We start from the raw sequence: 122,874 nt of genomic DNA, 5'->3' as shown, positions 1-122,874 counted from the left end.
ATGATTGAGTGGTTTTTTGTCTTGCCCACGCTCTCACACATCTGACTCAGCCTCTGTGTTTGAGTAAGGTGGAGTTTGTCTAGAGCTATGCATTATGACTTGTATCAGGTGAAAACAGGTCTATTCCCACTTGTTCCTAGTCCATAGAATATGTAATAACAATATAAGCCATTTTGCAGACGCTTTCATTCAAAGCAATCCCGGGAATCAAACCCAATACCTTGGTGTTACAAGTACCATGCTTTACCAACTGAGCTACGAAGGGCCACATGTACTGACCCCTGATTACTACACTGTTGTAGTTCAGGAGGGTCAACACCAGCAAGTTAGATGTGTTAGAGAATACAATAAACAGGATGGTAGAGAACCTAGATGTGTTAGAGAATACAGTAAACAGGATTGTAGAGAACCTAGATGTGTTAGAGAATACAGTAAACAGGATGGTAGAGAACCTAGATGTGTTAGAGAATACAATAAACAGGATGGTAGAGAACCTAGATGTGTTAGAGAATACAGTAAACAGGATTGTAGAGAACCTAGATGTGTTAGAGAATACAGTAAACAGGATGGTAGAGAACCTAGATGTGTTAGAGAATACAGTAAACAGGATTGTAGAGAACCTAGATGTGTTAGAGAATACAGTAAACAGGATTGTAGAGAACCTAGATGTGTTAGAGAATACAATAAACAGGATGGTAGAGAACCTAGATGTGTTAGAGAATACAGTAAACAGGATGGTAGAGAACCTAGATGTGTTAGAATACAGTAAACAGGATGGTAGAGAACCTAGATGTGTTAGAGAATACAGTAAACAGGATGGTAGAGAACCTAGATGTTTTAGAGAATACAGTAAACAGGATGGTAGAGAACCTAGATGTGTTAGAGAATACAGTAAACAGGATGGTAGAGAACCTAGATGTGTTAGAGAATACAGTAAACAGGATGGTAGAGAACCTAGATGTGTTAGAGAATACAGTAAACAGGATGGTAGAGAACCTAGATGTTTTAGAGAATACAGTAAACAGGATTGTAGAGAACCTAGATGTGTTAGAGAATACAATAAACAGGATGGTAGAGAACCTAGATGTTTTAGAGAATACAGTAAACAGGATGGTAGAGAACCTAGATGTTTTAGAGAATACAGTAAACAGGATGGTAGAGAACCTAGATGTTTTAGAGAATACAGTAAACAGGATGGTAGAGAACCTAGATGTTTTAGAGAATACAGTAAACAGGATGGTAGAGAACCTAGATGTGTTAGAGAATACAGTAAACAGGATTGTAGAGAACCTAGATGTGTTAGAGAATACAATAAACAGGATGGTAGAGAACCTAGATGTGTTAGAGAATACAGTAAACAGGATGGTAGAGAACCTAGATGTGTTAGAATACAGTAAACAGGATGGTAGAGAACCTAGATGTGTTAGAGAATACAGTAAACAGGATGGTAGAGAACCTAGATGTGTTAGAGAATACAATAAACAGGATGGTAGAGAACCTAGATGTGTTAGAGAATACAGTAAACAGGATGGTAGAGAACCTAGATGTGTTAGAGAATACAGTAAACAGGATGGTAGAGAACCTAGATGTTTTAGAGAATACAGTAAACAGGATGGTAGAGAACCTAGATGTTTTAGAGAATACAGTAAACAGGATGGTAGAGAACCTAGATGTTTTAGAGAATACAGTAAACAGGATGGTAGAGAACCTAGATGTGTTAGAGAATACAGTAAACAGGATGGTAGAGAACCTAGATGTGTTAGAGAATACAGTAAACAGGATGGTAGAGAACCTAGATGTGTTAGAGAATACAGTAAACAGGATGGTAGAGAACCTAGATGTGTTAGAGAATACAGTAAACAGGATGGTAGAGAACCTAGATGTGTTAGAGAATACAGTAAACAGGATGGTAGAGAACCTGCATGTGTTAGAGAATATACTAAACAGAGTTGGGGACATAATAGCTGGTATGTGCCTGGTTGTGTCTATTGTCCCCACCTGGTGGATAAATCGTGTTTTTATTTCAGTGCAAGCGTTAGATTTGTCCAACATATTGGACCAGAGATCATCATTCAGTTCCGAATTTGACTTCAAAATTACAATTTAAATACAATTCTTAAAATGGTATGCATGATGATGTTTCTTTGAGCCCCCCTCCCCTCCAAAAAATAACCCGAGAGATCTCTTAGCCATCTGCTGCCTTCAGAAGAATCCAAATCAATTTTAAAAAGTTAAGTTACGCCTTGGGTAAATACTGTCTGAAAGAAATGTGTATGATGAAACTTTGATTATCACATGAGTGGCGCAGCGGTCTGAGGCACTGCATCTCAGTGCAAGAGGCGTCACTACAGTCCCTGGTTCGAATCAAGGCTGAATCACATTCGGCCGTGATTGTGAGTCCCATAGGGCAGCCCGGGGTTGGCGGTCATTGTAAATAAGAACGTGTTCTTAACTGACTTGCCAAGTTAAAGAGTAAAGGTTTTAGTGGGAAAACCAAGGAGTCGTTCGATCCAGTAGAGGGGACAAAACGGCCAAATAAAATCAGCTGAAAATCACGTGACGTGACGTGTAACCAACATGGCGACTCAGTGCTGCGTTAGCATCATCAACAAACTCGGTGAATTGACAAGACACCGATAGCCCGGTTTCGTTCGTCTGTTTCTCTCGCATGCATCTACGCAGTGCCAGGTCAAAGATGACGGCCTGAGATAGCAGAAGTTATATCAAGAGATGCAAAAGCAACGTCTTGCTCAACAACAACAACACCAGAAGCAGGCAGAAAGCACAAAAACCAAGAGCATGTTTCTGTCTAGGGCGCTGGAAAAAATCCTGTCGGATAATGAGGTGAAGCGGAGCCAGCACAGCCAGCTGCGTAAAGCTTGTCAAGTAGCACTTGGTACGTGAGTATTTTTATTCCAGGACATTGCACCCATAGGCATGTTTTGTTTCTTCAATGTAATGTTTTAGGTAACCCTTGCGTGCTAACTAATGACTGTCAAACTAGCTACTATAGTTTGCTAGCCAGTTTGGTGTAACATGCTGTAACGCCGCATAATGTACAACGCGTCAGTCTTTGAACGCTGGCTGATTTATAGTGGGGCCTTGTCATAGATCTGACTGCATGTGAACACTTGGATCTTTCCTATGTTTTCATCACTGTCAACTTTGCTGGCTAGCTAGTTAACGTGATACCTAGCCATTGGACCAGTCATTGTACAGCACGTAGCATTGTCACCCAACCGGAATGGCACCTGTGTTAAATCAACTGGCAACTTCTGCCGCATTCAGATACTAATCGGAACTAGTAAACTCGGAAATGTCCGACTTGTGGATTTGTTGAACGCGGCACGTGTGGCTAAGTAGCCTAGTGGTTAGAGTGTTGGACTAGTAACCAAAAGGTTGCTGGATCGAAACCCCGAACGGACAAGAATCTGTCGTTCTGCACCTGAGCAAGGCAGTTAACCCACTTTTCCCCGGGCGCCGAAGAGGTGGATATCGATTATGTCAGACCAGCGCACCTCTCTGATTCAGAGGGGTTGGGTTAAATTCAGAAGTCACATTTCAGTTGGATGTTATGTTGTACAACTGACTAGGTATCCCCCTTTACCTAAATAGAACAAGTTAGCAAGTGGGACATTTCCGAAATTCCTAGTTCCGACTTGTACGTGAACGCGACATTAACTCCAGGATACTCGGGACATCTGTTCTTTTCCATTGAGCAGTGGAGGGATGACGTTAGTTTTACACACCACCCATTCTTGTGTTTGTTGAGAGATACATCCTGTAACCTTGTCTTTGATCATCTGAATAGGATACGTTCCAGCTGTATACCTTTTACTGTCAATTTAAGGATAATATGTCAGTGACATTTTACTGTAAATTAATGGTCATTATTACTGCCAGTTTAGTATGAGATGTAACGGAGTCCCTGCCCATCTTCCAAAACATGTCTGAGACCCAACGTCTTTTATGGCGGGAACTTCTAGCTAGATCAGCAGCAATCAATTACTATTTGAGAAGGTCCACATTATCTAGGTGGCGTTGGTCAAAATTGATAATGTTAAGTATAGATAGATAGGTTCCAGTCGAGTCATTGTCCCAGCCAGGTAACCCTGTACTGAAGTAGTACCATATTCCTCTGGTGGGTTAATGTTGACCTTGCTCCCTTCAAATAAATTAATCTCTCTGTATTGACATTGCCCAGCCCACTCATAGACGTTCATATTCAGCACACTGTACACTAAACAGTTTACTTAGGCTCTGTTCATTGCATACTTTTCTCATTGGCACGGATGTTGCGTCCGTTGTGGTTTGGTTTATGGGGGGAGAACCTCCTTGCCTGGTTATAGCCCAAATTCTTTATGATGATGGGTGGGTACAGGACAGTACCTCAACTAGCCTATACCCCTGCACCCTGACTCTGTACCGGTGCCCCCTGTATATAGCCTCCACATTGACTCGGTATCGGTGCGCCCTGTATATAACCTCCACACTGACTCGGTACCGGTGCCCCCTGTATATAACCTCCACATTGACTCTGTACCGGTGCCCCCTGTATATAACCTCCACATTGACTCCGTACCGGTGCCCCCTGTATATAACCTCCACATTGACTCTGTACCGGTGCCCCCTGTATATAACCTCCACACTGACTCTGTACCGGTGCCCCCTGTATATAACCTCCACATTGACTCGGTACCGGTGCCCCCTGTATATAACCTCCACACTGACTCGGTACCGGTGCCCCCTGTATATAACCTCCACATTGACTCTGTACCGGTGCCCCCTGTATATAACCTCCACACTGACTCTGTACCGGTGCCCCCTGTATATAACCTCCACATTGACTCTGTACCGGTGCCCCCTGTATATAACCTCCACATTGACTCTGTACCGGTGCCCCCTGTATATAACCTCCACATTGACTCTGTACCGGTGCCCCCTGTATATAACCTCCACATTGACTCTGTACCGGTACCCCCTGTATATAACCTCCACATTGACTCTGTACCGGTGCCCCCTGTATCTAACCTCCACATTGACTCTGTACCGGTACCCCCTGTATATAACCTCCACATTGACTCTACCGGTGCCCCCTGTATATAGCCTCCACATTGACTCTGTAACGGTGCCCCCTGTATATAGCCTCCACATTGACTCTGTACCGGTGCCCCCTGTATATAGTCTCCACATTGACTCTGTACCGGTGCCCCCTGTATATAACCTCCACACTGACTCTGTACCAGTGCCCCCTGTATATAACCTCCACACTGACTCTGTACCAGTGCCCCCTGTATATAACCTCCACATTGACTCTGTACCAGTACCCCCTGTATATAACCTCCACATTGACTCTGTACCGGTGCCCCCTGTATATAACCTCCACACTGACTCTACCGGTGCCCCCTGTATATATTCTCCAAATTGACTCTGTACCGGTGCCCCCTGTATATAACCTCCACACTGACTCTGTACTGGTACCCCCTGTATATAACCTCCACACTGACTCTACCGGTGCCCCCTGTATATAGCCTCCAAATTGACTCTGTACCGGTGCCCCCTGTATATAACCTCCACACTGACTCTGTACTGGTGCCCCCTGTATATAACCTCCACATTGACTCTATACCAGTACCCCCTGTATATAACCTCCACATTGACTCTGTACTGGTGCCCCCTGTATATAACCTCCACATTGACTCTATACCGGTACCCCCTGTATATAACCTCCACATTGACTCTGTACTGGTGCCCCCTGTATATAACCTCCACATTGACTCTGTACCGGTGCCCCCTGTATATAGCCTCCACACTGACTCTGTACTGGTACCCCCTGTATATAACCTCCACACTGACTCTACCGGTGCCCCCTGTATATAGCCTCCAAATTGACTCTGTACCGGTGCCCCCTGTATATAACCTCCACACTGACTCTGTACTGGTGCCCCCTGTATATAACCTCCACATTGACTCTATACCAGTACCCCCTGTATATAACCTCCACATTGACTCTGTACTGGTGCCCCCTGTATATAACCTCCACATTGACTCTGTACCGGTACCCCCTGTATATAACCTCCACATTGACTCTACCGGTGCCCCCTGTATATAGCCTCCACATTGACTCTGTAACGGTGCCCCCTGTATATAGCCTCCACATTGACTCTGTACCGTGCCCCCTGTATATAGTATTGACTCTGTACCCCCCATATAACCTCCACATTGACTCTGTACCGGTGCCCCCTGTATATAACCTCCACATTGACTCTGTACCGGTACCCCTGTATATAACCTCCACATTGACTCTACCGGTGCCCCCTGTATATAGCCTCCACATTGACTCTGTAACGGTGCCCCCTGTATATAGCCTCCACATTGACTCTGTACCGGTGCCCCCTGTATATAGTCTCCACATTGACTCTGTACCGGTGCCCCCTGTATATAACCTCCACATTGACTCTGTACCGGTGCCCCCTGTATCTAACCTCCACACTGACTCTGTACCAGTGCCCCCTGTATATAACCTCCACATTGACTCTGTACCAGTACCCCCTGTATATAACCTCCACATTGACTCTGTACCCCCCTGTATATAACCTCCACACTGACTCTACCGGTGCCCCCTGTATATATTCTCCAAATTGACTCTGTACCGGTGCCCCCTGTATATAACCTCCACACTGACTCTGTACTGGTACCCCCTGTATATAACCTCCACACTGACTCTACCGGTGCCCCCTGTATATAGCCTCCAAATTGACTCTGTACCGGTGCCCCCTGTATATAACCTCCACACTGACTCTGTACTGGTGCCCCCTGTATATAACCTCCACATTGACTCTATACCAGTACCCCCTGTATATAACCTCCACATTGACTCTGTACTGGTGCCCCCTGTATATAACCTCCACATTGACTCTATACCGGTGTATATAACCTCCACATTGACTCTGCTGGTGCCCCCTGTATATAACCTCCACATTGACTCTGTACCGGTGCCCCCTGTATATAGCCTCCACACTGACTCTGTACTGGTACCCCCTGTATATAACCTCCACACTGACTGCCTCCAAATTGACTCTGTATATAACCCTCCACACTGACTCTGTACTGGTGCCCCTGTATATAACCTCCACATTGACTCTATACCAGTACCCCCTGTATATAACCTCCACATTGACTCTGTACTGGTGCCCCCTGTATATAACCTCCACATTGACTCTATACCGGTACCCCCTGTATATAACCTCCACATTGACTCTGTACTGGTGCCCCCTGTATATAACCTCCACATTGACTCTGTACCGGTGCCCCCTGTATATAGCCTCCACATTGACTCTGTACTGGTGCCCCCTGTATATAACCTCCACATTGACTCTGTACCAGTGCCCCCTGTATATAACCTCCACATTGACTCTGTACCGGTACCCCCTGTATATAACCTCCACATTGACTCTGTACCGGTGCCCCCTGTATATAACCTCCACATTGACTCTGTACTGGTGCCCCCTGTATATAACCTCCACATTGACTCTGTACCGGTGCCCCCTGTATATAACCTCCACATTGACTCTGTACCGGTGCCCCCTGTATATAACCTCCACATTGACTCTGTACTGGTGCCCCCTGTATATAACCTCCACATTGACTCTGTACATATAACCTCCACATTGACTCTGTACCGGTGCCCCCTGTATATAACCTCCACATTGACTCTGTACCGGTGCCCCCTGTATATAACCTCCACATTGACTCTGTACCGGTGCCCCCTGTATATAACCTCCACATTGACTCTGTACTGGTGCCCCCTGTATATAACCTCCACACTGACTCTGTACTGGTGCCCCCTGTATATAACCTCCACACTGACTCTGTACTGGTACCCCCTGTATATAACCTCCACATTGACTCTGTACCAGTACCCCCTGTATATAACCTCCACACTGACTCTGTACTGGTGCCCCCTGTATATAACCTCCACATTGACTCTGTACTGGTACCCCCTGTATATAACCTCCACACTGACTCTGTACTGGTACCCCCTGTATATAACCTCCACATTGACTCTGTACTGGTGCCCCCTGTATATAACCTCCACATTGACTCTGTACTGGTACCCCCTGTATATAACCTCCACATTGACTCTGTACTGGTGCCCCCTGTATATAACCTCCACATTGACTCTGTACCGGTGCCCCCTGTATATAACCTCCACATTGACTCTGTACCGGTACCCCCTGTATATAACCTCCACATTGACTCTGTACCGGTGCCCCCTGTATATAACCTCCACATTGACTCTGTACCGGTGCCCCCTGTATATAACCTCCACACTGACTCTGTACCGGTGCCCCCTGTATATAACCTCCACACTGACTCTGTACCGGTGCCCCCTGTATATAACCTCCACATTGACTCTGTACTGGTACCCCCTGTATATAACCTCCACACTGACTCTGTACCGGTGCCCCCTGTATATAACCTCCACACTGACTCTGTACCGGTGCCCCCTGTATATAACCTCCACACTGACTCTGTACCGGTGCCCCCTGTATATAACCTCCACACTGACTCTGTACTGGTGCCCCCTGTATATAACCTCCACACTGACTCTGTACTGGTGCCCCCAGTATATAACCTCCACATTGACTCTGTACTGGTGCCCCCAGTATATAACCTCCACACTGACTCTGTACTGGTGCCCCCAGTATATAACCTCCACATTGACTCTGTACTGGTGCCCCCTGTATATAACCTCCACACTGACTCTGTACTGGTGCCCCCAGTATATAACCTCCACATTGACTCTGTACTGGTGCCCCCAGTATATAACCTCCACACTGACTCTGTACTGGTGCCCCCTGTATATAACCTCCACACTGACTCTGTACTGGTGCCCCCTGTATATAACCTCCACATTGACTCTGTACTGGTGCCCCCTGTATATAACCTCCACACTGACTCTGTACTGGTGCCCCCTGTATATAACCTCCACACTGACTCTGTACTGGTACCCCCTGTATATAACCTCATTATTCTTATTGTGTTACTTTGTATTATAACTTTGTATTTTAGTCTCCCTGGTAAATATTTTCTTCTTCTTGAACTGCACTGTTGTTTAAGGGCTTGTAAGAAAGCACTTCACAGTAAAGTCTACACTTGTTGTATTCGGCGCATGTGGCAAATAAAGTTTGATTTGATTTGGGTTTCGTTAATCTGATAACATGTTTATAATGGCGTGATTCCATACAAAACCCAGACAAAATCCCCCAAATAATGTTTTGTTGTTGTTGTCTTGGTTTCATATGGAATCACTTAATGAGCCTCTGGATCCTCGTCCTCTGACTAAAATTAGCCAGTCTTTTTCACAAACTGTGAGTGGCCAACTGACTGTGGTTCCACCTAGTTTGAGTGTACCCACACACATGCCATTGAGAAATGACATGTCCTAGACACTGGCACCATAGTTCGTTTATTTTTTACTGTGTTGTTTCCTAGATCAGTGGTTCCCACCCCAAAACAGGAACTCAGTCCGGATTTAAACATTCTCTTGAAAGTTGTAATAGTAGAATGCACTGGAGGGAGGGAGGGGGGCAGGATGTTCCCCCCAATGCTGGAAGGGGGGGCCCTGAGTGGGAAAAAGTTTGGGAACCCCAGTCCTAGATTATGAAATGTAGACTATAGCACAAGTTCTATTTGTTGTTAAGGGGAGGTGAGCAACTGGAGATGTACAGTGGTGCAGTAATGAGGCTATAATGCTGCTTCCACAGCTGATGGTTTATTTATGGATCCCAGATGAGCCTTGGGAGAGTCTGCAGTTTTTTTTCTTCTTATTTACTATACAACACAACTTTAATGACCATCGTTGCAGCGAACAATGGGAATTCTGTCTTCTGCGCTCTTCATTTCCCTCTACACCCCCCCCCCCCCCCGATATCACACAGACAGTCAGACACACCGTTGAGAGGAACACAGGGCCAAGCTGCAGTTGAGTCGACAACGGCTGTGGGCTATTTCCACAGAGTGTACTCGGTGCTCCCTGTTCTACCTCGTGTGCCTGCCTTGAGAACAACTTTGGGTCTTGTGTGTCAGCAGTTGCCAAGCATCTCAGCATGTGAAGTTCTGGGATACAGCAGCCCAATTTGGTCACATCAAGGTCTGGCCTTGTATGTGTACACTATTGCTAATGCTCAGACCTACTAGGCTAGATAAGGAAGATGGTGATTTCCAGTGGTGCATTTCGGCCTGTTCTGACAGATCTGCTTCGAACACAGGATCTTTGCTCTGCCCAAAGCTGTCACCAATGTTAAGGCGATAAGATTGTCTCTGGTCATTAGCAAGAGGTTTATGGGTTTTGAGGTTGTTTGATGACTGCATTTAATTTTTCTGCTAATTTTAATTTGCTAATGCTAACTGTATTCATGGTATGTTGATACTGGTATTTTTATGCTAGTGGAATTAATGATCAGTTATGCCTAAAACACAGAAACACGTTCATCAGGTCTAAAGGTCAAAGTTCAGACCTCACTAATCTTGTTCCTTTTTTTTTTTTTTTTTTTCACTTCACAGATGAAATCAAAATCGAGCTTGAGAAGCAAAAGTAAGTTCAAACCCCTTTCTCTCCGGAAGTATCTGCAGCTCATGGACAGGTGTTTGGTTTGATGCACTTATTAAAGGGATACTGCAATATATTTTTTAGCAGTTTTTTTTTCTTCTCTGCGTGCGGTTAGCAGGAAGTTTAAGTGAGTTTCTGGAGCCTTTGCTATCTAGCATTAGCACAACGACTAGAAGGCCACAGGAAACAGCTGCCATGCTCTCCCTTTTAAGCGGTCACCGCTGTCATTAGTGGTTATTAAACTTGGGATGTCCTGAGGCCTGCATGTCATCATAACCTCGTGCTGTGGCTCCTTTCTCCAGAGATGGCTCAGTGGTCCCGCCCCGAGCAAACTACATTGAAGCTGACCAATACGTACTGCCTTTTGAGCTCGCCTGTCAATCAAAGTCCCCACGCGTTGTCAGCACCTCGTTGGACTGCTTACAGGTACGCAGGTTTACACATCAAAGGACTTAAACACACCAACACTCGTACGTATTACAATTCAAATCACATTTTATTTGTTTACATGTGTGGAATACAACGGGTGTGGACCGTAAGTAAGTGTTTCACTGTAAGGTCTACACCTGTTGTATTATATTATATATAGTTTATTCAACTGTCCTACTGTCCTACTGTCTCACTGTCCTTTTGTCACCATCTTACTATCACTATTTACTGTCTTACTGTCTTACTGTCTCACTGTCTCACTGTCCTATTGTCACTGTCTCACTGTCCTATTGTCACTGTCTCACTGTCCTATTGTCACTGTCCTACTGTCCTACTGTCTCACTGTCTCACTGTCCTATTGTCACTGTCTCACTGTCCTATTGTCACTGTCTCACTGTCCTATTGTCACTGTCTCACTGTCCTATTGTCACTGTCCTACTGTCTCACTGTCCTACTGTCACTGTCCTACTGTCCTACTGTCTCACTGTCACTGTCTCACTGTCTCACTGTCCTATTGTCACTGTCTCACTGTCTCACTGTCCTATTGTCACTGTCTCACTGTCTCACTGTCTCACTGTCTCACTGTCCTATTGTCACTGTCTCACTGTCTCACTGTCCTATTGTCACTGTCTCACTGTCCTATTGTCACTGTCTCACTGTCCTATTGTCACTGTCTCACTGTCCTATTGTCACTGTCTCACTGTCCTATTGTCACTGTCTCACTGTCCTATTGTCACTGTCTCACTGTCCTATGTCACTGTCTCACTGTCCTATTGTCACTGTCTCACTGTCCTATTGTCACTGTCTCACTGTCCTATTGTCACTGTCTCACTGTCCTATTGTCACTGTCTCACTGTCCTATTGTCACTGTCTCACTGTCCTATTGTCACTGTCTCACTGTCCTATTGTCACTGTCTCACTGTCCTATTGTCACTGTCTCACTGTCCTATTGTCACTGTCTCACTGTCCTATTGTCACTGTCTCACTGTCCTATTGTCACTGTCTCACTGTCCTATTGTCACTGTCTCACTGTCCTATTGTCACTGTCTCACTGTCCTATTGTCTCACTGTCTCACTGTCCTATTGTCTCACTGTCTCACTGTCCTATTGTCTCACTGTCTCACTGTCCTACTGTCTCACGGTCTCACTGTCCTATTGTCTCACTGTCTCACTGTCCTACTGTCTCACGGTCTCACTGTCCTACTGTCTCACTGTCCTACTGTCACTGTCTCACTGTCTCACTGTCCTATTGTCACTGTCTCACTGTCCTATTGTCACTGTCTCACTGTCTCACTGTCCCACTGTCTCACTGTCCTACTGTCTCACTGTCCTACTGTCTCACTGTCCTACTGTCTCACTGTCCTACTGTCTCACTGTCCTATTCTCACTGTCCTACTGTCTCACTGTCCTATTGTCACTGTCTTACTGTCTTACTGTCTTACTGTCCTACTGTCTCACTGTCCTATTGTCACTGTCTCACTGTCCTACTGTCTCTCTGTCCTACTCACTGTCTCACTGTCCTATTGTCACTGTCTCACTGTCCTATTGTCACTGTCTCACTGTCCTATTGTCACTGTCTCACTGTCCTATTGTCACTGTCCTATTGTCACTGTCTCACTGTCTCACTGTCTCACTGTCCTACTGTCTCACTGTCCTACTGTCTCACTGTCCTACTGTCTTACTGTCCTTTTGTTACTATCACTGTTCACTGTCTCACTGTCCTACTCACTGTCTCACTGTCCTACTCACTGTCTCACTGTCCTATTGTCACTGTCTCACTGTCCTACTCACTGTCCTACTGTCTCACTGTCCTACTCACTGTCCTACTGTCTCACTGTCCTACTGTCTCACTGTCCTACTGTCTCACTGTCCTATTGTCACTGTCTCACTGTCCTACTGTCCTATTCACTGTCCTACTGTCTCACTGTCCTACTGTCTCACTGTCCTACTGTCTCACTGTCCTATTGTCACTGTCTCACTGTCCTACTGTCCTATTCACTGTTCACTGTCTCACTGTTCACTGTCTCACTGTCCTATTCACTGTCTCACTGTCCTATTCACTGTCCTACTGTCTCACTGTCCTATTCACTGTCTCACTGTCCTACTGTCTCACTGTTCACTGTCTCACTGTTCACTGTCTCACTGTCCTATTCACTGTCCTACTGTCTCACTGTCCTATTCACTGTCTCACTGTCCTATTCACTGTCTCACTGTTCACTGTCTCACTATTCACTGTCTCACTGTCCTATTGTCTTACTTGACATAGCAGCATGTAGCCTAGTGGTTCGAGCGTTGGGCCAGTATCTTAAGCCTAATTGTTCCAGGGTCGCCGTTGATCATGTCTCCCTGACCCCGCTTTCCAAGGGGAGTTGGGATATGCAACAAACATGTTTAATACACGCTTCTATGCATGTGTGAAATAGGAGGAATATAAGCATCTGTCAGATCATTACTTATTGTGATCTTGTTCTATACTGTATATCTTATTGTGTGTACATATCAGTCATATTTAATATAAATATATGATATAATTCATATTTTATCTGGCTTTTTGATTTATTGTTGATGTCGATGATTGTACTGCAATGTTTAGGGAACTGGCATGCAAGCGTTTGTAAACTACGTAAACTGTGTACGTGTCTGTTAGATTCTTGTAAATGCCACATGGTGGAGGACTTAATATGTTCTTACACCTGTTGTGTCTCCTCAGAAATGTCTGACTTGTGGATGTCTGACTCCTTCTAAATGCCACAGATACTCATTCTCTCCACAATCTCTCCCCTCTCTCCACAATCTCTCCCCTCTCCCCATGGCAGAAGCTCATTGCGTATGGCCACATCACGGGCAATGCCTCTGACAGTAGTGCTCCGGGGAAGAGGCTCATCGACCGGTTACTGGAGACCATTTGTAACTGTTTCCAGGGCCCACAGACTGATGAGGGGGTGCAACTGCAGATCGTCAAGGTCTGGCTGGACCCCATCCATCTTAAACATCTCCTTTAATGAATTGCTACTTATTTATACAGAACATATACAGTACCAATCAAACGTTTGGACACACCTACTCATTCAAGGGTGTTTCTTTATTTTTTACTGTTACTGTTTACATTGCCAAGAGAGTGTGTGCAAAGCTGTCATCAAGGCAAAGGGTGGCTACTTTGAAGAATTTCAAATATGAAATATATTTTGATTTGTTTATCACTTTTTTTTTGTTGTTATTACATGATTCCATGTGTGTTATGTCATAGTTTTGATGTCTTCACTGTTATTCTACAATGTAGAACCTAGATTAAATAAAGAGAACCTGTAATGAGTAGGTGTGTCCAAACTTTTGACTGGTCCTCGTTGCCTCTCAGGACAAATTGCTGCCCATTATTTTCCACATCCCAGTGTGATACTACAGATATAGTAGTGATACTACAGATATAGTAGTGATACTACAGATATAGTAGTGATACTACAGATATAGTAGTGATGCTACAGGTATAGTAGTGATGCTACAGGTATAGTAGTGATGCTACAGGTATAGTAGTGATGCTACAGGTATAGTAGTGATGCTACAGGTATAGTAGTGATGCTACAGGTATAGTAGTGATGCTACAGGTATAGTAGTGATGCTACAGGTATGGTAGTGATGCTACAGGTATGGTAGTGATGCTACAGGTATGGTAGTGATGCTACAGGTATGGTAGTGATGCTACAGGTATCCGGAGCCACATCTGTCTCTTACAGCTGGCTGTACAGTAGACGTGATACATAACCAGAGCTCATTTCAGCTTCCCATAGTGGAGCTCCAGAGTTGAGGGTCCAAAAGTCTGTCGTGTTCAAACAAGCTGCCCGCCACTATTATCACTGTTGAGGACAGGTTTTTATTGGACTGACAAACATTCCTACGACATATAAAGATACTGTATATAAGATAGTTCTTCTATAATTCACAAAGGTAGTTAAAGAAGCTATTTATTCTACATTTACATTACATTTAAGTCATTTAGCAGACGCTCTTATCCAGAGCGACTTACAAATTGGTGCGTTCACCTTAAGACATCCAGTGGAACAGCCACTTTACAATAGTGCATCTAAATCTTTTAAGGGGGGTGAGAAGGATTACTTTATCCTATCCTAGGTATTCCTTAAAGAGGTGGGGTTTCAGGTGTCTCCGGAAGGTGGTGATTGACTCCGCTGTCCTGGCGTCGTGAGGGAGTTTGTTCCACCATTGGGGGGCCAGAGCAGCGAACAGTTTTGACTGGGCTGAGCGGGAACTGTACTTCCTCAGTGGTAGGGAGGCGAGCAGGCCAGAGGTGGATGAACGCAGTGCCCTTGTTTGGGTGTAGGGCCTGATCAGAGCCTGGAGGTACTGAGGTGCCGTTCCCCTCACAGCTCCGTAGGCAAGCACCATGTTCTTGTAGCTTCAACTGGAAGCCAGTGGAGAGAGCGGAGGAGCGGGGTGACGTGAGAGAACTTGGGAAGGTTGAACACCAGACGGGCTGCGGCGTTCTGGATGAGTTGTAGGGGTTTAATGGCACAGGCAGGGAGCCCAGCCAACAGCGAGTTGCAGTAATCCAGACGGGAGATGACAAGTGCCTGGATTAGGACCTGCGCCGCTTCCTGTGTGAGGCAGGGTCGTACTCTGCGGATGTTGTAGAGCATGAACCTACAGGAACTGGCCACCGCCTTGATGTTTGTTGAGAACGACAGGGTGTTGTCCAGGATCACGCCAAGGTTCTTAGCGCTCTGGGAGGAGGACACAATGGAGTTGTCAACCGTGATGGCGAGATCATGGAACGGGCAGTCCTTCCCCGGGAGGAAGAGCAGCTCCGTCTTGCCGAGGTTCAGCTTGAGGTGGTGATCCGTCATTCACACTGATATGTCTGCCAGACATGCAGAGATGCGATTCGCCACCTGGTCATCAGAAGGGGAAAGGAGAAGATTAATTGTGTGTCGTCTGCATAGCAATGATAGGGAGACCATGTGAGGTTATGACAGAGCCAAGTGACTTGGTGTATAGCGAGAATAGGAGAGGGCCTAGAACAGAGCCCTGGGGACGCCAGTGGTGAGAGCGCGTGGTGAGGAGACAGATTCTCGCCACGCCACCTGGTAGGAGCGACCTGTCAGGTAGGACGCAATCCAAGCGTGGGCCGCGCCGGAGATGCCCAACTCTGAGAGGGTGGAGAGGAGGATCTGATGGTTCACAGTATCGAAGGCAGCCGATAGGTCTAGAAGGATGAGAGCAGAGGAGAGAGAGTTAGCTTTAGCAGTGCGGAGCGCCTCCGTGATACAGAGAAGAGCAGTCTCAGTTGAATGACTAGTCTTGAAACCTGACTGATTTGGATCAAGAAGGTCATTCTGAGAGAGATAGCGGGAGAGCTGGCCAAGGACGGCACGTTCAAGAGTTTTGGAGAGAAAAGAAAGAAGGGATACTGGTCTGTAGTTGTTGACATCGGAGGGATCGAGTGTAGGTTTTTTCAGAAGGGTGCAACTCTCGCTCTCTTGAAGACGGAAGGGACGTAGCCAGCGGTCAGGGATGAGTTGATGAGCGAGGTGAGGTAAGGGAGAAGGTCTCCGGAAATGGTCTGGAGAAGAGAGGAGGGGATAGGGTCAAGCGGGCAGGTTGTTGGGCGGCCGGCCGTCACAAGACGCGAGATTTCATCTGGAGAGAGGGGGAGAAAGAGGTCAGAGCACAGGGTAGGGCAGTGTGAGCAGAACCAGCGGTGTCGTTTGACTTAGCAAACGAGGATCGGATGTCGTCGACCTTCTTTTCAAAATGGTTGACGAAGTCATCTGCAGAGAGGGAGGAGGGGGAGGAGGAGGATTCAGGAGGGAGGAGAAGGTGGCAAAGAGCTTCCTAGGGTTAGAGGCAGATGCTTGGAATTTAGAGTGGTAGAAAGTGGCTTTAGCAGCAGAGACAGAAGAGGAAAATGTAGAGAGGAGGGAGTGAAAGGATGCCAGGTCCGCAGGGAGACGAGTTTTCCTCCATTTACCCTCGGCTGCCCGTAGCCCTGTTCTGTGAGCTCGCAATGAGTCGTCGAGCCACGGAGCGGGAGGGGAGGACCGAGCCGGCCTGGAGGATAGGGGACATAGAGAGTCAAAGGATGCAGAAAGGGAGGAGAGGAGGGTTGAGGAGGCAGAATCAGGAGATAGGTTGGAGAAGGTTTGAGCAGAGGGAAGAGATGATAGGATGGAAGAGGAGAGAGTAGCGGGGGAGAGAGAGCGAAGGTTGGGACGGCGCGATACCATCCGAGTAGGGGCAGTGTGGGAAGTGTTGGATGAGAGCGAGAGGGAAAAGGATACAAGGTAGTGGTCGGAGACTTGGAGGGGAGTTGCAATGAGGTTAGTGGAGGAACAGCATCTAGTAAAGATGAGGTCGAGCGTATTGCCTGCCTTGTGAGTAGGGGGGGAAGGTGAGAGGGTGAGGTCAAAAGAGGAGAGGAGTGGAAAGAAGGAGGCAGAGAGGAATGAGTCAAAGGTAGACGTGGGGAGGTTAAAGTCGCCCAGAACTGTGAGAGGTGAGCCGTCCTCAGGAAAGGAGCTTATCAAGCTCATTGATGAACTCTCCGAGGGAACCTGGAGGGCGATAAATGATAAGGATGTTAAGCTTGAAAGGGCTGGTAACTGTGACAGCATGGAATTCAAAGGAGGCGATAGACAGATGGGTAAGGGAGAAAGAGAGAATGACCACTTGGGAGAGATGAGGATCCCGGTGCCACCACCCCGCTGACCAGAAGCTCTCGGGGTGTGCGAGAACACGTGGGCGGACGAAGAGAGAGCAGTAGGAGTAGCAGTGTTATCTGTGGTGATCCTTGTTTCCGTCAGTGCCAAGAAGTCGAGGGACTGGAGGGAGGCATAGGCTGAGATGAACTCTGCCTTGTTGGCCGCAGATCGGCAGTTCCAGAGGCTACCGGAGACCTGGAACTCCACGTGGGTCGTGCGCGCTGGGACCACCAGATTAGGGTGGCCACGCGGTGTGGAGCGTTTGTATGGTCTGTGCAGAGAGGAGAGAACAGGGATAGACAGACACATAGTTGACAGGCTACAGAAGAGGCTACGCTAATGCAAAGGAGATTGGAATGACAAGTGGACTACACGTCTCGAATGTTCAGAAAGTTAAGCTTACGTAGCAAGAATCTTATTGACTAAAATGATTAAAATGATACAGTACTGCTGAAGTAGACTAGCTGGCAGTGGCTGCGTTGTTGACTTTGTAGGCTAGCTGGCAGTGGCTGCGTTGTTGGCACTACACTAATCAAGTCGTTCCGTTGAGTGTGATAGTTTCTACAGTGGTGCTATTCGGGGGCTAGCTGGCTAGCTAGCAGTGTTGATTACGTTGCGTTAAAAGAACGACAATAGCTGGCTAGCTAACCTAGAAAATCGCTCTAGACTACACAATTATCTTTGATACAAAGACGGCTATGTAGCTAGCTATGTAGCTAGCTACGATCAAACAAATCAAACCGTTGTACTGTAATGAAATGAAATGAAAATGTGATACTACCTGTGGAGCGAATGCGACCGGGTTGTTGAGTGAGGAAGTTCTATTCGGTAGACGTTGGCTAGCTGTTGGCTAGCTAGCAGTGTCTCCTACGTTAAGGACGACAAATAGCTGGCTAGCTAACCTCGGTAAATTAAGATAATCACTCTAAGACTACACACTCTAAACTACACAATTATCTTGGATACGAAGACAGCAAAGACAACTATGTAGCTAGCTAACACTACACTAATCAAGTCGTTCAGTTGAGTGTAATAGTTTTTACAGTGCTGCTATTCGGAAGACGGTGGACGTTTGCTAGCTGGCTAGCTGCTGGGCAGATAGCAGTGTAGACTACGTTAGGACGACGAAATACGATAATTACGCAATTATCTTTGATACAAAGACGGCTATGTAGCTAGCTAAGAAGAAATTGCTAAGATTAGACAAATCAAACCGTTGTACTATAATGAAATGTAATGAAATGTAATGAAAAGTTATACTACCTGCAGACCGAAGCGCTCGGATGCGACCGCTCGCTCTCTGTCTGTATGGACTAGGGATGCCAAAATTCCGGGAACTTTTTAATAAATTCCCTGGTTTTCCACAAATTCTGGTTGGAGGATTTCTTATTCCCTTCTGATTCTGCGAAACTTCCAACCAGGATTTGAGGAAAATCAGGGATTTTTGGGGGGAAGTTCCCGGAATTGTGCATTCCTAGTTCTGACCCCTCTCTGTTCTCCTGTAGGCTCTGCTGACGGCAGTCACCTCCCCTCACATTGAGATCCACGAGGGAACGGTTCTGCTGACAGTGCGTACCTGTTACAACATCTACCTGGCCAGCCGTAACCTCATCAACCAGACCACCGCCAAGGCTACGCTCACACAGATGGTCAATGTCATCTTCACCCACATGGAGACTCAGGCGGTCAGTGTACTACTGTCCCCTGTCCAGACCAGTCCATATAACTCTCATATGTACATAGTCATCTATAACAAGCACTTTGACTCAATCATAGATGCTGGTGTGTATCATCTTAAAGCAAGCTGATGGACTAATGGGAATGTAAATATCTGGATTGAAACTAGACTCTGGTACTAGACGAGAAATGGAAACACTCCTCGTATCTCAATAATTTCTCCGTAAGTGTATTTATCTCCTTCCCGAGTCGAGGTGGAAAGGCCCCGCGTCTCCTTCCCGAGTCGGGGTGGAACGGCCCCGCGTCTCCTTCCCGAGGCGGGGTGGAACGGCCCCGCGTCTCCTTCCCGAGGCGGGGTGGAACGGCCCCGCGTCTCCTTCCCGAGTCGGGGTGGAACGGCCCCGCGTCTCCTTCCCGAGTCGGGGTGGAACGGCCCCGCGTCTCCTTCCCGAGGCGGGGTGGAACGGCCCCGCGTCTCCTTCCCGAGTCGGGGTGGAAAGGCCCCGAGTCGGGGTGGAAAGGCCCCGAGGCGGGGTGGAACGGCCCCGTGTCGGGGTGGAACGGCCCCGTGTCTCCTAGTCCTATTAGTTGACTGGTTCATTGGCTGGTATTGACATGCTGTTAGTTTGGTGGTCTGACTAGTTGTGTTGATCATGGCTGGTCTGTTCATTTCCCTGCATCTATACAGGCTATAGAGGCTCAGGAGAAGGATAGACTATGTCTGTCCAAGCAGAACCCCTCCCCTTCCCCTGGGCAGATGTCTGGTGGTTCCCCCCGGTCAGACTCCACCCCAGACCTCAACGGGACCCCTTTTCCTGCAGCCAGCACACTGGACCTTAATACTATCAATGGCCAACTGGAGGAGTGCAAGACTGAGGAGGATGTGACTGCTGCAGAGGAGCACAGAGAGGACACACCACCTCCAGGTATTGGCTTTGTTTGTATTCATACTTAGCATCGATCTGTGCTGTTCCCAGAGAGCTACTGTCCTATAGGTTTACACTAGGGCTCTCCAACCCTGTTCCCAGTGAGCTACTGTCCTATAGGTTTACACTAGGGCTCTCTAAACCTGTTCCTGGAGAGCTACCGTCCTATAGGTTTACACTAGGGCTATCCAACCCTGCTACCGTCCTATAGGTTTACACTAGGGCTCTCCAACCCTGCTACCGTCCTATAGGATTACACTAGGGCTCTCCAACCCTGCTACCGTCCTATAGGATTACACTAGGGCTCTCCAACCCTGCTACCGTCCTATAGGTTTACACTAGGGCTCTCCAACCCTGCTACCGTCCTATAGGTTTACACTAGGGCTCTCCAACCCTGCTACCGTCCTATAGGTTTACACTAGGGCTCTCCAACCCTGCTACCGTCCTATAGGTTTACACTAGGGCTCCCAACCCTGCTACCGTCCTATAGGTTTACACTAGGGCTCTCCAACCCTGCTACCGTCCTATAGGTTTACACTAGGGCTCTCCAACCCTGCTACCGTCCTATAGGATTACACTAGGGCTCTCCAACCCTGCTACCGTCCTATAGGATTACACTAGGGCTCTCCAACCCTGCTACCGTCCTATAGGTTTACACTAGGGCTCTCCAACCCTGCTACCGTCCTATAGGTTTACACTAGGGCTCTCCAACCCTGCTACCGTCCTATAGGTTTACACTAGGGCTCTCCAACCCTGCTACCGTCCTATAGGATTACACTAGGGCTCTCCAACCCTGCTACCGTCCTATAGGTTTACACTAGGGCTCTCCAACCCTGCTACCGTCCTATAGGTTTACACTAGGGCTCCCCAACCCTGCTACCGTCCTATAGGTTTACACTCCAACCTTAATCACTTGATTTTTAAAAGTTATTATAAACAAATGTACCCCCTTTTTCCCCTCCCATTTTCAAGTACGATCTTGTTTCATCGCTGCAACTCCCCAACGGGCTCAGGAGAGGCGACGGTTGAGTAATGCGTCCTCCGAAACATGATGCGCCAAACCCGCTCGCTTAACCCCCGAAGCCAGCTACACCAATGTGTTGGAGGAAACACTGTTTAACTGACGGCAGAAATCAGCCTGCAGGTGCCTAGACTGCCACAAGGAGTCGCTAGAGCTCGGTGAGTCAAGTAACCCCCCCCAAACCCGGACGACACTGGGCCAATTGTGCGCCACCCTATGGGACTCCCGATCACAGCCGGTTGTGGCACAGCCTGGGATCAAATCCCGGGTCTCTAGTGACACCTCAAGCAATGCAGTGCCTTAGACTGCTGCACAATTCGGAAGGACCACGCACTTCATGTTAATCATTTTCTGGTTGATGAGACGAATCTGGTTATTTACAACTGTGGTTGGAGTGAGAACCTACAGGAGGGTAGTTCTCCAGGAACAGGGTTGGAGTGAAAACCTACAGGAGTGTCACTCTCCAGGAACAGGGTTGGAGTGAAAACCTACAGGAGTGTCACTCTCCAGGAACAGGGTTTGAGTGAAAACCTACAGGAGGGTAGTTCTCCAGGAACAGGGTTGGAGTACCCTGGTGTAAACCTCCAGGAGTGTCACTCTCCAGGATTAGGGTTGGAGTACCCTGGTGTAAACCTACAGGAGTGTCACTCTCCAGGAACAGGGTTGGCTGCCATAGATCATGATTTTATTGTAAGACATTTCTGAAGCTCACATCATCCTCATTAATTTGACACTTGGTCTTTTTCCTCATCAATAGTTTTTAATGATCCACTTCCAGAAACACCACCAGCAGTAACACAGTCAGTAGAGGAAAGGGATGAAGGGCGAGGGGGATCAGAATTAGGGGAGAGGGGGACATCGGGAGTAGGTCAGGTCAATTCAAAGCCAACAGAGCAACCAACGACTGATGTGGTGGAGGATGTGGCCGCAGAGCCAGAACCACAGACCCAAACTGCACAAGGTCAGTAATTGTTTGTGATCGGAGTGAGTGGACAGAGTTTGTTATTCAGGGCTTGTCTGTCATTTACACACCTGTATCAAGGTTCCTGCCTTCTAGTTTTTCCAGGCCATTGTGCTTCTGCATTGCTTGCTGTTTGGGGTTTTAGGCTGTAAAAGCGCTTTGTGACATCTGCTGATGTAGAAAGGGCCTTATAAAACACATTTGATTGTATCTGACTGGTCTGTTCCACCCCTCCACACAGCAGGGGACCATCCCCCACACATACCACCAGAGCACCCTGATCTGATGCCCCCTACAACCAGGACAGTTAGGAACCAGATGAACGGCATTATGGGTGACCATGGTTCCGTGTCCTCTACAGACATCTTGGTGAGTGATCTCTTAACTTGGAATGAGGATGTCGCATCAAAGGTTTTATGGGAACCGTGATTCCTGATGATTTTTACCCTTAATTAATTATACATAGTTATGCTCAGTTTTAGTTATGTATTGACAATTGCATGGTACATTTTAAAGCTGTTCTGTTTTTCGTTTTTTCGTTTTTTTCTCATTGTGTCTTTTAGGATTTAGAGTCCATGCAGGGTGTCCAGAACGCTGTTGGTTTCTCACACATCCTGCAGAAAGACGCCTTCCTGGTCTTCCGCTCTCTCTGCAAACTGTCCATGAAGCCGCTGGCGGACGGATCCCCTGACCCAAAGTGAGACATCATCCACTAGCCCTTCAGCCCACTAGCCCTTCAGCCCACTAGCCCTTCAGCCCACTAGCCCTTCAGCCCACTAGCCCACTAGCCCTTCAGCCCACTAGCCCTTCAGCCCACTAGCCCTTCAGCCCACTAGCCCTTCAGACCACTAGTCCTTCAGCCCACTAGCCCTTCAGCCCACTAGCCCACTAGCCCTTCAGCCCACTAGCCCTTCAGCCCACTAGCCCTTCAGCCCACTAGCCCTTCAGCCCACTAGCCCTTCAGCCCTCGCTTCCCCGCTCAGTTCACACCCACAACTTCACCTTTCCCTTCATCTCATCACCTAAACCAAGTCAAAATTTTTCTGCTTTCTGTTCACAATAATATCATTTAGCAGACTTGTTTTACCCAAAAGCGACTTAAGTCATGTGTGCATGTATACATTCTGTGTACGGGTGGTCCCGGGAATTGAACCAACTATCCTGGTGTTGCAAACTTCATGCGCTACTAGCTAAGCTACAGAAGACCACCAGGCCCCAATACAGGACTATATCACTAGCTGCCACTTACTTGATATAACTAGTGTTTAAAGATCCTGAGGTTTTCTGGAGGTTATACGTTCTAGAGGCTGGGAGTCTGAATAGACTAATGCTGAGCCTGATCACTGCTTCCAAACATAAGAGGGGCGTGTTCTAGTTTAAACCTAAATGCCTATATTCAACTGAGGCTATAGACTGTACAAGACATCCATATACTACACTGTTGAATATTTACACCCCCCATCTCCTCTGGCTTTTTCCCATGTGTTTGTTCTCCATCTCTCCTTTATCCAACTTCTTCTTTCCCCTCTTCCTCTCCACTGTTTTTTTTAACCTTCTCTCGCCCTCTCTCTCTCTCGCCCTCTCTCTCTCTCGCCCTCTCTCTCTCTCGCCCTCTCTCTCTCTCGCTCTCTCTCTCTCTCTCGCCCTCTCTCTCTCTCGCCCTCTCTCTCTCTCGCCCTCTCTCTCTCTCGCCCTCTCTCTCTCTCGCCCTCTCTCTCTCTCTCGCCCTCTCTCTCTCGCCCTCTCTCTCTCTCTCGCCCTCTCTCTCTCTCTCGCCCTCTCTCTCTCTCTCTCTCCTCTCTCTCTCTCTCGCCCTCTCTCTCTCTCGCCCTCTCTCTCTCTCGCCCTCTCTCTCTCTCTCGCCCTCTCTCTCTCTCTCTCTCGCCCTCTCTCTCTCTCTCTCTCGCCCTCTCTCTCTCTCTCTCTCGCCCTCTCTCTCTCTCTCTCTCTCGCCCTCCCTCTCTCTCGCCCTCCTTCTCTCTCGCCCTCCCTCTCTCTCGCCCTCCTTCTCTCTCGCCCTCCCTCTCTCTCGCCCTCCTTCTCTCTCGCCCTCCTTCTCTTTCGCCCTCCCTCTCCCTCTCTTTTCGCCCTCCCTCTCTTTCGCCCTCTCTCTCTCGCCCTCTCTCCCTCTCTCTCGCCCTCTCTCCCTCTCTCTCTCGCCCTCTCTCCCTCTCTCTCGCCCTCTCTCCCTCTCTCTCGCCCTCTCGCCCTCTCGCCCTCTCTCTCGCCCTCTCTCTCTCGCCCTCTCTCTCTCTCGCCCTCTCTCTCTCTCGCCCTCTCTCTCTCTCGCCCTCTCTCTCTCTCGCCCTCTCTCTCTCTCTCTCGCCTCTCTCTCTCTCTCTCTCGCCCTCTCTCTCTCTCTCTCGCCCTCTCTCTCTCTCTCTCTCTCGCCCTCTCTCTCTCTCTCTCGCCCTCTCTCTCTCTCTCTCGCCCTCCCTCTCTCTCTCTCTCTCGCCCTCCCTCTCTCTCGCCCTCTCTCTCTCTCTCTCTCTCGCCCTCTCTCTCTCTATCTCTCGCCCTCTCTCTCTCTCTCGCCCTCTCTCTCTCTCTCGCCCTCTCTCTCTCTCTCGCCCTCTCTCTCTCTCTCTCGCCCTCTCTCTCTCTCTCTGCGCCCTCTCTCTCTCTCTCTCTCGCCCTCTCTCTCTCTCTCTCGCCCTCTCTCTCTCTCTCGCCCTCCCTCTCTCTCGCCCTCCCTCTCTCTCGCCCTCCCTCTCTCTCTCGCCCTCCCTCTCTCTCTCTCTCTCTCGCCCTCCCTCTCTCTCGCCCTCCCTCTCTCTCGCCCTCTCTCTCTCTCTCTCTCGCCCTCTCTCTCTCTATCTCTCGCCCTCCCTCTCTCTCGCCCTCCCTCTCTCTCGCCCTCCCTCTCTCTCGCCCTCCCTCTCTCTCGCCCTCTCTCTCTCTATCTCTCGCCCTCCCTCTCTCTCGCCCTCCCTCTCTCTCGCCCTCCCTCTCTCTCGCCCTCCCTCTCTTTCGCCCTCCCTCTCTCTCTCTCGCCCTCCCTCCCTCTCTCTCGCCCTCCCTCTCTCTCGCCCTCTCTCTCTCGCCCTCTCTCTCTCTCTCGCCCTCTCTCTCTCTCTCTCTCGCCCTCTCTCTCTCTCTCTCGCCCTCTCTCTCTCTCTCTCGCCCTCTCTCTCTCTCTCTCTCGCCTCTCTCTCTCTCTCTCGCCCTCTCTCTCTCTCTCTCTCGCCCTCTCCTCTCTCTCTCTCTCTCGCCCTCTCTCTCTCTCTCTCTCTCTCGCCCTCTCTCTCTCTCTCTCTCTCTCGCCCTCTCTCTCTCTCTCTCTCGCCCTCTCTCTCTCTCTCTCTCTCGCCCTCTCTCTCTCTCTCTCGCCCTCTCTCTCTCTCTCTCTCTCGCCCTCTCTCTCTCTCTCTCTCTCGCCCTCCCTCTCTCTCGCCCTCCCTCTCTCTCTCTTTCGCCCTCTCTCTCTCTTTCGCCCTCTCTCTCTCTCGCCCTCAGGTCTCATGAGCTGCGCTCCAAGGTGGTGTCCCTGCAGCTGCTGCTGTCTGTGCTTCAGGGGGCGGGGCCTGTCTTCCGCTCCCACGAGATGTTTGTCAACGCCATCAAGCAGTACCTGTGTGTGGCCCTCTCGAAGAACGGTGTCTCCTCTGTGCCAGAGGTGTTCGAGCTCTCCCTCGCCATCTTCCTCACCCTGCTCTCCCACTTCAAAGTCCACCTCAAGATGCAGATTGAGGTGTGAGATGCAGGAGTTAAATAGAGGTTTAATCTGGGATTTTATTTAGAGTCCTGTCATTCAGTTCAGAATAGGCAACAGGGAATGAAAATAAATGATGCGACTACCTACCATCTTTCCACCCCTCACTCTCTCTCCTCCCCTCACTCTCCTCACTCACTCTCTCCTCACTCACTCTCTCCTCACTCACTCTCTCCTCACTCACTCTCTCCTCCTCACTCACTCACTCACTCACTCACTCACTCACTCACTCACTCACTCACTCCTCACTCTCTCCTCCCTCCCTCACTCTCTCCTCACTCTCTCTCTCCTCCATCCCTCACTCTCTCCTCCCTCCCTCACTCTCTCCTCACTCTTTCTCTCCTCCCTCCCTCACTCTCTCCTCACTCTTTCTCTCCTCCCTCCCTCACTCTCTCCTCACTCTCTCTCTCCTCCCTCTCTCTCCTCCCTCCCTCACTCTCTCCTCACTCTCTCCTTCCTCCCTCCCTCACTCTCTCCTCACTCTCCTTCCTCCCTCCCTCACTCTCTCCTCACTCTCCTTCCTCCCTCCCTCACTCTCTCCTTCCTCCCTCCCTCACACTCTCCTTTCTCCCTCCCTCACACTCTCCTTCCTCCCTCCCTCACTCTCTCCTTCCTCCCTCTCCCTCACTCTCTCCTTCCTCCCTCTCCCTCACTCTCTCCTTCCTCCCTCTCCCTCACTCTCTCCTTCCTTCCTCCCTCCCTCTCTCCTTCCTCACTCTCTCCTTCCTCACTCTCTCCTTCCTCCCTCTCTCCTTCCTCACTCTCTCCTTCCTCCCTCTCTCCTTCCTCCCTCTCTCCTTCCTCACTCTCTCCTTCCTCACTCTCTCCTTCCTCACTCTCTCCTTCCTCACTCTCTCCTTCCTCACTCTCTCCTTCCTCACTCTCTCCTTCCTCACTCTCTCCTTCCTCACTCTCTCCTTCCTCCCTCCCTCACTCTCTCCTCACTCTCCTTCCTCCCTCCCTCACTCCCTCCCTCACTCTCTCCTCACTCTCCTTCCTCCCTCCCTCACTCTCTCCTCACTCTCCTTCCTCCCTCCCTCACTCTCTCCTCACTCTCCTTCCTCCCTCCCTCACTCTCTCCTCACTCTCCTTCCTCCCTCCCTCACTCTCTCCTCACTCTCCTTCCTCCCTCCCTCACTCTCTGAAACTCAGGTGTTCTTCAGGGAGATTTTCCTGACCATCCTGGAAACGTCATCCAGCTCCTTTGAACACAAGTGGATGGTCATTCAAACCCTGACACGGATATGTGCAAGTAAAAACACATGCTGCTGTTTATGTACCATTTACCACTCAACCCTCATTGAGAGCTGTCTCAGTTTAATCTTCCCCTCAAGTAAAAACACATGCTGCTGTTTATGTACCATATACCCCCCCCCCCCCTCATTGAGAGCTGTCTCAGTTTAATCTCCCCCTCTTCAAACCGTTCACCCCAGATGCTCAGTGTGTGGTGGATATCTATGTGAACTACGACTGTGACCTGAACGCTGCCAACATCTTTGAGCGTCTGGTGAATGACCTGTCTAAGATTGCCATGGGAAGGAGTGGCCAGGAGCTGGGGATGACCCCTCTACAGGTGACCTCACACTGACCTGTCAGTAGTTACCTACCAAATATTGTCAGAATTAGAATCACTTTTATTTGCCAAGAGGAATTTAGAGTTATACAATATATACCGGCAGGGTAGCCTAGTGGTTAGTGTTGGACTAGTAACCAGAAGGTTGCAAGTTCAAATCCCTGAGCTGACAAGGTACAAAATCTGTCGTTCTGCCCCTGAACAGGCAGTTAACCCACTGTTCCTAGGCCGTCATTGAAAATAAGAATTTGTTCTTAACTGACTTGCCTAGTTAAATAAAAGTAAAAATAAATAAAAATCATAGTTGGCTTTCCAGTCATTCATCTGTTTCTGTGTGTTTGAGCTCTGTATATGATGTCACCGATCATTAACAGGAGAAATACAGTACCAGTCAAAAGTTTGAACACAGCTACTCATTCCAGGGTTTTTCTTTTCTTTTCTTACTTTTTTGTAATTTGATGTCTTCACAATTATTCTACAAACTATGAAATAACACATGGAATCATGTAGTTACCCAAAAAGTTTTAAACAAATCAAAGTATAGTTCATATTTTAGATTATTCAAACAAGCCACCCTTTGCCTTGATGACAGCTTTGCACACTCTTGGCATTCTCTCAACCAGCTTCATGAGGTAGTCACCTGGAATGCGTTTCAATTAACAAGTTTGCCTTGTTAATGGGGCGGCAGGGTAGCCTAGTGGTAGCTTTGCTGGTGACACTGTCAGTGATTTATTTAGAATTCAAGGCACACTTAACCAGCATGGCTACCACCGCATTCTGCAGTGATACGCCATCCCATCAGGTTTGGGCTTAGTGGGACGATAATTTGTTTTTCAATAGGACACTGACCCAACACACCTCCAGGCTGTGTAAGGGCTATTTGACCAAGAAGGAGAGTGACAATCACCCGACCTCAACCCAATTGAGATGGTTTGGGATGAATTGGACAGCAGAGTGAAGGAAAAGCAGCCAACAAGTGCTCAGCATATGTGGGAAGTCTTTCAAGACTGTTGGAAAAGCATCCAAGGTGACTACCTCAGGAAGCTCATTGAGAGAATGCCAAGAGTGTGGAAAGCTGTCATCAAGCCAAAGGGTGGCTACTTTGAAGAATCTAAAATATATTTGGATTTGTTTAACACTTTTTTTTGGTTACTGCATGATTCCATGTGTTATTTAATAGTTTTGATGTCTTCACTATTATTCTGCAATGTAGAAAATCTTAAAAATAATGAAGAAAACTCTTGCATGAGTAGATGTGTCCAATCTTTTGACTGGTACTGTATTTTCCAGGAGCTGAGTCTGCGTAAGAAGGGCCTGGAGTGTCTGGTGTCCATTCTGAAATGCATGGTGGAGTGGAGCAGAGACATGTATGTCAACCCCAACCTGCAGGCCAACCTCGGTCAGTATAATGAGCTGTGTGTGTCTAGCTGTGAACAACTAGGTGTGTGTGTCTTGACCCTGCTGTGTGTGTGTGTAATCCAGGCCAGGAGCAGCCGTCGGATGGTGAGGGTGCGGAGCGCAAGCTTCCTGACCAGACGACGTCTCGTAGAGGCAGCGTCAGCTCTCTGGACTCCACCATGTCATCTAGTGTCCAGTCCTCCCAGCCTGACCACCCAGAACAGTATGAGGTCATCAAACAACAAAAGGACGTCATTGAGCACGGCATTGAGCTGTGAGTCACTGTCCTCCCCTCTGACGTTCTCTGTATCTGTCTATCAGTCAGGGAGATGTCTCGAGGCCTATCTAATGATATCTGTAGTAGCCATAGATTATTTGTGTCACCATCTCTCAAGGTTCAACAAAAAGCCCAAGCGAGGTGTCCAGTACTTACAAGACCAAGGCATGCTGGGAACCACAGCGGAGGAAATCGCCCAGTTCCTGCATCAAGAGGAGCGCTTGGATACGGTGAGCTCCTCACCACAACCTCCTAGCCCTTCACCCAACTTATATCACTGGGCAAACATGGAGAACTTTGATTCAATATCCTCTCCAGAGTATGTAACAGGTTGTTTTTGTGATGTGCTCAGCCTTTACTTTGCACAACAACCACAAAAAGGTTGTCATTGTAAAACGCTGTTGTGTATATAACGGACTTCCGTGGTTATATAAAGGTTAAATCAAATAAACTCTTACACAACGTTTTATTTATTTCCTCAACTCCCCTCTCCTCTCTATAGACACAGGTAGGGGAGTACCTGGGGGAGAATATCCGTTTCAACAAGGAGGTGATGTACAACTATGTGGACCAGCTGGACTTCTGTGGCCGGGACTTTGTCTCTGCTCTGAGGGCTTTCCTGGAGGGCTTCCGGCTCCCAGGAGAGGCCCAGAAGATTGACAGGCTCATGGAGAAGTTTGCTGCCCGATACCTGGAGTGTAACCAGGGGTAAGGAATGTGGCTGTATGCTACCTGCAGGGGGAGGCATTGAGATTGTATACACTCCCTGGAAACCTATCATGAAGAACGTCCTCAGTTATAGATACTGTGTGGATGTTGCGTCTTTAATGTCTGTGATATTGATGTGCTTCCCCCCCGTGTTATATTGATGTGCTACCCCCCCGTGTTATATTGATGTGTTACGCCCCCCCGTGTTATATTGATGTGTTACGCCCCCCCGTGTTATATTGATGTGCTACCCCCCCGTGTTATATTGATGTGCTACCCCGTGTTATATTGATGTGTTACGCCCCCCTGTGTTATATTGATGTGCTACCCCCCTGTGTTATATTGATGTGCTACCCCCCGTGTTATATTGATGTGCTACCCCCGTGTTATATTGATGTGCTACCCCTGTGTTATATTGATGTGCTACCCCTGTGTTATATTGATGTGCTACCCCCCGTGTTATATTGATGTGCTACCCCCTGTGTTATATTGATGTGCTACCCCCCCGTGTTATATTGATGTGCTACCCCCGTGTTATATTGATGTGCTACCCCCGTGTTATATTGATGTGCTACCCCCCGTGTTATATTGATGTGCTACCCCGTGTTATATTGATGTGCTACCCCCGTGTTATATTGATGTTCTACCCCCCGTGTTATATTGATGTGCTACCCCCTGTGTTATATTGATGTGTTACTCCCCCCGTGTTATATTGATGTGCTACCCCGTGTTATATTGATGTGCTACCCCCCGTGTTATATTGATGTGCTACCCCGTGTTATATTGATGTGTTACTCCCCCGTGTTATATTGATGTGCTACCCCCCCCGTGTTATATTGATGTGTTATGCCCCCCTGTGTTATATTGATGTGCTACCCCCCGTGTTATATTGATGTGCTACCCCCCCGTGTTATATTGATGTGCTACCCCCGTGTTATATTGATGTGTTACTCCCCGTGTTATATTGATGTGCTACCCCCCCCCGTGTTATATTGATGTGCTACCCCCCGTGTTATATTGATGTGCTACCCCGTGTTATATTGATGTGCTACCCCGTGTTATATTGATGTGCTACCCCCCGTGTTATATTGATGTGCTACCCCCGTGTTATATTGATGTGCTACCCCCACGTGTTATATTGATGTGCTACCCCCTGTGTTATATTGATGTGTTACTCCCCCGTGTTATATTGATGTGCTACCCCCCCGTGTTATATTGATGTGCTACCCCCGTGTTATATTGATGTGCTACCCCCGTGTTATATTGATGTGTTACTCCCCGTGTTATATTGATGTGCTACCCCCCGTGTTATATTGATGTGTTATGCCCCCCTGTGTTATATTGATGTGCTACCCCCCCCCTGTTATATTGATGTGCTACCCCCGTGTTATATTGATGTGCTACCCCGTGTTATATTGATGTGCTACCCCCCGTGTTATATTGATGTGCTACTACCCCCCCCGTGTTATATTGATGTGCTACCTCCCCGTGTTATATTGATGTGCTACCTCCCCCGTGTTATATTGATGTGCTACCTCCCCGTGTTATATTGATGTGCTACCCCCCCGTGTTATATTGATGTGCTACCTCCCCGTGTTATATTGATGTGCTACCCCCCCGTGTTATATTGATATTGATGTGCTACCCCGTGTTATATTGATGTGCTACCCCCCGTGTTATATTGATGTGCTACCCCGTGTTATATTGATGTGCTACCCCCCGTGTTATATTGATGTGCTACCCCCGTGTTATATTGATGTGCTACCCCCCGTGTTATATTGATGTGCTACCCCCCGTGTTATATTGATGTGCTACCCCCCGTGTTATATTGATGTGCTACCCCCCCCCCGTGTTATATTGATGTGCTACCCCCTGTGTTATATTGATGTGCTATTCCCCCGTGTTATATTGATGTGCTACCCCCGTGTTATATTGATGTGCTACCCCGTGTTATATTGATGTGCTACCCCCTGTGTTATATTGATGTGCTACCCCCGTGTTATATTGATGTGCTACCCCCCGTGTTATATTGATGTGCTACCCCCCCTGTGTTATATTGATGTGCTACCCCCGTGTTATATTGATGTGCTACCCCGTGTTATATTGATGTGCTACCCCCCGTGTTATATTGATGTGCTATATTGATGTGCCCCCCCGTGTTATATTGATGTGCTACCCCCCTGTGTTATATTGATGTGCTACCCCCGTGTTATATTGATGTGCTACCCCCCGTGTTATATTGATGTGCTACCCCCCCCGTGTTATATTGATGTGCTACCCCCCCGTGTTATATTGATGTGCTACCTCCCCCCGTGTTATATTGATGTGCTACCTCCCCGTGTTATATTGATGTGCTACCTCCCCGTGTTATATTGATGTGCTACCTCCTAACCCCCCGTGTTATATTGATGTGCTACCCCCCGTGTTATATTGATGTGCTACCCCCCCCGTGTTATATTGATGTGCTACCCCCCCCGTGTTATATTGATGTGCTACCCCGTGTTATATTGATGTGCTACCCCCGTGTTATATTGATGTGCTACCCCCCCTGTGTTATATTGATGTGCTACCCCCCGTGTTATATTGATGTGCTGTTATATTGATGTGCTACCCCCGTGTTATATTGATGTGCTACCCCCCGTGTTATATTGATGTGCTACCCCCCGTGTTATATTGATGTGTTACTCCCCCCTGTGTTATATTGATGTGCTACCCCCCTGTGTTATATTGATGTGCTACCCCCCGTGTTATATTGATGTGCTACCCCCCGTGTTATATTGATGTGCTACCCCCCGTGTTATATTGATGTGCTATATTGATGTATACCCCCCGTGTTATATTGATGTGCTACCCCCCCGTGTTATATTGATGTGCTACCCCCCGTGTTATATTGATGTGCTACCCCTACCCCCGTGTTATATTGATGTGCTACCCCCCGTGTTATATTGATGTGCTACCCCCGTGTTATATTGATGTGCTACCCCCCGTGTTATATTGATGTGCTACCCCCGTGTTATATTGATGTGTTACTCCCCCGTGTTATATTGATGTGCTACCCCCGTGTTATATTGATGTGTTATGCCCCCCTGTGTTATATTGATGTGCTACCCCCTGTGTTATATTGATGTGCTACCCCCCGTGTTATATTGATGTGCTACCCCCCGTGTTATATTGATGTGCTACCCCGTGTTATATTGATGTGCTACCCCCCCGTGTTATATTGATGTGCTACCTCCCCGTGTTATATTGATGTGCTACCTCCCCCCGTGTTATATTGATGTGCTACCCCCCCCGTGTTATATTGATGTGCTACCTCCCCCGTGTTATATTGATGTGCTACCTCCCCGTGTTATATTGATGTGCTACCTCCCCCCGTGTTATATTGATGTGTAACCCCCCGTGTTATATTGATGTGCTACCCCCCGTGTTATATTGATGTGCTACCCCCCGTGTTATATTGATGTGCTACCCCCCGTGTTATATTGATGTGCTACCCCCCGTGTTATATTGATGTGCTACCCCCCGTGTTATATTGATGTGCTACCCCCCGTGTTATATTGATGTGCTACCCCCCGTGTTATATTGATGTGTTACTCCCCCGTGTTATATTGATGTGCTACCCCCCGTGTTATATTGATGTGCTACCCCCGTGTTATATTGATGTGCTACCCCCGTGTTATATTGATGTGTTACCCCCCGTGTTATATTGATGTGCTACCCCCCCGTGTTATATTGATGTGTTATGCCCCCTGTGTTATATTGATGTGCTACCCCCCTGTGTTATATTGATGTGCTACCCCCCGTGTTATATTGATGTGCTACCCCCGTGTTATATTGATGCTACCCCCCGTGTTATATTGATGTGCTACCCCCCGTGTTATATTGATGTGCTACCCCCCGTGTTATATTGATGTGCTACCTCCCCCGTGTTATATTGATGTGCTACCTCCCCGTGTTATATTGATGTGCTACCTCCCCCCGTGTTATATTGATGTGCTACCCCCCGCGTTATATTGATGTGCTACCCCCCGTGTTATATTGATGTGCTACCCCCGTGTTATATTGATGTGCTACCCCCATGTTATATTGATGTGCTACCCCCATGTTATATTGATGTGCCAACCCCCCGTGTTATATTGATATGCTACCCCCGTGTTATATTGATGTGCTACCCCCCCGTGTTATATTGATGAGCTACCCCCCTGTGTTATATTGATGTGCTACCCCCTGTGTTATATTGATGTGCTACCCCCCTGTGTTATATTGATGTGCTACCCCCCGTGTTATATTGATGTGCTACCCCCGTGTTATATTGATGTGTTACCCCCCGTGTTATATTGATGTGTTACCCCCCGTGTTATATTGATGTGTTAGGCCCCCTGTGTTATATTGATGTGCTACCCCCCGTGTTATATTGATGTGTTAGGCCCCGTGTTATATTGATGTGCTACCCCCCGTGTTATATTGATGTGCTACCCCCCGTGTTATATTGATGTGCTACCCCCGTGTTATATTGATGTGCTACCCCCGTGTTATATTGATGTGCTACCCCCCGTGTTATATTGATGTGTTACCCCCCGTGTTATATTGATGTGTTAGGCCCCCTGTGTTATATTGATGCGCTACCCCCACTCCTCCTGTGTTACATTGATGTGACACCACATGATCTTGCCCCTGCAGACAGGGGGAGTTTGCCAGTGCAGACACAGCCTACGTCTTGGCCTTCTCCATCATCATGCTGACCACCGACCTGCACAGTCCACAGGTCAGAACACCAACCAATCAGTCAGTCTGGTTTTATGTATATACACTACCGTCAAAAGTTTTAGAAAACCTACTCATTCAAGGATTTTAATTTTTTTTTGAATAATAGTGAGGACATCAAAACTATTTGATTCTTCCAATAGCCACCCTTTGCCTTGATGACAGCTTTGCACACTCTTGGCATTCTCTCAACCAGCTTCATGAGGTAGTCACCTGGAATGCATTTCAATTAACAGCTGTGCCTTAAGTTAATTTGTGGAATTTCTTTCTTTCTTAATGCATTTGAGCCAATCTGTTGTGTTGTGACATGGTAGGGGTGGTATACAGAAGTTAGCCCTATTTGGTAAAAGACCAAGTTCAAATTATGGCAAGAACAGCTCAAATAAGCAAAGAGAAACGAGAGTCCATCATTACTTTAAGACATGTAGGTCAGTCAATACGGAACATTTCAAGAACTTTTAAAGTTTATTCAAGTGCACTTGCAACAACCATCAAGCGCTATGATGAAAGTGGCTTAGCGTTACCAGCCTCAGAAATTAAAATATATTTTGATTTGTGTAGCACTTTTTTTTGGTTACAACATGATTCCGTATGTGTTATTTCATAGTTTTGATGTCTTCACTATTATTCTACAATGTAGAAAAAATAAAGAAAACCCCTTGAATGAGTAGGTGTCCAAACTTGTGTGTGTGTGTGTGTGTGCGCGCACAGTCCACAGGTCAGAACATAAACCAGTCAGTCTTTAAAAAAATATTTAAAAAATGCAGTACCAGTCAAAAGTTTGGACACCTCATTTAAGGGTTTTTCTTTATTTTTTCTACATTGTAGAATAATAGTGAAGACATCAAAACAATGAAATAACACATACGGAATCATGTAGTAACCAAAAAAAGTGTTAAACAAAACAAAATATTTTATATATTTGAGATTCTTCAATGTAGCCAGCCTTTGCTTTGACAGCTTTGCACACTCTTGGCATTCTCTCAACCAGCTTCATGAGGAATGGTTTTCCAACACTCTTGAAGGTGTTCCCACGCTTTTCCTTCACTCTGCGGTCCAACTCATTCCAAATCCTCTCAATTGGGTTGAGGTCGGTGATTGTCGAGGCCAGGTCATTTGATACACTAAATTACTGACAGTGTCACCAGCAAAGCACCCCCAGACCATCACACCTCCTCCATGCTTCATGGTGGGAACCACACAGTCCCTTCTTCTTGTTGATGTCCTTTAGTGGTTTCTTTGCAGCAATTTGAACATGAAGTCCTGATTCACGCAGTCTCCTCTGAACAGTTGATGTTGAGACGTGTCTGTTACTTGAACTCTGAAGCATTTCTTTGGGCTGCAATTTCTGAGGTGCCGTTAACTCTAATGAACTTATTCTCTGCAGCAGAGTTCATTCTGGGTCTTCCTTTCATGTGGCGGTCCTCATGATTGGCAGTTTCATCATAGCGCTTGATGGTTTTTGTAACTGCACTTGAATAAACTTTAAGTGATTTTAAATTTTCCGCTTTGACTGACCATAGCTTAAAGTAATGATGAACTGTCGTTTCTCTTTGCTTATTTGAGCTGTTCTTGCCATATGGACTTCACAACAACTTTTTTGCTCTAACGCATTAAGAAAAATAAATTCCAGGCACACCTGTTAATTGAAATGCATTCCAGGTGACTACCTCATGAAGCTGGTTGAGAGAATGCCAAGAGTGTGCAAAGCTGTCAAAGCAAAGGCTGGCTACTTTGACGAATCTCAAATATATAAAATATATTTTTGATTTGTAAACACTTTTTGGTTACTACATGATTCCATGTGTTATTTCATAGTTTTTATGTCTTCACAGTTATTCTACAATGTAAAAAAACAACTACCTGGAATGAATAGGTTTAGCAGACACTTTTATCCGAAGCGACTTAGTCAGTTATACATACATTTTACGTATGGGTGGTCCCGGTAATCAAACCCACTACCCTGGAGTTACATGCTTTACCAACTGAGCTACAAAGGACCAAAAAGTTACCATGCATTGCTCATCCGGGATTTGAACTCCCAACCTTTCCTTTGTGAACCTTACCACCAGAACTCGACCAGACCGTCATTTAGCCTGTTCATACCTACCTACGGCCAGTTGTTTTTAGTAACTGAGGTCCCCACCGTTATGTTACAGGTGAAGAACAAAATGACCAAGGAACAGTACATCAGAATGAACCGTGGCATCAACGACAGTAAGGACCTGCCTGAGGAGTACCTGTCCTCCATATACCATGAGATCGCTGGCAAGAAGATCGCCATGAAGGACAGCAAGGAGCACACTATCACACCCAAGACTAGCAAGCACAGTAAGTAGAGGAGCCAGGGTATGACAAAAGAGACATTATATTTAGAGTTGAGCCAACATTTAGAATATTGTTCTGATTCTAGACTTTCAGTTATTATTTTAAATATTCCCTTTATGTTAATGGGGTTCTAACATAACTGTTATAGAATGTTGTAGTGTCATGTTAATGGGGCTCTAACATGACTGTTATAGAATGTTCTAGTGTCATGTTAATGGGGCTCTAACATGACTGTTATAGAATGTTGTAGTGTCATGTTAATGGGGTTCTAACATGACTGTTATCATGTTGTAGTGTCATGTTAATGGGGCTCTAACATGACTGTTATAGAATGTTCTAGTGTCATGTAAATGCATCACAATGCAGAATCCTCAATGTCACGTCTCTCTGAACGCACGTCTCTCTGACAAGCTATCTAATCCTGTATGTATTATGTCAGCTGAACCCCTACACCAACCTGCCCAGGGGGAATTGTAGCCCTACTGGTTGCCTAGGAAACGTAGGTGTTGGTCATGTGATACTGTCAACCCAGAACTAATATTTTACATAATTTTGTCAGATGTTTTTACGTTGTCTGTCCACTAGAGATTAGTTGTGATAATGTGGGCGGTCTCTCTTTGCAGGCGTAGCCAATGAGAAGCAGCGTCGTCTGCTGTATGACGTTGAGATGGAACAGATGGCGAAGACAGCCAAGGCCCTGATGGAGGCTGTAAGCCACGCCCAGGCCCCCTTCTTCAGCGCCACCCATCTGGAGCACGTCCGGCCCATGTTCAAGGTAGAGTCAGCCAGCCTCAATCAAATCACATGTATTTTATAAAGACCTTCTTTTTTTTTACATCAGCAGCTGTCACAAAGTGCCTTACAGATACCCATCCTAAAACCCCAAAGAATTTAACGTTTTAATTAGTGGTATGTACGGGATACACATGGTATACATCGTCCAATGAAATGCTTACTTGCAGGTTCCTTCTCAACAATACATGAACAAATAATATTAGATAAGAATACGATGGCTGTCACGCCTTGGTCATTGTATTTTGTGTTTTTGTCATATGTTAGGGTAGGCCAGGGTGTGACATGGGTTTATATGTTATGTTTCGTATTGGGGTTTGTATTATTTGGGATTGCGGCTGATTAGGGGTGTGGTATAGGCTTGGCTGCCTGAGGCGATTCTCAATTAGAGTCAGGTGCTTTCGTTGTCTCTGATTGGGAACCGTATTTAGGCAGCCTCAGTTTCGCTTTGTATTTCGTGGGTGTTTGTTCCTGTCTCTGTGTAGTTCACCAGATAGGCTGTATTTAGGTTTCACGTTCTGTTTGTTGTTTTCATAGTATGAGTTATTTCATGTACCACGTTTTCTTTCATTAAAGTAACATGAGTAACCAACACGCTGCATTTCGGTCCGACTCTCTTTCCACAAACGAAGAACGCCGTTACAATGGCAGAATATACAGTGGGGCAAAAAAAGTATTTAGTCAGCCACCAATTGTGCAAGTTCTCCCACTTAAAAAGATGAGAGAGGCCTGTAATTTTCATCATAGGTACACTTCAACTATGACGGACAAAATGAGAATTTTTTTTCCAGAAAATCACATTTTTTAATACTTTTATTTGCAAATTATGGTGGAAAATAAGTATTTGGTCAATAACAAAAGTTTCTCAATACTTTGTTATATACCCTTTGTTGGTATATAAATAATTAGATCACAGAAAACGTTTGACCTCTGTCATTACCAACAAAGGGTATATAACAAAGTATTGAGAAACTTTTGTTATTGACCAAATACTTATTTTCCACCATAATTTGCAAATAAATTCAGTAAAAATCCTACAATGTGATTTTCCAGATTTTTTTTCCCTAATTTTGTCTGTCATAGTTGACGTGTACCTATGATGAAAATTACAGGCCTCTCATCTTTTTAAGTGGGAGAACTTGCACAATTGGTGGCTGACTAAATACTTTTTTGCCCCACTGTATATATTTTATTTTATTTTGCATAAGTGTAATACAGGAAGGCACAATTTTGACTGGGGTAGGGGTAGTCCGGTGGAAAGCATGGCCAGCCGAAGAAAAATGCTTATTGAAGTTCTCAATTATTGTGGATTTATTGGTGGTAACAGTGTTTCCTAGCCTCAGTGCAGTGGGCAGCTGGGAGGAGGTGCTGTTATTCTCCATGGACTTTACAGTGTCCCAGAACTTTTTGGAGTTTGTGCTACAGGATGCAAATTCCTGCTTGAAAAAGCTAGCCTTAGCTCTCCTAACTGTGTATATTTGTTCCTAACTTCCCTGAGAATTGGCATATCACGGGGGCTGTTCGATGCTAATGCATTAGGAAGGTGTTTTTAATGTTTTGTACACTCAGTGTGGGTGTGTGAATGCATGTGTACTAAGGTGTGGAGAATCAGAGCAGGTGGTCAGTTCAGTTGAAGTGTTCAGCATTCTGATGGCTTGTAGATAGAAACTGTTTCTGAGCCTGTTGGTATCAGACCTCATGTCTGCCTGACGGTAAGGGAGAGAACAGCTGGGAGGTGTGAGGTCCTTGATGCTCTGTGCCTTCCTCTGGCACCGCTATGAGTAGATGAGCAATAAATGTAGATGCAGAAGCCCAGACTTATCACCTGTGCCAGAAGATGACTTCACCCTGTGTGTGTGTGTGTGTGTGTGTGACCGATGTTCTTTACGAAGTAAAAGGATTAAAGCCTGTGTGCTCTACCTGCCTGTGTATTTCAGCTGGCGTGGACCCCTCTCCTGGCAGCTTTCAGCGTGGGCCTACAGGACTGTGACGACCAGGAGGTGGCCTCTCTGTGTCTGGAGGGGATCCGCTGTGCTGTCAGGATTGCATGCATCTTCAGTATGCAGGTTAGTTGTCTCCCCTGGCTACACAGCTAGACCTCTGCTTCTAAAACATCTAATGTAGCAACCTTAGGCTGTGTTTCCACAGGTGGCCCAATTCTGATTTTTTTCCACTAACAGTTTTTTTTAACCAATCAGATCAGCTCTTTTGCCAATTCGTGGACTGCCTGTGTAAACACAGCCTTATACACTTTACTTTCCAAATACCCCCCCCCCCCATCAAACAGTTCTAGACTTAACATGAACTTAAATAACCTAGAAGAGACAGTTTTGTGTCTTTATGTTCATCTTTAACATTAATTACCCGTCTGTCTGTGGCCCTCTGTGCAGTTGGAGAGGGATGCGTACGTCCAAGCCTTGGCTCGGTTCACCCTGCTCACAGCTAGCTCCAGCATCACTGAGATGAAGCAGAAGAACATCGACACCATCAAGACCCTTATCACTGTGGCCCACACAGACGGAAACTACCTGGGCAACTCTTGGCACGAGGTAGGTCAGAGGGCTTCTCCCAGATAGCACCTGGCCTTCCCATTTCTAACCCTGCCTCTCATCTGTTAGTCAGAATCAAACCCATATTATATAGTGTAGCACTTGGTAGAGACATTTTAAACAGATCAAGAGGGCCCTAACCCTCTCTCTGCAGATCCTGCGGTGTATTAGCCAGCTGGAGTTGGCCCAGCTGATTGGCACGGGGGTGAAGACACGCTACATCTCTGGAGTGGCTCGGGATAGCCAGGCTGGCATCAAGGGCTTCCCTTCCGGGGGAGAGGAGTTCATGCCCCTGGGACTGGGTAAGGCTCACAGGGCTCTTGAACATCAAGGACATTGACTGTGTAAATGGTGTTTGAAGACAGAGTTTGTGTCCCAAAGTGCACCCTATTCCCTATAATAGTGCACTACTTTTGACCAGGGATCTATGGACCATGATCAAAAGTAGTGCACTATGTAGGGGATAGGGTGCCGTTTGGCAAGTGACTGGAGTGTTAAATGTGTTTCCTGTTGCAGGGACCCTGGTTGGAGGTCCAGACCGGAGGCAGATGGCTCATATCCAGGAGTCAGTGGGAGAAACCAGTTCTCAGAGTGTAGTGGTGGCTGTGGACAGGTGAGAGACCAGAGATGTGTTTGAATACTCATACTAACCTTACTATTTGTGACGTGAATTGTGTATATAGTATGCTTATTGGTCATAGTATGGATATAGTTAGTATGCCTAAAGTTCCCGGATGTCGTACTAAATTCGCCAAAATATGAAGTATATATGCAGAGGACACTATTTCCGTACTTTAGGACCCGTAAATGCAATTCTAGAGGAAATGGGCGTGGCTTCACATCGTTTTCAGATTTGAAGAAAATGGCGGACAATATGCAGCAGAAGTACGAGAGTGGATACAAATTCATTGCTTTAACGAATAAGGACAAAGGTTAAGAAGATGTTGAGCAATGTAATGACTTTTCAAATAAGTTACGTTACAGGTTTTGTTGGCTGACAATTTGTTAGCTACGCCGTTCTTATGAACCACATATCATTACAGCAGTATTTTCCGATATGTTAGCTAGCTAACATTACCTAACGTTAGTTGGCTAATTATACATCAAACTTGCCAGAATATTAACTATTGGCTAGCTAGCTAACTACCCAACGTTTACTGACTTATTCCAGTCATTCTTACACGGAACCCAAACCGGCTGCGCGCGTGCGCTATCGTGCATACATGTATTTTGTTCCCCTACACCAAACACGATCAGGACACGCTGGTTAAAATATCAAAACAAACTCTGAACCAATGACATTAATTTGGGGACAGGTCGAAAGCATTAAACCAACATGTATGGCAATTTAGCTAGTTAGCTTGTACTTGCTAGATCATTTGTCCTATTTAGCTAGCTTGCTGTTGCTAGCTAATTTGTCCTGGGATATAAACATTGTTATTTTACCTGAAATGCACAAGGTCCTCTACTTCGACAATTAATCCACACATAAAACGGCTAACCGAATCGTTTCTAGTCATCTCTCCTCCTTCCAGGCTTTTTCATCTTTGAACTTATATGGTGATCGGCATCTACACTTTCATAGTATTACCACGACAACCGGCAAAACAGTTCGTCTTTCAATCACCCACGTGGGCTTCTATAAACCAATGAGATGGCACATGGGGCAGGACTTGCAGCGCGATCTGCGTCAGAAGTAGAAGGGACTTCTATTTTAGCTCTTGGCATCGCAGACGCTCGTTGGCGCGCGTGAGCAGTGTGGGTGCAATAATTGAATAACATGGATTTCTAAATGTATTTTGTGACGCTCGTGCACACTACGTGTCCTGTCTGGTCAGCATGTTAGCTTAGCTAAATGGTATAGTTGTGCGTTCTCAAGGGACATTCGGGTGCTTTCGTAAATTCGTTCTGGCGATCTACTCCGATTCAAGAGCGCAGAATAATGGATTTACGAGCGCTCAACACCCGAATATGGCCAGTGTTAGTAAAAGTTGGCAAAAAAAGCGTAATTAAATCGTTGCCAGCAGCACAGTTAGTCACCAACGCTCTCGATAACATAACTGCCTAACCAGCTCTGCTAGGGCGAGTAAAATGGTCAGTGGTCTCATTTGTGTCTGGAAGTAGCTAGCAAGCTAGCCAACATTAGCTTGTGTGCTTGACTGCCTTTGAAGGGCAGAACACTCAAATAAACCCTACTCGTCGGCCAGAGCGTCCAGTGTGTGCTGCGAGTGCGAAGCGCTATGAATTTACGAGCGCACTCTGGCACTCCAGATTGAATTTAAGAACACAAACGAAGTCATAAAATGTCTAACTAGTCATTTGTTATGCTAACTATCTAGCATTAGTTTGCCTAGCAACAGCATCAAATTCCGGTAGACAGGCGAAGAGCTAGTACGCTCAACTGAAAGGATACTGTTTGTTTACAGTGTACTAAAATGAACTAAATAGTATGTAGCATATACTCATTAAGTATGTTAGTATGGTTATTCGAACACAGCTCAGCTCTCTGAGAGTAATGGTGGCTGTGGACAGGTCAGAGACCAGCTGTGGACAGGTGAGAGAGATGCGCGACAGTGCTGGACGGTATACCGTATGTTACTATATTCTGGTAATTGCTGCACCGACCGGTTTAGGTTTTTACTTTACCTTGTGTAACGGTATTTCAATGTTTGGTTTGTTAAATGTGTTACGCCACTTATTACATTTGCTACTTGAGTTGTCTCTCTCTCTTTCCACACACACCAAGCCCCGCCCCCTGGCACTCAAGGAGAGCATATTTGGGCACAACCACGAGTCACAACAACCACTCGCAGTGACAGTCTGCATGGTCAATGCTGCAGATATTCATGACAACGATGCTGATTTCCACATTGCTTCTTAATATAAATCCACAAGGGTTCTGTAATTACACTATTAGTTAGCAACATCAAAGCTACATTAAGAGCAAACATTTAATGTAACATCTAATTAGGATCCACTGGGGATAGACTGACCTACACTTTGGTTCCTACCCTGCCACAATAACCCCTCCTTGGCTTTTTCATTCGTTGTCACATCAAACAACACCGTATTCAAAGTCCCCACTATATTCCAACTTTTGGTTAAAGTTTTATTGGAACAGTATAAATACAATCTGAATGGTGAAAGCCCCATTTTAAAGTAACTTAAAAAGTATGTGTTGACACCTTGGGGCCATACACTGCTCATCAAGCATATTTAGAACTTGTATAATTCAAATGATTCCAAGATGGCATAGCAGTTCAGACGTCTTTTGTCCTCGTCTTGTCGTGTCGTGTATATATATATATATTTACAACTTTTTTTTCACATACATTTTATTTTTATTTTCCATCAACTCATCTTCAATACACTCTCCTGCAACCTGCCTCACCAATTGATATGTATAAATACGTATTATTTACCTCAAATCTGCAATCAAATCTGCAATCCTCCAAGAAGCTAGCCAGAAACTCCAAGAAGCTAGCCAGAAGCTAATCAGAAGCTAGTTAGCTTCTTTACTGGCAACTCGTTCGTATTCAGCTAACCACGGTTTGTGGTCATTAGCTATCCTTTAACTCGAAAATCTATCGCCAGTTTTGTACGGCGCTGCTCGGAACGGAACATACCGGACCGATTTTTTCTCTCCATGTCCCTGGATTTCAACTGCTCTCTGACATTCACTCCCGGATCTCACAGCTAGCTGGCTGCTATCCGTGTGTCTATCTGCTTTCGTCGATTCCGGAGCAAACATCAATTACTCCGAGCTAGCGAGCTCCGTCAACCACTCCTGAGCTCCGTCAATCACTCCTGGGCTGCAGTCACCTATCCGGACCCGTTTACTGCCTACACGGAGCCCCTCCGGCCTTCACAACTGGACTGCCGACGTTATCTACCCGAAGGAGATCCGGCTGGCTCCTCCGTCGCGACGTTACCTGAATGCCCATCTGCGGCCTGCTAACCGTTAGCTGTCTTACCGGATGCTCTCAGAATAGACAATCGGACAATTTATTTATTTTTATTATTAACATGTTTCTTCTTGGGCCTCTATAACTATATCTATTGTTTTTATTTTTTGTTGTTGTGTGATTTGGACTAATCCCCTCTACAACACGGAACTCCACTAATCTACTGACGGAACGCAAGAGGTGGCTAACAACAGACCTCCATCCTATGCTAGCTTGCTACCGATGTCCTGGCTAGCTGTCTAAATCGCCGTGACCCCAAACCAACCTCTCCACTCCCTGGACCCTTTTGATCACTCGACTAAGGATGCCTCTCCTTAATGTCAATATGTCTTGTCCATTGCTGTTCTGGTTAGTGTTTATTGGCTTATTTCACTGTAGAGCCTCTAGTCCTGCTCACTATACCTTATCCAACTTATTAGTTCCACCACCCACACATGCAATGACATCTCCTGGTTTCAATGATGTTTCTAGAGACAATATCTCTCTCTTCATCACTCAATACCTAGGTTTACCTCCACTGTACTCACATCCTACCATACCTTTGTCTGTACATTATACCTGATGCTATTTTATCGCCCCCAGAAACCTCCTTTTACTCTCTGTTCCAGACGTTCTAGACGACCAATTCTTATTGCTTTTAGCCGTACCCTTATTCTTCTCCTCCTATGTTCCTCTGGCGATGTAGAGGTGAATCCAGGCCCTGCAGTGCCTAGCTCCACTCCTATTCCCCAGGCGCTCTCTTTTGATGACTTCTGTAACCGTAATAGCCTTGGTTTCATGCATGTTAACATTAGAAGCCTCCTCCCTAAGTTTGTTCTTTTCACTGCTTTAGCACACTCTGCCAACCCGGATGTTCTAGCTGTGTCTGAATCCTGGCTTAGGAAGACCACCAAAATTCAGAAATTTTAATTCCAAACTACAACATTTTCAGACAAGATAGAACTGCTAAAGGGGGCGGTGTTGCAATCTACTGCAAAGATAGCCTGCAGAGTTCTGTCCTACTATCCAGGTCTGTACCCAAACAATTTGAACTTCTACTTTTAAAAATCCACCTCTCTAAAAACAAGTCTCTCACCGTTGCCGCCTGCTATAGACCACCCTCTGCTCCCAGCTGTGCTCTGGACACCATATGTGAACTGATTGCCCCCCATCTATCTTCAGAGCTCGTGCTGCTAGGCGACCTAAACTGGAACATGCTTAACACCCCAGCCATCCTACAATCTAAACTTGATGCCCTCAATCTCACACAAATTATCAATGAACCTACCAGGTACCCCCAAAGCCTTAAACACGGGCACCCTCATAGATATCATCCTAACCAACTTCCCCTCTAAATACACCTCTGCTGTCTTCAACCAAGATCTCAGCGATCACTGCCTCATTGCCTGCATCCGTAATGGGTCAGCGGTCAAACGACCTCCACTCATCACTGTAAAACGCTCCCTGAAACACTTCAGCGAGCAGGCCTTTCTAATCGACCTGGCCGGGTGTCCTGGAAGGATATTGATCTCATCCCGTCAGTAGAGGATGCCTGGATATTTTTAAAAATGCCTTCCTAACAATGTTAAATAAACATGCCCCATTCAAGAAAATTAGAACCAGGAACAGATATAGCCCTTGGTTCTCCCCAGACCTGACTGCCCTTAACCAACACAAAAACATCCTATGGCGTTCTGCATTAGCATCGAACAGCCCCGTGATATGCAGCTGTTCAGGAAGCTAGAAACCGTTATACACAGGCAGTTAGAAAAGCCAAGGCTAGCTTTTTCAAGCAGAAATTTGCTTCCTGCAACACTAACTCTAAAAAGTTCTGGGACACTGTAAAGTCCATGGAGAATAAGAACACCTCCTCCCAGCTGCCCACTGCACTGAAGATAGGAAACACTGTCACCACTGATAAATCCACCATAATTGAGAATTTCAATAAGCATTTTTCTACGGCTGGCCATGCTTTCCACCTGGCAACTCCTACCCGGTCAACAGCACTGCACCCCCCCAACAGCAACTCGCCCAAGCCTTCCCCATTTCTCCTTCTCCCAAATCCATTCAGCTGAAGTTCTGAAAGAGCTGAAAATCTGGACCCCTACAAATCAGCCGGGCTAGACAATCTGGACCCTTTCTTTCTAAAATTATCTGCCGAAATTGTTGCCACCCCTATTACTAGCCTGTTCAACCTCTCTTTCGTGTCATCTGAGATTCCCAAAGATTGGAAAGCAGCTGCGGTCATCCCCCTCTTCAAAGGGGGACACTCTTGACCCAAACTGCTACAGACCTATATCTATCCTACCATGCCTTTCTAAGGTCTTCGAAAGCCAAGTCAACAAACAGATTACCGACCATTTCGAATCTCACCATACCTTCTCTGCTATGCAATCTGGTTTCAGAGCTGGTCATGGGTGCACCTCAGCCACGCTCAAGGTCCTAAACGATATCTTAACCGCCATCGATAAGAAACATTACTGTGCAGCCGTATTCATTGATCTGGCCAAGGCTTTCGACTCTGTCAACCACCACATCCTTATCGGCAGACTCGACAGCCTTGGTTTCTCAAATGATTGCCTCGCCTGGTTCACCAACTACTTCTCTGATAGAGTTCAGTGTGTCAAATCGGAGGGTCTGCTGTCCGGACCTCTGGCAGTCTCTATGGGGGTGCCACAGGGTTCAATTCTTGGACCGACTCTCTTCTCTGTATACATCAATGAGGTCGCTCTTGCTGCTGGTGAGTCTCTGATCCACCTCTACGCAGACGACACCATTCTGTATACTTCCGGCCCTTCTTTGGACACTGTGTTAACAACCCTCCAGGCAAGCTTCAATGCCATACAACTCTCCTTCCGTGGCCTCCAATTGCTCTTAAATACAAGTAAAACTAAATGCATGCTCTTCAACCGATCGCTACCTGCACCTACCCGCCTGTCCAACATCACTACTCTGGACGGCTCTGACTTAGAATACGTGGACAACTACAAATACTTAGGTGTCTGGTTAGACTGTAAACTCTCCTTCCAGACCCATATCAAACATCTCCAATCCAAAGTTAAATCTAGAATTTGCTTCCTATTTCGCAACAAAGCATCCTTCACTCATGCTGCCAAACATACCCTTGTAAAATTGACCATCCTACCAATCCTCGACTTTGGCGATGTCATTTACAAAATAGCCTCCAATACCCTACTCAACAAATTGGATGCAGTCTATCACAGTGCTATCCGTTTTGTCACCAAAGCCCCATATACTACCCACCATTGCGACCTGTACGCTCTCGTTGGCTGGCCCTCGCTTCATACTCGTCGCCAAACCCACTGGCTCCATGTCATCTACAAGACCCTGCTAGGTAAAGTCCCCCTTATCTCAGCTCGCTGGTCACCATAGCATCTCCCACCTGTAGCACACGCTCCAGCAGGTATATCTCTCTAGTCACCCCCAAAACCAATTCTTTCTTTGGCCGCCTCTCCTTCCAGTTCTCTGCTGCCAATGACTGGAACGAACTACAAAATCTCTTAAATTGGAAACACTTATCTCCCTCACTAGCTTTAAGCACCAACTGTCAGAGCATCTTACAGATTACTGCACCTGTACATAGCCCACCTATAATTTAGCCCAAACAACTACCTCTTTCCCAACTGTATTTAATTTATTTATTTATTTTGCTCCTTTGCACCCCATTATTTTTATTTCTACTTTGCACATTCTTCCATTGCAATACTACCATTCCAGTGTTTTACTTGCTATATTGTATTTACTTTGCCACCATGGCCTTTTTTGCCTTTACCTCCCTTCTCACCTAATTTGCTCACATTGTATATAGACTTGTTTTTTTTTGTTGTTTTTTTTTACTGTATTATTGACTGTATGTTTGTTTTACTCCATGTGTAACTCTGTGTCGTTGTATGTGTCGAACTGCTTTGCTTTATCTTGGCCAGGTCGCAATTGTAAATGAGAACTTGTTCTCAACTTGCTTACCTGGTTAAATAAAGGTGAAATAAATAAATAAAAATAAAATACCGTCAAACACCATCAAATGTGAAAGATATTGTATTTTGGCCACATCGCCCAGCCATAACACATGGTCACCACACACCATGTCTGCAGTCAGACATGTATACTTTGTCATGTACTGTATGCCATCTTATATGGATTGTGCTATTTGGAAGTACATGACCTATCTTCTGCTTTGCCTGCAGGATCTTCACTGGTTCCACAAAGCTAGATGGAAATGCAGTGGGTAAGTGGATCTGTGTGTTTCTCTGTATCCGTCTCTGGCAGCGTGTGAATGTGTTTCTCTGTATCCGTCTCTGGCAGCGTGTGAATGTGTTTCTCCGTCTCTGGCAACGTGTGAATGTGTTTCTCTGTATCCGTCTCTGGCAGCGTGTGAATGTGTTTCTCCGTCTCTGGCAGCGTGTGAATGTGTTTCTCTGTATCCGTCTCTGGCAGCGTGTGAATGTGTTTCTCTGTATCCGGCAGCGTGTGAATGTGTTTCTCTGTATCTGTCTCTGGCAACGTGTGAATGTGTTTCTCTGTCTCTGGCAGTGTGTGAATGTGTTTCTCTGTATCCGTCTCTGGCAGCGTGTGAATGTGTTTCTCTGTATCTGGCAGTGTGTGAATGTGTTTCTCTGTATCTGTCTCTGGCAGCGTGTGAATGTGTTTCTCTGTATCCGTCTCTGGCAGCGTGTGAATGTGTTTCTCTGTATCCGTCTCTGGCAGTGTGTGAATGTGTTTCTCCGTCTCTGGCAGCGTGTGAATGTGTTTCTCTGTATCCGGCAGCGTGTGAATGTGTTTATCCGTCTCTGGCAGCGTGTGAATGTGTTTCTCTGTATCCGTCTCTGGCAGCGTGTGAATGTGTTTCTCCGTCTCTGGCAGCGTGTGAATGTGTTTCTCTGTATCCGGCAGCGTGTGAATGTGTTTCTCTGTATCCGTCTCTGGCAGCGTGTGAATGTGTTTCTCTGTATCCGTCTCTGGCAGCGTGTGAATGTGTTTCTCTGTATCCGTCTCTGGCAGTGTGTGAATGTGTTTCTCTGTATCCGTCTCTGGCAGTGTGTGAATGTGTTTCTCTGTATCCGTCTCTGGCAGCGTGTGAATGTGTTTCTCTTTATCCATCTCTGGCAGCGTGTGAATGTGTTTCTCTGTATCCGTCTCTGGCAGCGTGTGAATGTGTTTCTCCGTCTCTGGCAGCGTGTGAATGTGTTTCTCTGTATCCGTCTCTGGCAGCGTGTGAATGTGTTTCTCTGTATCCGTCTCTGGCAGCGTGTGAATGTGTTTCTCTGTATCCGTCTCTGGCAGCGTGTGAATGTGTTTCTCCGTCTCTGGCAGCGTGTGAATGTGTTTCTCTGTATCCGTCTCTGGCAGCGTGTGAATGTGTTTCTCCGTCTCTGGCAGCGTGTGAATGTGTTTCTCTGTATCCGTCTCTGGCAGCGTGTGAATGTGTTTCTCTGTATCCGTCTCTGGCAGCGTGTGAATGTGTTTCTCTGTCTCTGGCAGCGTGTGAATGTGTTTCTTCGTCTCTGGCAGTGTGTGAATGTGTTTCTCCGTCTCTGGCAGTGTGTGAATGTGTTTCTCCGTCTCTGGCAGTGTGTGAATGTGTTTCTCCGTCTCTGGCAGCGTGTGAATGTGTTTCTCTGTATCCGTCTCTGGCAGTGTGTGAATGTGTTTCTCTGTATCCGTCTCTGGCAGTGTGTGAATGTGTTTCTCCGTCTCTGGCAGCGTGTGAATGTGTTTCTCTGTATCTGTCTCTGGCAGCGTGTGAATGTGTTTCTCTGTATCTGTCTCTGGCAGCGTGTGAATGTGTTTCTCCGTCTCTGGCAGTGTGTGAATGTGTTTCTCTGTATCCGTCTCTGGCAGTGTGTGAATGTGTTTCTCTGTATCCGTCTCTGGCAGCGTGTGAATGTGTTTCTCTGTATCTGTATCTGGCAGTGTGTGAATGTGTTTCTCTGTATCCGTCTCTGGCAGCGTGTGAATGTGTTTCTCTGTATCTGTATCTGGCAGTGTGTGAATGTGTTTCTCTGTATCCGTCTCTGGCAGTGTGTGAATGTGTTTCTCTGTATCCGTCTCTGGCAGTGTGTGAATGTGTTTCTCTGTATCCGTCTCTGGCAGTGTGTGAATGTGTTTCTCTGTATCCGTCTCTGGCAGCGTGTGAATGTGTTTCTCTGTATCCGTCTCTGGCAGCGTGTGAATGTGTTTCTCCGTCTCTGGCAGCGTGTGAATGTGTTTCTCTGTATCCGTCTCTGGCAGTGTGTGAATGTGTTTCTCTGTATCCGTCTCTGGCAGCGTGTGAATGTGTTTCTCCGTCTCTGGCAGCGTGTGAATGTGTTTCTCCGTCTCTGGCAGCGTGTGAATGTGTTTCTCTGTATCCGTCTCTGGCAGTGTGTGAATGTGTTTCTCTGTATCCGTCTCTGGCAGCGTGTGAATGTGTTTCTCTGTATCCGTCTCTGGCAGCGTGTGAATGTGTTTCTCTGTATCCGTCTCTGGCAGTGTGTGAATGTGTTTCTCTGTCTCTGGCAGCGTGTGAATGTGTTTCTCTGTATCTGTCTCTGGCAGCGTGTGAATATGTTTCTCTGTATCCGTCTCTGGCAGTGTGTGAATGTGTTTCTCTGTATCCGTCTCTGGCAGTGTGTGAATGTGTTTCTCCGTCTCTGGCAGCGTGTGAATGTGTTTCTCTGTATCTGTCTCTGGCAGCGTGTGAATGTGTTTCTCTGTATCTGTCTCTGGCAGCGTGTGAATGTGTTTCTCCGTCTCTGGCAGTGTGTGAATGTGTTTCTCTGTATCCGTCTCTGGCAGTGTGTGAATGTGTTTCTCTGTATCCGTCTCTGGCAGCGTGTGAATGTGTTTCTCTGTATCTGTATCTGGCAGTGTGTGAATGTGTTTCTCTGTATCCGTCTCTGGCAGTGTGTGAATGTGTTTCTCTGTATCCGTCTCTGGCAGCGTGTGAATGTGTTTCTCTGTATCCGTCTCTGGCAGCGTGTGAATGTGTTTCTCCGTCTCTGGCAGCGTGTGAATGTGTTTCTCTGTATCCGTCTCTGGCAGCGTGTGAATGTGTTTCTCCGTCTCTGGCAGCGTGTGAATGTGTTTCTCTGTATCCGTCTCTGGCAGCGTGTGAATGTGTTTCTCTGTATCCGTCTCTGGCAGCGTGTGAATGTGTTTCTCTGTCTCTGGCAGCGTGTGAATGTGTTTCTTCGTCTCTGGCAGTGTGTGAATGTGTTTCTCTGTATCTGTCTCTGGCAGTGTGTGAATGTGTTTCTCCGTCTCTGGCAGTGTGTGAATGTGTTTCTCCGTCTCTGGCAGCGTGTGAATGTGTTTCTCTGTATCCGTCTCTGGCAGTGTGTGAATGTGTTTCTCTGTATCCGTCTCTGGCAGTGTGTGAATGTGTTTCTCCGTCTCTGGCAGCGTGTGAATGTGTTTCTCTGTATCTGTCTCTGGCAGCGTGTGAATGTGTTTCTCTGTATCTGTCTCTGGCAGCGTGTGAATGTGTTTCTCCGTCTCTGGCAGTGTGTGAATGTGTTTCTCTGTATCCGTCTCTGGCAGTGTGTGAATGTGTTTCTCTGTATCCGTCTCTGGCAGCGTGTGAATGTGTTTCTCTGTATCTGTATCTGGCAGTGTGTGAATGTGTTTCTCTGTATCCGTCTCTGGCAGTGTGTGAATGTGTTTCTCTGTATCCGTCTCTGGCAGTGTGTGAATGTGTTTCTCTGTATCCGTCTCTGGCAGCGTGTGAATGTGTTTCTCTGTATCCGTCTCTGGCAGCGTGTGAATGTGTTTCTCTGTATCCGTCTCTGGCAGCGTGTGAATGTGTTTCTCCGTCTCTGGCAGCGTGTGAATGTGTTTCTCTGTATCCGTCTCTGGCAGTGTGTGAATGTGTTTCTCTGTATCCGTCTCTGGCAGCGTGTGAATGTGTTTCTCCGTCTCTGGCAGCGTGTGAATGTGTTTCTCCGTCTCTGGCAGCGTGTGAATGTGTTTCTCTGTATCCGTCTCTGGCAGTGTGTGAATGTGTTTCTCTGTATCCGTCTCTGGCAGCGTGTGAATGTGTTTCTCCGTCTCTGGCAGCGTGTGAATGTGTTTCTCTGTATCCGTCTCTGACAGCGTGTGAATGTGTTTCTCTGTATCCGTCTCTGGCAGTGTGTGAATGTGTTTCTCTGTCTCTGGCAGCGTGTGAATGTGTTTCTCTGTATCTGTCTCTGGCAGCGTGTGAATATGTTTCTCTGTATCCGTCTCTGGCAGTGTGTGAATGTGTTTCTCTGTATCCGTCTCTGGCAGCGTGTGAATGTGTTTCTCTGTATCCGTCTCTGGCAGTGTGTGAATGTGTTTCTCTGTATCCGTCTCTGGCAGTGTGTGAATGTGTTTCTCTGTATCCGTCTCTGGCAGCGTGTGAATGTGTTTCTCTGTATCCGTCTCTGGCAGCGTGTGAATGTGTTTCTCTGTCTCTGGCAGCGTGTGAATGTGTTTCTCCGTCTCTGGCAGCGTGTGAATGTGTTTCTCTGTATCCGTCTCTGGCAGCGTGTGAATGTGTTTCTCCGTCTCTGGCAGTGTGTGAATGTGTTTCTCTGTATCCGTCTCTGGCAGCGTATGAATGTGTTTCTCCGTCTCTGGCAGTGTGTGAATGTGTTTCTCTGTATCCGTCTCTGGCAACGTGTGAATGTGTTTCTCTGTATCCGGCAGTGTGTGAATGTGTTTCTCTGTATCCGTCTCTGGCAGCGTGTGAATGTGTTTCTCCGTCTCTGGCAGTGTGTGAATGTGTTTCTCTGTATCCGTCTCTGGCAGCATGTGAATGTGTTTCTCTGTATCCGTCTCTGGCAGCGTGTGAATGTGTTTCTCTGTATCTGTCTCTGGCAGCGTGTGAATGTGTTTCTCTGTATCCGTCTCTGGCAGTGTGTGAATGTGTTTCTCTGTATCCGTCTCTGGCAGTGTGTGAATGTGTTTCTCTGTATCTGGCAGCGTGTGAATGTGTTTCTCTGTATCTGGCAGCGTGTGAATGTGTTTCTCTGTATCTGGCAGCGTGTGAATGTGTTTTTCTGTCTCTGGCAGTGTGTGAATGTGTTTCTCTGTATCTGGCAGTGTGTGAATGTGTTTCTCTGTCTCTGGCAGCGTGTGAATGTGTTTCTCCGTCTCTGGCAGCGTGTGAATGTGTTTCTCTGTATCCGTCTCTGGCAGCGTGTGAATGTGTTTCTCTGTATCCGTCTCTGGCAGTGTGTGAATGTGTTTCTCTGTCTCTGGCAGCGTGTGAATGTGTTTCTCTGTATCTGTCTCTGGCAGCGTGTGAATATGTTCCTCTGTATCCGTCTCTGGCAGTGTGTGAATGTGTTTCTCTGTATCCGTCTCTGGCAGTGTGTGAATGTGTTTCTCCGTCTCTGGCAGCGTGTGAATGTGTTTCTCTGTATCTGTCTCTGGCAGCGTGTGAATGTGTTTCTCTGTATCTGTCTCTGGCAGCGTGTGAATGTGTTTCTCCGTCTCTGGCAGTGTGTGAATGTGTTTCTCTGTATCCGTCTCTGGCAGTGTGTGAATGTGTTTCTCTGTATCCGTCTCTGGCAGCGTGTGAATGTGTTTCTCTGTATCTGTATCTGGCAGTGTGTGAATGTGTTTCTCTGTATCCGTCTCTGGCAGTGTGTGAATGTGTTTCTCTGTATCCGTCTCTGGCAGCGTGTGAATGTGTTTCTCTGTATCCGTCTCTGGCAGCGTGTGAATGTGTTTCTCCGTCTCTGGCAGCGTGTGAATGTGTTTCTCTGTATCCGTCTCTGGCAGCGTGTGAATGTGTTTCTCCGTCTCTGGCAGCGTGTGAATGTGTTTCTCTGTATCCGTCTCTGGCAGCGTGTGAATGTGTTTCTCTGTATCCGTCTCTGGCAGCGTGTGAATGTGTTTCTCTGTCTCTGGCAGCGTGTGAATGTGTTTCTTCGTCTCTGGCAGTGTGTGAATGTGTTTCTCTGTATCTGTCTCTGGCAGTGTGTGAATGTGTTTCTCCGTCTCTGGCAGTGTGTGAATGTGTTTCTCCGTCTCTGGCAGCGTGTGAATGTGTTTCTCTGTATCCGTCTCTGGCAGTGTGTGAATGTGTTTCTCTGTATCCGTCTCTGGCAGTGTGTGAATGTGTTTCTCCGTCTCTGGCAGCGTGTGAATGTGTTTCTCTGTATCTGTCTCTGGCAGCGTGTGAATGTGTTTCTCTGTATCTGTCTCTGGCAGCGTGTGAATGTGTTTCTCCGTCTCTGGCAGTGTGTGAATGTGTTTCTCTGTATCCGTCTCTGGCAGTGTGTGAATGTGTTTCTCTGTATCCGTCTCTGGCAGCGTGTGAATGTGTTTCTCTGTATCTGTATCTGGCAGTGTGTGAATGTGTTTCTCTGTATCCGTCTCTGGCAGTGTGTGAATGTGTTTCTCTGTATCCGTCTCTGGCAGTGTGTGAATGTGTTTCTCTGTATCCGTCTCTGGCAGCGTGTGAATGTGTTTCTCTGTATCCGTCTCTGGCAGCGTGTGAATGTGTTTCTCTGTATCCGTCTCTGGCAGCGTGTGAATGTGTTTCTCCGTCTCTGGCAGCGTGTGAATGTGTTTCTCTGTATCCGTCTCTGGCAGTGTGTGAATGTGTTTCTCTGTATCCGTCTCTGGCAGCGTGTGAATGTGTTTCTCCGTCTCTGGCAGCGTGTGAATGTGTTTCTCCGTCTCTGGCAGCGTGTGAATGTGTTTCTCTGTATCCGTCTCTGGCAGTGTGTGAATGTGTTTCTCTGTATCCGTCTCTGGCAGCGTGTGAATGTGTTTCTCCGTCTCTGGCAGCGTGTGAATGTGTTTCTCTGTATCCGTCTCTGACAGCGTGTGAATATGTTTCTCTGTATCCGTCTCTGGCAGTGTGTGAATGTGTTTCTCTGTATCCGTCTCTGGCAGCGTGTGAATGTGTTTCTCTGTATCCGTCTCTGGCAGTGTGTGAATGTGTTTCTCTGTATCCGTCTCTGGCAGTGTGTGAATGTGTTTCTCTGTATCCGTCTCTGGCAGCGTGTGAATGTGTTTCTCTGTATCCGTCTCTGGCAGCGTGTGAATGTGTTTCTCTGTCTCTGGCAGCGTGTGAATGTGTTTCTCCGTCTCTGGCAGCGTGTGAATGTGTTTCTCTGTATCCGTCTCTGGCAGCGTGTGAATGTGTTTCTCCGTCTCTGGCAGTGTGTGAATGTGTTTCTCTGTATCCGTCTCTGGCAGCGTATGAATGTGTTTCTCCGTCTCTGGCAGTGTGTGAATGTGTTTCTCTGTATCCGTCTCTGGCAACGTGTGAATGTGTTTCTCTGTATCCGTCTCTGGCAGCGTGTGAATGTGTTTCTCTGTATCCGTCTCTGGCAGCGTGTGAATGTGTTTCTCTGTATCCGTCTCTGGCAGCGTGTGAATGTGTTTCTCTGTCTCTGGCAGCGTGTGAATGTGTTTCTCCGTCTCTGGCAGCGTGTGAATGTGTTTCTCTGTATCCGTCTCTGGCAGCGTGTGAATGTGTTTCTCCGTCTCTGGCAGCGTGTGAATGTGTTTCTCTGTATCCGTCTCTGGCAGCGTGTGAATGTGTTTCTCCGTCTCTGGCAGCGTGTGAATGTGTTTCTCTGTATCCGTCTCTGGCAGCGTGTGAATGTGTTTCTCTGTATCCGTCTCTGGCAGCGTGTGAATGTGTTTCTCTGTCTCTGGCAGCGTGTGAATGTGTTTCTTCGTCTCTGGCAGTGTGTGAATGTGTTTCTCTGTATCTGTCTCTGGCAGTGTGTGAATGTGTTTCTCCGTCTCTGGCAGTGTGTGAATGTGTTTCTCCGTCTCTGGCAGCGTGTGAATGTGTTTCTCTGTATCCGTCTCTGGCAGTGTGTGAATGTGTTTCTCTGTATCCGTCTCTGGCAGTGTGTGAATGTGTTTCTCCGTCTCTGGCAGCGTGTGAATGTGTTTCTCTGTATCTGTCTCTGGCAGCGTGTGAATGTGTTTCTCTGTATCTGTCTCTGGCAGCGTGTGAATGTGTTTCTCCGTCTCTGGCAGTGTGTGAATGTGTTTCTCTGTATCCGTCTCTGGCAGTGTGTGAATGTGTTTCTCTGTATCCGTCTCTGGCAGCGTGTGAATGTGTTTCTCTGTATCTGTATCTGGCAGTGTGTGAATGTGTTTCTCTGTATCCGTCTCTGGCAGTGTGTGAATGTGTTTCTCTGTATCCGTCTCTGGCAGTGTGTGAATGTGTTTCTCTGTATCCGTCTCTGGCAGCGTGTGAATGTGTTTCTCTGTATCCGTCTCTGGCAGCGTGTGAATGTGTTTCTCTGTATCCGTCTCTGGCAGCGTGTGAATGTGTTTCTCCGTCTCTGGCAGCGTGTGAATGTGTTTCTCTGTATCCGTCTCTGGCAGTGTGTGAATGTGTTTCTCTGTATCCGTCTCTGGCAGCGTGTGAATGTGTTTCTCCGTCTCTGGCAGCGTGTGAATGTGTTTCTCCGTCTCTGGCAGCGTGTGAATGTGTTTCTCTGTATCCGTCTCTGGCAGTGTGTGAATGTGTTTCTCTGTATCCGTCTCTGGCAGCGTGTGAATGTGTTTCTCCGTCTCTGGCAGCGTGTGAATGTGTTTCTCTGTATCCGTCTCTGACAGCGTGTGAATATGTTTCTCTGTATCCGTCTCTGGCAGTGTGTGAATGTGTTTCTCTGTATCCGTCTCTGGCAGCGTGTGAATGTGTTTCTCTGTATCCGTCTCTGGCAGTGTGTGAATGTGTTTCTCTGTATCCGTCTCTGGCAGTGTGTGAATGTGTTTCTCTGTATCCGTCTCTGGCAGCGTGTGAATGTGTTTCTCTGTATCCGTCTCTGGCAGCGTGTGAATGTGTTTCTCTGTCTCTGGCAGCGTGTGAATGTGTTTCTCCGTCTCTGGCAGCGTGTGAATGTGTTTCTCTGTATCCGTCTCTGGCAGCGTGTGAATGTGTTTCTCCGTCTCTGGCAGTGTGTGAATGTGTTTCTCTGTATCCGTCTCTGGCAGCGTATGAATGTGTTTCTCCGTCTCTGGCAGTGTGTGAATGTGTTTCTCTGTATCCGTCTCTGGCAACGTGTGAATGTGTTTCTCTGTATCCGTCTCTGGCAGCGTGTGAATGTGTTTCTCTGTATCCGTCTCTGGCAGCGTGTGAATGTGTTTCTCTGTATCCGTCTCTGGCAGCGTGTGAATGTGTTTCTCTGTCTCTGGCAGCGTGTGAATGTGTTTCTCCGTCTCTGGCAGCGTGTGAATGTGTTTCTCTGTATCCGTCTCTGGCAGCGTGTGAATGTGTTTCTCCGTCTCTGGCAGTGTGTGAATGTGTTTCTCTGTATCCGTCTCTGGCAGCGTGTGAATGTGTTTCTCTGTATCCGTCTCTGGCAACGTGTGAATGTGTTTCTCTGTATCCGGCAGTGTGTGAATGTGTTTCTCTGTATCCGTCTCTGGCAGCGTGTGAGTGTGTTTCTCTGTATCCGTCTCTGGCAGTGTGTGAATGTGCTTCTCTGTATCCGTCTCTGGCAGCGTGTGAATGTGTTTCTCTGTATCCGTCTCTGGCAGTGTGTGAATGTGTTTCTCTGTATCTGTCTCTGGCAGCGTGTGAATGTGTTTCTCTGTATCCGTCTCTGGCAGTGTGTGAATGTGTTTCTCTGTATCTGGCAGTGTGTGAATGTGTTTCTCTGTATCTGGCAGCGTGTGAATGTGTTTCTCTGTATCTGGCAGCGTGTGAATGTGTTTCTCTGTCTCTGGCAGCGTGTGAATGTGTTTCTCTGTCTCTGGCAGTGTGTGAATGTGTTTCTCTGTATCTGGCAGCGTGTCAATGTGTTTCTCCGTCTCTGGCAGTGTGTGAATGTGTTTCTCTGTATCCGTCTCTGGCAGCGTGTGAATGTGTTTCTCTGTATCCGTCTCTGGCAGCGTGTGAATGTGTTTCTCCGTCTCTGGCAGCGTGTGAATGTGTTTCTCTGTATCCGTCTCTGGCAGCGTGTGAATGTGTTTCTCCGTCTCTGGCAGCGTGTGAATGTGTTTCTCTGTATCCGTCTGGCAGCGTGTGAATGTGTTTCTCCGTCTCTGGCAGTGTGTGAATGTGTTTCTCTGTATCCATCTCTGGCAGCGTGTGAATGTGTTTCTCTGTATCCGTCTGGCAGTGTGTGAATGTGTTTCTCTGTATCCGTCTGGCAGTGTGTGAATGTGTTTTTCTGTATCCGTCTCTGGCAGCGTGTGAATGTGTTTCTCTGTATCCATCTCTGGCAGCGTGTGAATGTGTTTCTCTGTATCCGTCTGGCAGTGTGTGAATGTGTTTCTCTGTATCCGTCTCTGGCAACGTGTGAATGTGTTTCTCTGTATCCGTCTCTTGCAGCGTGTGAATGTGTTTCTCTGTATCTGTCTCTGGCAGTGTGTGAATGTGTTTCTCCGTCTCTGGCAGCGTGTGAATGTGTTTCTCTGTATCCGTCTCTGGCAGCGTGTGAATGTGTTTCTCTGTATCTGGCAGCGTGTGAATGTGTTTCTCTGTATCTGGCAGTGTGTGAATGTGTTTCTCTGTATCTGTCTCTGGCAGCGTGTGAATGTGTTTCTCTGTCTCTGGCAGTGTGTGAATGTGTTTCTCTGTATCCGTCTCTGGCAGTGTGTGAATGTGTTTCTCTGTATCCGTCTCTGGCAGCGTGTGAATGTGTTTCTCTGTATCTGGCAGTGTGTGAATGTGTTTCTCTGTATCTGTCTCTGGCAGCGTGTGAATGTGTTTCTCTGTATCTGGCAGTGTGTGAATGTGTTTCTCTGTATCTGTCTCTGGCAGCGTGTGAATGTGTTTCTCTGTATCTGTCTCTGGCAGCGTGTGAATGTGTTTCTCTGTATCTGTCTCTGGCAGTGTGTGAATGTGTTTCTCCGTCTCTGGCAGCGTGTGAATGTGTTTCTCTGTATCCGTCTCTGGCAGCGTGTGAATGTGTTTCTCTGTATCTGGCAGTGTGTGAATGTGTTTCTCTGTCTCTGGCAGTGTGTGAATGTGTTTCTCTGTATCCGTCTCTGGCAGTGTGTGAATGTGTTTCTCTGTATCCGTCTCTGGCAGTGTGTGAATGTGTTTCTCTGTATCCGTCTCTGGCAGTGTGTGAATGTGTTTCTCTGTATCCGTCTCTGGCAGTGTGTGAATGTGTTTCTCTGTATCCGTCTCTGGCAGCGTGTGAATGTGTTTCTCTGTATCTGGCAGTGTGTGAATGTGTTTCTCTGTATCTGGCAGTGTGTGAATGTGTTTCTCCGTCTCTGGCAGCGTGTGAATGTGTTTCTCCGTCTCTGGCAGTGTGTGAATGTGTTTCTCTGTATCCGTCTCTGGCAGTGTGTGAATGTGTTTCTCTGTATCCGTCTCTGGCAGTGTGTGAATGTGTTTCTCTGTATCCGTCTCTGGCAGTGTGTGAATGTGTTTCTCTGTATCCGTCTCCGGCAGCGTGTGAATGTGTTTCTCTGTATCCGTCTCTGGCAGCGTGTGAATGTGTTTCTCTGTATCCGTCTCTGGCAGCGTGTGAATGTGTTTCTCCGTCTCTGGCAGCGTGTGAATGTGTTTCTCCGTCTCTGGCAGCGTGTGAATGTGTTTCTCTGTATCTGTCTCTGGCAGCGTGTGAATGTGTTTCTCTGTATCTGTCTCTGGCAGTGTGTGAATGTGTTTCTCCGTCTCTGGCAGCGTGTGAATGTGTTTCTCTGTATCCGTCTCTGGCAGCGTGTGAATGTGTTTCTCTGTATCTGGCAGTGTGTGAATGTGTTTCTCTGTCTCTGGCAGTGTGTGAATGTGTTTCTCTGTATCCGTCTCTGGCAGTGTGTGAATGTGTTTCTCTGTATCCGTCTCTGGCAGTGTGTGAATGTGTTTCTCTGTATCCGTCTCTGGCAGTGTGTGAATGTGTTTCTCTGTATCCGTCTCTGGCAGTGTGTGAATGTGTTTCTCTGTATCCGTCTCTGGCAGCGTGTGAATGTGTTTCTCTGTATCTGGCAGTGTGTGAATGTGTTTCTCTGTATCTGGCAGTGTGTGAATGTGTTTCTCCGTCTCTGGCAGCGTGTGAATGTGTTTCTCCGTCTCTGGCAGTGTGTGAATGTGTTTCTCTGTATCCGTCTCTGGCAGTGTGTGAATGTGTTTCTCTGTATCCGTCTCTGGCAGTGTGTGAATGTGTTTCTCTGTATCCGTCTCTGGCAGTGTGTGAATGTGTTTCTCTGTATCCGTCTCCGGCAGCGTGTGAATGTGTTTCTCTGTATCCGTCTCTGGCAGCGTGTGAATGTGTTTCTCTGTATCCGTCTCTGGCAGCGTGTGAATGTGTTTCTCCGTCTCTGGCAGCGTGTGAATGTGTTTCTCCGTCTCTGGCAGCGTGTGAATGTGTTTCTCTGTATCCGTCTCTGGCGGCGTGTGAATGTGTTTCTCCGTCTCTGGCAGCGTGTGAATGTGTTTCTCTGTATCCGTCTGGCAGCGTGTGAATGTGTTTCTCCGTCTCTGGCAGCGTGTGAATGTGTTTCTCTGTATCCGTCTGGCAGTGTGTGAATGTGTTTTTCTGTATCCGTCTCTGGCAGCGTGTGAATGTGTTTCTCTGTATCCGTCTGGCAGTGTGTGAATGTGTTTTTCTGTATCCGTCTCTGGCAGCGTGTGAATGTGTTTCTCTGTATCCATCTCTGGCAGCGTGTGAATGTGTTTCTCTGTATCTGTCTGGCAGTGTGTGAATGTGTTTCTCTGTATCCGTCTCTGGCAACGTGTGAATGTGTTTCTCTGTATCCGTCTCTGGCAGCGTGTGAATGTGTTTCTCTGTATCTGTCTCTGGCAGTGTGTGAATGTGTTTCTCCGTCTCTGGCAGCGTGTGAATGTGTTTCTCTGTATCCGTCTCTGGCAGCGTGTGAATGTGTTTCTCTGTATCTGGCAGCGTGTGAATGTGTTTCTCTGTATCTGGCAGTGTGTGAATGTGTTTCTCTGTATCTGGCAGTGTGTGAATGTGTTTCTCCGTCTCTGGCAGCGTGTGAATGTGTTTCTCCGTCTCTGGCAGTGTGTGAATGTGTTTCTCTGTATCCGTCTCTGGCAGTGTGTGAATGTGTTTCTCTGTATCCGTCTCTGGCAGTGTGTGAATGTGTTTCTCTGTATCCGTCTCTGGCAGTGTGTGAATGTGTTTTTCTGTATCCGTCTCTGGCAGCGTGTGAATGTGTTCTCTGTATCCATCTCTGGCAGCGTGTGAATGTGTTTCTCTGTATCCGTCTGGCAGTGTGTGAATGTGTTTCTCTGTATCCGTCTCTGGCAGCGTGTGAATGTGTTTCTCCGTCTCTGGCAGCGTGTGAATGTGTTTCTCTGTATCCGTCTGGCAGCGTGTGAATGTGTTTCTCCGTCTCTGGCAGTGTGTGAATGTGTTTCTCTGTATCCGTCTCTGGCAGTGTGTGAATGTGTTTCTCTGTATCCGTCTCTGGCAGTGTGTGAATGTGTTTCTCTGTATCCGTCTCCGGCAGCGTGTGAATGTGTTTCTCTGTATCCGTCTCTGGCAGCGTGTGAATGTGTTTCTCTGTATCCGTCTCTGGCATCGTGTGAATGTGTTTCTCCGTCTCTGGCAGCGTGTGAATGTGTTTCTCCGTCTCTGGCAGCGTGTGAATGTGTTTCTCTGTATCCGTCTCTGGCAGCGTGTGAATGTGTTTCTCCGTCTCTGGCAGCGTGTGAATGTGTTTCTCTGTATCCGTCTGGCAGCGTGTGAATGTGTTTCTCCGTCTCTGGCAGTGTGTGAATGTGTTTTTCTGTATCCGTCTCTGGCAGCGTGTGAATGTGTTCTCTGTATCCATCTCTGGCAGCGTGTGAATGTGTTTCTCTGTATCCGTCTGGCAGTGTGTGAATGTGTTTCTCTGTATCCGTCTCTGGCAGCGTGTGAATGTGTTTCTCCGTCTCTGGCAGCGTGTGAATGTGTTTCTCTGTATCCGTCTGGCAGCGTGTGAATGTGTTTCTCCGTCTCTGGCAGTGTGTGAATGTGTTTCTCTGTATCCATCTCTGGCAGCGTGTGAATGTGTTTCTCTGTATCCGTCTGGCAGTGTGTGAATGTGTTTTTCTGTATCCGTCTCTGGCAGCGTGTGAATGTGTTTCTCTGTATCCGTCTGGCAGTGTGTGAATGTGTTTTTCTGTATCCGTCTCTGGCAGCGTGTGAATGTGTTTCTCTGTATCCATCTCTGGCAGCGTGTGAATGTGTTTCTCTGTATCCGTCTGGCAGTGTGTGAATGTGTTTCTCTGTATCCGTCTCTGGCAACGTGTGAATGTGTTTCTCTGTATCCGTCTCTGGCAGCGTGTGAATGTGTTTCTCTGTATCTGTCTCTGGCAGTGTGTGAATGTGTTTCTCCGTCTCTGGCAGCGTGTGAATGTGTTTCTCTGTATCCGTCTCTGGCAGCGTGTGAATGTGTTTCTCTGTATCTGGCAGCGTGTGAATGTGTTTCTCTGTATCTGGCAGTGTGTGAATGTGTTTCTCTGTATCCGTCTCTGGCAGCGTGTGAATGTGTTTCTCTGTATCTGGCAGCGTGTGAATGTGTTTCTCTGTATCTGGCAGTGTGTGAATGTGTTTCTCTGTATCTGTCTCTGGCAGCGTGTGAATGTGTTTCTCTGTCTCTGGCAGTGTGTGAATGTGTTTCTCTGTATACGTCTCTGGCAGTGTGTGAATGTGTTTCTCTGTATCCGTCTCTGGCAGCGTGTGTATGTGTTTCTCTGTATCTGGCAGTGTGTGAATGTGTTTCTCTGTATCTGGCAGTGTGTGAATGTGTTTCTCTGTATCTGTCTCTGGCAGCGTGTGAATGTGTTTCTCTGTATCTGTCTCTGGCAGCGTGTGAATGTGTTTCTCTGTATCTGTCTCTGGCAGTGTGTGAATGTGTTTCTCCGTCTCTGGCAGCGTGTGAATGTGTTTCTCTGTATCCGTCTCTGGCAGCGTGTGAATGTGTTTCTCTGTATCTGGCAGTGTGTGAATGTGTTTCTCTGTCTCTGGCAGTGTGTGAATGTGTTTCTCTGTATCCGTCTCTGGCAGTGTGTGAATGTGTTTCTCTGTATCCGTCTCTGGCAGTGTGTGAATGTGTTTCTCCGTCTCTGGCAGTGTGTGAATGTGTTTCTCTGTATCCGTCTCTGGCAGCGTGTGAATGTGTTTCTCTGTATCTGGCAGTGTGTGAATGTGTTTCTCTGTATCTGGCAGTGTGTGAATGTGTTTCTCCGTCTCTGGCAGCGTGTGATTGTGTTTCTCCGTCTCTGGCAGCGTGTGAATGTGTTTCTCCGTCTCTGGCAGTGTGTGAATGTGTTTCTCTGTATCCGTCTCTGGCAGTGTGTGAATGTGTTTCTCTGTATCCGTCTCTGGCAGTGTGTGAATGTGTTTCTCTGTATCCGTCTCCGGCAGCGTGTGAATGTGTTTCTCTGTATCCGTCTCTGGCAGCGTGTGAATGTGTTTCTCTGTATCCGTCTCTGGCAGCGTGTGAATGTGTTTCTCCGTCTCTGGCAGCGTGTGAATGTGTTTCTCCGTCTCTGGCAGCGTGTGAATGTGTTTCTCTGTATCCGTCTCTGGCAGCGTGTGAATGTGTTTCTCCGTCTCTGGCAGTGTGTGAATGTGTTTTTCTGTATCCGTCTCTGGCAGCGTGTGAATGTGTTTCTCTGTATCCATCTCTGGCAGCGTGTGAATGTGTTTCTCTGTATCCGTCTGGCAGTGTGTGAATGTGTTTCTCTGTATCCGTCTCTGGCAGCGTGTGAATGTGTTTCTCTGTATCCATCTCTGGCAGCGTGTGAATGTGTTTCTCTGTATCCGTCTGGCAGTGTGTGAATGTGTTTCTCTGTATCCGTCTGGCAGCGTGTGAATGTGTTTCTCTGTATCCGTCTGGCAGTGTGTGAATGTGTTTCTCTGTATCTGTCTCTGGCAGCGTGTGAATGTGTTCTCTGTATCCATCTCTGGCAGCGTGTGAATGTGTTTCTCTGTATCCGTCTGGCAGTGTGTGAATGTGTTTCTCTGTATCCGTCTCTGGCAGCGTGTGAATGTGTTTCTCTGTCTCTGGCAGCGTGTGAATGTGTTTCTCTGTATCCGTCTCTGGCAGTGTGTGAATGTGTTTCTCCGTCTCTGGCAGTGTGTGAATGTGTTTCTCTGTATCCGTCTCTGGCAGCGTGTGAATGTGTTTCTCTGTATCCATCTCTGGCAGCGTGTGAATGTGTTTCTCTGTATCTGTCTCTGGCAGCGTGTGAATGTGTTTCTCCGTCTCTGGCAGTGTGTGAATGTGTTTCTCCGTCTCTGGCAGTGTGTGAATGTGTTTCTCTGTATCCGTCTCTGGCAGCGTGTGAATGTGTTTCTCCGTCTCTGGCAGCGTGTGAATGTGTTTCTCTGTCTCTGGCAGCGTGTGAATGTGGTTCTCCGTCTCTGGCAGTGTGTGAATGTGTTTCTCTGTCTCTGGCAGCGTGTGAATGTGTTTCTCCGTCTCTGGCCGTGTGTGAATGTTTTCTCTGTATCCGTCTCTGGCAGCGTGTGAATGTGTTTCTCCGTCTTTGGCAGCGTGTGAATGTGTTTCTCCGTCTCTGGCAGCGTGTGAATGTGTTTCTCCGTCTCTGACAGTGTGTGAATGTGTTTTTCCGTCTCTGGCAGCGTGTGAATGTGTTTCTCTGTATCCGTCTCTGGCAGCGTGTGAGTGTGTTTTTCCGTCTCTGGCAGCGTGTGAATGTGTTTCTCTGTCTCTGGCAGTGTGTGAATGTGTTTCTCTGTATCCGTCTCTGGCAGCGTGTGAATGTGTTTCTCTGTATCCGTCTCTGGCAGCGTGTGAATGTGTTTCTCTGTATCCGTCTCTGGCAGCGTGTGAATGTGTTCCTCTGTATCCGTCTCTGGCAGCGTGTGAATGTGTTTCTCTGTATCCGTCTCTGGCAGCGTGTGAATGTGTTTCTCTGTATCCATCTCTGGCAGTGTGTGAATGTGTTTCTCCGTCTCTGGCAGCGTGTGAATGTGTTCCTCTGTATCCGTCTGGCAGCGTGTGAATGTGTTTCTCCGTCTCTGGCAGTGTGTGAATGTGTTTCTCTGTATCCGTCTCTGGCAGCGTGTGAATGTGTTTCTCTGTATCCATCTCTGGCAGCGTGTGAATGTGTTTCTCTGTATCTGTCTCTGGCAGCGTGTGAATGTGTTTCTCCGTCTCTGGCAGTGTGTGAATGTGTTTCTCCGTCTCTGGCAGTGTGTGAATGTGTTTCTCTGTATCCGTCTCTGGCAGCGTGTGAATGTGTTTCTCCGTCTCTGGCAGCGTGTGAATGTGTTTCTCTGTCTCTGGCAGCGTGTGAATGTGGTTCTCCGTCTCTGGCAGTGTGTGAATGTGTTTCTCTGTCTCTGGCAGCGTGTGAATGTGTTTCTCCGTCTCTGGCAGTGTGTGAATGTTTTCTCTGTATCCGTCTCTGGCAGCGTGTGAATGTGTTTCTCCGTCTCTGGCAGCGTGTGAATGTGTTTCTCCGTCTCTGGCAGCGTGTGAATGTGTTTCTCCGTCTCTGGCAGTGTGTGAATGTGTTTTTCCGTCTCTGGCAGCGTGTGAATGTGTTTCTCTGTATCCGTCTCTGGCAGCGTGTGAGTGTGTTTTTCCGTCTCTGGCAGCGTGTGAATGTGTTTCTCTGTCTCTGGCAGTGTGTGAATGTGTTTCTCTGTATCCGTCTCTGGCAGCGTGTGAATGTGTTTCTCTGTATCCGTCTCTGGCAGCGTGTGAATGTGTTTCTCTGTATCCGTCTCTGGCAGCGTGTGAATGTGTTCCTCTGTATCCGTCTCTGGCAGCGTGTGAATGTGTTTCTCTGTATCCGTCTCTGGCAGCGTGTGAATGTGTTTCTCCGTCTCTGGCAGCGTGTGAATGTGTTTCTCTGTATCCATCTCTGGCAGTGTGTGAATGTGTTTCTCCGTCTCTGGCAGCGTGTGAATGTGTTTCTCTGTATCCGTCTGGCAGCGTGTGAATGTGTTTCTCCGTCTCTGGCAGTGTGTGAATGTGTTTCTCTGTATCCGTCTCTGGCAGCGTGTGAATGTGTTTCTCTGTATCCATCTCTGGCAGCGTGTGAATGTGTTTCTCTGTATCCGTCTGGCAGCGTGTGAATGTGTTTCTCTGTATCCGTCTCTGGCAGCGTGTGAATGTGTTTCTCTGTATCCGTCTCTGGCAGCGTGTGAATGTGTTCCTCTGTATCCGTCTCTGGCAGCGTGTGAATGTGTTTCTCTGTATCCGTCTCTGGCAGCGTGTGAATGTGTTTCTCTGTATCCATCTCTGGCAGTGTGTGAATGTGTTTCTCCGTCTCTGGCAGCGTGTGAATGTGTTTCTCTGTATCCGTCTGGCAGCGTGTGAATGTGTTTCTCCGTCTCTGGCAGTGTGTGAATGTGTTTCTCTGTATCCGTCTCTGGCAGCGTGTGAATGTGTTTCTCTGTATCCATCTCTGGCAGCGTGTGAATGTGTTTCTCTGTATCTGTCTCTGGCAGCGTGTGAATGTGTTTCTCCGTCTCTGGCAGTGTGTGAATGTGTTTCTCCGTCTCTGGCAGTGTGTGAATGTGTTTCTCTGTATCCGTCTCTGGCAGCGTGTGAATGTGTTTCTCCGTCTCTGGCAGCGTGTGAATGTGTTTCTCTGTCTCTGGCAGCGTGTGAATGTGGTTCTCCGTCTCTGGCAGTGTGTGAATGTGTTTCTCTGTCTCTGGCAGCGTGTGAATGTGTTTCTCCGTCTCTGGCAGTGTGTGAATGTTTTCTCTGTATCCGTCTCTGGCAGCCTGTGAATGTGTTTCTCCGTCTCTGGCAGCGTGTGAATGTGTTTCTCCGTCTCTGGCAGCGTGTGAATGTGTTTCTCTGTATCCGTCTGGCAGTGTGTGAATGTGTTTCTCTGTATCTGTCTCTGGCAGCGTGTGAATGTGTTTCTCTGTATCCGTCTGGCAGTGTGTGAATGTGTTTCTCTGTATCTGTCTCTGGCAGCGTGTGAATGTGTTTCTCTGTATCTGTCTCTGGCAGCGTGTGAATGTGTTTCTCTGTATCCGTCTGGCAGTGTGTGAATGTGTTTCTCTGTATCCATCTCTGGCAGCGTGTGAATGTGTTTCTCTGTATCCGTCTGGCAGTGTGTGAATGTGTTTCTCTGTATCCGTCTCTGGCAGCGTGTGAATGTGTTTCTCTGTCTCTGGCAGCGTGTGAATGTGTTTCTCTGTATCTGTCTCTGGCAGCGTGTGAATGTGTTTCTCCGTCTCTGGCAGTGTGTGAATGTGTTTCTCTGTATCCGTCTGGCAGTGTGTGAATGTGTTTCTCCGTCTCTGGCAGTGTGTGAATGTGTTTCTCTGTATCCGTCTCTGGCAGCGTGTGAATGTGTTTCTCCGTCTCTGGCAGCGTGTGAATGTGTTTATCTGTCTCTGGCAGCGTGTGAATGTGTTTCTCCGTCTCTGGCAGTGTGTGAATGTGTTTCTCTGTATCCGTCTCTGGCAGCGTGTGAATGTGTTTCTCCGTCTCTGGCAGCGTGTGAATGTGTTTCTCTGTCTCTGGCAGCGTGTGAATGTGTTTCTCCGTCTCTGGCAGTGTGTGAATGTGTTTCTCCGTCTCTGGCAGCGTGTGAATGTGTTTCTCTGTCTCTGGCAGCGTGTGAATGTGTTTCTCCGTCTCTGGCAGCGTGTGAATGTGTTTCTCCGTCTCTGGCAGCGTGTGAATGTGTTTCTCTGTATCCGTCTCTGGCAGCGTGTGAATGTGTTTCTCTGTATCCGTCTCTGGCAGCGTGTGAATGTGTTTCTCTGTATCCGTCTCTGGCAGCGTGTGAATGTGTTTCTCTGTATCCGTCTCTGGCAGTGTGTGAATGTGTTTCTCCGTCTCTGGCAGCGTGTGAATGTGTTTCTCTGTATCCGTCTCTGGCAGCGTGTGAATGTGTTTCTCCGTCTCTGGCAGTGTGTGAATGTGTTTCTCTGTCTCTGGCAGCGTGTGAATGTGTTTCTCCGTCTCTGGCAGCGTGTGAATGTGTTTCTCTGTATCCGTCTCTGGCAGCGTGTGAATGTGTTTCTCTGTATCCGTCTCTGGCAGTGTGTGAATGTGTTTCTCTGTATCCGTCTCTGGCAGTGTGTGAATGTGTTTCTCTGTATCCGTCTCTGGCAGCGTGTGAATGTGTTTCTCTGTATCCGTCTCTGGCAGCGTGTGAATGTGTTTCTCTGTATCTGGCAGTGTGTGAATGTGTTTCTCTGTCTCTGGCAGCGTGTGAATGTGTTTCTCTGTCTCTGGCAGTGTGTGAATGTGTTTCTCCGTCTCTGGCAGCGTGTGAATGTGTTTCTCTGTCTCTGGCAGTGTGTGAATGTGTTTCTCCGTCTCTGGCAGTGTGTGAATGTGTTTCTCTGTCTCTGGCAGTGTGTGAATGTGTTTCTCTGTCTCTGGCAGCGTGTGAATGTGTTTCTCTGTCTCTGGCAGCGTGTGAATGTGTTTCTCTGTATCTGGCAGCGTGTGAATGTGTTACTCTGTATCTGTCTCTGGCAGCGTGTGAATGTGTTTCTCCGTCTCTGGCAGCGTGTGAATGTGTTTCTCTGTATCCATCTCTGGCAGCGTGTGAATGTGTTTCTCCGTCTCTGGCAGTGTGTGAATGTGTTTCTCCTTCTCTGGCAGTGTGTGAATGTGTTTCTCCGTCTCTGGCAGCGTGTGAATGTGTTTCTCTGTCTCTGGCAGTGTGTGAATGTGTTTCTCCGTCTCTGGCAGTGTGTGAATGTGTTTCTCTGTCTCTGGCAGTGTGTGAATGTGTTTCTCTGTCTCTGGCAGCGTGTGAATGTGTTTCTCTGTCTCTGGCAGCGTGTGAATGTGTTTCTCTGTATCTGGCAGCGTGTGAATGTGTTTCTCTGTATCTGTCTCTGGCAGCGTGTGAATGTGTTTCTCCGTCTCTGGCAGCGTGTGAATGTGTTTCTCTGTATCCGTCTCTGGCAGCGTGTGAATGTGTTTCTCCGTCTCTGGCAGTGTGTGAATGTGTTTCTCTGTCTCTGGCAGTGTGTGAATGTGTTTCTCTGTCTCTGGCAGCGTGTGAATGTGTTTCTCTGTCTCTGGCAGTGTGTGAATGTGTTTCTCTGTATCCGTCTCTGGCAACGTGTGAATGTGTTTCTCTGTATCCGTCTCTGGCAACGTGTGAATGTGTTTCTCTGTATCCGTCTCTGGCAGCGTGTGAATGTGTTTCTCTGTATCTGTCTCTGGCAACGTGTGAATGTGTTTCTCTGTATCTGTCTCTGGCAACGTGTGAATGTGTTTCTCTGTATCTGTCTCTGGCAACGTGTGAATGTGTTTCTCTGTATCCGTCTCTGGCAGCGTGTGAATGTGTTTCTCTGTATCCGTCTCTGGCAGCGTGTGAATGTGTTTCTCCGTCTCTGGCAGCGTGTGAATGTGTGTCTTGACGTCGTCCTGTGTCCTATTCCTAGTGGACTTTGTGCGCTGGTTGTGTGCGGTCTCCATGGATGAGCTGGCCTCTGCTCACCAGCCGAGGATGTTCAGTCTGCAGAAGATAGTAGAGATATCTTACTACAACATGAACCGTATCCGCCTGCAGTGGTCACGCATCTGGCAGGTCATTGGAGACCACTTCAACAAGGTGAGTGACTTCCTTCATAAAGTAAGGACGGTTTCCCAGAACCAAATTAAGCCTACTTCTGGACTAAGAAACACTTTTAGTGGAGACTCTGCGTTGAGTAGTATTGTTAGTCCATCGATAGTATTAAAGGGATACTTTGGATACCATTTTTGTCTCTGGGTTCAGTATGAAGGAAGTTAGAGGTAGCATGCTAGCAGACTCCCAAAGACTTGCAGTCATTGCGCTTATGCTTCCTAGCATTGGCTGGCGAAACTACTTCCAACTTCCTTCGTACTGGACACAGAGACATAAAAACGGCATCCTCTAGTACCTCTGACTCTGAGAAGTAGATAAAGGGATTCATTGCCAAAATATCCCTTTAATCTATTAATCTAACCTGATTTTGCAAAGACTTAGCCTATCTATTGACTGTGGATCTATGCCTGTGTATTTGCTACTCTCCCAGGTGGGCTGCAACCCCAATGAGGATGTGGCCATCTTTGCGGTGGACTCTCTGAGGCAACTGTCAATGAAGTTCCTGGAGAAAGGAGAGCTGGCTAACTTCCGCTTCCAGAAGGACTTCCTCCGGCCATTTGAACACATCATGAAGAAGAACAGGTAGACATGGACCAGGGGGAAGGGACCGTTCTTGAAATGGGTCGTGTGAAGGGAGTAAAATGAAAGCGGCAGAGGTGATTTGGGTCAATATTGAGGATATGATGAGGGGGGGAACCCTCCCTCTACACACTCGCAACAAACCATTGACTGTTTGACCGACCTCTCCTCCACAGATCTCCCACTATCAGGGACATGGTGATCCGCTGTGTGGCCCAGATGGTCAACTCCCAGGCTGCCAACATCCGGTCCGGCTGGAAGAACATCTTCTCTGTGTTCCACCAGGCCGCCTCGGATCACGACGAGACCATTGTGGAGCTGGCCTTCCAGACCACTGGCCACATAGTCAGTGAGTACAGTCCGTCACAGGGTAGCCTAGTGGTTAGAGCGTGGGACTAGTAACCGGAAGGTTGCAAGTTCAAACCCCCGAGCTGACAAGGTACAAATCTGTAGTTCTGCCCCTGAACAGGCAGTTAACCCACTGTTCCTAGGCCGTCATTGAAAATAAGAATTTGTTCTTAACTGACTTGCCTGGTTAAATAAAGGGAAAATAGAAATAAACATCAGGACTCTGGCTCACCATTTTGACTGACAGTCGACGGCCAACTCTGTAGAGAAATGGACTGCTGATGAACAGTTTCTCTCACTCTCTCTCTCCTCCAGTGATCACGTTTCAGCAGCACTTTGCAGCAGCCATAGACTCCTTCCAGGATGCGGTGAAGTGTCTGTCTGAGTTTGTGTGCAACGCTGCCTTTCCTGACACCAGTATGGAGGCCATCCGGCTCATCCGCCACTGCGCTAAATATGTCGCAGACCGGCCGCAGGTAGGCACCACACAGGCCCCCGGGTAGGGTAGGCACCACACAGGCCCCCGGGTAGGGTAGGCACCACACAGGCCCCCGGGTAGGGTAGGCACCACACAGGCCCCCGGGTAGGGTAGGCACCACACAGGCCCCCAGGTAGGGTAGGCACCACACAGGCCCCCGGGTAGGGTAGGCACCACACAGGCCCCCGGGTAGGGTAGGCACCACACAGGCCCCCGGTTAGGGTAGGCACCACACAGGCCCCCGGTTAGGGTAGGCACCACACAGGCCCCCGGGTAGGGTAGGCACCACACAGGCCCCCGGGTAGGGTAGGCACCACACAGGCCCCGGGTAGGGTAGGCACCACACAGGCCCCGGGTAGGGTAGGCACCACACAGGCCCCGGGTAGGGTAGGCACCACACAGGCCCCGGGTAGGGTAGGCACCACACAGGCCCACACAGGCCCCCGGGTAGGGTAGGCACCACACAGGGTAGGCACCACACAGGCCCCCGGGTAGGGTAGGCACCACACAGGCCCCCGGGTAGGGTAGGCACCACACAGGCCCCCGGGTAGGGTAGGCACCACACAGGCCCCCGGGTAGGGTAGGCACCACACAGGGCCCCGGTTAGGGTAGGCACCACACAGGGCCCCGGTTAGGGTAGGCACCACACAGGCCCCCGGGTAGGGTAGGCACCACACAGGCCCCCGGGTAGGGTAGGCACCACACAGGCCCCCGGGTAGGGTAGGCACCACACAGGGTAGGCACCACACAGGCCCCGGGTAGGGTAGGCACCACACAGGCCCCGGGTAGGGTAGGCACCACACAGGCCCCGGGTAGGGTAGGCACCACACAGGCCCCGGGTAGGGTAGGCACCACACAGGCCCCCGGTTAGGTAGGCACCACACAGGCCCCGGGTAGGGTAGGCACCACACAGGCCCCGGGTAGGGTAGGCACCACACAGGCCCCGGGTAGGGTAGGCACCACACAGGCCCCGGGTAGGGTAGGCACCACACAGGCCCCGGGTAGGGTAGGCACCACACAGGCCCCGGGTAGGGTAGGCACCACACAGGCCCCCGGGTAGGGTAGGCACCACACAGGGTAGGCACGACACAGGCCCCCGGGTAGGGTAGGCACCACACAGGCCCCCGGGTAGGGTAGGCACCACACAGGCCCCCGGGTAGGGTAGGCACCACACAGGCCCCCGGGTAGGGTAGGCACCACACAGGCCCCCGGGTAGGGTAGGCACCACACAGGGTAGGCACCACACAGGCCCCCGGGTAGGGTAGGCACCACACAGGGTAGGCACCACACAGGCCCCCGGGTAGGGTAGGCACCACACAGGGTAGGCACCACACAGGCCCCCGGGTAGGGTAGGCACCACACAGGCCCCCGGGTAGGGTAGGCACCACACAGGCCCCCGGGTAGGGTAGGCACCACACAGGGCCCGGTTAGGGTAGGCACCACACAGGGCCCCGGTTAGGGTAGGCACCACACAGGCCCCCGGTTAGGGTAGGCACCACACAGGCCCCCGGGTAGGGTAGGCACCACACAGGCCCCCGGGTAGGGTAGGCACCACACAGGGTAGGCACCACACAGGCCCCGGTTAGGGTAGGCACCACACAGGCCCCGGTTAGGGTAGGCACCACACAGGCCCCGGTTAGGGTAGGCACCACACAGGCCCCGGTTAGGGTAGGCACCACACAGGCCCCGGGTAGGGTAGGCACCACACAGGCCCCGGGTAGGGTAGGCACCACACAGGCCCCGGGTAGGGTAGGCACCACACAGGCCCCGGGTAGGGTAAAAAAAAACAGTTGGAAAATGAACTTGAAATCTGGACATGGGTTACAAATCTGGACAAGAAAAAGCAAGCACTTGTGGTGGTATTAACGCTCGAAGGGAGAGAGAGAGATGCAGCACAGGAAATATCCAACCAGGATGATGGTATGGGAACTCTGATTAGAGCACTAGATTCTGTGTGTCTTAAAGAAGAGAAAAGCCGTACCTACGAGGCATATTCAAACTTTGACAGTGTTACTAGAGACATTTCGGCACAATTTTAATTTACAGATAGCCAGGGGCACACTCGAACACTGACATAATTTACAAAGGAAGCATGTGTTTAGTGAGTCCACCAGATCAGAGGCAGTAGGGACGACGTTCTCTTGATAAGTGTGAATTATAATTTTTTTCATGATCTGCTAAGCATTCAAAATGTAACAAGTACTTTTGGGTTTCAGGGAAAATGTATGGAGTAAAAAGTACAAAATTTTCTTTAGGAATGTAGTGAAGTAAAAGTTACATTTTTAATATAAATAGTAAAGTACAGATACCCCAAAAAACTACTTAAGTAGTACTTTAAAGTTTTCTTACTTCGGTTCTTTACACCACTGTTGGATGCAATAACAGACTACATAATTGATTTCGAACCGAGGTAAAATAGGATGTGCAAGTACATGGTTCTTCCGGATGCAGTGTTACACGGAACCCAAACCGGCTGCGCGCGTGCACCATCGTGCATTGTCCCCCCCACACCAATCACGACACGCAGGTTAAAATATCAAAACAAACTCTGAACCAATTATATTAATTTGGACAGGTCAAAAATAATTAAACATTTATGGAAATTTAGCTAGTTAGCTTGCACTTGGTAGCTAATTTGTCCTATTTAGCTAGCTTGCTTTTGCTAGCGAATTTGTCCTGGGATATAAACATTGAGTTATTTTACCTGAAATGCACAAGGTCCTCTACTTCAACAATTAATCCACAATTAAAACGGTCAACCGAATCATTTCTTGTCATCTTTCCTCCTAGGCTTTTTATTCTCTAGACTTTCTATTGCGATTGGCAACTTTCATAAATTAGGTGCTTTACCGCCACCGACCTCGTTCGTCTTTGTCACCCACGTGGGTATAACCAATGGGGAGATGGCACGTGGGTACCTGCTGCTATAAACCAATGAGGAGATGGGAGAGGCAACACTTGCAGCGTGATCTGCGTCAGAAATAGAACTGACTTCTATTTTAGCCCTTGGCAACGCAGACACTCGTTGGCGGGCGAAAGCAGTGTGGGTGCAATAATTGAATAATATAGATTTCTACATTTATTTTGCGCGAGCAGGTGGAGTCTGCCTGTTAGCTTTCACGTTGGTAGATACTGCCTGTATGGATGGTAGGGGGAAACAGTTGGCTATGACTGCTTGTACTGTGCTGACTCTTGCATCAATGAAATCGGCACAACAACAAAAATGTCTGTAAAGATGGCTGTCGTGCCAATAACAGATGGAATGCAAGTGAGTGACTCGGTATACCACACCGAGCAGCAGAGAAAAGGTGCCAACAAGTCACGTTCTCAAGACAACCAGAAGAGGGCGCCATTGCCCTGCACAAATCCACTTGACAGTTATTGGAAGGAGATCAAAATGTGCTATTTGTCAAAGCACTTACCAATGGGTTAAAGATGACATGATTATCCTCATAACAACTAACAGAGGGAAATGTCATCCGAGGGAGCAGTGTAACACTGTTTTCAAACCAATCTGCCTCTAACACAGATGTTTATAGTTGAGTCCAATAGGACCTGCTGTGAGTCATACTGCGTGTACACGCACAGTGTTTGGTGCTAAATGGTTTGATAGCAATGTCAGTCAACTAAATATGAAAGAAGTACACCATGTGAAAATCGTGATACCAGCAAAAATAGGTCAGACTAAGTGTCACATTAAAACAGAGGTGGTCCCAGCAGATATCCCTTTACTTGAATGAATAAAAAAAGAATACGTTTTTTTTCTTTTTTCGTGTCAAATTGCCTGTTGGAAGCCCGTCCCTTATGGGAGTAAGAGACACACGTAAACAAACGAGAAGGGACCAGTGTGAGACTCCACCTGTCAGCACTACATGCAGCCAGAGAAGTGTTCACTGAAGCAGAGAGTGTTCAGAGAGAATTCACAGCTTCGTCCCTCAGATGAGAAGTACGAGACTGGAAACAAAGTGTACTACAAATGAGTTGACTGTCGAGTGGAGAGGACCCGGGAGTAGTCATTGGCCAAGAAGGTGTGGTGATATTTGTGAGGCCCGGCTGCACTGTTGTCAGAGTGCGTCTCTCAAGATTGTGAAAAGTAAATGACCAACCAGTTGGAAGGGCTGTTGCTGAGAATCAGCCTCCTACTGAAAATGACACATTTAATAGGCACAAACCTACCAGATGTCTCCAGCCACTGATATAGACACTGAAACTGACACAGGAAAATGGAGCAGAGACCTTCAACCATGACACAGGTAATACTGTTGAGGGTTCAAATGAGGAAAACGTTCAACAGCCACTGAAACCCCTCAGGCCACGGGTAGGGACCCCGCAGGCCGCGGGTAGGGACCCCCCGCAGGCCGCGGGTAGGGGCCCCGCAGAATCCCCGAGTGCATCCCAGACCTAGATTACAAACAGCCTCATTGCTCTCTAATCACGCCTGCACTGTACGCCATCTGAAAATGTTGCATCACGGTGTTTCTGTTCCATGCTCTGAGTGTCTTCCCGGTCTGTCCCCAGGCTCTGCGGGAGTACACCAGTGATGACATGAACGTGGCCCCAGGGGACCGGGTGTGGGTGAGAGGCTGGTTCCCCATCCTCTTTGAGCTGTCCTGCATCATCAACCGCTGCAAGCTGGACATAAGAACCAGGTAAAACATCTGACCTCGGTTCTGTGTTCAGCTTAAGACCCACTTCCTGTCCGCGTTGTCAAAGGTAACGCACGCAGTTCCCGAATCGAAACGTGGTTTGTTTACATGGAAGGAAGCACGATCATGTCCGACTTCAGATGCAGCTTTTGCAAGTTGGCTAACACGTAAACAGATGGTTATTGTCTATAACTTCGCAGATTTGATTACCAAGCAAACCAGCGAGGCAAGGTAACATATCCCAAGTACAGCTAGATAAAGCTAGAAGAATGATGTACTTGTTGAACATGGCTATACTCGTCAGGCTGGTGTGTTTTTCATGGTCTTCACTCACTGCTAATGGTTCCGACATCAGTATATAGTTAGCCATCTGCTACGGGGCTTGTTGTTTGCTAGTATGCGCGCATCATTCCAACGTGACGTTTGGCTGTAACCGACTTTGATGCTTTGAGCCCAATAGATATGAATGTATGATTATGTACGTCTCTCTGTCACAGGGGTCTGACTGTGATGTTTGAGATTATGAAGAGCTACGGACACACCTTTGAGAAGCACTGGTGGCACGACCTTTTTCGCGTCGTCTTCCGCATCTTCCACAATATGAAGCTCCCTGAGCAGCAGACCGAGGTGAGTGGCTATAGTTATTGTCCTTGCTTAAGTAGTAAGTAAGCCTTGTCCAAGCCAAAAAAAAAAAGCTTGTGGGCCTATGGGAGTTTCTACTGGAATTACACTAAACAGAAATATAAATAAAGTGTTGGTCCCATGTTTCATGAGCTGAAATAAAAGATCCAAGAAATGTTCCATACGCACAAAAAGAGGATTTCTCAAATGTTGTACTCAGGTTGTTTACATCCCTGTTAGTGAGCATTTCTCCTTTGCCAAGATAATCCATCCACCTGACAGGTGTGGCATGTCAAGATGCTGATTTAAACGGCATGATAATTACACAGGTGTACCTTGTGCTGGGGACAATAAAAGGCCACTCTAAAATGTGCAGTTTTGTCACACAACACAATGCCACAGCTGTCTCAAGTTTTGAGGGAGCGTGCAATTGGCATGCTGACTGCAGGAATGTCCACCAGAGCGGTTGTCAGAGAATTGAATGTTAATTTCTCTACCATAAGCTGTTAGAATTTGCCAGTACGTCCACCTAGCCTAACAGTCAGAAACCGTCTCAGGGGAAGCTCGTCATCCTCACCAGAGTCTTGACCGGACTGGGCTTCAGCGTCGTAACTGACTTCATTGGGCAAATTCTCACCTTCGATGGCCACTGGCACGCTGGAGAAATGTGCTCTTCACGGATGAATCTCAGTTTCGACTGTACCGGGCAGATGACAAGACATGTGGGCGAGCGGTTTGCTGATGTCAATAACCCCACTGGTATGGGCAGGCATAAGCTACGGACAACGAACACAATTGCCTTTTTATATATGGCAATTTGAATGCACAGAGATACTCTGATGAGATCCTGAGGCCCATTGTTGTGCCGTTCATTCGCCCGCCATCACCTCATGTTTCAGCGTGATAATACACAGCCCTGTGTCGAAAGGATCTGTACACATTTCCTGGATGCTGAAAATGTCCCAGTTCTTCTATGGCCTGCATACTCACCATGTCACCTGTTGAGCATGTTTGGGATGCTCTGGATTGACATGTACGACAGCATGTTCCAGTTCCTGCCAATATCCAGCAACTTCACACAGCCATTGAAGAAGATTGGGACAACATTCCACAGGCCACAATCAACAGCCTGATCAACTCTTTGAGAAGGAGATATGTCACATTGTATGAGGAGGCAAATGGTGGTCACACCAAATACTGACTGGTTTTCTGATCCTGATTTTAAGTTATCTGGCCAACAGAAGCATATCTGTGTTCTCAGTCATGTGAAATCCATAGATCAGGCCCTTTTTTTGAGTTTATTTCAAGTGACTGATTACCTGAGCTGTGACTGACTGCGACTCTGAAATGTTGCATTTTATATATCTACTTTTTTTTGTTCCATCTTTTGTGTCTTTTGTACCTGTAGAAGCACGAGTGGATGACCACGACCTGTAACCACGCCCTGTACGCCATCTGTGACGTCTTCACCCAGTTCTATGAGCCTCTCAGTGAGGTCCTGTTGGCTGACATCTTCACTCAGCTGCAGTGGTGCGTCAGACAAGGTGGGGGCCTTCCTCTCAACAGTGAGGGGGAGGAAAAACACCGCTGACTCACACACACACACACACCCCTAACTAATTAAATATCTACCGTAAAATGATGTGTAACATTTTACCAGAAATGTAATGTTTAGGTGACGTAATGGTGAATGACGTCAATGTATTCTCTTCCCCTTTCCCGCAGATAATGAACAGTTGGCCCGGTCAGGGACTAATTGCCTGGAGAATCTGGTCATCCTGAATGGGGAGAAGTTTAGCCCAGAGGTGTGGAACGCCACCTGCTCCTGTATGCTGGACATCTTCCAGACCACCAGCCCAGACGCGTGAGTTCTGCTGCTGGCCTGCCTGTCTGTCACCTTGACGTTCTCACAACTTCAGCATCCCATCACCATGAACGTAACAGTAATATATTGTGTGTTTTTTTAAAAATATATATATAAACAGAAAACACACTGTTGGAGAATATGAGGATTGTGTGTGCGTGCATTAGCAGTGAATATGAGGATTGTGTGTGCGTGCATTAGCAGTGCTGTCAGATGTTGTCTAGTCATGTGCAGAACTTGTTGCAGGCCATGGTGACTCATGAACACATCATGTGGCCAGCCAGAACACAGGAAACACTCCCACAGACCACATGACTGACGATTTGCACATTTTGTGTTTGCACTTCTCAACAGCCTATTGACATGGCGACCGGCTGGTCAGGAAGAGGAGGCTGGTGATGGGAAACACATGGTGAGCAAACAATAACATCTATGAACCATCTGAGCCTGATTAGACCGAGAACCATCTGAGCCTGATTAGACCGAGAACAATCTGAGCCTGATTAGACCGAGAACCATCTGAGCCTGATTAGACCGAGAACCATCTGAGCCTGATTAGACCGAGAACCATCTGAGCCTGATTAGACCGAGAACCATCTGAGCCTGATTAGACCGAGAACCATCTGAGCCTGATTAGACCGAGAACCATCTGAGCCTGATTAGACCGAGAACCATCTGAGCCTGATTAGACCGAGAACCATCTGAGCCTCTGATTTAGACCGAGAACCATCTGAGCCTGATTAGACCGAGAACCATCTGAGCCTGATTAGACCGAGAACCATCTGAGCCTGATTAGACCGAGAATTAGACCATCTGAGCCTGATTAGACCGAGAACCATCTGAGCCTGATTAGACCGAGAACCATCTGAGCCTGATTAGACCGAGAACCATCTGAGCCTGATTAGACCGAGAACCATCTGAGCCTGATTAGACCGAGAACCATCTGAGCCTGATTAGACCGAGAACCATCTGAGCCTGATTAGACCGAGAACCATCTGAGCCTGATTAGACCGAGAACCATCTGAGCCTGATTAGACCGAGAACCATCTGAGCCTGATTAGACCGAGAACCATCTGAGAACCATCTGAGCCTGATTAGACCGAGAACCATCTGAGCCTGATTAGACCGAGAACCATCTGAGCCTGATTAGACCGAGAACCATCTGAGCCTGATTAGACCGAGAACCATCTGAGCCTGATTAGACCGAGAACCATCTGAGCCTGATTAGACCGAGAACCATCTGAGCCTGATTAGACCGAGAACCATCTGAGCCTGATTAGACCGAGAACCATCTGAGCCTGATTAGACAGAGAGTAACAAGAGAAAGCGATTTGACTCTTGTAAATTGATCTGGTCCTGTTTATGATCTTAAACCAACGTGCAGACCGAGCCTTCTCATCTCATTGGCTGTATTTGTCTGTTTTGTTTACAGGATGTAGATTTTGACACCCAGTCTCAGAACAGCTATGACAGGGCCCTGTCGGAGAAAGGAGGGCAGAGCCAGATATCCACCGCCAGCGATGACACCTGGAAAGGGAAACCGCACGCCAGTAAGCAACGGGTTACAGAAACATTTCTCTCTCTACCTCATTATCCTTCATGTCATTTTCCACGTTTGACCTCCAGTCTCTCGTTGGTCCCTGTTTTTCAAATAAAGCATTATTAGTCGCATACCTATATTATGCAGGTGTAAGGGTTATGTTGTAAGCTCCAACAGTGCAGTAATATACCTAACAATACACACAAATCCCCCAAATTTAAAAACAAAGGAATTAAGAACTATCAGAAAGAGCAACGTCATAGTCCGGAATAATGCAAGAAACGTTTTGAGCAAATAATGTAAATATATATATATATAATACTGCAAAGTTGTCTAGGAGCTATAAACAGGGTGACCGTGTCATCTTCCTGATACCTCTGTGCTCTGTCAGGGATGTCAGACCAGAAGCTGTTTGCAGGGCTGCTCATCAAGTGTGTAGTGCAGTTGGAGCTGATCCAGACCATTGACAACATTGTCTTCTACCCGGCAACCAGCAAGAAGGAAGACGCAGACAATATGGCTGCTGCACAGGTTTTATCACAACCATGTCTGTCCTTTATAAATTTAAAGTCATGTTTATTAACATGTAGTTCATTATAGCTTTGAATACCCTACACCCAAAACACACTAAGTTTATGTTGCTGGGAGATTGACCGGGACTCTGCTGTGTCTGTCCAAGAGGGATGCCCTGGAGGAGGCTGCAGAGGGGGACCCTGGGCAAGGGGAGCAGGGCATGTACAGATACCTCTCCTCCCAGCACCTCTTCAAGCTGCTGGACTGCCTGCTGGAGTCACACACCTTCGCCAGAGATTTCAACTCTAACAACGAGCAGAGGACTGCACTCTGGAGAGCAGGTATGTTCAACTGTCTCTCTCTTGGTGTGTTAAGAGAATCTATCAGATGAGCTAATCGGCCAGGCTGTCATATAAATGTTTTTTTGATATAGGATGCTCTTGTCTGCCCCGCTCTGTCTGTCTGCCCCGCTCTGTCTCAGGATTTAAGGGGAAGTCGAAGCCCAATCTGCTGAAGCAGGAGACTAGTAGTCTGGCCTGTAGCCTGCGTATTCTGTTCCGCATGTACTGTGACCGGCAGCTCCAGGACTCCTGGCCTGACATCCAAACGCGGTTGCTGCTGTGAGTGTCTGAGGGAAGGAAAGATTGGGGGGGGGGGGGAGGGGGTCATGCTGCTGTGTGTCTGAGGGAAGGAAAGATTGGGGGGGGTCATGGTGTGACAAAACCTTGACAATTGTAAACGTGACTTTGGGTCCTTTTTAAAGCACTATATAAACACCATGTATTATTATAATGAAATATATAAAAGCATGTATTCACACCAATGATGTCGAGGCAGCAACCTGAGGAAAACCCCAATGTGTTAAATCCTCAGTAAAAATGGATCCAGTATTGTGTGACCTGAACAAATGAAATGTACATTTGATTCCAACATGTCATCCTTAGTCCTTTGGCTGCCTCCCTGCTTGGTCCAACTGTAACAGGTTCTTCAGCATTAGTTTGTCTGGATGTTTCACTCCCGGCAGTGCAACGTGTGGTAATGTTGGTCCGGTCCTGTCCTCAGGGTGTGCAGCGAGGCTCTGTCCTACTTCATCAGCTTGACCTCAGAGAGTCACAGAGAGGCCTGGACCAGCCTGCTGCTAGTACTGCTCAGCAGGACCCTGCGACTGACCGACGATAAGGTTACACACACCTACATCCACATGGACTGAAATATTTGCGCGTTCACACACACACACACACACACACACACTGACAACTGGGTTTGGCTTGCAGTGACAAGTGCCACACAAGTGATCTGTTTTTTTTGGAAGACTGTATATGTGAACACGCGTCTGCCAACACCATTTCAACTCTATATACCTCGCCTGAGTAGGCAGTAGGAAAAGACAGTCCATTTCCCCTAACGTCCAATTGACGTATCTAATAGGTCAAATGGTTTGAATAACGAGCCGTAGGACAGCCTCTCACTGGCCTCCTTTCCTCTCAGACAATGAATTTGAATTCTGTAGAGGAAGGGACACTGATTATTTAACAGCTCGTCTTTGTAATGACCTTGGTATGTAAAAGAGGCCATTCGCTGTGTGCAGGCAGACCAGGGGCCATTAGCTGTGCAGGCAGACCAGGGGCCATTAGCTGTGCAGGCAGACCAGGGGCCATTAGCTGTGTGCAGGCAGACCAGGGGCCATTAGCTGTGTGCAGGCAGACCAGGGGCCATTAGCTGTGTGCAGGCAGACCAGGGGCCATTAGCTGTGCAGGCAGACCAGGGGCCATTAGCTGTGCAGGCAGACCAGGGGCCATTAGCTGTGTGCAGGCAGACCAGGGGCCATTCGCTGTGTGCAGGCAGACCAGGGGCCATTAGCTGTGCAGGCAGACCAGGGGCCATTAGCTGTGCAGGCAGACCAGGGGCCATTAGCTGTGTGCAGGCAGACCAGGGGCCATTAGCTGTGTGCAGGCAGACCAGGGGCCATTAGCTGTGCAGGCAGACCAGGGGCCATTAGCTGTGTGCAGGCAGACCAGGGGCCATTAGCTGTGCAGGCAGACCAGGGGCCATTAGCTGTGCAGGCAGACCAGGGGCCATTAGCTGTGCAGGCAGACCAGGGGCCATTAGCTGTGCAGGCAGACCAGGGGCCATTAGCTGTGTGCAGGCAGACCAGGGGCCATTAGCTGTGCAGGCAGACCAGGGGCCATTAGCTGTGTGCAGGCAGACCAGGGGCCATTAGCTGTGTGCAGGCAGACCAGGGGCCATTAGCTGTGCAGGCAGACCAGGGGCCATTAGCTGTGCAGGCAGACCAGGGGCCATTAGCTGTGCAGGCAGACCAGGGGCCATTAGCTGTGCAGGCAGACCAGGGGCCATTAGCTGTGTGCAGGCAGACCAGGGGCCATTAGCTGTGCAGGCAGACCAGGGGCCATTAGCTGTGCAGGCAGACCAGGGGCCATTAGCTGTGCAGGCAGACCAGGGGCCATTAGCTGTGTGCAGGCAGACCAGGGGCCATTAGCTGTGCAGGCAGACCAGGGGCCATTAGCTGTGTGCAGGCAGACCAGGGGCCATTAGCTGTGCAGGCAGACCAGGGGCCATTAGCTGTGTGCAGGCAGACCAGGGGCCATTAGCTGTGTGCAGGCAGACCAGGGGCCATTAGCTGTGTGCAGGCAGACCAGGGGCCATTAGCTGTGTGCAGGCAGACCAGGGGCCATTAGCTGTGTACAGGCAGACCAGGGGCCATTAGCTGTGTGCAGGCAGACCAGGGGCCATTAGCTGTGTGCAGGCAGACCAGGGGCCATTAGCTGTGTGCAGGCAGACCAGGGGCCATTAGCTGTGTGCAGGCAGACCAGGGGCCATTAGCTGTGTGCAGGCAGAACAGGGGCCTTTGGCTTCCTCTGCTACATCAAGGATCTCTGAATTGTACTTGATTCAGTGCAGATTTCCCCTTATAGAGCTTACAGTCCGTTATCCTTAGCCTGGTTCAGTCTCATTGAGAATGGGTAACTAAAGGAAGGACACTGTTAGCTTAGGTAGCAACAAGTTTCTTGGCACATACCAATCAGATAAACAGGAAGTGTGCAGCCTTGCGGGTTATTTTGACTTTGACTAAGAAATGTTTCCTCTTCCCAAATCCCACCTTCAGGTGTACACGGTGGCTTCTAAACAAACAACTTTGATATTTAACTTTGGCCATACTTCAAACAATCCACTCTGACATCACACTCCACTCACCCTGAGCATATTTCAGTTTGTGTGTGCGTCTCTCTGTTTGATGCTAAATAGTCTGTTCTTTGTCCCTTTCCGTCCTCAGTTCAAGCTTCATGCCTCCTGTTACTACCCTCACCTGTGTGAGATGATGCAGTTTGACCTGATACCAGAGCTCCGTGCCGTCCTGCGCCACTTCTTCCTCCACATCGGCTCTGTCTTCCACATCGCTGCTCCTGAGATGGGCTAGGCCAACCCGCCCTAGGAGGGTCTGGAGATGGAATGGTGTGTGTGGGGGGGCGCACTGGTGGATGGTGGGATGCATGAAGAGTCTGAGGCGAGAGCCCCTCTATCGGGAGTAAGGCAGTGCGAAGGGATGGAGGATGTAGATCGAAGCAAAGATTCTGTTACCCTGAGGGAAAGATGCTTTGATGCTACCTTCCTGTTTATCTTCTGCAAAGGAAAGGCTTCAAGAGTTGGTAATACGGTCTGGTGCCCCTTAAGACGGACTCTGCTGGGTAAAAAGCTCTGTGAAAGAACAGAGCTCTCTGACTGTTTCTCAACACTGACGTTAATGTCAAATGTATGGAAAATGAACTACAACAATTAATTGATGTGGTTTTATATATATCCTCTACCTGATTTTTGTTTCTCCTATTTGTTGATTTAAGACTGAACGAACACTCATATCTAAATGCTAATGAAGAATAGCGTTAGTGAATATGCTGAACAACACCTCCAGTGTTGTCGTAGCACACCTTTATTCAGCATCCTACCCTATAGGATTACCATGAGTGGGAATGGCTTGCTCCCTAATGGATGAGCAAGTATGGTCGGTTGTTCCCCTGACACCATTGATCCTATCATGTGAATCACTATAGCCTGTTAGGAGTCCTAATTTTACTTGTATCTATTTATTTTTATACTTATTTTAAAGCAACATTTACATGCCAGTTTACTTGTTGAAAGGCTACTGCACATTCTCTATGTTCTGAGAGCAAAATGGAATGACTAGCTATTTTCTAGAATGAATCTGGTGTCATGTAAAAAAAAAGGAAGTCTACAATGCAACACCCATGGTATTACATAGCAAGGATGAGATGTTCTTCTCCTGTCAGACAGTTCTATGTTACACCTAATGGAGCCTGCAACAGATCCCTCGTGTATTAACTGTCCAGAACTTTCCCAGAGTGGAATGCCTGTCAGTATTGTCAGTGAAATACCAGACGGGGGTAAGAATGAAGAGAAATGTTACTCCTAAATATGTCAGGGTATAGCTACCATCATCATTTGTAGTTTAATCCTGTCTGCATTTTCTTCTTTTTTTAACAAGGATGTATATAATTATTTGAAGTGCATTTAAATATTTTTGAGAAGCATTCCTCTACCTTACAACTATGGATGTCTACTTTCCCCTTAAGGGGAACTATACAGTATATGGAGAAATAAATAGTGTAAAGTTTTCATGTAAAATAAAAAATTAAGCGCTATACATATTGTGATGTAATCTCCCAAGCATTTGATGAAGTAATCAATAAACCTTGAATTCAGATCTATAGCGGAATTGCTTTTGTTGGTTCACTGGGAAGTTAAATACTGTCATCGCTGTAATGGTAGCAGCTACTGGTGTGGCCTTTTGACAAATGCGTTTCTAAAGTTGACCACAGCGTGGCGCTGTGAACATCAAACGTTAGAACGGGAGTTGGGGGGGTAACAAAGGTTACCATGGAGATGTGAAACATTCCTTTGTTTTGGGTTGTACAGACCTATATAAATATATATTTTTACGTTCTGGTAAAGCTGTACTGTGTTTAATTTACTTACCGAAGAAAACCGACAACGTTTATCAAGAAAGTCATCTGAATATATATATATATTTATTTTTTTTGCGAACTGAAATGAGGTCCAAGAAGATGGGATTGACTCTCTTGTTAGGCTGCTAAATTAAACTGTAATCTTAATGTAGTTGGCTAATAACGTCGCTAACATTGCAGGCGTGTAGATGTACACACATTTAGTTGGATGAAGAAAGCGCCATTCAATGTCAGTGGGCGGAACCGCTAGCTAGTAATGGCAATTTCTTCTTTTTTTTATGGCTAAAATGAGCCAGATTAGCTAGCTATCCCAGTCAGCGCTCCTCCTTTTTGCTCCAGCAGAAACGCCGAATTATGATCCTGCTGATGTTTGGATTTCGTTGTGGACTTTGTGCCAACCATTTCAAGTAAGTGTTTTCATATCGATTTAACGTAGTTTAATCAGGTTTAATGTTCAGTTACTACGAGCTGTATGACAACGTTAGCTAAAGAAGCACATCCACCGATTTTTACCAAATCGGAATGGGAACGATGTTAGCTTGCAAACTATTCAGAGGAAAGATATGTTACATTTAAGCGAGCCAAACAAACTAGCTACATTCCCTGTCCTAGGTTTTATGCGAAGAAAATGAATTGAGACTAGTTTCAGTAGCCACATAACAAACCCAGGATAATTGACCAAGATTATAACTACTTGGGGGAATGATTTAGTTACATTTTAAATACGCCAATTTAACAAACTACTGTACCTTTTTATGTTGAAATTGTAATGTGTTACTCTAGCAAGTGACGATTGCGCAAAACTGAGTTGATATCCAACGAGCTATCCGGTGGATTTTAGGGTGCGTTTACACTGACAGCTCAATTCTGATCTCTTCTTTTTACTAACCAGATCAGCTCCGAAAAAGAACTGTGATTGATTGGTGATTAAGACCAATTAGCGGAAGAAATATACATTGGGTAATTTGTGTAAAAGCAGCCTTATATTGCATTCACGTCATCTCAAACTCGGGACCTCTGAGTTAAAATTTAAGTTATTTGCATAGATGTCGAGCTTCCTATTGGTTGGTTCTGGTACCTCCCAAGTGGGAAACTCGGGGCATGACTCTTCTGCCCATGTTAGAAAGTTGGAAATGTAGTAAACAAAGTATTAAATAAATATATATTTTAGATTCTAAAAAGTAGCCACCCTTTGCCTTGATGACAGCTTTGCACACTCTTGGCATTCTCTCAACCAGCTTCATGAGGTAGTCACCTGGAATGCATTTCAATTAACAGGTGTCTGTTAACTTGTTTCCTTGTTAATGCATTTGAGCCAGTCTGTTGTTTTGACAAGGTAGGGTTGGTATACAGAAGATTTGGTAAAATACCAGTCCAAATTATGGCAAGAACAGCTCAAATAAGCAAAGAGAAACAACAGTCCATCATTACTTTAAGACGTGAAGGTCAGTCAATCCGGAACATTAAGAACTTGGAAAGTTTCTTCAAGTGCAGTCTCAAAAACCATCGAGCGCTATGATGAAACTGGCTCTCATGAGGACCGCCACAGGAAAGGAAGACCCATAGTTACCTCTGCTGCAGAGGATAAGTTTATTAGAGTTACCAGCCTCAGAAATTGCAGCCCAAATAAATGCTTCACAGATTTCTAGTAAGACACATCTCAACATCAACTGTTCAGATGAGACTGTTTGAATCAAGCTTTCATGGTCGATTTGCTGTAAAGAAACCACTAATAAAGGACACCAATAAGAAGAGACATGCTTGTGTAAAAGTAAACTTTAGACCATCCCCTCGCCCATACCTGGGCGCGAACCAGGGACCCTCTGCACACATCAACAACTGACACCCACGAAGCATCGTTACCCATCACTCCACAAAAGCCGCGGCCCTTGCAGAGCAAGGGGAACTACTACTTCAAGGTCTCAGAGCAAGTGACTTCACCGATTGAAACGCTATTTAGCGCGCACCACCGCTAACTAAACTAGCCGTTTCACATCCGTTACATCAGCACCACCGCTAACTAAGCTAGCCGTTTCACATCCGTTACATCAGCACCACCGCTAACTAAGCTAGCCGTTTCACATCCGTTACACTTGGGCCAAGAAACGTGAACAATGGATATTAGACTACTGGAAATCTGTTCTTTGGTCTGAGGATCCAAATTTGAGATTTTTGGTTCCAACCACCATGTCTTTGTGAGACGCAAAGTAGGTGAACTTTGCATGTGTAGGTCCCACAGTTACGCATGGAGGTGTGGGGGTGCTTTGTTGGTGACACTGTCAGTGATTTATTTTGAATTCCAGGCACACTTAATCAGCATGGCTACCACAGAATTCTGCAGGGATATACCATCCCATCAGGTTTGGGCTTAGTGGGACTATGATTTGTTTTTCAACTGGACAATGACCCAACACACCTCCAGGCTGTGTAAGGGCTATTTGACCAAGAAGGAGAGTGATGGAGTGCTGCACAATCCCTCAACCCAATTGAGATGGTTTGGGATGAGTTGGACCGCAGCGTGAAGGAAAAGCTCCCGAGTGGCGCAGCGGTCTAAGGCTGGTTCGATTCCAGGCTGTATCACAACCGGACGTGATTGGTAGGCCCATAGGACGGCACACAATTGACCCAGCGTCGTCTGGGTTTTGTCGGTGTGCCAAGAGTGTGCAAAGCTGTTTTCAAGACAAAGGGTGGCTACTTGGAATATAAATAAAACAATTACACTTTTTTTGGTTTCTACATGATTCCATATGTGTTATTTCAATGTTTTGGTGTCTTCACTATTCTACAATGTAGAACATATAATGAAAAACCCTTGAATGAGTAGGTGTGTCCAAACTTTTGATTGGTACTGTTGTTGTGTGAGGAATGTGAGACACTTTCCTGTGGATATTATCATTACATTAACTTTTCAAAGCTATGTTAGTGATTTCAGATTTTAATCACCTGAAGCATGCACACACGATACATGCATGCACGAGACGCATGTTTTCATGGTTCTGCGCATGCTTCAGGTGATAGAAATATGAACAAGCTACTAGCGCCTTGAGAAGTTGTCGTTATACTTTCCTGTGGGTATATTGTCCCACATTCAAATCGGGGTAACTCGTTGCGGAAAATATCAGAATCGACCAATTTCCGAGTTGTCTACAACGCCGCATACCCAATACACGCGCCTCACGTAGCAGTAGCCGGAAGAGGAAGCGCGACACACTACTTCCTCATTTTTTTCTGGGTACATTAGTCAGTCAAAGAACTAAGCAAACCAGACCGAGCTGCATTGTTTATTGGAGAACCTCCCCGTTAAGCAGACCGGAACGGAGCATTTTATTTCCAATGGTAAACGGCTTGAGTGAACTATCTTTATTTTTCCACTATCTTTGGCAATAGCACATTTCACTTCTCTCCTCCGATTTTGACAGCAGGACTGATACGTTTTCAGAAAATAGGATTAAAGCCACTCGCTAAGAGTGTTGCCGTTGACTAGGTAAGAACATGTCAATTGTAGACAATTATGATTGTTTTTACGTGACAATATAATTTGATTCGTTTATTATGTTAAATATGTAGTTAGTTGGCTTGTTTATCAATACATTGCTATGCAATTCCATGGTAATACATTTATGCTGAGTCTCCATACAACTTGTTTCCACAACTCTATATACTCAAAGATAACAATTTCCACTGACATTTTTTTACGAAAACGAATTTATTTGGTTTAAACAGTGCAGATGCATTTTGGTAACAGAATGACGATGTAGGCTGCATAGTTGTGGTGTAACTTTGCAATCATTGTTTTTTGGGGGTTTGGCATACATTTTAATGTGAAATTCTTAGACTCCGAATTGCCTAAACGAAAAATGGCCACTTTGAAACATCACTAAAACGAATTACTGTAGCTATGTGTTTTGATCAAGTTGGGAGCTGTATTTAAATCAGTTATTCTTTCAGTTTTATTTGCCTTCACAATGATATGGACGGGCTAGATTGTTCCATGGAATTCCGTGTAGCCCTAGTGGCTAGCGACACGTGCTGGTTAGCTGTGGCTACTGTAAACATATGCTTTATTCAGCAAAGGCAACAAAGTAGCTCCCCACTTTCTAGTGCCATTTTCGATGTCATCATTTTTTGGGACTGTTCCCACTTGTCATGTCGCGAGTCACAGGTAACTCTTTATACCATAGAGTCTTAAATGTCACTATAAGGAAAGGTCAGGTTCGGTGGGTACAACTGAAGATCTGGAATATATGCGCGTCGTTTCTCCCACGTGCGGTTCTTGTGAAGTTGTTAGAACAACAGGGGTCCCCTCCTGTCCACACTGACGCGCAAGCACAAAGGGATTTAAGGCATCACTTGTGTTTTATGAAGAAATATCATTTTATTCTTCATTTTGGGGGTTACTTGGGAAAATGACAAATTTAATACATTGTTAATATTTCTGATTACGTGTTAAGTAACATTAGGTCAACAATTATCATGTGTTCATAGTGTGTGTATATATATCATTTGAACACACACACATATATATATACATACATACTGGCAATTATAAATGTGTTCTGAGTCAAGCTAACTGGAAAATAAATGCTGATCATATATTTAACCTCTGTCACAAACAACCTGCTGTTTTAGTCTGTTGGTTGTCAGAGCACCTTGCCCTGTCATGACTGTTCTGAAGCTACAGGCCAAAGGAAGGTTGTTTGTGGGGGCAGGCAGGTAACGACAACCATTGCCATCTGTTTCATCTCCAATTAAAGCGATGCACTTTGACCCCACCTGTCGATCTAATTTTGCCCACTATAGTTCCCCTCCTCCCCAAAACCCAAATCAAATCAAGTTAGTGCGAGTGTAGTGAAATGCTTGTGCTTCTAGCGAACCCACCTATGCTTATTGTGATGAATTATGCTCATTTAAGATCTTCGTTGTTCTCTTACCACAGGGCCTGAGCCACTGCACCAGCCTTGTTTTTTTTGTCTTCAAGACGTCTATTTTCTGCATACCCAGAATGACACAGATTGGATTAAACACAGAGGACTGATCCAAAGAGGTGTGTCGCGAGCAGGTAAAACCGAGAGCCTGGGGCAAAGAAGAAAGACAAGAGAAGGAATGATGACTTACAACAACAGAGAACTGGTGGTGTACTATGTCACCTATAAACTATCACAGAGGGACTACCCCTTCAACCACATGGAGCTCACAGAAGCCCAGAATCGGACTGAGGGAGGACAGGTGGAAGGGGGTGCGGCAGTCATGACATACGTCAATGGGACGAGTCCCGGTACTCCTCCACCACGGCAGTCGCCCCCCTCCTCCCCTCGGCGGACAGCGGGCCTGGACGCAGTGAAAGAGGCATTGCGGGACTCTGCCAACGAGTTTGAGCTGCGTTATGCCAGAGCTTTCAGTGACTTGTCCTCCCAGCTACACATCACGCCGTCCACAGCCTATCAGAGCTTTGAGAACGTGATGGACGAGGTGTTCCGGGACGGTGTCAACTGGGGACGGGTGGTGGGCCTGTTTGCTTTCGGAGGGGCCCTCTGTGTAGAATGTGTGGACAAGGAGATGAACCCCTTGGTGGGAAGGATCACAGACTGGATGACAGTCTATCTGGACAACCACATCCAGCCCTGGATCCAGAGCCAAGGAGGATGGGTGAGTCACGAGTGAAAGATGTGTGCATGGGGGTAGGGAAGGGTCATGGGTCATTTAGCTCAATGTGGGTTGTTGTATGAAGCATCAGTTCTAGAGGTCGTTGGTACCTGGATAGCTTAGACTGTTTAACTGTTGATTCTGCACATTAGCACCCGTTGTGTGTCGCGTCAGTTTGACTGATCTGTGTACTGTATTTCACGCCTGACATCTGGTCTCAGGCTGATTTGTCAGCTCTTGGACCTTAGCAAATATGTTCTGTTTTAATAAGTGACTGATCTCTCTGGAGACGTGGCTCCAGATCAGCCAAGGAGAAAGACAGACGATAAGACGGCGTGAGATGGTTGCCTCTGGTCAGTTGGGCATTGATCAGCCTTATTGAGTTTTCAATAAGACGGCGTGAGATGGTTGCCTCTGGTCAGTTGGGCATTGATCAGCCTTATTGAGTTTTCAGCTGACTCGAAGTGACCTCTGTTGGCTGGGATCGAAGTCTTCAAGGGGGAATGAAGTATAGGCTTGAGCTTTATAGATCAACCTTTGTTTTCCCCTGGTTGCTTTCCATGTCTTCCTCTGTTCTGAGCCAGCAGCCTTCAGATGAAAGCAGTGTTCTCTCAGGTCAGCTGAGTTGTTGTCCTGTTCCTGGTAGGTGGGTGTGTTCTGGGATGTGAGAAGGACACTGTTAAGGTCAGCTCTTCCTTTGTGTGGGCTGACACATGATGGGGTGTGGATTGGAATGAGGAGGGGATGTTGAAACAGTCTCGAAAGGGATGTGTCCTATAGAAACTGGCATCTGATTGGGTACGTTGTGTGTGTGTGTGTGTGGAGGGGCCATCTGATTGGGTACGTTGTGTGTGTGTGGAGGGGCCATCCGATTGGGTTGTCTCTCTGCTGTTGCAGAGCTGAAATGGATTTTTAATTTTAAGAGTTGAAACAGGCAGATGACTTGGTTAGTGACAGCTCATATGCCACCACCACCACACCCAGAAACACCAGACTCAACGCCTTGAACCACTGGACGCTTTTAACGGGAACAGTAACTCATCACGTACAGGACCTCTGTAAACAGTCTGTTATTCTGATGAAACTCATGCCCAACCACCTGAGCACCTTAGCAAATTTGAATGTTGTTTCTGTCATCGGATGTTGAATGTTGCTCCGAGTGGAAGACGTGAATGGCCTAAATATTGAATGGAATTGTGTGTTCAATCAAGCAGATTCAGTCAAGTAGTTTGGTTTCTGTTCTCCTTGTGTTATTGGAATTGGGCCTCCAGACAAATGTTGTGTCCTTGCTGTGTGTGCTGTGTCAATACACACACATCCTAACTAACGTTACCGGTTCAATGTTTGGCGTTCTAGCCATGCCATACTATTGGATCATGTCCATGCCTCAGACCGAGCACACACACACACCCCATAACACAGATAAACAGTATATTGATGTATCTTATCATTCCATAATCTACGTAACACTTTTGCTCAGATTTGAATTTGTCTGATGTGGTTTCTATGTGTAATGAAGAGAACAAACACACATCCCTCAGTGAGCACCAGGGGTATAAAGTACTTCAGTAAAATTACTTTAAAGTATTTAAGTAGTTTTTGTGGTATCTGTACTTTACTGTTTATATTTTTGACAACTTTTACTTCACTACATTCCTGAATAAAATCATGTACTTTTTACTCCATACATTTTCCCTGACCCCCAAAAGTATTTGTTACATTTTGAAATCTCAGCAGGACAGGAAATGGTCCAATTTACACACTTATCAAGAAAACATCCCTGGTCATCCCTACTGCCTTTAATCTGGCAGACTCACTAAACAGAGAACATCCCTGGTCATCCCTACTGCCTTTAATGTGGCAGACTCACTAAACAGAACATCCCTGGTCATTCCTACTGCCTTTAATCTGGCAGACTCACTAAACAGAACATCCCTGGTCGTTCCTACTGCCTTTAATCTGGCAGACTCACTAAACAGAGAACGTCCCTGGTCATTCCTACTGCCTTTAATCTGGCTGACTCACTAAACAGAACGTCCCTGGTCATTCCTACTGCCTTTAATCTGGCAGACTCACTAAACAGAGAACATCCCTGGTCATTCCTACTGCCTTTAATCTGGCAGACTCACTAAACAACTGCTTCGTTTGTAAATGATGTTTGAGTGTGCCCCTGGATATCTCTAAATGGAAGGAGAAAAACAAGAAAATCGTGCCGTCTAGTTTGCCTAATATAAGGAATGTGAAATTATTTATACTTTTACTTTTGATACTTAAGTATATTTAAAACCAAATACTTTTAGACTTTTACTGAAGTAGTATTTCACTGGGTGACTTTCACTTTTATCTGAGTAATTTTCTAATAAGCAATCTTTCCTTTTACTCAGGTATGACTTTTGGGTACTTTTTTTCACGACTGGTGAGGACCTGGGACATCCCCACACCACAGGGGAACCTATTAAAATGTACCCTATATTTTCCAGAAAGAAATGCCCTCTTGTTTACCCATTTCGCTCATGTTTCATTACAAACCTAACCAACACACTTCTTTCTCTGTCCTGTTTTCCCCCTGAAACAAGTAGGGTATGCTCTCTCTGTCCTGTTTCCCCCCTGAAACACGTAGGGTATTCTCTGTCCTGTTTCCCCCCTGAAACATGTAGGGTATTCTCTGTCCTGTTTTCCCCCTGAAACAAGTAGGGTATTCTCTGTCCTGTTTCCCCCCTGAAACACGTAGGGTATGCTCTGTCTCTGTCCTGTTTTCCCCCTGAAACACGTAGGGTATGCTCTCTCTGTCCTGTTTTCTCCCTGAAACACGTAGGGTATGCTCTGTCTCTGTCCTGTTTTCTCCCTGAAACACGTAGGGTATGCTCTGTCTCTGTCCTGTTTTCCCCCTGAAACACGTAGGGTATGCTCTGTCTCTGTCCTGTTTTCCCCCTGAAACACGTAGGGTATGCTCTGTCTCTGTCCTGTTTTCCCCCTGAAACACGTAGGGTATGCTCTGTCTCTGTCCTGTTTTCCCCCTGAAACACGTAGGGTATGCTCTGTCTCTGTCCTGTTTTCTCCCTGAAACACGTAGGGTATGCTCTGTCCTGTTTTCCCCCTGAAACACGTAGGGTATGCTCTCTCTGTCCTGTTTTCCCCCTGAAACACGTAGGGTATTCTCTGTCCTGTTTTCCCCCTGAAACACGTAGGGTGTGCTCTGTCTCTGTCCTGTTTTCCCCCTGAAACACGTAGGGTATGCTCTTTCTCTAAAACACACAGATCCGTTGGCAGCTGTACGATGTATAGAGTAGGTGTGGCCTATTACCTGGTTTTATTGTGGCATTAGAAAGAGAACCAACCAGCTGCTTAGGGGAGGCCACACCCTGTTACAGCACAGGATGACTTACTGCTGTCCTACCTAACAAACATGTTCATTCAGTTCTCCCTGACCGCTCCTCATCCCATTGGTGCTTTATAACATATTCGGTCCTGATTTGTGTTCGAGAGAAATGACCCGAGAAGAACGACTGAAAGAGAGGTTGAAAGTTAATAGCAGATTGAGTTATGAAGACTGAGTGACAGGTGGAATCCCCCTTGAGTCAACGGTTGGGTCTCTGTCCGACCTCAGTGGTGAAGGAGGTTAAAGTGAATGGCGGGAACAGCGCATTTTAAGGAATGATATGTGGAATCCCCCCTCGCTCTGACCTCAGTGGTGAAGGAGGTTGGAAAGTAAACAGAGTGCCAAAGAGCATCATTTCGAAACAAATTGTGGGAGAGAATGTAGTCTACTGATACAGTATGGTGGAGGGAGAGAATGTAGTCTACTGATACAGTATGGTGGAGGGAGAGAATGTAGTCTACTGATACAGTATGGTGGAGGGAGAGAATGTAGTCTACTGATACAGTATGGTGGAGGGAGAGAATGTAGTCTACTGATACAGTACGGTGGAGGGAGAGAATGTAGTCTACTGATACAGTATGGTGGAGGGAGAGAATGTAGTCTACTGATACAGTATGGTGGAGGGAGAGAATGTATTCTACTGATACGTATGGTGGAGGGAGAGAATGTAGTCTACTGATACAGTATGGTGGAGGGAGAGAATGTAGTCTGATACAGTATGGTGGAGGGAGAGAATGTAGTCTACTGATACAGTATGGTGGAGGGAGAGAATGTAGTCTACTGATACGTATGGTGGAGGGAGAGAATGTAGTCTACTGATACAGTATGGTGGAGGGAGAGAATGTAGTCTACTGATACAGTATGGTGGAGGGAGAGAATGTAGTCTACTGATACAGTATGGTGGAGGGAGAGAATGTAGTCTACTGATGCAGTATGGTGGAGGGAGAGAATGTAGTCTACTGATACAGTATGGTGGAGGGAGAGAATGTAGTCTACTGATGCAGTATGGTGGAGGGAGAGAATGTAGTCTACTGATGCAGTATGGTGGAGGGAGAGAATGTAGTCTACTGATGCAGTATGGTGGAGGGAGAGAATGTAGTCTACTGATACAGTACGGTGGAGGGAGAGAATGTAGTCTACTGATACAGTATGGTGGAGGGAGAGAATGTAGTCTACTGATACAGTATGGTGGAGGGAGAGAATGTAGTCTACTGATACAGTATGGTGGAGGGATAGAATGTAGTCTACTGATACAGTATGGTGGAGGGAGAGAATGTAGTCTACTGATACAGTATGGTGGAGGGAGAGAATGTAGTCTACTGATACAGTATGGTGGAGGGAGAGAATGTAGTCTACTGATACAGTATGGTGGAGGGAGAGAATGTAGTCTACTGATACAGAATGGTGGAGGGAGAGAATGTAGTCTACTGATACAGTATGGTGGAGGGAGAGAATGTAGTCTACTGATACAGAATGGTGGAGGGAGAGAATGTAGTCTACTGATACAGAATGGTGGAGGGAGAGAATGTAGTCTACTGATACAGTATGGTGGAGGGAGAGAATGTAGTCTACTGATACAGAATGGTGGAGGGAGAGAATGTAGTCTACTGATACAGTATGGTGGAGGGAGAGAATGTAGTCTACTGATACAGTATGGTGGAGGGAGAGAATGTAGTCTACTGATACAGTATGGTGGAGGGAGAGAATGTAGTCTACTGATACAGTACGGTGGAGGGAGAGAATGTAGTCTACTGATACAGTACGGTGGAGGGAGAGAATGTAGTCTACTGATACAGTATGGTGGAGGGAGAGAATGTAGTCTACTGATGCAGTATGGTGGAGGGAGAGAATGTAGTCTACTGATGCAGTATGGTGGAGGGAGAGAATGTAGTCTACTGATGCAGTACGGTGGAGGGAGAGAATGTAGTCTACTGATACAGTATGGTGGAGGGAGAGAATGTAGTCTACTGATACAGTATGGTGGAGGGAGAGAATGTAGTCTACTGATACAGTATGGTGGAGGGAGAGAATGTAGTCTACTGATACAGTATGGTGGAGGGAGAGAATGTAGTCTACTGATACAGTATGGTGGAGGGAGAGAATGTAGTCTACTGATACAGTATGGTGGAGGGAGAGAATGTAGTCTACTGATACAGTATGGTGGAGGGAGAGAATGTAGTCTACTGATACAGTATGGTGGAGGGAGAGAATGTAGTCTACTGATACAGAATGGTGGAGGGAGAGAATGTAGTCTACTGATACAGTATGGTGGAGGGAGAGAATGTAGTCTACTGATACAGAATGGTGGAGGGAGAGAATGTAGTCTACTGATACAGTATGGTGGAGGGAGAGAATGTAGTCTACTGATACAGAATGGTGGAGGGAGAGAATGTAGTCTACTGATACAGTATGGTGGAGGGAGAGAATGTAGTCTACTGATACAGTATGGTGGAGGGAGAGAATGTAGTCTACTGATACAGAATGGTGGAGGGAGAGAATGTAGTCTACTGATACAGTATGGTGGGGGGAGAGAATGTAGTCTACTGATACAGTATGGTGGAGGGAGAGAATGTAGTCTACTGATACAGTATGGTGGAGGGAGAGAATGTAGTCTACTGATACAGTATGGTGGAGGGAGAGAATGTAGTCTACTGATACAGTATGGTGGAGGGAGAGAATGTAGTCTACTGATACAGAATGGTGGAGGGAGAGAATGTAGTCTACTGATACAGAATGGTGGAGGGAGAGAATGTAGTCTACTGATACAGTACGGTGGAGGGAGAGAATGTAGTCTACTGATACACTGTAACAGTATGGTGGAGGGAGGGCAGTGAGGGAGGAGAATGCCTGAGGGGGTTTGAGTTAGTACCAATTATGGGTGAATAATATCTGGACATGCGGTTCTGACAGAATAACGGGTAACTCATTTGGACCGTCAATGGGAGAGGGCAGGTCTGAGGATGATAGTTGGAAGTGGGAGGATGAAAGATAAGCAGGAAATAAAGGAATAGTTTATCTCCTTTGTGTCTGTGAGAGTGCCACACCTCAACTGTAGGCTACATCCCCTCCAAGCCGCTACGTAACACACATTATAAACTGGGTGGTTCGGGTCCTGAATGCTGATTGGCTGACAGCCGTGGTATATCACACGTGTAGGACAAAATATGTATTTTTTCTGGTCTAATTACGTTGGTAACCAGTTTATAGTGTCCAGGCACTCCGTGTTGCGTCGTGCTTAAGAACAGCCTTTAGTGGTGGTATATTGGCCATAAACTCCCCCACCCCTCCGGGCCTTATTGCTTTAACATCATACAGGCTATATTTGACTCTTTTACCACATGTATTCTGTATTCTGTGACTGGAGAACTTGAGCTCTTGCTATTTTGTATTTTTTTGTGGACATTTCATAGGCAGCACATATTTGTTCTAAACAGTCGAGCCCTTCCAATGAATACATAAACACTGCACATAGGATACACACTGCACATAGGATACACACTGCCTGATCCACACGTCACACCTACTCCCTGCCGCTGTAAGTCAGACTGCCCTAAAGGAAAGGAGACTGTACCCCTGGGACCCATCAGCCCTCCTCCCTCATCCTCCCTCCCCCAACCACCACACACTAGCAGTCGTGTTGCAGACCAGACAAGCAACAACACGCCAGCATCACCGTGGTGTGTGTGTGCACTCACCGTCACGTGTCCACTCATTTGTTTACCCATCCATCCATGTTTACTCATTTTCTTCAATCCATTTGACAAAATCACCAATCACGGCTGACTGTCCTCCCCCTGATAGATGATGTGGCAGATCCCTCCCGTCCCCGTCTCCCCGAATGTCTTGCCTATACCTGGTCACCATGGGGATTTTGTTTACATTTTCAAGTGTACGTTTTAAATAGTACGTTTTAAATAGAGTAGTGTTGGTATGTTTCTGAAATGACAATGCTAAATGAAGTGGATGTGTTTTTATAGTTGTCGTACAGTGCTTTGATACAGTGGATCGAACAGTGTCCTAGACCCGTTCTCGTGACCACCTTAAACAAAGGACCTCTGGGTGCGCACACGTACAGACAAGTGTATGTGTGTGTCCCCCACACACACAGTAATGTGTGTCGCTATCTGCTGTGCCCAGCCGTCCCCACAGGTAACATGCCAGTATGTAAACGTGCAGTAATAGACATTCTGATGGGTGGAGGACCATGTGAACAGTAACAGACATTCTGATGGGTAGAGGACCAGGTGAACAGTAACAGACATTCTGATGGGTAGAGGACCAGGTGAACAGTAACAGACATTCTGATGGGTAGAGGACCAGGTGAACAGTAACAGACATTCTGATGGGTAGAGGACCAGGTGAACAGTAATAGACATTCTGATGGGTCGAGGACCATGTGAACAGTAAGACGTTCTGATGGGTAGAGGACCATGTGAACAGTAATAGACATTCTGATGGGTAGAGGACCAGGTGAACAGTAACAGACATTCTGATGGGTAGAGGACCAGGTGAACAGTAACAGACATTCTGATGGGTAGAGGACCAGGTGAACAGTAACAGACATTCTGATGGGTAGAGGACCAGGTGAACAGTAACAGACATTCTGATGGGTAGATCTGAACTTGGGTTGGCCATTGCCTGTCTGTTTTTCTAACCTCCACAATGGCACAGAATCCTCACAACTCTCTTTTGGATATTAAATGGTAACCACTAGGGTTGAAATATTCAGAGGTGGAAAATTTCCGTGTGAATATATGGGAATTAATTTTAATACCATTTGAAATGTAGATATTTTTTGACATTGGATATATTTATCATATGGAGACAGAAACATTTTACCTTCTCGTAAGTAGACATAATTGCAAATTATTCAATCTTTCCAATATAAATAAAAAAAACTTAAGAATTTAAATAAAATTAGTTGACTTAACATGGGATGATTTCACTGAACAACAAAAGAAAGGGAATATTGAATGATCCCCCAATGATCCATCGCATCTCCTAAAATGTTTTCAACATACATCTGTAAAATGTAAGTCTAGAAACTAAAGCTTTGGTTGACTTCCTCTCAGGCTTCCATGTCTTCTCCCTGGACCTCCTCAATGTCCACCTCTTGAACATCAGACTCTGAGGCCTCATCTTCACTGTCACTTTCCAACCTTGTTGAGGATGACTTGTTGTCAGGTTCAAAAATCCTCAAATTTGCCCGGATGGCCACCAATTTTTCAACCCTTGCATTGGTCAGCCTGTTGCATGCTTTGGTGCGTGTGTTACCAAAAAAAGACCAGTTGCGCTCCAAGGCGGCTGATGTTGGTGGGATTTGGAGGATGAGGGGAAAGAGCCGCAGATCCACGAAGTCCCTTCCACCAGGTGGCTGATGAGATATGTTGACATGACTTCCATATTGCGTCTCCATCCCAAAGCCCTTGCTTGGAAGTGTACTTTGCCAGACTGCCAAGAACCTTGCCCTCATCCAGGCCAAGGTGGCGAGACACGGTAGTGATGACACCATAGGCCTTGTTGATCTCTGCACCAGACAGGGTGCTCTTGCCAGCATACTTGGGGTCCAAAGTGTACACTGCAGGCTTCAGGCAGAAGTCTTCACGCTTTCTGATATATTTCAGAACTGCAGTTACCTCTGCTTGGAGCAACAGTGACGTGGGCAGGGCATTACGGATTTCTTCTCTTACATCTGCAAGCAGTCTAAACATCAGACCGGATTGCATTGTCTCCCTCGATCTGTGCAATGGCTACTGCTATAGGTTTCAGGCTGCTTACCACTCTCTCCCAAAATACATCATCCAGGAGGATCCTCTTGATGAGGCTGTCCATATCTGCAGACTGTGATATGGCCATTTCTTGGAGAGACTCCTTCCGCTCCAGAAGACTGTCAAACATGATGACAACACCACCCCAACAGGCGTTGCTGGGCAGCTTCAATGTGGTGCTCTTATTCTTCTCACTTTGCTTGATGAGGTGGATTGCTGCTATAACTTGATGATGCTGCTATAACTTGATGATCCTTCACATACCAAACCATTTCCCTGGCTCTCTAGTAGAGTGTATCTATTGTTTTCAGTGCCATGATGTCCTTGATGAGCAGATTCCACGCATGAGCAGCACAGCCAATGGGTGTGATGTGAGGGTAGTACTCCTCCACTTTAGACCAAGCAGCCTTCATGTTGGCAGTATTGTCTGTCACTAGTGCAAATACTTTCTGAGGTCCAAGGTCATTGATGACTGCCTCCAGCTCATCTAGAATGTAGAGACCGGTGTGTCTGTTGTCCCTTGTGTCTGTGCTCTTGTAGAATACTGGTTGAGGGGTGGAGATGATGTAGATAATTATTCCTTGCCCACGAACATTCGATCACTCATCAGAGATGATTGCAATACAGTCTGCTTTCTCTATGATTTGCTTGACCTTCACGTTAACGTTGAACTCTGCATCCAGCAAATTAGTAGATAAAGCATGTCTGGTTGGAGGGGTGTATGCTGGGCGAAGAACATTCAGAATTCTCTTCCAATACACATTGCCTGTGAGCATCAGAAGTGAACCAGTTGCATACACAGCTCGAGCAAGACATTCATCAGTATCTCTGACTACGTTCCTCCATTGAGTCAAAAAAAACTTCTGATTCCAGGAGGACCATGAGCTGTTGCCATCGATAAGGTGTCGGATTCATCATTTTCACCTCAAATAGAAGTAGAGGGACTTTTGTCAGAGGTTGCTTGTTGTGAGCACTGAGGGAACTTTATGCACTTGGTCAGATGATTCAGCATCTTTGTTGCATTCTTCACATATGATTTGGCACATTATTTGCAAATGTACACAGCTTTTCCTTCTACATTAGCTGCAGTGAAATGTCTCCACACATCAGATAGTGTCCCTGGCAATTTCCTGTAACGATTAGAAAAAAATGAGTAATAAAAAATACAATTCCATGTACAGATAAATAGTTAAAGCAGTTAGATTAAATAACTCCTATGTAAGATTTTTTTTTTTACATGAAACATATATGGAAACAGGTGAATTAACACTCAGTTAGCAGGCTCAAGCAAGCTAAAACCCACATGGTAGCAAAAACGAATTAACAAAAATTGTTAACAAGTTAGAAATGATTTAAACACACTTTGCTGTAGGATACTATTTTCTAGTTAACAAAAAATGATGTATATTATATAAAATATATTCACCCAACCCAGTATTGTGATCAACCCCGTTCTGCTAGCGGACCCCCTCCCCCCCTCCCCCACCACCAAGCCACAGAAAAACACAGCCATTTTTTCCAGCCGAAGAGAGGAGTCACAAAAAGCAGAAATGGAGAAAATGAATCACTAACCTTTGATCTTCATCAGATGACACTCATAGGACTTCATGTTACACAATACATGTATGTTTTGTTTGATAAAGTTCATATTTATATTTTAAAAATCTGAGTTTACATTGGCCCGTTACGTTCAGTAGTTCTAAAACATGCAGAGATATTGCAGAGAGCCACATCAATTTACAGAAATACTCATAATAAACATTGATAAAGATATGACTATTATACATGGAACTTTAGATAAACTTCTCCTTAATGCAACCGCTGTGTCAGATTTTTTTTAAACTTACGGAGAAAGCAAACCATGCAATAATCTGAGTACAGCCTTTAGACAACAAAGCAGCCAAAAAGACGTACCTGCCAGAAATAGCATTTTAAATATTCACTTACCTTTGATCTTCATTGGAATGCACTCCCAGGAATCCCAGTTCCACTATAATTGTTTGATTTGTTCGATAATGTCCATCAGTTATGTCCAAATATCATCTTTTGTTAGGTCGTTTGGTACACAAATCCAAAAGCGCGTTCAGGTCGCGTCGAACGAAAAGTTCAAAAAGTTCTGTTACAGCCCGTAGAAACATGCCAAACTAAGTATAGAATCAATCTTTAGGATGTTTTTAACATAACTTCATTAATGTTCCAACCGGACATTTCCTTTGTCTGTACAAATTAAGTGGAACGTAGCTACCTTTCACTTGAGCGCGCCAGACCGAGGCTGTGACACTCTGCCAGACCGCTCACTCAGAGCCCTTTTGAGCCCCTCCTTTAGAATAGAATCCTCAAAACAGGTTCTAAATACTGTTGACATCTAGTGGACGCCTTGGGAAGTAAAACATAACTAATATCACCCTGTATCTTCAATGGGGGCTGAGTTGAAAAACTACAAACCTCAGATTTCCCACTTCCTGGTTGGATTTTTTTCTCAGGTTTTTGCCTGCCATATGCGTTCTGTTATACTCAGAAATCATTCAAACAGTTTTAGAAACGTCAGTGTTTTCTATCCAAATTTACAAATTATATGCATATTCTAGCTTTTACGGCTGAGTAGCAGGCAGCTTAATTTATAATCAATCCTCAGGTTGTTTTTACAATAAATAATCAATAATATTTCAACCGGACCATAGCTTTTTCAATAGGAGAGAGAGAAAATGTCTGCTCCAAGCTGTTGGCGCATGCCAACAAAACTCTGCTGGCACCCAGCCCATCCACTGACACGATGTGATCGTTCTCGCTCATTTTTCAGAATAAAAGGCTGAAACGATGTCTAAAGACTGTTCACACCATGTGGAAGCCATAGGGAAAGGAATCTTGTTGATATCTCTTTAACTGGAGGGAAGGCATGCAATGGAACAGGGAGGTTTCAAAATAAGAAACACTTCCTAGTTGGATTTTCCTCAGGTTTTTGCCTGCAATATCAGTTCTGTTGTACTCAATATTTTAACAGTTTTGGAAACTTAAGAGTGTTTCCTATCCTAATCCTACAATTATATGCATATTCTACTTCTGGGCCTGAGAAATAGGCAGTTTCATTTGGGTACGTTTTTCATCCAAACATCAAAATACTGCCCCCTACACTCAACAGGTTAAGGACAAAGTGAAGGTATTGGAGTGGCCATCACAAAGTTCTGACCTCAATCCTGTAGAAAATTTGTGGGCAGAACTGAAAAGGCGTGTGCGAGCAAGGAGGAGGCCGACAAACCTGACTCAGTTACACCAGCTCTGTCAGGAGGAATGAGCCAAAATTCACCCAAGTTATTGTGGGAAGCTTGTGGAAGGCTACCTGAAACGGTTGACCCAACTTAAACAATTTCAAGGCAATGCTACCAAATACTAATTGAGTGTATGTGAACCTCTGACCCACTGGGAATGTGATGAAATAAATAAAAGCTGAAATCAATCTCTCTACTATTATTCTGACATTCAGATACTTAAAATAAAGTGGTGATCCTTACTTGGATTAAATGTCAGGAATTGTGAAAAGCTGAGTTTTTAAATGTAGTTGGCTAAGGTGTATGTAAACTTCCGACTTTAACTGTACCTTTGACTATTGGATGTTCTTATACACACTTTAGTATTGCCAGCTTCATCTCGAGAGTTGATAGGCTTGATGTCATAAACAGCGCTGTGCTTCAAGCATTGCTAAGAGCTGCTTGCAAACGCAGTAAAGTGCAGTTTTTTTCGAGTGCTTACGAGCCTGCTGCTGCCTACCGCTCAGACTACTCGATCAAATATCAAATCGTATACTTAATTATAATATAATAAACACACAGAAATACAATTCTTCGGTCATTAATATGTTCAAATCCGGAAACTATAATTTCGAAAACAAAACGTTTATTCTTTCTGTGAAATACAGAACCATTACGTATTTTATCGAGCGGGTGGCAACCCGAAGTCTAAATATTGCTGTTACATTGCACAACCTTCAATGTTATGTCATAATTATATCAAATTCTGGAAAATTAATTACGGTCTTTACACAGTTGGCAACCAGCCAGGCGGCCCAAATTGCTGCATATACCCTGACTCTGCTTGCACTGAACGCAAGAGAAGTGACACAATTTCCCTATTTAATATTGCCGGCTAACATTAATTTCTTAACTACATATGCAGGTTTAAAAAATATATACTTGTATTGATTTTAAGAAAGGCATTGATGTTTATGGTTAGGTACATTTGTGTAACGATTGTGCTTTTCCGCAAATGCGCTTTTGTTAAATCACCACCTGTTTGGCCAAGTTGAAGTAGGCCATGATTTGATGATAAAATAACAGGCACAGCATTGATTATATGCAACGGAAAACAAGCTAGTTAACCTAGTAATATCATCAACCATGTGAGGTTTGATATTTTTTTTACTAAGATATGTTTAATGCTAGCTAGCAACTTACCTTGACTCCTTGCAGCCACGAGGTCCTTTTGACGCTGCACTCGCGTAACAGGTGGTCAGCCTGCCACGTAGTCTCCTCGTGCATTGCAATGTAATCGGCCATAATCGACGTCCAAGAAGGCTGATGATCGATTTGTTATGAGAACTTCAAATCGTCCCTATTTAATCGGTCAACCTCTAGTGTGTATGCACTGAGAAGAGTAGCATAATGCATCTTGGCTAGGGGGATACGGAGAGACATGAGTCTTTCACTTTTTGGTGAGGCTGGGTAAAAGGCTGTTCTTAATTGCCAGTCCCACACTGTGCTGATGTTGTCCACCCGGAGGGTAACCTTTTCCAGAAGAAGGTGTAACCTTCTCCTCCCTCTTTCAGGGACCCTTCATCCAGGAACCTGGTTTCACTCAGGGCAGAACTGTCAATGTTGTAGAGCCTTAGTTTTGCAGCAATCAAAGCTGTTCTCCGTTGGGGGTCGCTATTATCGTCATTGTCCAAAATAATTATGTTGTTCCATGTTGCCAGGGAATTATTTTCTGAAGGCATTTTTTGACCGCTGAGTGGAACTCCCGATAGGTTCGGTAGTCTATCCAGGATGGAGTGAGTGGGCAATTGTTAGGCCACCTTTTCCTTGGCGCCTCCCCAGCTGGGGTGAGCAGTGTGGATCCTAAATTGGGCTGCTCAGTCACACAGTGGTCTGCTGAGAGCAGCTGCCACTCAAGTCCCAACTACTGGCGGCCATAATAGTCCTTTGTCGCTGGCGTGCACAGGTCTGATGAAGGGCTCCCGGTGCATTCACTCCTGGCCCCGTCACCAGATGCCGCCAGACTTTTAGTCCGGTTTCTGGTTGATGGCTTCACCGAGGTCAGAAGTGGGTAGTGGATACCAACATCACTACTTCACTGTCAGAAGGAGAAACCCAGCACGACCAGTATCTTCCACAGGAGGCTGCCGGGTCCAGTCTGTTGGCGTCCGCCCACCGCTCGCCGCCAGCATTGCTTTTGTCTCAGGCTCACATAGCCTTTGTCATACCAGACTAACCCACAAGGCAGTGGGACAGTGGTTGATGGCTGCCAGGACATGTCCACACAGAAGTGGGCCGTACAGACGCATCTCTGGGGCCCACTGCTGCTCTGAGATCCCCTGCCTGTACAGACACATCTCTGGGGCCCACTGCTGCTCTGAGATCCCCTGCCTGTACAGACACATCTCTGGGGCCCACTGCTGCTCTGAGATCCCCTGCCTGTACAGACACATCTCTGGGGCCCACTGCTGCTCTGAGATCCCCTGTCTGTACAGACACATCTCTGGGGCCCACTGCTGCTCTGAGATCCCCTGTCTGTACAGACACATCTCTGGGGCCCACTGCTGCTCTGAGATCCCCTGCCTGTACAGACACATCTCTGGGGCCCACTGCTGCTCTGAGATCCCCTGCCTGTACAGACACATCTCTGGGGCCCACTGCTGCTCTGAGATCCCCTGCCGGTTAGCCTGGAATTTCAAGACAACCAGTTAACGTGTACCGCCGTGAGTGGAGACGTATGCACGAAGCTGCTCCCCAATTCATAACAGGGCTAGCCGGCGGCAGCGAGCTGTAAGCGAGAGTTAGCAAGCACATGGTAAGCGGGCATGCAACTTACCTCTACCTTGGCACTATTGCACGAGACCTGTCACATGCACCCCTGCGGTTGCTTACCCACACGTGCACACGGACACTTTCAAGTTGGTTTTGTCTTTTGCAATGAAGCGTTTCCTTATAAAATGTGTTCAGTCTTGCACACACTGCATTGTCTGTGTGGGGGTTGTTTGTGGTTGATGGTGTGTCAGTGACTGAGTGAAAATGTCATTAAACAGATGGTGTGATTTTGTCTCCCTCAGCCTTGTCACAAAACCGTCAGTCTGGGACAGTAGGTTTGATGCTGAGGAGAGGGAGAGAGATTGGGCCATTCCATTGCTCCAGGGTTGTGGGGGGGGGGGGCTCAACTCACCTTCAAGGAAGGTTGGGACGTTCCACTCCTCCAGGGTTGCAGGGGGATCCAGCCACCATAACGTGTACACTACAGAGAGATTGGGCCATTCCATTGCTCCAGGGAGTGGGGGGGGGGGCTCAACTCACCTTCAAGGAAGGTTGGGACGTTCCACTCCTCCAGGGTTGCAGGGGATCCAGCCACCATAGCGTGTACACTACAGACTGGATGAGATTGGAGTATGTAGCTGGGAGAAAGAAAAACACTGTCTATGCACATCTGTGTGTGTACATGTGTAATGGGGTCTTGCCCAATGGAGCAGTCCATTTAGTGGCAACTCCCCCTATCTCTGCTCTATTTATAGCCTTTATCATCCAGTGATGTGGAAGAGGGACCTGCAGCACCACTGGCTCACTTGGTGCACCAACACAGCTCGCCATCCAACTGAGCAGCACCACACTAAGCAATGAGCTGTTGCTGTGCTCTAAATATGGCAATATGTGATTGTGATTCTGTACAGAGCAGCCTGACATCCAGCTGTGCTGATGTAGATCAGTGTTCAGCAGCAGGGAGGGAGGAGGGGCCTGGTGTTCAGCAGGGAGGGAGGAGGGGCCTGGTGTTCAGCAGGGAGGGAGGAGGGGCCTGGTGTTCAGCAGGGAGGGAGGAGGGGCCTGGTGTTCAGCAGGGAGGGAGGAGGGGCCTGGTGTTCAGCAGGGAGGGAGGAGGGGCCTGGTGTTCAGCAGGGAGGGAGGAGGGGCCTGGTGTTCAGCAGGGAGGGAGGAGGGGCCTGGTGTTCAGCAGGGAGGGAGGAGGGGCCTGGTGTTCAGCAGGGAGGGAGGAGGGGCCTGGTGTTCAGCAGCGGGGGGAGGGGGGCCTGGTGTTCAGCAGCGGGGAGGGAGGGGCCTGGTGTTCAGCAGCGGGGAGGGGGAGGGGGGCCTGGTGTTCAGCAGCGGGGAGGGAGGAGGGGCCTGGTGTTCAGCAGGGGGAGGGGCTTGGTGTTCAGCAGCGAGGAGGGGCTTGGTGTTCAGCAGCGGGGAGGGAGGAGGGGCCTGGTGTTCAGCAGCGGGGAGGGAGGAGGGGCCTGGTGTTCAGCAGGGGGGAGGGGCTTGGTGTTCAGCAGCGAGGAGGGGCTTGGTGTTCAGCAGCGGGGAGGGAGGAGGGGCCTGGTGTTCAGCAGTTTCACTAACAGGCCTACAGCAGTGTAGCTACAGTTGGGCCCTGAAGACATGTATGCCTAGCCTACAACCAGGGCTGTTTGAGAGAGGGCCAGAATGACTCCGCTAGCGACACCATGAATGTCGCTCTGTGGTCTGTTAGTTGGTAGAGGTACTAGAGTAGTGTTCTCTGTGTGTGTGTTGGTAGAATAACTAGAGTAGTGTTCTCTGTGTGTGTTGGTAGAATAACTATAATAGTATTGTGTGTGTGTTGGTAGAAGAACTAGAATAGTGGTGTGTGTGTGTGTTGGTAGAAGAACTAGAATAGTGGTGTGTGTGTGTGTGTGTGTGTGTTGGTAGAAGAACTAGAATAGTGGTGTGTGTGTGTGTGTGTGTGTTGGTAAAAGAACTAGAATAGTGGTGTGTGTGTGTGTGTGTTGGTAGAAGAACTAGAATAGTGGTGTGTGTGTGTTGGTAGAAGAACTAGAATAGTGGTGTGTGTGTGTTGGTAGAAGAACTAGAATAGTGGTGTGTGCGTGTGTGTTGGTAGAAGAACTAGAATAGTGGTGTGTGTGTGTTGGTAGAAGAACTAGAATAGTGGTCTGTGCGTGTTGGTAGAGGAACTAGAATAGTGGTCTGTGCGTGTTGGTAGAGGAACTAGAATAGTGGTCTGTGCGTGTTGGTAGAGGAACTAGAATAGTGGTGTGTGCGTGTTGGTAGAAGAACTAGAATAGTGGTGTGTGTGTGTTGGTAGAAGAACTAGAATAGTGGTGTGTGCGTGTTGGTAGAGGAACTAGAATAGTGGTCTGTGTGTGTTGGTCGAGGAACTAGAGTAGTGTTCTCTGTGTGTTGGTGTACTCTCAGTGGAAACATTGTGGTTGCTGCTCTCTGCTCCAGTTCTGAGCTGTCTTAGTGTGGGAAATCAGGTCAGGATTCCATTCCCCATTTTCTCTCTCTCTCTCTCCCTCTCTGCCACTCTGAATCTGTCCCTCGGCCTCCCTCTGTCCCTCGGCCTCCCTCTGTCCCTCGGCCTCCTCTGTCCCTCGGCCTCCCTCTGTCCCTCGGCCTCCCTCTGTCCCTCGGCCTCTCTCTGTCCCTCGGCCTCCCTCTGTCCCTCGGCCTCCCTCTGTCCCTCGGCCTCCCTCTGTCCCTCGGCCTCCCTCTGTCCCTCGGCCTCCCTCTGTCCCTCGGCCTCCCTCTGTCCCTCGGCCTCCCTCTGTCCCTCGGCCTCCCTCTGTCCCTCGGCCTCCCTCTGTCCCTCGGCCTCCCTCTGTCCCTCGGCCTCCCTCTGTCCCTCGGCCTCCCTCTGTCCCTCGGCCTCCCTCTGTCCCTCGGCCTCCCTCTGCCTCCCTCTGTCCCTCGGCCTCTCTCTGTCCCTCGGCCTCTCTCTGTCCCTCGGCCTCTGTCTCTGTCTCTCTCTGTCCCTCGGCCTCTGTCTCTGTCTCTCTCTGTCCCTCGGCCTCTCTGTCCCTCGGCCTCTCTGTCCCTCGGCCTCTCTGTCCCTCGGCCTCTCTCTGTCCCTCGGCCTCTCTCTGTCCCTCGGCCTCTCTCTGTCCCTCGGCCTCTCTCTGTCCCTCGGCCTCTCTCTGTCCCTCGGCCTCTGTCTCTGTCCCTCGGCCTCTCTCTCTGTCCCTCGGCCTCTCTCTCTGTCCCTCGGCCTCTCTCTGTCCCTCGGCCTCTCTCTGTCCCTCGGCCTCTCTCTGTCCCTCGGCCTCTCTCTGTCCCTCGGCCTCTCTCTGTCCCTCGGCCTCTCTCTGTCCCTCGGCCTCTCTCTGTCCCTCGGCCTCTCTCTGTCCCTCGGCCTCTCTCTGTCCCTCGGCCTCTCTCTGTCTCTCTGTCTCTCTCTGTCCCTCTCTGTCTCTCTCTGTCCCTCGGCCTCTCTCTCTGTCTCTGTCTCTCTCTGTCCCTCGGCCTCTCTCTGTCCCTCGGCGTCTCTCTCTGTCCCTCGGCCTCTCTCTGTCCCTCGGCCTCTGTCTCTGTCTCTCTCTGTCTCTCTCTGTCCCTCGGCCTCTCTCTCTGTCTCTGTCTCTCTCTGTCCCTCGGCCTCTCTCTGTCCCTCGGCCTCTCTCTGTCCCTCGGCCTCTCTCTGTCCCTCGGCCTCTCTCTGTCCCTCGGCCTCCCTCTGTCCCTCGGCCTCTCTCTGTCCCTCGGCCTCTCTCTGTCCCTCGGCCTCTCTCTGTCCCTCGGCCTCTCTCTGTCCCTCGGCCTCTCTCTGTCCCTCGGCCTCTCTCTGTCCCTCGGCCTCTCTCTGTCCCTCGGCCTCTCTCTGTCCCTCGGCCTCTCTCTGTCCCTCGGCCTCTCTCTGTCCCTTGGCCTCTCTCTGTCCCTCGGCCTCTCTCTGTCCCTCGGCCTCTCTCTGTCTCTCTCTGTCTCTCTCTGTCCCTTGGCCTCTCTCTGTCCCTCGGCCTCTCTCTGTCCCTCGGCCTCTCTCTGTCTCTCTCTGTCTCTCTCTGTCTCTGTGTGCATGTATAGAAACTGATATCAAATTATGAGACCTCTCTATGAGATTAGTGTGGTAGCTGTGATCTATTAAACTGACATGGGGTGAGGGGCTACGGTGCCCAGCAAATATTCCAGAATCTGAAAGCGCTGTAATGAATATGATTAAGCCGACTTGTGATTATCATGATCATTGTTGTTCTTGTTCGAATTGGCGGCAATGTAATAAGAGCCATCTTTGGGGCTCCCGATTGGCGCGGCGTGGCTAAGGAACTGCATCTCCGTGCTAGAGGCATCAATACAGACCCTGGTTTGATTCCAGGCTGTATCACAACTGGACATGAATGGGAGTCCCATAGGGCGGCGCACAATTGGCCCAGCGTCATTAGGGTTTTGCCGGGGTAGGCCATAATTGTAAATATGAATTTGATCTTAACTGACTTGCCTAGTTAAATAAAAATAAGTAAATGCTGTAGCCATATTTTAATGTTGTCTTTCCTCTCCTAGTCTCCTTGTCTCCTATCCCATTACACCCCTCACTCTCATGAATCTCTTCCTCTGTCACTTCCTATCATTTTCTATTCTCCTCTTTCTTTCAGACAGATGGTAAGTCTTTGCCCCTTTGTGAGGGGGTTGGAGTCGGTGAGTGTTTTGAGGGTTCAACTTTGTGGGGTTGTTGCTGGTGACACATCAGATCTGAAGAAGCAAAATATACACGTTTCTCTGTGTGTGGTGGCTGTGGCCCCTTTTCCCCTAGACTCTGTGAGGAGTGCGGTGGTGACAGAATGTGAGCTGCCCTGCTAGGGAACCCAAACTGAGATTGAGAACAGATCGGCGTCGGAGCCTGAATGTCCGACTCATTAATCTCTTTAATGAATGGATTCGTCTCCGGATGGCTCAGCAGAGACATGGCCCACTAGAGGAAGAGGTCAGACACTCTCCTTAATGTGTAGACTAGAACCTACAATAACAGCCAGCTGGGAGGTCACCATCAAGTTCCTCTATCCCTATTGTCCTTTTTACCAGACCACCTCCTAGCTAGAGAGGCAGGTAGTCTAGTGGTTAAGAGTGTTGGGTCTGACAGTGGTAAGGGCAGCAGGTAGTCTAGTGGTTAAGAGTGTTGGGTCTGATGACAGTGGTAAGGGCAGCAGGTAGTCTAGTGGTTAAGAGTGTTGGGTCTGACAGTGGTAAGGGCAGCAGGTAGTCTAGTGGTTAAGAGTGTTGGGTCTGATGACAGTGGTAAGGGCAGCAGGTAGTCTAGTGGTTAAGAGTGTTGGGTCTGATGACAGTGGTAAGGGCAGCAGGTAGTCTAGTGGTTAAGAGTGTTGGGTCTGATGACAGTGATAAGGGCAGCAGGTAGTCTAGTGGTTAAGAGTGTTGGGTCTGACAGTGGTAAGGGCAGCAGGTAGTCTAGTGGTTAAGAGTGTTGGGTCTGATGACAGTGGTAAGGGCAGTAGGTAGTCTAGTGGTTAAGAGTGTTGGGTCTGACAGTGGTAAGGGCAGCCGGTAGTCTAGTGGTTAAGAGTGTTGGGTCTGATGACAGTGGTAAGGGCAGCAGGTTGTCTAGCGGTTGGGCCAGTAACCGAAAGGTTGCTGGTTTGAATCCCCGAGCCGACTAGGTCGGCCTGCGTGGGCTCCCCTAGCCCTCGGCCTGCGTGGGCTCCCCTAGCCCTCGGCCTGCGTGGGCTCCCCTAGCCCTCGGCCTGCGTGGGCTCCCCTAGCCCTCGGCCTGCTCCCCTAGCCCTCGGCCTGCTCCCCTAGCCCTCGGCCTGCTCCCCTAGCCCTCGGCCTGCGTGGGCTGCTCCCCTAGCACTCGGCCTGCTCCCCTAGCCCTCGGCCTGCGAGGGCTGCTCCCCTAGCCCTCGGCCTGCGTGGGCTCGACTAGCCCTCGGCCTTGCTTGAGTGTTTAAAGGGGAGTGAATTGCAGAGTTGCTTAGTGTGGGTTGTTGTTTCTAATCAATCACCAGTCTTTATGACTACATAGTACTCTAGCTATTTGAGCAGGAGAAGTTAAAGGCAGAACAGAGCCTTGCTCCAGGGCTTTGCCAGGTGTATTAACCCCTCTCCATGCTGCAGTGTCCAGGTGCCCGATGGTTTGGCCCAAAGCCCGACTTTCACACTCTGGAGGATGACTGTCTGCCAGTTGTCATATGACCTTATTTTTTATTTATTTATTGAACCTTTTATTTAACTTGGCAAGTCCGTTAAGAACAAATTCTTATTTACAATGACTGCCTACACCTGCCAAACCTGGACGACGCTGGGCCAATTGTGCGCCGCCCTATGGGATGATCTGCTGACAGGCATGAGGAGTTGTTTTCTGAGGGTGGGACTGGGAGCACTGTCTTAGCTGTCAACTTTAGCCTAGTTCTGCCCTGCCTGTGTGCATCACGATGGCAGATAAGAGGTCAGACTGTGGTCAGTGTGAGTAATACTCAACATGTTTGACCAGCGGTGTAGATTAAAAGATGTCCCTTTGAGGTCACTCGGAAATGTAATCTAACCGCAACAGTTTTGTTTATTTGAGTTTACTCAACAAACAAGACGTACTGATTTGGAATTGCACTTTTGCCCTTAGAAGCACAACACATCCAGTGTTTTCATTATGACTCAGCAAAGGTCAGACTTCAACATCAGAGAGGCATGCCTGAGACATGAGGTGGCAACTTATTACTCAAATACTGGATGATACAATCTAGAGGTCCTGCGTCATCACTGAAGAATGCAGCATTTGACAGGAAATCCGTCCAGTGTGACCAAAGGGTTTTGCAACCCTCTATTGTCTTTCGTTGGGCTGGTTTAAAGCAGAATCTGGCCTTTTTTTGTTAGTTTCATGCACAGGCTTCTGTGTTCTCAGGGCTATGCCAGCATTCTGTAATTCACCCAACTAGGCTAGTTGAACATTCTGGATTCCTTTCTGCATTTGAATGGAACACTCCCCGTGTACCATTGTTTCAACTCTGTTTGGTAACTGTGTTCCCTCTGCATATTTTGTCCTTTCAGGTTGCCAAACTGAGCTTAGGCCTCTATTGAAATAGACCTGCCCAGATCAGCTGATGCTGAATTATTTGAAAGGCTCTGGTTAATTCAGATTCTCTCTCTGGGGACCTACGGGCTCTAAATTATGAAGAGGAACACTTTAGTCTAAAACTCAAAACTATCTTAAATATTGCTTACATTCTCTAAAATAGCACCTTTTCATTGATTTAAAAAAAAGAGAAGTATTCTGAGTAATCTTGTGGTCAGTGTTTCACCAAGGAGATGTTGTTACAGGTCATGATGGTGGTGAAACCCAGCGGGGTTACCTGTTAGAGTTAACTCAGGGGCCGGTGGTGTTGTGGACCTTTCCTCTCAGCCACGTAGCTCTGTGTAATCTATCAGACACAAACACACTGATCAGCTGCTCTCTGGTAACCTTGGCAACCTTATAATGAAATGTTGTTTTTTCCCCCTTTGCCCCACAGACTTCTCCATCCCTGCTCTCTCCTTCTCTCTTCAGCTATCGATTATTTAGTTTTTAAACACAAAGAAAAACCCAGAGGCTGGAAAACATCTTAGAATGGCTGCTGCTTACCACCTGACATCTCTGGGGAACAAGTGGAAAACACTGGAGTAGGTTTAGGGCTAGGTAGCTCACAGGGGACTGAGACAGAACCACTCAGACCTGGAGAATGACAAACATTACAATGTGCCTGTGTGATTTACTACCAGTCTAACTAACACGTGGGGTTTGCTACCAGTCATTTAACACGTGGGGTTTACTACCAGTCATTTAACACGGAGGCCCCAGTTCACTAGAAAGGTGTGGTTCTACAGTGTGTGGACTGTGTCGGGGTGTGTGGTATGGTCATGCCTGGGCAGGTAGAATACACATGAGACCTCCGGAGATCAATAAGCACTGATGACTACAGGGTTGAGCGTTATGCTGCTGCCTGCCATGATTACAGACCACAGGAAGCAGTGTAGAGCTGACGCAGACCTGGGCAGAGACATTGAAGATGAACCTAGATGATATGGTAGAAAGATGAGCAAGTGTGTTAAAAATCAAATGTATTCTTGTATTTGATTAATATTCTTTCAGGGAGGCTATTCAGGAGAGGGAAAGTGAAGTGAAGTCTTATCCTATTTTTATTAAGGCTTTTGGTTTCACCTGTCAACTCACTCTGTATTCTGATATGCTTTCACACATCATGTCATCGCAAACCGAGATCTTTATTTTCTACACCCACAGCATTCCTGTCATTCCCCTTCATGCTGTTCTCACGGGGAGCGATACTCTGTGGCTTCACCTCTCAGTGAAAGGGAGATAACTAATCAGTTGTCCAACTGAATTTTTAATTTTACCTTTATTTTACTAGGCAAGTCAGTTAAGAACAAATTCTTATTTTCAATGACGGCCTAGGAACATTCGTTCTGCCTGTTCAGGGGCAGAACGACAGATTTTGTACCTTGTCAGCTCGGGGGTTTGAACTTGCATGTAACGTCGTTCTTCGTTTGTAGAAAGAGAGTCGGACCGAAATGCAGCGTGTAGGTTACTCATGACTTTAATGAAAGAATATAGCGATACATGAAATAACTGAATGAATACAAAACAACAAACGGAACGTGAATTCTAATTACAGCCTATCTGGTGAACACTCCACAGAGACAGGGACAATCACCCACGAAATACAACGCGAACTCAGGCTACCTAAATACGGTTCCCAATCCGAGACAACGAGAAGCACCTGACTCTTAATTGAGAACCGCCTCAGGCAGCCCAGCCTAACAACACCCCTACTCAACCGCAATCCCAATAAAACAAAACCCCAATACGAAATACAACACACAAACCCATGTCACACCCTGGCCTGACCAACTATATAACTAAAACACTATGACCAAGGCGTGACATTGCAACCTTTCGGTTACTAGTCCAATGCTCTAACCACTAGGCTACCCTGCATTCATTAACCCACCATCTCTGCCATAGTCTACGGTGTCCGGCGAGCAGTGGGTTAACTGCCTTGCTCAGCCGTGGGTTAACTGCCTTGCTCAGCCGTGGGTTAACTGCCTTGCTCAGCCGTGGGTTAACTGCCTTGCTCAGCCGTGGGTTAACTGCCTTGCTCAGCCGTGGGTTAACTGCCTTGCTCAGGGGCAGAATGACAGATGTTTACCTTGTCAGCTCAGGGATTCGGTGACCGGCCCAATGCTCTAATCACTATGCTAACTTCAGAGTGCTGCTGACTCCTGCAGCACAGTTAGCCTTACATGTTGACATTACTTAGACTCTGCAGACAGACGACGGACTTCACCTACTGTAGTTTGGTTTGGCTGTGGTGGGTTTGTTTGGACAGTGTTTGCACCAGAATCATTGAGTGATGATTGTGAACACTATGGGTGTAATATACAGTATTCATTGCAGCATGTTTATCTGTAGGTCTACTCTGCAGGGAGGGTCAGGCCTCGGCTAGCTGGCACTGCCAGAGACGGACACTACTGTTGGCCCAGACAGATATAATACTGTAGACCAGGGAGGGTCAGACCTCAGCTGGCTGGCACTGCCAGAGACGGACACTACTGTTGGCCTACAGATAAACACTGCCAGACAGACATAATACTGTAGACCAGGGAGGGTCAGACCTCAGCTGGCTGGCACTGCCAGAGACGGACAGTACTGTTGGCCTACAGATAAACACTGCCAGACAGACATCATACTGTAGACCAGGCAGGGGCGACTCCAGTCCTCGGAGGCCGAAGTGATGTCACACTTTATCCCCATCCTTAGCAAAGCCAGCTAATTTTTAAACTATACTGAACAAAAATATAAATGCAACAATTTCTCTAAAATGAAGTTGGAGGTGGCTTATGGTAGAGAAATTAACATGAAATTCTCTGGCAACAGCTCTGGTGGACATTCCTGCGGTCAGCATGCCAATTACAAGCCTCCTCAACATGACAGCTGTGGCATTGTGTTGTGTGGCAAAACTGCACATCTTAGTGGCCTCTTATTGTCCCCAGCACAAGGTGCACCTGTGTAATGATCATGCCACTTAATCAGCTTATTGATATGCCACACCTGTCAGGTGGATGGATTAACTTGGCAAAGGAGAAATGCTCACGAACAGGTCATGTAAACAACATTTGAGAGAAATCAGCTTTTTGTGCGTATTGAACAATTTTTATTTCAGCTCATGAAACATGGGACCGACACATTACATGTTGCGTTATATATTTTGTTTCAGTATAATTGCGTTCTAAACTGAAGTTCATAATTAGTTGATTATTGGAGTCAGGTGTGTTAACTGGGGCTGGGGCAAAACTGTGACACCAATCAGGCCTCTCCCTGGTCTACAGTATTATGTCTGTCTGCCAGTGTATCTGTAGGCCAACAGTAGTGTCTGTCTCTGGCAGTGCTAGCTAGCTGAGGTCTTCAGGACTGAGGAATAGACGTTGAATTGACGTCTTTGCTCTTATCTGACCCTGCCATGCCCCCCCCCACACACACACACACACTTATTCTTGGAATCCTTTCCTTTGAAAAACATCTCTCGATTCCTCAGAAGCTTTTTACCAGACACCTTCACAGCTGTGACGTCACAGTCACAAATCCTGTTAAGGGAAACAACCGTCGTTGGCTATTTTAATGTTGTTTCTTTGCTTCCGGCTCCATTGTTCAGTATTCTTCTGTATTTGAAGGAGTGATGACGCTATCACCCTGTTAGAGGGGAAGGAAGAGAGGGGTTGTGGGAGATGTGTACACCACCCATCTGTAATCAAAGCAGCATGTTTGGAATTCCTCTGGAATGAGTCTCTATCTTACTTTACTTTCAGCAACGGGACAAAGACTCTCTGTCTGACCATCTGAATGTTACGTCATGAAGGTTTACACAAACAGAAATGTAAACTACTTGGTTTATATAGTTATCAGTCTTGATATTATATTGTTTGAGAACTATTTGTTTTACTGGCCAGTGAAGTCCACTATTCACTCACTGCACTGAAAACAACCTCAGCCAGCCAGAACATCAGTGCCAGATGTAATCGGATGTATCATCCAGTGTGTGCTGCTTCCCTCTTGTGGCTGTAGCCAGAAGTGCAGACCTTTATGTCAGCGTTCTGGGACGTTCTCTCGAATGATTTCCTGGAAGGGGTGGGCTCAAGATGACCCCGATGGTGAGGAAAATGTCAACAGTGAAAGGGATTCACTTGGGGGTTACTGTTGTTCCACATAGGGAGGTTTTCTGGTTGTTGATGTGCTGGTAGCATTTATATTTGGCTCTGATTTTTTAAATGAGTGCATTATATAATAAAGGTATAGAGTCGTTTTGGGTTTTGTTTTTGGTTATACCTCATTTTGTTCACCAACTCCCTTCTCTCTATCTCCAGGACCGGTTTGCAGAGATCTTTGGGATGGACGCTGCAGCCGAGAGCAGGAAGTCTCAGGAGAGCTTTAAGAAGTGGTTTCTGGCGGGGATGACCCTGGTCACAGGAGTCGTCGTAGGGTCACTCTTCGCTCAGAAACGCCTGTGAGAACGACAGCCACAACAGACGCCGTCTTGTACGGGGTGGAGGGGGGTGGAATGAAGGAATTAGTTAAACTTTTCTTATTTCTCCTTTTTAATTTTCAAGAAAATACATGATTATGTTTGAACCTTCCATCCCACCATACACTGAGGACTCTGACAAACTGTTGAGATTAAAGACAGCGTGATGGTCACTTATCAAAGACCTCCCTGCAACACCCTAAAAACACCAGAAAATGGAGGGAGGTATCTAGAACTGTCTTGGGCCAAACCTTCCTGTTTTTTCCCCTTTTGTTTACTCTTTCCTGTTGACCTTTTCTCCAATTGCTGTATTAATTAGCTTTTTTTACAAATGTAAAAGTGATTCAGAAACAAGCTAGCGCATCATATTAGGCGCATTGGCCTGAAATTAGTGAGGTAATTTAAATTGTTGTGTGTGTTCATTGGTTTGTTTTTATTTTGATTTTTTTTACCATTAAAACCCAGGTGATCATTTCCTGTTGTGATGGTGGTCAAATACCTGGCACACAGAACACACAACGTGCACAACAAACCACTAGCCAGTGACAGAGTATTTATCTAGCAGCTGGGGATAGAGGCTCAGTTGGAGAGAATGTTCAGTGTTTAAAACTTACAACACAACCTTGTAATCATTTTAGCTAATGAGATTGAAGATGAATGAAGCAGAAACCTTATTTAGTGAGATTACAGATCATTGAGACCTCTGACGTTCATATAGATGGATCTAAGACATGAGAAAATGTTGTCAGGCTGACTTCCAGGTCGGACCCTTTCAACCTCTGTCTGCCTGGAAGCCACCTCTGTCTGCCTTAGTTTTCACACTTGGCACATTCATTTCTGATCTCCTTCCTGTCACAGCAGCTGATGGCGTGCGTCACTCAACACCCAACCTGCTGTTCAGAGCACATCTGTCAAACCTGGTCGACAGAGACTGAGGAAAACGATTCCTTGGTTTCCAAACGTCTTTAATTTAAACACAGCGTCAGTAAGTCAGGAGGGTGCTTGTAAGTCTGGCGTTTTCATAGTGTTACACTCTGTGCGCTGGCAGTTAGCTTCATTCAGGAGGAAGTAGGAGGATGAGAAGGAGGGTGTGAGGAGAAACGGGTGCAACCCCCCCCACCCACATCCTGACCCTCTGCTTCAGGGAACGGAGCCCTAGGGAAGTAGGGCTCCTCTTGTGTGACAGGTAGACGGTTGAAAACCCAGCCTTTGAGACTTTGCAGCGGTGTCCTGCGTTTCAAAACTGGAATGAGGTCTCTCTCACTTGCTGTGGTTTTTCCACATTTTATTTGAACAGTGTAGCAGACCTGTGTTAAACTTTAGAGACGTGTCAACGTTTATATGCTTTATTTTATGTCAAAGCCCTGTTAGTTTATTTACGTTTTCTATGCATTCCCTCCTTAATATTGTTGTTTTTAAATCTTGTGTTTTTTGCCTGCTTTTCTCAATTGCAGTACCGGGCCCTCCGGGGTATTTAGTTACAGTACCGGGCCCTCCGGGGTATTTAGTTACAGTACCGGGCCCTCCGGGGTATTTAGTTACAGTACCGGGCCCTCCGGGGTATTTAGTTACAGTACCGGGCCCTCCGGGGTATTTAGTTACAGTACCGGGCCCTCCGGGGTATTTAGTACCAGTACCAGTACTGGGCCCCCAGGGTATTTAGTTCCAGTACCGGGCCCTCCAGGGTATTTAGTTCCAGTACTGGGCCCTCCAGGGTATTTAGTTCCAGTACCGGGCCCCCAGGGTATTTAGTTCCAGTACTGGGCCCTCCAGGGTATTTAGTTCCAGTACCAGTACCGGGCCCTCCGGGGTATTTAGTTCCAGTACCAGTACCGGGCCCTCCGGGGTATTTAGTTCCAGTACCGGGCCCTCCGGGGTATTTAGTTCCAGTACCGGGCCCTCCGGGGTATTTAGTTCCAGTACCGGGCCCTGCGGGGTATTTAGTTCCAGTACCGGGCCCTCCGGGGTATTTAGTTCCAGTACCGGGCCCTCCGGGGTATTTAGTTCCAGTACCGGGCCCTCCGGGGTATTTAGTTCCAGTACCGGGCCCTGCGGGGTATTTAGTTCCAGTACCGGGCCCTCCGGGGTATTTAGTTAGCAACAGTTTGTTCAGGTCCACCCTGCTTAGGATCTTGATGCTCTCCTAATTATTTTCTGTTTGATATCTCAAGAACACCATATTATGGGACAAGGTTTTCTCTTTACTTATGAATATACTATAGATCAGGGCTCTGCTCCTGGAGAGCTACCGTTCTGTAGGTTTTCACTCCAACCCTGTTCCTGGAGAGCTACCGTCCTGTAGGTTTACACTCCAACCCTGTTCCTGGAGAGCTACCGTCCTGTAGGTTTTCACTCCAACCCTGTTCCTGGAGAGCTACCGTCCTGTAGGTTTTCACTCCAACCCTGTTCCTGGAGAGCTACCGTCCTGTAGGTTTTACACTCCAACCCTAATGTAGCACACCTGAATTGAATTATCTGGTTGATAAGCTGAATCAGGTTAATTACAGCTGGGGTTGGAGTGTGAACCTGCAGGATGGTTGCTCTCCAGGCAAATAGCTGGCCACGTTGCTCCAAACATAACATTTCAAAGTGTATCGTTCCATTTCTCCAAACGTCAAATGTTGAAGTTAAGGGTTCAGTTTAGGGATTCATTCTGAATGGTTAAGGTAAGTGTTAAGGTTTGTGATATTGTCCACAACTGGGATCGAACACACAGCCTTCTGATCCAGAGTCATGGGATTTCGGCCATCCACAACACCCTGGCAAAACCCAAGCCCACTTGATGGTAATAGTGTTCACTGTTGCCCCTAGTGGCCGGTTTTGAAGGCATTTCCCAACATTTTAGGACGTGGATAGACGTCCAATTTTGACACCAAACTTAAACGCCCTGGCTTCTCCAAGAACAGGGTGGGAGAGCCCTGCTATAGATGAATATCTGCCAAGTGATCATGAACCATTTCCTCACACATTCCAAGACAGTAATATATTTTTCTAGTGTTGTGCCCCACAAAAAGCTAGCCTGGATGCCAGTCTAATCCACTAGCCAGGGTGCCAGTCTAATCCACTAGCCTGGATGCCAGTCTAATCCACTAGCCAGGGTGCCAGTCTAATCCACTAGCCTGGATGCCAGTCTAATCCACTAGCCAGGGTGCCAGTCTAATCCACTAGCCTGGATGCCAGTCTAATCCACTAGCCAGGGTGCCAGTCTGTAATCCACTAGCCAGGGTGCCAGTCTGTAATCCACTAGCCAGGGTGCCAGTCTGTAATCCACTAGCCAGGGTGCCAGTCTGTAATCCACTAGCCAGGGTGCCAGTCTGTAATCCACTAGCCAGGATGCCAGTCTGTAATCCACTAGCCAGGGTGCCAGTCTGTAATCCACTAGCCAGGGTGCCAGTCTGTAATCCACTAGCCAGGGTGCCAGTCTGTAATCCACTAGCCAGGGTGCCAGTCTGTCACTGCTCTCTTGCCGACTCCTTATAGAATTGTCATAGCATGTTTGTCTTGACCAGGCTAACAAAAAGCTGCTTGCAGGCTTTTCCTGCAATGTGACCTTTGTCACATGAAGTTCCCTCCGTGTGTGTGTGCATTCGTGTTGTATGGAAAATGTTTTGCTGGAGGCATAAGAATGAATTGAAACAGCATTGACACTATGTACTAGTTATTTAAACCAGCATTAGAATAGTATCATGGTTACTAACATTTTTAAAAAACAATTTGCTTGACTTTGAAATGTTATTTATGATATTTGGTGTAGTGTCCCTTCAAATTGCCTTATTAAATTCCATATTTGCATTGATGTGTACTTTGTATTTCATTGTTAATGTTTTGCATTTTAACTGCTAATAGAATATTGCTAGGGTAAAGGAGGAAAACAACGACGTGTCTCATGGTCTGTTCTATGTCTTAGATTACATGCAACTGAATAAAAGACCAATGTGGAACATGGAGAGATGTCAGAATTTTCATTTTGGGAGGGATGAGGGAAAAGGCCAGAAGACATCATTTGAGGAACACTCAAAGGTTCATGACTTTGATCTAGTTGTTGAACATGTTAAAGTAGGACAGAATTTTTCAACCAACTTCTTCAATTCCAGACTCGATTCAAGACAACCAATGTCTGCTAAACGTCCGTGTTTTAGTTGCAGGGGGTTAGTTTGAATTTAGAAGTAATCCAACCATGTGTACGCCGCCATCTTGTCTATTTTTGAAATGTTTTATCTTCTCTCATTGATTGAGACTGGTGAGTGTCCACCCCAAAGTGCCACGTGGAATGACACGTGTCTTGATCAATGACGGAAGATTTGAAATAGACAAGATGGTGATTTACACATTGTTGGATTACCTCATGGAACAAAACATTTATTTCATTAAATAGCAGAGCAATTTCTAAATTCAAACAAACCCCTTCCAACTAGACATGGATGTTTAGAAGACATTGGTTGTCTTCCAAGTCGGGAATTGTGGAAGTATCGCCAAGTTAAGGTTGGTTGAAAATGTCCTGTGCGATGTCAAACGGTACGTATCCTGTAACTGCTAATGTAGCGTCACATTATCCCTTTACAATGTTCGCTAGACTTGATCCTAAAGGAGAGAACATCCAAATGAATATATTATTCTGTAAATTAATTTAACCTCTACAGGACCGGTGCCCCCCCCCCCCCCGGACAGTTGACAACATTTTGGGCAGTGATACAATGGTTCATTTGATCAGTCTAAAACGTTGCACATACACCGCCATCTAGTGGCCAAAATCAACATTGTGCCTAGACTCAAGTGATATAATGGCCTTTTTCTTGATTTTCAAAGATGGAACAAAAAAAATTATAGAACACATGTTTTTTTCTTTGCATCATCTTCTACCAGATCTAATGTGTTATATTCTCCTACATTAATTTCACATTTCCACAAACTTAAAAGTGTTTCCTTTCAAATGGTATCAGGAATATGCATATCCTTGCTTCAGGTCTTGAGCTACAGGCAGTTAGATTTGGGAATTTGGGAATTCCATATGTGTTATTTCATAGTTGTGACGTCTTCACTATTATTCTACAATGTAGAAAATAGTCAAATAAAATAAAAACCTTGAACGAGTCAGCATGTCCAAACTTTTGACTGGTACTGTACATTTGTTTTA

General features: G+C 47.2%; 2 protein-coding genes across 5 annotated transcripts; both read left to right on the top strand.

Annotated features, from left to right (window-relative positions):
* The first annotated feature begins 2,468 nt into the window (after positions 1–2,468).
* Positions 2,469–85,161, top strand: LOC115101845 (brefeldin A-inhibited guanine nucleotide-exchange protein 2-like). 4 transcript variants are annotated; one of them, XM_065005208.1, is made up of 39 exons: positions 2,474–2,896; positions 10,570–10,600; positions 10,918–11,041; positions 13,861–14,007; positions 19,260–19,439; positions 20,120–20,357; positions 22,136–22,339; positions 22,584–22,708; positions 22,903–23,036; positions 25,796–26,030; positions 27,204–27,303; positions 27,485–27,624; positions 28,915–29,023; positions 29,107–29,296; positions 29,418–29,529; positions 29,802–30,007; positions 34,688–34,772; positions 36,931–37,102; positions 37,723–37,874; positions 39,829–39,957; positions 40,282–40,440; positions 40,595–40,742; positions 40,957–41,053; positions 48,590–48,630; positions 69,650–69,819; positions 70,265–70,416; positions 70,590–70,762; positions 71,077–71,237; positions 75,758–75,888; positions 76,383–76,512; positions 77,915–78,050; positions 78,232–78,370; positions 78,725–78,782; positions 79,803–79,920; positions 80,302–80,441; positions 80,590–80,764; positions 80,905–81,043; positions 81,486–81,603; positions 83,716–85,161. In XM_065005208.1, exons 1-39 carry the CDS (start codon positions 2,731–2,733, stop codon positions 83,857–83,859), a joined length of 5,508 nt encoding a protein of 1,835 aa, XP_064861280.1. In that variant the 5' UTR covers positions 2,474–2,730; the 3' UTR covers positions 83,860–85,161. The 4 variants fall into 4 exon arrangements, with proteins under 4 accessions (XP_064861282.1, XP_064861280.1, XP_064861281.1 ...); XM_065005209.1 differs by having other exon boundaries at positions 2,475–2,896; positions 22,157–22,339; positions 22,581–22,708; XM_065005207.1 differs by having other exon boundaries at positions 2,475–2,896; positions 22,581–22,708.
* A 3,507-nt stretch (positions 85,162–88,668) lies between these two features.
* On the top strand, positions 88,669–121,687 carry LOC115101947 (bcl-2-like protein 1). The gene is made up of 3 exons (XM_065005211.1): positions 88,669–88,907; positions 90,360–91,069; positions 117,583–121,687. Exons 2-3 carry the CDS (start codon positions 90,527–90,529, stop codon positions 117,724–117,726), a joined length of 687 nt encoding a protein of 228 aa, XP_064861283.1. The 5' UTR covers positions 88,669–88,907; positions 90,360–90,526; the 3' UTR covers positions 117,727–121,687.
* Positions 121,688–122,874: the final 1,187 nt, after the last annotated feature.

This window comes from Oncorhynchus nerka, linkage group LG20 (assembly GCF_034236695.1).
Source record: "Oncorhynchus nerka isolate Pitt River linkage group LG20, Oner_Uvic_2.0, whole genome shotgun sequence".
In the NCBI taxonomy this organism is placed as follows: domain Eukaryota; kingdom Metazoa; phylum Chordata; class Actinopteri; order Salmoniformes; family Salmonidae; genus Oncorhynchus; species Oncorhynchus nerka.
The sequence above is the reverse complement of the archived record's forward strand: the minus strand, read 5'-3'. Positions and strand labels throughout refer to the sequence as shown.

Bases quoted from the DNA above. Each gene is read 5' to 3' on its own strand.
- LOC115101845 (XM_065005207.1), top strand. From the start codon at position 2,731: ATGCAAAAGCAACGTCTTGCTCAACAACAACAACACCAGAAGCAGGCA. The intron at 26,031-27,203 runs GTGTGAGATGCA...TCTGAAACTCAG, and splicing joins ACCTCAAGATGCAGATTGAG to GTGTTCTTCAGGGAGATTTT. The intron at 81,604-83,715 runs GTTACACACACC...TTCCGTCCTCAG, and splicing joins TGCGACTGACCGACGATAAG to TTCAAGCTTCATGCCTCCTG.
- LOC115101947 (XM_065005211.1), top strand. From the start codon at position 90,527: ATGATGACTTACAACAACAGAGAACTGGTGGTGTACTATGTCACCTAT. The intron at 91,070-117,582 runs GTGAGTCACGAG...CTCTATCTCCAG, and splicing joins TCCAGAGCCAAGGAGGATGG to GACCGGTTTGCAGAGATCTT.